The sequence below is a fragment of the Oryza sativa genome, chromosome 4, assembly GCF_034140825.1.
Source record: "Oryza sativa Japonica Group chromosome 4, ASM3414082v1".
NCBI lineage: Eukaryota > Viridiplantae > Streptophyta > Magnoliopsida > Poales > Poaceae > Oryza > Oryza sativa.
In genome coordinates, this window is record NC_089038.1 from 33462176 (window position 1) to 33603113 (window position 140938).

A 140938-nucleotide genomic window follows, 5' to 3' on the forward strand; every position below is an offset into this window, starting at 1 on the left:
AAGATCGTAAAACAAGAATTTTGTGTCTCTCTCACTCTTCCTTTGCTTTTTATTTAAGCGTTCCGACCATAGTTCATCAGCAGTTCGACAATACAGAGAAAATGGCAGATATAGAAAGATATTTTGATCATCTCAGCGACGTCGCATGCAGCAAAAGCTGTGGTTGATTTAGCAGGTTCGTGAGCTGCACGGTGCAGGGCGCGTCGGCCAGACAAAATTATTGGGCCCAGTCATGACTATTTTCTCTTCGGAACTGAATCCGGGACCTTGAGCTGTCAAGAAAAAGAGAGTCCAGCGTCAGGTATGAGGTGTGCAAATACTCTAACATTTAAGCGAGTCGAAAGAATCAGAAAAAAAAAGATTAAGCGATTGTAATAGAACAATGAAATGCTAACCAGTCGTGGGCTTGTATTCGGTCATCTTCTGCACAGTTGACGCTGAGTAGACGTGACCCGTTTCTTCAGGAAAAGAGTTTAGGAGGTTATCCGGAGACCGTGTGGCAACAGAAACGAGCATATTGGTTGTGAGCAAAAACATGGCAACTGCGAACGCTGCTTTGACAACCATCTTTCGCTGCAAGGAAGTGAAAACGAGATGATGAAATAAGCAGCTCGCATGCCTATTTATATAGTAATGTAAAATGTGATCCCAACTCTAGTCACATGGTATAGTTTCGATCAAATGCACTTAGCATAGCGAACTAGGGGGAATCAAATATCTAGTAGATTCTATTTAAAGCATGCACGTGGGAAAATAAAGGGACCCCCACAATATTCTTAGGGGCTGTCCAGATTGTAGCCAAAATAAATCTTACCAAATTTTTAAATTGCCAAAATTTTGGCAGAATTTCTTATGTATTTATCAAAGTTTGACAAAAAAAAACTAAATGGATGCGCATATTCGGCAATTCTACCAAAAAAATGATATGGTTTGAAATGGCATCAATCTGAACAAACCCTTTAGTTCACTATTGCTAAATAAATAATTTGTCCTGTTGCTTAATATGTAGAATAGAAGTCCCAGAAAATGATGTTAGTTTCAATGGAGGGTAGTAAATTTAGTACAAATATTACACATGCAAGCATACCATCATGTAAAATTGTGAGTAGTTTCTATTGCAATGCTGCACAAGAGAGCTATATATTCCTAAAAGACTTCTTATGTTTGTTATATTAAACTAAAGTACATAAAAGGTTAAAAGAAATCATCAAGTTTGCTCTCAAGGATTAGAAATTACGAAGGTTATGAGCAAAAATTAGTTCTACACTGTTGATTGTAGTGGCCTAGATTCCAGTGGTATTGATTGATACAAAAATGTTGAAAGAAGTACAATTTTATTTTAAACAACAAACACAGTAATTGCACACATTATAATTCTAACTCTAAATACAAACATGTAATGGTGTCAAGTCACGCAATTGCAAAGGGAATTCTCATTATTTGAAAAGAATGTTAAGTAGGATAGGTTTCACATTACTAATCGAAGACCATGCAAATTACTGTTTTTCTAGTACATTATACTTCGCACCAGGTAAATTACATCGTGTTTCACTTTATACCGGGATGATCTAAGGTGAGTTGCACTTTACTCTAGCATCATATTTCAATTGGATACATACCTGTCAGTAGTATTCTCACCAGATAACATATATACCAGTACCAAATTGAACAAGAAATAGGAATGTGTTCACTTAGAAAGAGAATAAAAATGCCATCATCAATGGGGTTGCCTGTAGGCTAGGACTGTTAATATGGTCTGAACAATGGTACAGAGTAGGACGACCACTGCAGCCAACACACCTAATGCTAACCATGGATTGCTGAAGTGATTACGCCAGAGCCAAGCCATCCATCTGTTCAGCCTGCTTTGGTAATGGTCCTCCAAAACATAGGATAAAGTTTGAAGGTAGTGGTAGGTATCAGAACCAAATATCAAATGTGTGCTGAGCCTGGTGAACATAGCTGACACTTCATCGTCATTATCCAGCATATGAACAATTATCCCTCTCTCAGTAAGTAGAGTGGCATCCTCAGAAGTGCTTACAAGCTGAGACATAAAAGCGATATAAGCTGTGATATAGTTTTCATATTGAGAATCCATTTGCTCAAATGCAATTAAATTCTTGAACAGAGACTCGGTATTCTCATCGATAGTAAGACATGGGACTTCTAGAACTCCATTACTGAACTTTATGTCCAAGAGAGAATGTTTCTCATAGATGCTGTATACCCTTTTCTTCAGTTGAACTCCTGCTTCATGGTATTGTACTGCTTGACGCCATCGAATTGGTAATTGCTCATCTTGGAAGCAATCCTTCTGGCGAGTTAGCAGTCGGGATTCCTCATTTTCCTTTTGGTTAGAACCAACATACCTCTGTCCTAAATAAACTAGATGATGAAAAAACCGTACCTTTGAGTGATTTTGATTAGTCCCAACACACTTATGGGTTGGCCGCAGGTAGATATGACATAAGTGCAGCAAATGATAAAAATTCTTAGGCTTTTTAGATTCTTCAATGCCTTTTGGAAATTGACGCAGGATATCTTCTACACATTCGACAATTTTGTCTCTAAGAAAGGCCTTTGCTCTGTTTGCTTAAAGCTAAATTGTATACTGCCTCAACAATGAAGAAAGGCATTTGATTTTCCAGCAAGAACAAATCATGCCAAGCATAGTTAGCATACCAATCTCCAGAATTATTGCAACCAGATGCATAGTCAGCATTTTGCTCATGCTCCGTTCTATTACTTTTGGACTCAATATGATCAAAATGAGATTTAGTTAGTTCAATTTCATGCACCGCAATCTCAGTTTCACGTCTTTGCATAGGACAGTTGCTTTCAACTTCTTGACCAGAGTTTAGACCATCTTTAACAGCAATACTTCCCGGAGTAACATCTGTTGGCACCTCTTTTAATTGCATTGCTGCTACAACAGTTCTATCAACTTTTACTAAGATGAAGCATGAATCAAGCAAAAGCAACCTCACAAACATCATTTTTTCCATTGGTATCTCCTCAGAGTAATAACATCTTGCTTGCTTCTCCAGTTTATGAATTGCTCTTATGTAATCCTGCAAACTTAATTCACAATTCAACTTGAGAATAAAGTCTAAACACTTCCATTTTTCTCTCTCCATGGCTGTCAGCTTAGGAGCTCCATGGTGATATGGGCCGATTGATAGAATTATTGGCTCATAAGCATTCCTATCAACCTCAAGAATATGTTGCGGCACTTTGTGGATTGAGCATAGCTTATTTCCTTCATCAGACTCAACCGCAGACCAGTACAGATCTATTTCTCTAGTGATAGAATTCACCATCTTCTCCATATCTACTAAATCAGATTGGCTGCTTTTGCCAGGAGTCATTTTTATTGACATGACAATATAAAAAATCCAACTGCACTTTCCTACAGGATGATTTTATGAATAGACTAAGTATTCGAGGAAAGAAATTCAAAATTAGCATGCCTCGTACCTGTATAGTTCCCTTATAACTTATAAGAAAGTAGTGAACAAGTAAAAGGGCCTGTAGCCTAGTGGTTACAAGAGTCTCAGTAGCATCTGAGGTCCTGAGTTCGACTCCCCATAGGAGCGAATTTTCTAGGATTTAACGGCGTTGTGGTTTCAGTGGTAGACGACGTACCCGTCGACAGCGAAGCGCCTGTGGTGACTTCGTCATTCTCTCCAGAATTTGCCGGCCCAGTCTTCGAAGATGCTCATAGGGGTAGGGTTTGCGTTCGTCAATCTCTCCAGAATTTGCCAGCCCAGTCTACGAAGATGCTCATAGGGGTAGGGTTTGCGTGCGTGTGTTTATAGGGGTGAGTGCGCGTGCGTTATGAGTGTCTGCGTTGTACTGTGTAATTCTAAAAAAAAAAGAATTTGCCGGCCCAGTCTTCGAAGATGCTCATAGGGGTAGGGTTTGCGTTCGTCAATCTTTCCAGAATTTGCCGGCCCAGTCTACGAAGATGCTCATAGGGGTAGGGTTTGCGTGCGTGTGTTTATAGGGGTGAGTGCGCGTGCGTTATGAGTGTCTGCGTTGTACTGTGTAATTCTAAAAAAAAAGTAGTGAAGAAAACATCAGCTAATTTTCCTTTGAAGAACAGGGCACAATATAAGATGGATAGACATCAATAGAAAACCATGTGGTGAAAAGGTTCCTCTTAGTTTGATAAAATATCCCAATGAATCTTACGAATAACCTCATTTTCTCGCAAACGTGAAGAGGGAGGCGATATGCGATAACTGATAATAACAAGAGTAAGCATGCAAAGTTGCAACACAATTTGCTCTCCCTGATACTTCCCATCATTAACACAGCATTCAGTTTTCTTATTGGAGTTGTTGTATAGTGCCTCTAAGAAGGATGATTATCCACAAATGGGTAGTTTTACCATCCTTAAAAGGGTACCAAGAGGTACCTATAGGTACTAGGTATCTCGAAGTACCAAAACTTTTAGTGCAAACTCTTGGTATCTCTATATACTTTCTCAAGAACTGTAAAATTTCTCATCCACAAATAGTTACTAATGTGAGTTGGCTTGGAGTTGAGCCCACAGCCTCCTAGGGGCTATTACTGACCAGCTCCCTAACCCAATGCAGGAAGGCAGGAAGTCAGCGTGGGGGATGTCCAAATCCCTTTGCAACCGCAAGGCCGGCTAATCGTATCCTAGGGATCATTCTTCTTGGAGGAGGGTTGGTTTGCCTAAAGAAAATGGACTTAACATTGAAAAAAAAGAACCTATGTTGTATACATGCCAGTAATAGTTTCGTTGAGACAGCATGCACAAGACCATAAGACCTTATATATTTCTGATCACTCAAAATTCACATGATTCTCGTGTATTAGTCACTCCTACTGATCCTTTGATGTCTCACCCGATCACCCCTCGCAAAGACAGCAAAAGGCGCTGAACCTTATTTTTATATCTGTATTCTCATAAACACGGTGCAGTTCCACACAATCCTTTATATCGAATTGACACATATTTTCTACTCCCTCAAATTGACACATATTTTCTACTCCCTCCGTTTCACAATGTAAGTCATTCTATCATTTCTCACATTCATATTGATATTAATGAATTTAGACATATATATCTATTTAGATTCATTAACATTAATATGAATGTGAGAAATACTAAAATGACTTACATTGTGAAACAGAGGAAGTAGTGATTAAATCCAGCAGTCATGAAAGGATAGAAAAAAATAGTAATATTTAGAATAAACAGTGATAAAAATGAAGAACCTACCAGGATTATTGCGGTTCTCTTTACCCAGTGAATTGCCTCGGAGGGAAGTAGTCGTCGTATCTCCAGAATCAGAACGAGCGGGCATTAGAAGATATAGTATGCGGAGAGAGTGGTTACAAGGGAGCGACCTCGGGGCGAGGGAGAGGAGACGCCGCGAATGAGCCGGTTGGCATCTGTATGCGACGGACCGGGGGCAAGTAGGGGAGAGAAATTGGACATTAAGCCACTGCCAAGAGTGGGTTTCGCCACAATGCCATTCCGCGGAATGGCGTCGTTAAAATGCCACTTCCAACCGATGCCAAACATTTGTTTTGGCATTTGGGCCAATTCTCTCTATTTCTACCTAATTTCACACCTGGATGACCAAAATACCCTTCCGGGCAGTATTTCTCTCCGACCTCCACCACCTCGTCACCGTCACAAGCGAGGACCACCGCTCAGCCTCGACGACGCCATCGCCACCGCTATGACCAACGTTGGCTGGAAGCAAAAGCTAGGAGGAGGAGGGGACAACAGTAAGAAGTGCTCCATCGCCAAGATATTCACCTCGCTCGCCGCCCCTGCCCGTCATGTACTCCACCGTCGCTGTTGTGCTCCCGTCGAACCGCCCCTGCCCATCGTACAGCACGCCGCACCCCACGTTGCAACAATGGCGCGGCTGGTTAGTTTACTCACCGGCGGCGAGGTGACCGGAGAAATTACGTACGCAGCGGTGAGCGACGCCGAACACGACGAACCAAATCCCGGCCGCGGCGAACACCGGCGCCGCCGTGAACCCGACCGACTACACCACGCATGCTTTGTCACAAACGACGAGCAGAATCAAATCAAGAAACAGCCATGAAACAAGAATGGAGGATGGACATGTGTATCAAGAGGAGGAGAGGAGGAAGAAGAAGAGCTCACGGACCAGTAGTGCTCGTCGCCGGAGTATAGCTTCAGTCCATCAAGAGGATCCTTCCGCCACGTCATCGAGTCAAACGCCGACCACAAATGGCAGGCTGCGGCCGCTGAGTCAGACGCCGCCATGCGGTCGAAGCGCTCGCGCCTCGCCGCGTCGGCCGCTACAGCGCGGCCCGGGTGCTCGCACTTCACGAGGATGGCCGCCTCATCCTTCTCTTGCCGGCGACGGTGTCCAGAACATCTCCTCGCACAGCGCCGTCTCTTCCCCTTCTCCTCGCACAGCCTTGCCTCTTCCCACATGTTCGCCGGAGGAGGAGGTGAAAGAAACTGCAGGAGAGAAGGGTATCTTGGTCAGTTGAAGTGTGAAAAATGGTGAAAATTTTATGAAATGGCTGAAATAGCAAAATAAATGTTTGGCATCGGTTGAAAGTGGCATTTTAACGACGCCATTCCGCAGAATAACCTACTATTGGTAGTGGCAGAATGTCCAATTTCTCAGAAGGGGAGGAGGACGGTGGCAAATCACTCCTCCCTCCTCGACCGCCACCCGCATCGGTAGATTCAATCCGTGGGACGGTGGGAGTGCGTGTAGATCCGTCTCCACCGTGATGGATGGCCACAGTTGCCCTCCTCTCCACGGCGGCGCCTCCAACTCTCTTGCTCGCTGCTGCCTGCTGGACAGAACCGGGCTGACTGGCTGGGAGAGATTTCTCGAGTTATCAAATTTCTCGGCCGGCTGGGCACAAATCGTTCCCAAGTAAAGACCTTGGGCTTGTTCACTTTGATGCCATTTTCAACCTTATCAAATTTTGGGAAAGTTGTCAAAAAAAAGTGGCTACATTTAGTTTGCTATCAAATTTTGGTAACTATATAAGAAATCCTGCCAAAATTCTGGTAACTATGCCAAAATTTTGGTAATGCCAAAATTTGGTAAGGTTTTTTTTTTGACATCAAAGTGAACAGTTCCCTTGTCTCTTGGGCTTTTTCTAAAGCCCGGGTAATGCATTTGCCTGTTGTCAAAAAAAAAAATCGTTCCCCAGTGGTTGCAAGCCTGTTTGAATAGGGGAAATTGAAAATCATATACTACCTGTCTACCTCCACATCGAATAGAACATATCACAGCGCAATAAATCTGGACAGTACCCTAATAAATCTTATAGATCTCAATGTCCAAATTAGATTAAAATTTCAGAAAAACCTATTAATTTTTTAATTACACGTAAGACAAACCACATTCACATACGCACGAATGCACTTTCTAACACATACTCGATAAATCTCTAACCTCATTAAATTAATTTTCTGTTAAAAGCATAATATGCATACTATTTGTGTACACCAACATTTGAACCATAGTGACCACCACACCATAAGTGACCTTCCAAAATTTCATGTCTAAACTATAGTATACCGGGAGTGTTTGACAGGAGAGAAAAAGTAAACATTGAGAAGATACGAAGGGAGCCATTAGCACATAATTAATTAGGTATTAACTATTTTAAATTTTCAAGATGGATTAATATGATTTATTAAAATAACTTTCCTATAGAAATTGTTTTAAAAAACACACCTTTTAATAGTTTAAAAAGTATGAGCGCAGAAAACTAGACAAATCTTCTCTATTTCACCTGCTGCTGAACACGGAAAATGAGAAAAATTGTAGTTTATTAATGACCAGAGCAATACGTACTTGTGAAAAGCACTAAAAGTCCATGTTTAGATCCCATCTCAAAACTTTACACCTTGTTCTATCAAACATTTGAACTGTATGAAGTATTAAATGTGGGCTAAAAAATAACTAATTATACAGATTGCAACTAATTTGCGATACGAATCTTTTAAATCTAATTGCTCCATAATTTGACAATGTTGTGCTACATTAAACATTTACTAATGACAGATTAATTAGGCTTAATAAATTTGTCTCGTTGTTTACTGACGGATTTTATAATTAGCTTTTTTATTAGTACCCGAACACCCTATACGATACCCTATATAAAATCCGATGTGACACGCTAAACTTTACACCACTGCATTAAACACCCCCTATTTAGTACTATCGAGCATATGCAATAATGCAACATCGAACATATGCTTATCAAGACTTGGGTCGATAGCACTAATTGTAAGATGTAGGCTTGATAATCCAACATCGAACACATTGATCTGACTCTTTATAGCAATTATTGCTCAGTGTCTTCTAAATAGTATATCTTAACTACTTTAAAAACCAATTCACATCGATAACAATGCACTCTTCCACATATCGATAGTTTGAGATAAGTTTCTTTTTAAGTCGATATCTCAAAACAACACAACATAAACTCTTTTATTTCCGTATCCGTTGCAATAACTACTATGGAAAAAGGATTAGGGGGTTCTCATAAGAGATTCCTTCAAACTCTGATTAATAGTCTTTCTTTTGTCTCGCTCCGAAGTCTGAAGTGTTCGCCCGTCAGAATTTGTACATGAATTGTTGGAATTTCTTAATGCTACATCTCCATATAGTGACAATGCAAACATTTGTATGCTCCAGGAGACGTGTGCATGACTGTAAACTACATGTTCACAACACGATCAAAACCAAAAGGTGGAAATTGGTGATATTTTAAATTTGTGATTGTAACAATATGATCTGATTCTGCCATAAATACCAAGAAGATAAATCTATACTTTTCATAAAGTTACAACCCACTCACTCCAAAGCTTTTTCATAAAGTTACAACCCACTCAATCCAAAGCTTAACATACAACCATTCTACATCATCACCCACTAGCAATAATTAAATATTTAACCTCATGAAAATATGCAATATCATCTATAATCTATTTAATTTTACAAATCAACATACAAACATATCCAATCATCTCTTACATCATTTTTACAATATTTTAATAAATCTATCTATCATTTTTATAATATTTAACATATACTCATCAACATGTTCCACATTAAAGCGCAGGCATCATTTGTTTGTTTCAGGATAAGTACTGAATAAACACTGACATTTCATTATTTTTTCTTTTTACTCCTATCTCAATTGTTAAAAAAGTATATTGAAAATTACTTAATAATTCCAGCAGCAAAGCGTGGGGAATCAACTAATTCTTTTGAAGGATGTTCCATTGACCAACTTATTCATGGACATAACAAGTGCTAAGCACCTTATACAATCCAGAAGTAATTCACAAATCCCTCGTCATTCTAAAGAGAAAGGTCAGCCAAATCAAATGATCTTGAAACGGCCTTGTACCAGGAGTCTGCTCTCTTCCTCCTGTGGGCCTCATCCAATTTCGGGCGGAAGACTCTGGTGTTCTCCTTGTGCAAACCAGCGAAAATTTGTTCCTTCGACCAGACTCCAACAGCTAATCCAGCTGCATACGCAGCTCCAAGGGCAGTTGTCTCGATGTCAGCAGGTCTGACAACAGGGCTACCCAATAAATCAGCCTGCAGGTGTGCATGCAAAATCAGTGATCTTATGGGAATTTGGAGAGATTTTACAATTGCAAAGAGAAACGTTTCACTAAGCTACAGCTACAATTACACCCAGTGCATTTAAAAAGATTGTTTTTCAAGACAATTTCAGTAAGCAATACTATAAGAGGATTTAACTAATTAGCTCAAGCTTCTAATTTCAGTAAGCTGTACTGTAGGAGGATATAAGTAAATTAGCCAAAGATCAGTTATCAATAAGATAGTGAATTTTGAAATAACAGTTCATAGCACTACTGTTTTGTTTACAGATGAAGACAGTACTTATATATTTTTTTCCTGTTTGAGATTGATAGCATAGTGCTGTACAGATGTGGCTGCAATCATGTCAAGTATGACTCACAGAAGTAAGAGGTCATTATGTGCAAAAGGTAACAATTGGTGCTTTGGTTAACCTTAAATAGAAAGAGGGACACAAAGAGCCAACATCTTGCATTTCATTCATTTTCACCAAGTCAAAAGCACAACTATAAGCATGAACATTTCAGGTGGTGGTAACATCAACGTTGATAACCTATTTGAATTATTTTACTCTTAAACGTAGTTGCTCATCAACCCAGAAATTTCGCATCTGCGTGATAGTAAATGTTCCACTGTTCCAATGGAAAAGCTAGCAGAGTATTTATTATTCTTTTTAAATCTCGTGAGAAGGATTATTACCTGGATCTGCATGAGAAGATTGTTGACAGTAGCACCACCATCAACGCGCAGCAGGAACTCCCCTTCTGCACTCTTCACTTCTCCTGCCTCCCCAGCATCCTTGTGCATGGAGCTGAGGACATCATTCACCTGAAAGCACATACTCTCGAGCACTGCTCGAGCAATGTGCCCCTTGTTAGTGAACCGTGTGATTCCTATACATATGCCTCTTGCATCATCCCTCCACCATGGTGCAAACAACCCATTGAATGCTGGAACAAAGTATATTCCACCTGAATCCTGCACAGTATCAGCCAACTTTTCAATATCAGCTGCTGTGCTAATGATTCCAAGGCTGTCTCTCAACCACTGAACTGCGGCACCAGCAATTGCGATGGAGCCTTCTAGAGCATAATTAGTGGGTGCGCTTGGGCCAAGCTTATAAGCAATCGTGCTAAGAAGACCATGGGAGGATTGGGTAGGCTCCTCCCCTGTGTTGAGAAGAATGAAGGCACCAGTTCCGTAGGTGCTTTTGGCTTCACCTTTCTGGCACAGCTGCCCAAGCATTGCAGCATGCTGGTCTCCTAGGCACCCAGCAATAGGGACGCCCGCCAAGGGAAACCCATTGGCAACCACACCAATTCTCTCCGAGTTACTGATAATTTTGGGCAATATCTCAGCAGGAATTCCTAACGTCTCAAGTGTTGGTTTGTCCCAGTCAAGTGCCTTCAGGTTCATAAGCATTGTGCGAGATGCATTGGAGCAGTCTGTGACATGGTGCCCAAATACTTTATTTCCATCACGATCTGTCCCGCCAATGCCTCCTGTGAGGTTCCAGATTAACCAGGTGTCAATTGTGCCAAATAAGGCATCACCAGCTCGGACTGCATTCTTGACGGCATCCACATTTTCGATCAACCATAACACCTTCAAAGCACTGAAATAGGTACTGATTGGCAATCCACATGTCTCGACAAAGTGGGTTCTACCACCAGAAAGATCACTTTCCAATCTCCTGAAAGGTCAAACATTATGAGAAAACTGCACTATATAACACTGATATGTCAAACATGATGGACAAAGGGAAGACCTGCAAATGGGGCTTGTGCGAGCATCCATCCATACAATGGCATTGTATAGAGGAAGGCCTGTGGATTTGCTCCACATAACAGTGGTTTCCCTCTGATTTGTAATACCAATGGCCTTCAGTCCAACATCCATATTATGACCATCAGCTGCAGCTTTGTCAAGTGCCTTCGCCATGCATATCTTCACACTCTCCATAATCTCCATAGGATCATGCTCAACCCATCTGTTAATTCATACCAGCAGACAGAGTCACAACTCACAAATAAGTAAAGCAAAATCATAAGTTGTCTCTAAAAGGCAAAGTAAAGTGGTATCAAACATCAACAAAAATTCAAGACGAATTTTTCAGTGCATCGCACATATATGTGGCACTAAAGAGAACATGCTACAGTGAGTCTGACCACTGACCAGAAACAGAGACAATAGAATGTCACAGCATAAGGCACGCCTCAGTTTGGTCGGTTTCTCCTTGCACAAATCAACAAAACAACAGAACAGGATTCTAAATTTTCTACTATTCATGCAAGAAATGTATACTCATGTGGACAATAAAGAAGTTGCCCCCCTTAAAATGCATCAAGGTAATTATTAAAATTTTAATAGATTTAAAGTAACTCAGGCTAATCAGACATCTCCATGAATACAGCATTGAGAAGTCAAATTTCAAAGCACAAGTTATGATGGTCACAGATCAATTGTCAAGGAAACAAATTACTCAAGCAGATAAAGAGCTTGATCCTTAAGGCACCATAGATTTAAGTACCCCTGTCCCCAGATGATAGCTCAAAATCAAGAAGACTAGACTTTTGCGACTCCATTAACTCAGTAAGAAAGCAAGCAACACTTAACATGATAATCATGTAGAAAAATATGAACCTATCCTTATCATATTCCGAATTTGTTTGGCACTATATAGCTTAAATCTCAATCGTTCAAAGGAGGAGGAAAGGAGCTTTGTTGTGAAACATAAAAGGCCATAAGGGTGTGCATTTCTGGTTATTATCTAGCACTAGAAAATTATAGAGATATGTGCAAAAAATAAATAAAGGAGAGCAAAATATCCTATTTCTGGCATCACATATTATAATCCTAATTTGACAATTAAGCCATCAAAATAAACGGCAATGGAAAACCTGATACAGCAACAAGCAATTAACAGTACTACTACTATGAACCTCCACAAACAAAACAAAATGAATCACAACCACCACAAAAAGGTAGCATATTTAAAACTAACAGCACCTCAATTCCATCCAGGTCAACCAATCGAGCAGTACATTCAGCCCCAGAATCCATCACACAGATCACATAATAATCCCATGCTAATGCCAATCTCCACCCGAAATATCACATCGTTGTAAAGAGCATCACTAATTAGCAGTTCAGCACACTTACCCAGCCTCCGGGTAGTGCTGCTTGAACTCGAGCTGATGCGACGCGACGGGCTTGGCGTGGCGGTCGTAGACGATGAACCGCGTGCTCGTCGTGCCCTGGTCGATCGACGCGACATACACCTCCTCCGCCATCCTCCTCCTCCCCCACACCCTCACAAAACCTCACCACAATTCCGGGGGCGCAGCGAGAAGCAGAACAGATTGGACGCCGGGAGGGATGGAGAGAGGGAGAGAGAGAGAGGAGAGGAAATCGGGGAGGAGGCAGACGAGCAGATGGCGTCAAATCGGAGTGGGCAGTTAGGAGTTGGGAGGAAATTTTATAGGCGACGCGCCGATCCGATTGGTGGGGGAGGCGAGGCAACGACGCCGCAGCGGAGGCAACAAGGTGGGCGTGGAAGTCAATGCCCATTTCCTTGTCCACTCCACGTCTCCACCACACTGCTCTCTATCCTCTTCGATTGGAAGGAGTTTTTCGCGTGCGCGTCCCACAAAATCTGGGAATTTTGCGGGGGTTGTTGCTGCTGCTGCTGGCGAACCGCGCGGACAATCATGGAGAGTATTAAAGCCCTGACGGCTAGAGATAATGATAGATTAGTTCGTGTAATCGCCGATTTGCTGGGTGTGAATAGGGACTCCCGGACAATCTTATCCTAATAATGACGAACTGAGGACGCCATCTCAAGTGGAGACTTGGGAGAGTTGGGACGCATGTGCATTGACAGGCAATTTGGGTGTCCTGATTGGCACAGGCACTTGCCCATCAACAATGACATCACATGGACGCCTTACTAGTCTCCATGGATCGCGACAACAGGTACAAGTAGTAACTTGCTCACGAGTAATTGTGGTGTTGTGCTCCAAGCCAGAGAGCCGGCACACGCAACGTGTCGTTCGTATTATCCGTTGTACAATTCCTCTTAGACTACTTATCCCTATACGCATGACGCATCTCTTTTTTTCCCCTGTTCACATGTTACAGTCAAATTGGTCAGTGTTTCATAAACACGAGATAGTAGGAGATAATCATAAGTAGCATACTTGACAGCGGGAAATTGCCTAATTAGTGGATCGGTCACTGTCAGTCAAAGTCAAGGGTCAGCATGCGGCACGGGTTCTCCGTTCACGATCCGAAACTTGGGAGATCGTTTGGATTTTGGTTGAAATTAGAGATAATGTGACTGAAAAATTATGTGTGTATGACAGGTTAATTTGATGAAAAAAGACTGAAGTTTGGGTCCAAACTTTGGATCTAAACACAGCCTCAGTTGCAGATTTTCTCCTCTTTTTTTGCAAGTTCAGAGGAGCGCATGGCTACCGGGGTTGTGTTTGGATCCAAACTTCAGTCCTTTTTCATCACATCAACTTGTCATACACACACAACTTTTCAGTCACATCATCTTTAATTTCAACCAAAATTCAAACTTTGCCTCAATCTAAACATAGCCTGGATAACAAATCAACAGATAGGAATCCTGCCTGATTATTGACAGGTAAGTTCTCGCCTGATATTTCGAGGTGCAGAGTTGGCTCTAGTTGAGGTGATGTGCCACTCCAAAGTCCAAACTGGTTGAGACCGAATTTAGGGTGTGTTTAGGTCCAAACTTTGGATCCAAACTTTCAATTTTTTCCATCACATCAACATGTCATACACATACAATTTTTCAGTCACATTGTACCAATTTCAACCCAAACTTTTAATTTTAGAAGGAACTAAACACAGCCTTAGTTTTAAACTTCCAACTTTTCCATCACATCAAAACTTTCCTACACACACATAAACTTCCAACTTTTCCGTCACATCGTTCTAATTTCAACCAAACTTCCAGTTTTGACGTGAACTAAACACACCAAGCACCCTCCCTGCAGTAGCTTGTTTAATAAGTCTAAGATACAGCATCAAGAAAAACAATTGCTCACACTAGAAAATGGGCAAGCATACGTACGACGGTATGAGGACGGACAAAAATCGTCATAATCTTCAACCACTTCATCAAACCAATCTTAAAAGGACCACTAGAGCATACCTGATATCATTGATGCAAATAAATCAGTCTGGTGTCAGCGCAACGCAAACCATACCAATCGGCTTCACCAATGCTCATCAAACCTCTCAACCTATTTTCACACGCTATTCGCTGTCGTTTTCGCCATCGGACTTGAGATGCTTGCATCTTTGCGTCCTTTGCTGGAATCGCATGGCAGGACCTGTTCGTCCGGTCCGGTTGATGTTACAACTTTGCTCTTGGAAAAGGAAGCTTTCATGGGCCGAGGAGGCGTTGTGGCAGGTCCAGCCTGATTGCTGCCACTGGTAACCGGCCCCAAGTCAATCACAGAAGAAGCTCCCAAAAGGCCGGGGGAAACAGAAGATTGGGCCAAAAATTTCTTTTGGAGATTTTGCAGGACCGTGCCAGGTAAGTTGTTGGTGGGAATGGGATGTACAGATGACTGTACAAGTTGCTTGCAGGCTCCGTCGCGGACGCCATCGAGCTCGACGTTCCCGGCTTCAACTATGAGGTCCCGGTTATCGTCAAGTTGTTGGCAGAATGCACCAAGACGAAGCTGCTTCCAGGCGCCGTTACGGACGCGACGTGCGAGTTGCGACTTGACTGTATGCGATCGGGCTTTGCATCTGCTCAAGTTGCTTCCTCCGTATCGAAGTAAGTTTATTTTTTCGCTCGTCTTACACATATCAACACGAATTTAGAAAACAAAACTAAAATACCGCATACTTCACCAAATCTTAATGCAGTTATTTATTACTTTATCTATTTTTCACGAAATCTAATATAATAATTACTTAAAATAAATTTATTTTGGGATAAACAAAAAAGACATAAATGATCTTTTCCTAGGACGGAGAATGTATAATGCAATGCTACATTCAATCTCTAAAGCTCAATTTAAGAAGCTTAAAATTCTAAAAAACAATTGGTTGGTAAACAGTTTCTGAGAATTTAGAGAAGCTAGATTTCTTATAACTACAACTTCTCAAAAACTGAAGAAAAAGTTGAACGGTTTAAGGCTGTGTTTGATACTTGGGGTTGGGAACCCAACTCCACCGCACGGAAAACGGAGCGGTCCATTAGCATGTGATTAATTAAGTATTAGTTAATTTTTTTTCAAAAATGGATTAATTTGTTTTTTTAAAGCAACTTTCGTATAGAAACTTTTTGCAAAAAAACACACCATTTAGCAGTTTGAAAAGTGTGCACGCGGAAAACGAGGGAAAGGGGTTGGGAAACTTGTGGAAAGAACGCAGCCTAAGAGAGTTTCTGATTCTAGAAAAAGGTATAGATGCTAGAAGCTTTTCAAACAAACCCTAAACTCAGATGCTGAGGGCACGCAACGCGAAGGTGACCCAGAACCAAAAAAATAAAAGAGTGAATTGCACTTTGAGCCATGTTTTATTGCCAAAGTTTCACTTTGGATCACTCTATACACAATCTTTTCACTTTGGACTAGACAACTTTATCTTTGTTGCACAATAAACCACCATAACTCTTTACGCTAGTGATGTCTAGCGTTCTTTCGATAAAGGTATAGCAAGCATTTAGACATGAAAATTTACTAGCACGTCAGTAACAATTCGCTCAAAGTCATCGAAGAACTGAAGATGTGGTTTGGGGTGCTTCATTGTGCAACAAAGGTAAAGTTACCTAGTCCAAAGTGAAACTTTGACAATAAAATCCCAAAGTGAAATTAACGACGTCGACCAGCCCGTACACCACGGGAGAAGAAAGGGGGATCAGCTCCGGTGACTCCCAACTTGGCCTTAAAATTTCAGTTATCGACGAAAGCAGATAATCTCATCATGAGATCTCCGCGTTCCTGCTGTCCCACACTCCCACTTGTCCTTCCAGAATCCCAGACTGCAAAACTTTAAAACCACAAAGCTAGCTACAGGGTCGTCGCGTGTCAACTCACAAAAGTCACGGACCGGGTACGACCAGGAAAACCTGGTCCAATCAAAAGTTGCTTCACCAGCCGTGTGTACCCATGAAAGTTCATGGAAACAGGACAAATGCAGCAGCATGATAAAACCACGCAATCTAGTAGTAATCCACCACTGATCGATCATCCTCAGGTGTCTCCAGCCTGCTAGAGATGAGCGCAGGAGAAGACGGAGTTTATTTCAGGATGAGATTCTTCTTCTTCTTCTTCTTGGTTGTGCTATGCTTGCTAGATTCCAATATCTCCACGTCCCATGGCTGCTTCGTGGAGGAGAGGACGGCGCTGATGGACATTGGCTCCTCTCTGACGCGCTCAAACGGCACGGTGCCGCCATCATGGGGGCGCGGCGACGGTGACGACGACTGCTGCTTGTGGGAGCGCGTCAAATGCAGCAACATCACTGGGCGAGTATCACATCTCTACTTCTCAAACCTGTATGATTCTCTGGAAGTGCTAAATGCACATGGTGACTCGTTTTGGCGTTTCAACACGACGGTCTTCTCCTCATTCCCGGAGCTTCAGTTCCTGGATCTGTCCAGTATCTATCCCAGTTCTCTAAATATCGATGGTATGTGCACAGTGTCCATCCTGAATAACCAAGATTGCTCCTTGCTTTTGCAATGACTAATATTTTCAGACAAACTATCATAGGCTTGGTAGGGCTGAAGCTGCCCAAGCTACAGCATCTCAACCTCAGTTATAACTGGTTGCAAGAGAGTATCCTCGCAGATCTTGGGGAACTGGTTTCGCTTGAAGTCCTAGATGCCAGCTCCAACGCCATGAGTGGAGTTGTTCCCACTGCAGGTACAGAAATGGATATTTAGAATGAACATAGTTCAGTAAAGAATTAGCATCTTGTACATGTGATGATTATATTTGTAACATCTTGTACATGTGCTGTTATATTTGTAACACTATTGCAGTTTTAAAAAATCTTACGAATCTGAAGGAGCTGAATTTGAGTGCCAACGGATTCAGCGGAAGCCTTCCGGGGTCATTACTTGAACTACCTCACCTTGATCCCTCAGGAAGTTCGTTAGCAGGACGTACTCCAATTAATTCATCTTTGGAGCCAGTTTCACTACAAGTATTAAATCTCAACAACAACAGGATGAGTGGAGCTCTTCCAACCGAACGAGGTAAAAATAATGGACATTTCATGCTTGATCATAACATCTGGGCAAGATTTTCTATGATGCTGATTATAACTGATTCATTGTATTCATACTTTGCGCAGCATTCGGATATCTAAGGAACCTACGAGAATTGCATTTGAGTTCCAATAACTTCACTGGAAACATTTCTACTTTCTTGCTTTCACTTCCACATATTGAACGATTGGATCTCTCGGGAAATACTTTTGAAGGACCTATCCCTATAACTCCATCTTCAAATCTTTCTCTGTCTCTCAAAGGTCTTCGGTTTTCCCAGAACAATCTGAGTGGTAAACTCTCATTTTTTTGGCTGAGGAACCTCACTAAACTTGAAGAAATCAACTTGTCAGGGAATATTAATTTAGCAGTTGATGTCAATATTCCTGGATGGGCACCTCCATTCCAACTGAAACAGTTAGCTCTCTCTGGTTGTGGTCTTGACAAAGGCATAATTGCAGAACCACACTTTCTACGCACACAACATCATTTGCAGGAGCTTGACTTGTCAAACAATAACTTGTCAGGAAGAATGCCGAATTGGCTTTTTACAAAAGAAGCAACTCTGGTTAACCTAAACCTTGGAAATAACTCGCTAACTGGATCTCTAAGTCCCATATGGCACCCCCAAACAGCTCTACAATCTATTGTTATATCTACCAACCGTATTACAGGGAAGCTACCTGCCAACTTCAGCGCAATATTTCCAAGCTTGTCCACTCTGGATTTGTCAGACAATAACTTTCATGGAGAAATTCCGATGTCACTGTGCAGCATCAAACACATGAAGGACTTGAGCTTATCAAACAATAATTTTTCTGGTAAAATGCCGACTTGTGTGTTCACTGATTTTCTTGAGCTGTGGACCTTGAGTGCCTCAAACAACCAGCTTGGAGGTCTGGTGTTTGGTGGGATGAAAAAACTGTCCATCGGGTTTGCAATGCACCTACAGAACAACAAATTTGAAGGAACACTGCCTCGTAATCTGTCAGGAGCACTAGTAATCATGGATTTGCATGATAACAGCCTGTCCGGTGAACTTGACACCTCATTTTGGAATCTGTCTAAATTGCAGGTACTAGATCTTTCTGGGAACCATATAACTGGCAGTATCCCTCAAAAAATTTGCAGCTTGGCAAGCATTGAAATTTTAGATCTTTCAAACAACAACTTATCAGGATCTATACCAAGATGTGCCAGTGCATCTCTAAGTTCGCTTAATCTGTATGGGAATTCATTATCAGGAAACATCTCGGATGATCTTTTCAACACATCAAATCTTATGTATTTGGATATGAGACATAATAAGTTGACTGGTAACCTCAATTGGTTACGGCATCTTGATAAAATCAAGACACTTTCATTGGGATGGAATGACTTTGAAGGCCAAATCACTCCAAACTTGTGTAAACTAAAGTGCCCAAGGATAATCGACTTCTCACACAACAAACTCTCAGGCTCACTGCCACCATGTGTTGGCAACATCTCTTGTGAGAGTGATACGGCAGCTCAAAATTATTCACCATTGCTACTTATTTATGTTATAATAGAGGCTTACATAATTGTTCATGACCCAATAGACTTCACCTTTGCTACAAAAGGGGGACAATATACATATGGTTACAACTTCTTCGATCTGATGTCTGGTATCGACTTATCCGGGAATATGCTGTCAGGAGAAATTCCATGGGAGCTTGGGAATCTGAGCCATATCAAATCCCTCAACCTGTCCAACAATTTCTTCACTGGTCAAATCCCAGCAAGCTTTGCAAACATGAGCGAGATTGAAAGCTTGGACCTTTCCCACAATGAACTGAGTGGATTGATTCCATGGCAGCTGACCAAATTATCGTCATTAGCGGTGTTCTCTGTGGCATATAACAACTTATCAGGATGTATTCCAAACTCTGGTCAGTTCGGCACGTACGGTATGGATAGCTACCAAGGCAACAGTAATCTTCGGAGTATGTCAAAGGGAAACATATGCTCTCCAGATTCAGGAGCAGGTGACTTGCCATCGGAAGGAAGAGACAGTATGGCAGATGATCCAGTGCTCTATGCAGTCAGTGCTGCCTCATTCGTCCTGGCGTTTTGGGGCACCGTTGCTTTCTTGTTTTTCCATCCACTCGGACGGCGTGCAATTCTCGCGACAAGGAATTTGGTGTTTTGGTGTGGTCATTAACGATTTGAAGTTTATTTTTCTGTCATCCATTTCTGATTGTGAAGTCTCCACTTACCAACTGCTTCAAAATTCTTGAGTCTATAATTTTTAATCTAATGTCCATATTTTGTTTTGGGCCTGTCATCTAAATGTCGATGTTGTGTAAATGGCTGTTGAGAAATGTAGCTTGCTATAAGATGAATGAATATATTAGGCTGCAATTTACACAGGGCGCGCTTAAGTGCAGGTTTGCCCTAACCTCTGATTATCATCATAAAATGATTTCTCACCATGACATGGTAAAAATAAACTTGTTGGCCCCATTTCCCACAAAATCCAATTCGCATCCCCGAAGATTCTGATTTTCTAAATATAATTCAAATTCAAATGTACCTATATGGATGTATATGGAAATAAAATCTAGGATTAAATACTAAATATACCTGTTTGGTTGTTAAATTGGGGAATGATTCCAAAACTCTGTGTGCATATATCGGATGATATCCAACCGAAATAATCCAAGACAAAAGCAGCAATAACACAGAGAAGAAGCAGATCACATACCATCCAACTTCCTCCGGTCCTTGAAGTGACTACCCTAGGGTTGGTTCGCTGCTGTCTGCGCGGCTATTGGTAGTTGCCGGGAGCAGGATGGAGGAGCGGCGATGCCGGAGGCGGGGCCAGGCAAGAGTGACGACGACCTAGGTTTGGCTGTAGCCATGGACCCATGGTGGTTGTGGTGGCGAGAGCAACGGAGCAAGGAGAGAGCGGAGAGGCGGAGAGGGGAGGAGACGCGGCGGAGGTGAAGCCGGCAACCAGGGCAGCAATGGGGGAAGAAGATGCCAACCGAGCCGATTATAGGTGTCCAAACGGGCGGCACGGCCCGGCCCGGCACGGGCACGGTTCCGGCACGGCCCGTTTCGGCACGGCCCGTTAGGCACGGCTGATGAAACGGGCGTGCCGTGCCGGCCCACGTGCCGAGCCGCTGGCCCAAGCACGGCCCGTGGATGGCCGGGCCGTGCCCGTGCCGGCACGGCACGCCCGCGGCCCACGGGCCGTTCGGGGCACGGCGGCCCGTGAAGGCAGGCCGCCAGCCCGCCAGCCTGCAGTGCACAGTGTTTTTTTTAAAAAAAAAAGCAAAGGAAATGTATAAGGAAAAAAAAATTAAAAATGGAAATAAAATGTTTAAAAAAAGTAATGATTTACTAATGTTAAAAAATGAAAAAATGGTATTTAAAAAATGGAAATAAAAGTTTTTTAAAAAAGTAATGATTTGCTAATGTTAAAAAAAAGAAAAAATGGTATTTTTTTTGTTGTGTTGAAAAATTTAAAAATATAGATTGTGATTCATTATTTTGAAATAATTTAAAGATAAATCCACACTTGCGAAAATATTGCAAAAGAATTTGTTAAAAATAGTAATGACCTTTATTGATGTTTATATCATTACAGGATACAATGATACATGCTGCCTCGTTAAAAACTTTGTCATGTAAAAACTCATAGGGGAAAATGAGAAAACCATGACAAAGAAAAGAGTACAGCTCAAAGGTCAGAACTACTTCTAACAAAATTCTACTGGGGTTGGTCTGGATCCAGGTAGAGTTGCTCGAACTGGGCGGCCAATTCTTGGTTGTCCGCAGTGTATTGGGCATGTTGTCGAGCAAGCTCCCAGTCTTTAACGCTTAGTAGCATTTCGACGTGGTCGCTGCGCAGAGTCGTCCTCCGGTCTTCGATGATTCGGCCGCATAGACTGAAGGCCGATTCGGAGGACACCGTCGACACGGGCACCGTCAACACATCCCGTGCTAGTTTTAAAAGCACAGGATATGTTATCTTGTGGTCATTCCACCACCCGAGGACGTTGAAATCTTGTGCTTCGTGGTGGATGGCGTCGCTGTCCAAATAACCGGACAACTCTTCGGCCACAACATGCGAAGAGGCGTCTCCACTTGTAGCCGACGAACTGCCACCACCTTGGATTGAACTTGAAGACGATCCACCCCAAATCCTACCCCACTGTATCTTCTTCTTACCTGTAGTGGGGATAGGAGGGGGTCTCTGCTGGCGAACTTCCTGAAACTTTACTTCATATCTTCCAAAAACCTCATATAATTTACGTCTAACCTCAGTATAAAAAGAACTATAATCTACACCTATAGTATCTCCAACAAGTGATAAAATAGCAGACAATCCCCTTAATTTACACCTAGGATCTAAAACAAAAGCAAGAGCATACAACATAGGTATATTTTTCCAATATTTCAAATATTTTTGTTTCATGTGAAAGACAGGTTCAGTTAGAACATCATCATTTTCGTATTCTTTAAATAAAGTAGCAATTTCAAGAAGGTTGTGCAAAATTATATTAGCAGTTGGATAATAAACTTGTGACAAAGTTAGAGTACAATCATAAAAAGTTTCTAGAAATTGGTAAAATTTTTGGACAATTGCCCAAACATGCTCGTTCAGTACTGAAGACCCGTCACTGTTTCTTGGGCCACCACGTGACTGAACAAAATCAGAAAGTAAACTACTATAAGGTAAAACAACTTTTAACATTAAATACGTTGCATTCCACCGATGCTCTGCATCGGTGGCAAACTTACGAGCTTTCACACCGGCCGCATTGCAAAACCTCTTCCATGCAGCAATCCGCGGGTTAGAAGCAGTTAACCACGCGATTGCTTGACGAACAGCATCGATGTGGTCACCTACCCTCTTCATGCCAGTCTTAACAATCAAATTAATTATATGACATGCACAGCGCTGATGGAGTAGAAAAGATTGAGCATACACACAAAATAAAGGTTGCAATATTTCAATAGCCCTAGAATTAGCAGATGCATTATCTAGGGTGACAGCAAATATTTTATCAGCAAGATTAAATTCATTAATTACTTCCCTAATTCTTTCAGCTATGTTTTCTCCTGTATGTGAGACATCTATTAACCTAAGCCCTAAAACTCTCTTTTGTAATTGCCAATCATCATCAACAAAATGAACAACTACGCTAAGATAATCCTCTCTAGCTCTACTACTCCATATATCTGAAGTAACACTAACAGAGAAAGTACATGTACTAAACAGTTCCTTAAGTGCAGTTGCTTCCTTGTGATAAACATTCTCTAAATCTCTAGTTGATGTTTGCCTACTCACAGCTTTAAACCTAGGGTTATGAGATTGCTGAATGTAATGTTCAAAAGCAGGGGACTCCCCAAAGTTCAGGGGTAAATCTTGCCTGGCGATTAACCGGACAAGAGATTCTCGAGCAACCATGGGATCGTACTCCCAACTGCGTACCGTACCGTCTGGGTTTACCATAAGTTGCTGCTGCCGGAGTTGTATTCCTTGCTTCTTGGCACACGACTCCGCATGGCGCTTGAGGTGACCTGTACCACCAGAAGAACGAGCAGATAAAATTTGCCTACATATTCTACAACGGGCTTTCGATACCTCCCTTCCATCGGGGCATGTTTCCTTTATCTCGTCGAAGCTTTGCCACACACCGGAGGTTCTCGATCTCTTCGAGCCGGTGTGTGTCGAAACACTTCCGCTCGCGGTTCCGGAAAATCCTTCCGAAGCTGTCTCCGCCTGAACCGGTACCTCCTCAACGACAGCCGTATGAACCGGTACCTCCTCCACAGATGGTGGAGTTGGAGCCGATCCGGAGGTACCGTCAAACCCCGACATGTAGTTGGGGTCGAAATCACCCAAGGTGAACGACGGCGACTGGTATGGAAAGTTCGGATCCATTCTGAAAATTTAAACCGACATAAACAAATTTTCGAATATTTATTGAATTCACAAACACAATACAAATAATACACAAATTTGAATATTACTTACATCTTTCCAACCGCGAGCTCTTCAAACCTCTGCGATCAAACTGTTGAACTACGAAACTAATTTTGATTTTTGACAAAATTTGAGCAAATTTTGTCAAAATCAAAAAAAATGCACACTTGAGAACAAAGAGAGCACTTAAAACACTTGAGAGCACAAGATGAGGAGTGTGGGATGAGGAGAAATGGCTGGGGTTCATGCCCTATTTATAGGGCGAAATTTGAGATTTTTTGGAATTTTTTCGAAATTTTTATGAATTTTTTAGCCTCCCAACGGTTATTTTCAAATTTGAACGGTCAAATAGCCGTTAGTGCCACGTGGCGCCTTCCCATTCGACCGCCGCCCGCCCTGTCCGCGCCTGACGGGCCGCCGGCGTGTCGTGTCGTGCCGTGCCGCGGGCCGTGCCGTGCCGGCCCGCTACAGTAGCCGTGCCGTGCCGTGCCGGCCCGCGGGCTCGGCCAGCGGCCCAAGCACGGCACGGCCCGTTACTGTAGCAGGCCGTGCCGGGCCGTGCCTGCTACAGGTTCGGCCGTGCCCCGGGCCGCCCGTTTGGCCCGGCCCATTTGGCCACCTCTAGAGCCGATCGCCTTGCAAATTGGGCCAAGCCAAGGTTAATCTGAATTCGAGGCCCAATACTGATTCCCGGCGAGTCCAAGCGGGCCGAATGAATAGGCCGCGAAGCGGCAAGGTAAGATGGCGCAGGCCTAATGGTAAGGAGCCGACTGAGAATAGTGTCCAGACCATTATAATTTGTGGAAAAAGTACACCAAAGGTCCCTGAACTTGTTCGAGTTAAAAAAACGTCCTTAAACTGCAAAATCAGATATCCGGCGTCTCTTAACTAATCAAAACCGTTCACTTTAGATCCTTCGGTGATTTTGATCCTGGTTTTATCCGATGTGACGGCTGAGTCAGCGTGGGCCCCACACGTCAGGATACCACGTCATCCCCCCCTTCTCTCCTCGGTTCCTCCTCTCCCTCAGTCTTCTCTGCCTGTAGCCGATCGGTGGGGCTAGCGGAAGAGGAGGAGGACGGCATCACGATGGTGGCCGGCGGCTGCCAAAGATGGGCCTGGGAAGGCGGCAGCAAGGCGGAAACGGCACGGGCGTCGATAGGGAGGCGGGGGTCGTCGACGGCGGGCGCGATGCTGTCGAGGTCGCTCACCTCACCGCTACCGGGATCTTCGACCTCGAGCTCACCCGTGCCGCCACTACCAACGCCTCCCGGGCCTCTCCGACAGTCCGACCCCAAGGTCGCACGCGCCGCCACTGCCTCCCTTCTCAAGCGTCGCAGCCGCTGCCGCTTCCCTTCTCTCGTGTCGTCGCCGTCGCCGCTGGGGTGATCGAGATAACACGCAGCCGGCGGCGGGGAAGGAGGCGCAGCTGATAGATCGATAACGATGCCCGATGATTCGATATGATGTTTTTGAAAAAAAATTTAAAAACTAAACAAGGCCTTACTAGTCTCAATGGATCGCGACAACAGGTACAAGTAGTAACTTGCTCACGAGTAATTGTGGTGTTGTGCTCCAAGCCAGAGAGCCGTCCCACGCAACGTGTCGCTCGTATTATCCGTTGTACAATCCCTCTTATATTACTTATCTCTATACGCATCTCTTTTTTCCCCTGTTCACATGTTACAGTCAAATTGGTCAGTGTCTCATAAACACGAGATAGGAGATAATCATGAAGTAGCTTACTTGACAGGGAATTTGCCTAATTAGTGGTCACTGTTAGACAAAGTCAAGGGTCAGCATGCGGCACTGCTTCTCCGTTCACGATCCGAAACTTTTTTTTTTTTTGTGTGTGAGAGAGAGACGATCCGAAACTTGGGAGATCTCCTTTCAGTTGCAGACTTTCTCCTGTTTTTTGCAAGTTCAGAGGAGCTCATAGTTACTGGATAACAAATTAACCGACATTAATTCTGGCTGGTTCTTGACGGGTAACCTCATAAATTGAGCTTGATTCTCTTCTAATATTTCGAGGTGCAGAGTTGGCTCTAGTTGAGATGCTGAGCCGGTCCAAACTGATTGAAGCACTCGGTAGATTGCAGTAGCTTGTTTAATTAGTCAAGAAACAGCATCAAGAAAAACAATTGCTCACACAAGAAATTTAGAAAATGGGCAAGGATACGTATGAGGACGGACAAAATTCGTCATAATCTTCAAGTGACTCCCCAACTTGCCTCAATTTCAGCTATCGCCGAAAGCAAATATTCTCGTCATGAGATCTCCGCGTAACCGCGTTACTATTGTCCCACTTGGCCTTCCAGAACCCAGGTGCAAACGAGTCTTGCTAGCTGAAATTGAGTTGTTTTTGGCTCGCACGTTTTTTGAGTTATTAAACGGTGCGTATTTTTAAAGATTTTTTTTATAGAAAAGTTACTTTAAAAATCTATTTTTTAAAATTTAAAATAATTAAACTTACTTTCTAGTATTGCTCATATTCATATAGATGTTAATGAATCTATGCACACATATATGTCTAGATTTATTAACATATATATGAATGTGGTCAATGCTAGAAAGTCTTATAATATGAAACGGATGAAGTAATTAATTATATCTTAATTACTCATCTCATTTTACATATCTTCTCAATCTTTTTCTTTCAACTTCGCCCGCGGAACATTGAGAAAAGATTTATCTCGTTTTTCACACGCATGTTTTCTGAAATACTAAACGATGTGATGTTGGTAAAAGTTTTATGATGCGATGTCTGTAAAAGTTTTATATATGAAAGTTGTTTTAAAAAATTATAGTAATTCATTTTTCAAGTTTAAAATAATTAATACTCAATTAATCATATGCTAATAGCTCATCTCGTTTTACGTATCTTTTCAATTTATCCATTCCCCTCCTCTCCGACACTCTCATTAACTTAAGCTACGGGTCCATGTCAAACTCACAAGTCACAAAATAGGGGTACGTACCATGCCCATACCGAGAGCCTGTAGCAACCCTCGTATTCCACTTCCAAGGTAAAATACCGGTCTACGGCTCATTTCTTAGTAAGAGCCAACTTACCTATGATTCTGCTAATGGATCCTAGATGCTCTATTTAGTTTCTACACTGAGAATAGATCAATGTCTAACCATTTATGCTCTGCCTATTTAACTTGAAATGGTAGCACAATATTGATCTTATCTTAAGCTCTTGAGGTTAAATAGAACGATGATTATTTCTAACTATGCATGCATTCAAAATTCATCCTATGATGGATTTACTGAGCATTGATTTATAGAACTATATAAAGATATAATCCTTAACTCAAATGCACTTGTAGATCATCAGAGATAATTCTTGTTGTTAACTATGTAGTGAGATGGCTGATCTATACTTGAATTATCCTTTTAAGAATCCATTAAATTTAAGATGATACTATATTGTCCAATTACTATTTGCACTTATATATGGTTTGGTTGTGTGACCATTAGATTATATGCATTCAAAAATAAAACACGCTAGTTTCACTTTTATTTTCTGGGTTTTACTTTTATGACCTTAACCTCCTAGAATCAAATTGTATACTCTAATATAGCACAACATTTCTTGATAAATCATATTTTTCTTCTTTAGACTTGTATGCAGTGTATGAGTTCAGTTGATATTGTATAACCATGCATATGTACTATATATATAAGATGCATACAGTGTAAGAATTTTAGTGTACAAGTATCTGCGTGTATGTTGCAGACTTGTACTGGTAAATTATAAAGAATGGGATTTCTAATTTCTATTGTGCATTCGTGTACCTCACTACCTCTCCAGTGACAACTAATCCGCGCTACAGATAATGGCCAACAACGTGGCATGAACCATACTTGATATTCTTGAAATAATGCACTCTCACAGAATTTATTCTAACTAATAAATATATCGATAATGCATATGCATATGCATATGACTTAATATCAAGCGATGAACAGTTAATAAATAACTCAGGAAATTCAAATTAGAATCAACAATTCAATACGTTAATAGGTCCTAGTTAACATCGTGACACAATCAACACTGCTCTCAGCAAGTGTGACTAAGTCATTAACATGATTAAAACTTATAGCTAAATACCCGTGTTTTTACAGAGCCCAAGAGTGGTAAAAAGCAAAGTTGCTTCCCCAGCAGCATGATAAAACCACACAATCTAGCAATCCACCATTGATCATTCTCAGGTGTCTCAGTGAGCCAAGCGTAGGAGAAGGTGGAGCTTCTTGTTCCAAGATGAGCTGCAGCTTTCCGTGGGGATCCTTCTGCTTCTTCTTGGTTGTGCTATGCTTGCCAGATTCCAATATCTCCACGTCCTCCCATGGCTGCTTCGTGGAGGAGAGGACGGCGCTGATGGACATCGGCTCCTCTCTGACGCGCTCAAATGGCACGGCGCCGCGTTCATGGGGCCGCGGCGACGACTGCTGCTTGTGGGAGCGCGTCAACTGCAGCAACATCACTGGGCGAGTATCACATCTCTATTTCTCAAACCTGTATGATTCTAATGAAGTGCTAGATGCACTCGGTCACTCGTTTTGGCGTTTCGACACAACGGTCTTCTCTTCATTCCCGGAGCTTCAGTTCCTGGATTTGTCCATGAACAATGCTACTTTCCAGAGCTGGGATGGTAAGTACGAGTCGCATGGCTCCATAGCCTTCCATGTCTCGCACGCATGTATGATCCACGGTTGACAGAACTTACTTTTGTAAATGGAAACGTTCTGGCCAGGTTTACTAGGATTGACCAAGCTTCGGTATCTCAAGCTCAATAACAACTGCTTGAATGGTACTATCCCGGCATCTATTGGGAAATTGGTTTCCCTGGAAGTCTTGCATCTTCAGTTTACTGGCGTTGGTGGAGTACTTCCGTCTTCAGGTCCAAAATGAACACTTCCTAGTATTCCTGGAGCAGAAGAAAATATATTGATGTTTATTATTGTTTTGCAATTTATAATAATCATCCATATGCATGTTTTTGCAGTTTTTGAAAGTCTTCGGAACCTGCGGGAATTGGATTTAAGTTCCAATCGACTAAATGGAAGCATTCCTTCATCATTGTTCTCACTTCCTCGTCTTGAGCACTTGAGTCTCTCACAAAATCTCTTTGAGGGGAGTATTCCTGTGACACTGTCTTCAAATATTACGTCAGCGTTAAAGACATTCAATTTTTCAATGAATAATTTGAGTGGTGAATTTTCCTTCTTCTGGCTGAGAAACCTCACCAAGCTCCAAAAGATAGATGTCTCAGGAAATGCTAATTTGGTTGTTGCGGTCAACTTTCCTAGCTGGTCACCTTCATTCCAACTGAAAGTGCTAGTCCTCTCTGGCTGCAACCTTGATAAGAACATTGTTAGAGAACCAATTTTTTTACGCACACAGCATCAACTAGAAGTGCTTGATTTGTCGAATAACAGCCTGTCTGGGAGCATGCCCAATTGGTTATTTACAGAGCAAGCCACATTAGTTTACCTTAATCTTGGAAATAACTCACTAACAGGGTCATTAGGTCCAATATGGTATCCCCAAATGAATCTACAAGCTATCAGTCTTCCTATGAACCGTATCTCCGGACATCTACCGGCTAACATCAGCTCAGTATTTCCAAATATGAGTTTTCTTGATGTTTCTAGCAATACGATTTCTGGAGAAATACCATCATCATTGTGCAACATTACTAGAATGGAATACCTGGACCTATCAAATAACAGTCTTTCAGGAGAATTGCCTAATTGCTTGCTCACTGAATATCCTATACTGACAACCTTGAAGGTCTCAAACAACAAACTTGGTGGCCCCATATTTGGTGGTACGAATCATTTGTCGATCAAACATGCATTATACCTTGATGGCAACAAATTTGAAGGAACACTGCCGCGATATCTAACAGCAGATTTCGATGCTCATGGAACATTGGATTTGCATGACAATAATTTATCAGGTAAACTCGATTTTTCACAATGGAACCTTTCCACTTTATGCACCTTGAGTCTTGCGGGCAATAGTCTAATCGGTGAAATCCATCCAAGCATTTGCAATTTGACAAGAATTATGCTTTTGGATCTATCTCATAACAACCTTTCAGGGGCTATACCAAACTGTATGACCGCATTAGAGCTTGATTTTTTTATCGTCTCTCATAATTCTTTGTCCGGACATATAGTACCTTTTTCTTTCTTCAATAGCTCTACTGTCATGGCTTTGGATCTCAGTCACAACCAATTCAACGGAAACATTGAATGGGTACAATATCTAGGTGAAAGTAAGTACCTTTCACTGGGCAGCAACAAGTTTGAAGGGCAGATATCTCCCAGCCTTTGTCAGCTCCAGTCTTTAAGGATACTTGATTTCTCACACAACAGTCTATCAGGGCCATTGCCATCATGTATTGGAAACCTCTCATTTGGACAAAATCCAGTTGGTATCCCTTTATGGTCGCTAATCTGTGAGAATCACTTTAGGTACCCAATTTTCGATTACATCGGATGCTATGAAGAAAGAGGCTTCAGCTTCCGTACTAAAGGCAACATTTACATATACAAACACAATTTCATCAATTGGATGTCTGGCATCGACTTATCTGCAAACATGTTGTCTGGACAAATTCCCAGGGAGTTGGGAAATCTGGGACATATCAAGGCCCTCAATCTGTCCTACAATTTCTTTGCCGGACCAATCCCAGCAACCTTTGCAAGCATGAGTTCAGTTGAAAGCTTAGACCTATCCCACAACAAGCTGAGTGGAGCAATACCATGGCAGTTAACTCGTTTGTCATCACTGTCCGTGTTCTCAGTGATGTACAACAACTTATCAGGATGTATACCAAACTCTGGTCAGTTCGGCTCATTTGATATGGATAGCTACCAAGGAAACAACCTCCTACACCCAGCGTCAGAAGGGAGCGAGTGTGCTCCCAGTTCAGGTCATTCGCTACCGGATGATGGAGATGGAAAGGGAAATGATCCAATCCTTTACGCGGTCACTGCTGCCTCGTTCGTAGTGACATTTTGGATTACTTTCGCATTCACAAGCTTCCGAATGTAGAGCTTCAGATTTTTTAATACTTACTTTGTCCTATTTTAAGCGCAGCCATGAGTTTCCGTGTCTAACTTTAATTGTCGGTCTTATTTAAAAAAAAATCATGATTAATATTTTATTGTTATTAGATGATAAAACATGAATAATACTTACTTATGCTTTTTAATTTTTTCAGAAAAAATCAATCAAAATTAGACACAGAAACTTATAGTTGCGCTTTAAATAGGACGGAGGGAACAGCTACTAGTACCATCCAACATTCTACTCGTACTGTTCACTCAAACGTATATTATTTCCTAAAGAAAATGTAATCTTGCATATGTGCTACTGAAGTAACTTTTTTTTCCTTGTCGACAGTAGAGACACGTATGCAATATGGCCTTACCGTTTATAAACTCTTAATTAGCTATCAACAGAAGCTGTGGTTTAACCCTTCCAAAAAGTACTCTCAACAAAAGCGGTCAACAAATGCTTCCGGTGAGAGTCCTTTTTGGAAGGAGCGGGAGCTTCTATTGATAGGTTTAGAGATTTTGTGTGCCGTGCGCACGTTGGAGAAGAAAAAGGCACTTTCTGACTTTGGGGGGTGTTTAGATTCAAGGGTGTAAAGTTTTGACGTATCACATCAGATATTATATACTCCCTCCATCCTATAATATAGCAACCTAGTACCGAACGAGACACTTCATAGTACAACGAATCCGGACATACTTCCTGCCCAGATTCGTTGTACCATGAAGTGTCTCATCCGGTTCTAGGTTGCTATATTATGCGACGGAGGGAGTAGGGTGTTGCATAGGGTGTTCGGGCACTAATAAATAAATAATTACAGAATCCGTCAGTAAACCGCATATTATGGGACAGAGGGAGTAGAGTGATGCATGGGGTGTTCGGGCACTAATAAAAAAATAATTACAGAATCCATCAGTAAACCGCGAGATGAATTTATTAAGCCTAATTAATACGTTATTAGCAAATAAAGTCATTAGCAAATGTTTACTGTAGCCATAGTAAAAGTCATTAGCAAATGTTTACTGTAGCCATAGTAAAAAAAACATACCAGCCCGACGGTTGAACCGGAACTAGTACTCTCACCGGGTCGGTTGGCTTACAAAGGACAAACCTGGGTTTACCCTAACATCTGATTATCATCATAAAATGATTTATCACCATGACATGATAAAAATAAGGGCCCCTTTGAATCAAAGGAAAAACCATAGGAATTCTAGAGGATTTTATTCTATGGTAAATAATCCTATAGAGTCCTTTGAAACAAAGGATTGTTTCCTATCAATTCCTTTGAAATTCCTATGAAATGAACCTTACCTGAGCAATTTTGGAGGAAAATAAGCATGAGGTCTCACCTCATGTTTTCCTCTTCATGTGTCTAAGGTTCCTGCGTTTTTTCCGTGTGCTAATCAAACAACAGTTTGAAAACTTTCCTGTGTTTCAAAATCCCATAGGAATCCAATAAATGTGGCATTCAATTCCTAAGTTTTTCCTATTCCTCTGTTTTCTCAATCCTGCGATTCAAAGGGGCCCTAAACTTGTTGGCCCCATTTGGATCCCACAAAATCCAATTCACATCCCCCGAAGATTCTGAATTGTCTAAATATAATTCAAATTCAAATGTATCTATATGGATGTACATGGAAATAAAATCTAGGATTAAATACTAAAGTGTACTCCGTACTCAATACTAAATACATGTTAGGTTGTTAAAATGGGGAATGATTCCAAAACTGTATTAGCCGTGTGTGCATATATCGGATGATATCCAACCGAAATAATCCAAGACAAGAGCAGAAATAACACAGAGAAGAAGCACATCACATACCATCCAACTTCCTCCGGTCCTTGAAGTGGCTACCCTAGGGTTGGTTCGCTGCTGTCTGCGCGGCTATTGGTAGTTGCCGGGAGCAAGTGGAGGAGCGGCGATGCCGGAGGCGGGGCCAGGCAAGAGTGACGACGACCTAGCTTTGGCGGATTTTTTTGAGGATTAATATTATTTTTATGGAAAATCGCAAAAGTAGTGGCCAACCGGGGAAAATCGCGAGAGTAGGTCCCTGTCGAACGGGTGCAATTCGATAGGGCACCTATCGAACGACGGGCAGTCGACAGAGCCCTGTCGAACGGCTGGCGTTCGACACGCTCGCCTGTCGAACGGAGAGAGTTCGACAGGGCCCACCACCCCGCGCCGCCAGGCCTGTCGAACCGGGGGCGTTCGACAGGTCCCTCCACCGACCCTGTCGAACAATGGGCGTTCGACAAGCCGGTTTAAAGCCCCGTCTCCCCAGCCCGCGATGCTTGTTCGATTTATTTGAGGACCACATCGCCAGCCGCCGTCGAGAGTCGCCACATCGTCGCCGTGAGCGCCGGAGGGAGCGAGGGGAGGGAATAGCAGGCCGGAGAGGAGGCGCCGGCCGGGAGGAAAGGGTTGGCGACGCCCTCCAGCAGTGAAGTTAAGGTATACATTAGTAATCCCTAAGTACAATGCATATGAAAGTTTAATAAAAAATTGGTTTAAGAGTTGTTAATTGTTTCGCATTGTTCGATGTTAGTATGTATGGTTAGCACATATTTGTTATTGCTAAATGTTGGTAGAGGTATTTAAGTAATTGTACGGTTAAATTAGTTCTTAGTTAGTACATATTATTGATATGTTGTGTGTTAAAATATGTACAAAGGTGTTATATTTTATTTGGATTATTAAACTAGTTGTTTGTTACTAATAGTTGTAAATTAGTACACGGCAATGTAGTATAAGTTGTAATAGGGTAATTATCGAATGATTAAATGATTAAACGTGAGACTATTTGTCATGTTTTATCAGGATGTCAGGTGATATGCCCATTCGTCTGTATTATGGCGATGCTCCTATACAAATATGTGATAGCGGGGTGGATTTGACTCTATATGCCTTCCATGATACTAGTCTGAATGCACCGGAGCATATGGGTTTGAACGACGTGTTAGGGTGGTTGTATAATATGTTTGGGGTAGATCCAGTGCACGATAAATTTGTCATAAATGCCGTGTGGCCAGTGAGGGGTCAACATGGATGGCAGTGGAGAGTAGTGGAGGTTGCGTCAACTGGGAGTTGGAGGAAGTTTGTTAGTAAAGTAAGGGAGAAAGGCTATAGCCTGGCAATAGTGGTGCAGAAGACAAAATGTGTTGATCGATCGGGGGAGTCAAGTCATGCCGTGGTGGAAGAAACTCCGTTGGAAGGTGGACAAGCTGAAAATGTTTGGCGGACTGAGCAAGGTCGAGGGGAAGAAGTAGTAGAGGGTAATACACAAGGAGAGGTCATTGTTCGTGGTACTAATCGTGAGGCCAACGACTCGGACGATGAAGAACCGGATTCGCCTATGCGTGTTGATGCAGCGGAGGAGAATGAGGCGGTAGTGGATCAGATGGAAGTGGAAAACTAGGAATACATTGCGCTTGTAGTGGAAGGAGAAGATACAACACTGTGGGACAACGAAACTTACATACCCGATAATTGGACGACCATATCAATGAGTCGTATGAAGGTAAACGATGGTTTAGATGCCCACTGGTGTTATGATAGTAAGCAGGTGAAAGTTGGACAGATGTTTCATGACAAAGGTCACTTACAAGATGCGGTGAAGAGGTGGGCATTTGTCCAGAAGCGTGAGTTCAGGGTGAAGGTTTCAAATAGGACGACGTATGACGTGAAGTGCATACAGGGTGGATGTCCTTGGAGAGTGCATGGTTACAAGACACAACATGACACTTTATGGGTAGCTTCGAGGGTTGAGCAACATACGTGTTTGTTGGAGAATACCCGTCTGGTGCACAGAAACCTGACAGCGGCATTTGTGGCACAAATGGTATATTCAAAGGTGGTTAGAAAAACATCTTTGTCCCCTTTCACCATAATGCATGACGTTGAGAAAGAGTACGGATATGAGATATCGTACGACAAGGCTTGGAGGGCAAAACAGAAAGCATTGGAGATGAGGTTTGGAACTTATGAGGATTCTTATCACAATCTTCCCCCACTATTGGAGGTGATGCAGGCAAGAAACCCGGGCACACACATGGCTATTCTCGATGAGGTGAATGAATATGGGGAGAATGTTCTTCGTCGGGCTTTCTGGTCATTTGGGTGCATGATAGAGGCCTTTAAAAATTGCATTCCTTTGCTCTGTGTTGATGGCACTTTCATGACAGGCAAGTATAGAGGAACAATTCTAACTGCGATCGGAGTCGACGCGGATAGCCATGTCGTTCCTGTTGCTTTTGCATTTGTTGAAAGCGAGAACACATCAAGCTGGCTATGGTTTTTGCGGCACATTAAAATGTGTGTTGTTGAAAACAGACCAAATGTGTGTGTTCTGCATGACCGACACGCCGGTTTGCTATCAGCGATACAGAAGCTTCAAGAAGATGTCACACAGTCCGTGCCATGGCCAGATTTACATAGCAGATGGTGCATGCGACATTTTGGGGCTAATTTTTATAGACAATTCAAGAGTAAGAGATTGATGGACCTGTTCAAGAAGTTATGCAAGCAGAATCAACAAAGAAAGTTTGATGCCATATGGGAGCAACTGGATCGTTTGACCACTACACACATGGAAGAGGTTAGGAAAAAACCCATAGTTGCCAGACAGGAGGAGACGGAGGGACTTGAACCCATTCCTAATGAAGCACCAAGTATTACTCGGCGCAGGAAGCGTGGAAGGGCCACGAAGTGCTTCACGGAGTGGGTAGAATTTGAGCCAAGGGAGAAATGGTCGTTGTTGTACGATACAGATGGATCGAGGTATGGTGTGATGACAACAAATCTTGCTGAAGTGTATAATTGGGTTATGAAGAATACACGACCTCTACCACTTGTTGCTATCCTGGAGGGCATCACGAGGGGTACACAGAAGTATCTCTGTAAAAGGTATTCCATGGCTAGTCTGAACCTCAGCAAACCCAGTGTTAAGTATAGCCCCGCTATTACACAGTACATGGATGAGAAAAGTAAGAAGGGAGGAATCCACAGAGTGTGGCCTGCTGGGAATAGAGAGTTGTTATTTGAGATACGACTTCGTGACAAGAGTGGTGTCGGCATTGGGACTACTGACATCACATTGGAATGCACGTTGTGGCCAGAGTATCACGCTTGCAAATGCAATTGCAACAAGCCTTACCTGTTACATCGGCCATGTTCCCATGTTCTTGCTGCTTCCGCAAAAGGGGGTATTGATGGAAACATTTTTGTTTCTCCCTACTTTAGAAAGGAATCGTGGGAGGCAACTTGGCGTGGTGAATTGCGTGGTTGGCGTGCCGTGTGTGATTTCACTCGTCCTCCTCCAGGGCAAGCCAATTGGGTTCCTGACTCAAATTTATTAGTTGATACTAAGGGTCGTCGCCAGTCACGCAGGATCAAGAACCTTATGGATGAAGCTGAAGTGAAAGATCGTTCTCGTCGTAAGAAAGCTTGCATTCTTTGCGGGGAGAACCATTCCCGTAAAGATTGCAGCATGTACAATGTAGGGCAAGATGCCACAGGCGCTGATGTTCGTCGCGTTCCAAAGGGGAAGTCGAAGAAGAAAAATAATCCTTAATTCGCTATTATCATTGGTGGACTCCCTACTTTGAAGATCGTTATCGTTCAATTTATGTTTAGTGCGTCTGTAATTTTAATTTGAACTTTCTTGCACTTTTATTACCCGAATCTATTTGTAATGGCCTTGTAATTTTCATTTTGAACTGCACTGCACTTTTAATATCGTCATGTATTTGTATTGGAATTGTAATTTAAATTGAAATGTACTGAACTATTCTTATCTGTATCTATGTGTGCTGGTACTGTAATTTTAAATTGAAATGGCATGCAAATTTGTTAATTGAATTATGTTGCATACATTTATTGTACTGTTACCATACGTGCATTGTACTAATGTGGTTTTCGATCTGCAGGTATGGCTGATCAAAATGATGGGCAGCTGATAGACAAGGAGATCGATAGGAACCATCGATCGCGACGTCTTAGTACAGGAACTTTCTGCAATGTGCTAAAGATGCGAGGACCGGATCAATATTGGCGTATTGATCCTCGTTGGGTTCCAAGGTGTGTGAAAATATATTGTTTTTACTAATACAAGGTGTTTATATTTTCATGTATTAATAACTTACGCTCTGTCATGTTGTAGGCTGAGAGCAGCTGGGTTGTTGACGTTTGCACGGTTAGTCGAGCCTTCACGTGCAAGGTCCGAACGAATCCACATTGACGCGGCGCTTATGAGTGCTCTTGTCGATAGATGGAGGCCTGAGACCCACACTTTCCACCTCACAGTTGGAGAGATGGTGCCCACTCTGCAGGATGTGTCTTATTTGTTGGGGCTGCCGATAGCTGGGCCAGCAGTTGGCCCAACAATGGTGAATGCTGGATGGGCGGATGACCTTCTGGCCAGTTTTGGTGGTGTGCTGCCTGTTGCACTGGAGGATCTCACAGATGGGCACGGGCCTACGAAAAGTTGGTTGAATCAGTTTCGACAGGATGTCTTCCCTGATGACCAGGAGGAGTGGATCGTGCAGCGGCACTTAGTCGCTTACCTGTTGTGGTTGTTTGGATGGGTGATGTTCACGGGAACTCACGCTGACTCCGTGGACAAGCACTTCATCCACTTTGCGGAGCAGATTGCAGAGTTACCTATCGCGGAGATTCCACAGTACAGTTGGGGGTCGGCGGTACTTGCGGCGACATATGCCGGACTGTGTGATGCTTGCGTGAGGAACAGCAAGCAAAGTTCACTCCCTGGATGCCCGTTGCTACTTATGTTGTGGGCGCACGAGCGCTTCGACATTGGGAGGCCTCAGCTTGACTCGTACGCAAACTACGGTTTGCGAGAGATGTACAGGTCTGGTGTTGATGACATCGACGATCGTCCCACTATGGGATCCTTGTGGACACACCGTGAGGTAATTTTTGTTAAATTCGTTTATGTTATCATTATGAATACTAGTTCACAAACTTTCCTTATATGACTAATGAAAACTACTACTTGTTACAGTCGCAGTGGGTTAGCGGGACGACACGTCGTGTCTACACTCAGTTTGTAGCTGACTTTGATCAGCTTACGCCTGACCGTGTTCGGTGGACTCCCTACACTCAGCACGATGTCAATGATCGTGCACCGCACGGTCTCGCGGATCTTTGCACGCGAGATATGCAACTCTGGAGGACGACTTGTCACCTCGTGGTGGACGTGCACGTCGAGCCACACAATGTCCACAGGGTTCTCAAACAGTTGGGCATGTATCAGGACTTCCCTCCGAGAGATGGTCGTCCTTTGGCTGATAGTCTTCATAGGTTAGTTCACATCACAGTTGTTTAATCCTACATTTTTTAAAATAAATCACTGCACAACATTTTTTCTGATGTGTGAATTTGTTGTTGTGCAGGTACTCCAGAAAGGGGCTCGGGCTTTCCTACGAGCTAGTTATTGTGACCACGGTTCAGCCGACGGTACAAGAGTGGGAGCACGCAGCTGATAACTTGGAACTTCAGACACCTCCAGACGATGGGAGTTATTATGGAGCTTACCTTCGTTGGTACCGCAGTGTTACACGATGGAGGTGTTTTCCTCCACAAGGAGATAGCACCGTCCCCCACCAGGCAGCGATTACTGACACGTTTGCCCCTCAGCCTAGATCAGCTTACAACTCAATGGTACGTGTTTATTTGTGGAATTTGAGCAACTAGTTCAATATTTTTAAAAAGTTAGCAAGTAGTTCAGTATGTCTAATAAATGTGCAATTGGTTCACCTAGTTCCTTTTCTTACATAAATGTGGAACTAGTTCAGTATTTATAAATGATGTGCAACTGGTTCATTATTTCTAACAAATGTGCATCTTGTTAAATACTCTTAATAAATGTGCAACTGGTTAAATAATTTTAATTGCCTTGATTATTTGTGGAACAGGCGGAATTTGTTGAGCACGTTCACGTGGAGTCCGACACCCTGCTGCAAAGACTAGAGGCGAGACCTCCAGTCGTCAGGTCTGACGACGTGGCGAGTGTCCTTCGCAACTTCCGTGCACGTGCTGCCGCACTACTACGTCGTGTCTCCTGTCGGAGCGCGGCAGATGTGGTGCAGACGTCGGGCCGACGGCCATCACCACCACTACCCCGACGTTCCAGCGTGGATCGGAGTGGTCCATCCTCTTCACGTCGCGGGTACGAAGCGGCCCACACATCTCACGGTCGTCCTTCCTTTCAGCACACCCCAGCACCGGAGTACACCAGGGGGTCAGCCGGATCAGGGGTACCCACGTCGAGTACGGCACCACCACGTCCGCAGGTATTCCAAACTCCGCCTTATGTTCACCCCTCGCAGGGAGCATCTGGGTCGGCACACTTCCCTTACATGCCAACGGGGACAACGTGTTGAACACACCAGCATGGGGACTTCATATCACTCCGCGTGCGCCAGAGCAGGGCCACACACAGCACACATGTAAGTCATTTTAAACAATAACACGCTTTAGTTTCTAATTATATGTATCGTTACTAACTACGCCATATTTTTTGGTTTCTCCCCCTTGTACAAACAGACGATGAGTACGGTTCGGCGTCGACGCATCACGGAGTGCCTGCTTACTCCCCTCGCACAGCATTCATTGAGGACTTCTTTTCCACTGATCCTCCCCAGGGGGAAGTAGGGATGGATTACTGGCACGCAGCACCTCAGGTCACACAGCCGACGCAGGAGACGGAGGCCGGTCAGGGGCCAGACGTGACACCACAGCAGGCAGCTAGAGATAGGCACCCCCCTGATAATTTGACATATCCCACTGAGCAGATTAGGCGTAGGAAGAAGGGAGGACCTAGCAAGCGTGCGAAGGGCACTGATCGTCCTTGACTTATCTATTTGTATTAAACTTTTAATCATTTATGTTCTGTCCGTACTATTTGAGAAACACTTTACGATTAACTTAGTACTATCAGTACTATTTCATAAACTTCTTCGGATAATTACTCAGTAGCATACCCTTCGAATGAATCATGACAAATTATCATTCAAATATACAAATAATGAAACTAAATAATTCAAATATTTTAACCAACAAATAAATACTACAATTTCTGACCAAACATTATCAAAACCCTAAATCACATACATATAACATTACAAAAATATTTTCCTTTCTTACACACTAAAATAAATTACATATTATTAAAAAAATAACTTATTACAAATAAATGGAGAACGCGACCCTGTCGAACTGCGGCAGTTCGACGGACATCCTGTCGAACTGCGGCCCAGCCTGTCGAACGGGGGCTGTTCGACAGCCCTGCCTGTCGAACGGGGGCTGTTCGACAGGTCCTGTCGAACGGCAGCCTTCCGATGTCGTCGCCAGTCGCGCTCTGGCCGTTCGATAGGCGCCCTATCGAACTGCACCCGTTCGACAGGGACCTATTTTCACGATTTTCCCCGGTTGACCACTACTTTTGCGATTTTCCATAAAAATAATATTAATTCTCAAAAAAATTCTAGCTTTGGCTGTAGCCATGGACCCATGGTGGTTGTGGTGGCGAGAGCAACGGAGCAAGGAGAGAGCGGAGAGCCGCGGAGAGGGGAGAAGACGTATCACATCAGATCGCCTTGCAAACTGGGCCAAGCCCAGGTTAATCTGAATCGACGGCCAACTCGGGCGCGGCGCGGCAAGGTCAGATGGAGAAGGCCTAATCTTAAGAACAGCGTCCAGGTTTTAGCAGTAAGCTTAAACCCTTAAACTTACTGTTTTAGCAGCAAAGCTGATGAATAATTCGGCCTGTTTAAGGGTTTTTCGAACAAAAGAAAAACAAGAGGAATTTCAAAGGACTTTGACCCTATAAAAAAATTATAATAACATAACAATATAAACCAATCGACCATTAACAGTATGATAGAATAAATATTGATCTAATGGTTAAAGTATATATCGGCTGAAAATCTGATGTCATTAAATCTAAATGACTGGTAATCAATAAAATATTTGCTACATAAGCTAAAACCAACTTATATATAATCCTTATAAGCTAATGCAACACTTAAACAATATCCAGACAACACAACAGCTGAAACCTCAATGCAAGAATAATTGATGCCTACTTACTTAAATAAATCTAATTTACAACCATAAACCCATAGGTCGAACCCAACCGATGCAGCATAAGGTTGATAATTGTCTGATAGATTTAAGCAAAGGAAAACGTACGAATTACCCCCCCCCCCCCCGAACTATCGCGGTCGTCCGAATTAACCCCCATGAACCACAAAATTGGACATTCTTCACCCCCAACTATGCAAACTGGACGAATTACCCCCCTCGGCCCAATCCGCGGTGGTTTTGGTCTACGTGGCGTACACGTGGCATCCTAGTCAGCGTTTCTTAATTTTAAAAAATGGTGGGACCCGCCTGTCATACTCTCCCACCTCTCTCTCTTCCCCACTTTCCTCTCAATATCTCTCTCTCTTCCCCTCTTCCTCTCAATCTCTATGTCTCAGATGTGGCCGACGCTAGGCGCGGCGGGCATGGTGGAGAGGCGGGCGACGTCCAGCGGCGAGTTGGTGGCCAGCGCTAGGCGCGGCGGGGGCGCCGCGGGCGTGGTGGAGAGGCGGGCGGCGTCCGGCGGCGAGTTGGTGGCCGGCGCTAGGTGCGGCAGGGGCGCGACGGGCGTGGGGGAGAGGCCGGTGGCATCCAGTGGCCGGCGGCCGGAAATACACTGCGGGCAGCGGGCGCCGTCGCCCTCGCGCACCACCAGGAGGCGGGGCGTGGGGACGGGAGGTGTGCGGCGGCGCGTGGGGGCGGACGGGCGGGGGCGGCGGCGTGCGGGGATGCATGGTGGGTGACGGGCAGCAAGCCGACGGTGGCGGCTTGGCGGCACAACGGCCAGTGCCAAAATCCTCCTCCTCCGGTGCAGGCAGCCGGCTAGGCGACGGACGAGTTGGCCTTAGCCTCCTCCTCCTCCGGTGCCGGCGGCCGGCTAGCCGACGCATGAGCCGGCCATCGCCTCCACCTCATCCTCATCTGCCGGTGCCGGCGGCCGGCTAGGCGACACACGAATCGGCCATCGCCGCGTCGTCCATGGTGTTCCGCCGCACCAACCCAGCATACTCCGCCCGGTTCCTCCATGCCGCGACGCAGGTTTCGGGTGTAGGTACCCGAGGCACGCGCACCACCGCGGCGCGTCCACCCGGGGCACATCTCCTGCGACGCCGGCTTCGGGTACCTCCACACTCCGGCGAGCCCGAACTCCTCCGCGCTCCTCCGCTGCTGCCACGCTCCTCCGCCCCAGCCGCTAGAGTCGTCGGCTCCCCTCGGTCGCCTTACTGTGCCGTCCGCTGCTGTCATGTCATGCCAAGAGAGAGAGAGAGAGAGTGGAGCAGAGAGAGAGGGGGAAAAAGGGGAAGAAGTGTATGACATGTGGGTCCCACAAATATTTTTTTGATAGAGTGCTGACTGGACTGCCACGCGTACGCCACGTAGACCAAAACAGCCCTGGATTGGGTCGAGGGGGTAATTCGTCCGGTTTGCATAGTTGAGGGTGAAGAATGTCCAGTTTTGTGGTTTAGGGGGGTAATTCGGACGACCGCGATAGTTCGGGGGGTAATTCGTACTTTTTCCTTAAGCAAACTGATATGACACCGATCAAACTGGTCATGCATTAAATTAACCAAGACAATAAAACCATCAAAGAGAAAATTAACACAACAGATAAGATCGGCTAACCCTCCGATAAAATATTAGTATGAACCTATCGGCTTAACAAGATTTAGATTATTAATAACAATCTAGTAGGTCGGACCTAACCGTAACCGATGCAGCACGAGATAGTATTATGATAATCAAACATGACCGAGGAAGTCCTAACTAAGCCGATGTGATTATAAACAGTAATGGAAATAAAGATAGAAATGATATACCGGATAGGCAACCCTTGCGTCGACCCAATTAGTATATCGGACCCAACCGAGAAAGTCCTAGCTACGCCAGCGCAAGCGAAGATGATGGAACTCACTTCTTGCCGAAGGTCGAACTCAATCGATGCAGCCCATGCGCGAAAACAAGAACTCGTCGAAATAAAACCTCATGAGATGCGCCGAAAATATATGTATATTGTTCTGTGAAGATAGATTATAGGGATCCCGAGTGTACATATTTATACCCATAGGCCGATCAGAGTTCTAATTGGACACTACTCAAACTTTCCTAAAGAGAAAAAAATATATGCAAGTCTTGATCGTACACTAAAAACATTTTCCTAAAAATAAAAAAAGAAACTAACTAATTCTATATAATTAATAAATAAATTGACATTGTCATATCCTACTTGAAGTCGATCTCTTCTGGATAGACTTCATTTAAATATGAATTTCCTTGCCCAATCCATCAAGAATCTAACTGTTGTCGACTGACAATTTCTATTGGTCCATTCCGGGACTCTGAAGCTGATATTGTCTCTAGACCGATGACAACTTTGAAGCTTACTAAATTTTGGCGTTAACAATGGGTCCGGTCATTGGTGACTTAGCGAGGTGGCCAGGTGGGCCCGGTCAACTTGTTATGTAAGCAGAAATATGAGCCTATACTACCAGACCCGATGTATATGGTTTTGTAAAGATGGGGGAGAAGATTTTTGGTATTGTGGTTTACGGACAGCTATCAAATTCGATGTAAAGTTGAGAGATGACAAGTGGACTTATTCCTAGCGGAGACGATGAATCTGTCGGCCTGTTTACCAGTTCAGGACGTCATGACTTGAGACACACGGTAAACCCATCAATGTGCAGGACTTGCGGACTTGACGAATGGGCTCAGCAGTCGACCGAATCAGCGGGCAGGTGGTCAAGCTTTCCTTCAAATGTATAGCGAGGAAGCATGCATCCAAGCCTGATCCAGTAGGGGTTGCTTAAATTGTAGCAAAAATAAACCTTACCAAATTTTTAGCAATTTGGTAATATTGCTAAAATTTTAATAGGATTTCTTATGTATTTATCAAAGTTTGACAAGAAACTAAATTGATGCACATATTTGACAACTCTGCTAAAAAATGATATGGTTTCAAATGACATCAATCTGAACTAGCCCGTAGTTTTCAGGCTACTCAAATTACCATAGCTCACCTTTGTACAATTGTACTAATACACTCTTGTCCCTATCAATTACCTTCACTATCATATTAATCATTGTAGGTGTTAAGTAGAGCTCTAGAAGTCAAAGTCAACGTGAGTTGCTGTCAACATATGGCTATGAGGCTATCTAGAGGGAGAAACAACACAGCTTTTTCCATAAAGATTTGCAGTTGCTTAAGTCGCCCAAGTCATCAATCTTCAACTAATCGATTTGGACAGTTTGCATCGTAATCTCCACGGCTATCTGAGATTATAAAAGGTTTACCAGGGCAATCATCTACCAGCAAATAGCAATCCAGCGTAGTGGTGTACTAGTGCATAGAAGATTACAATGTCTCAAACCTGAAGCTTGCGGCGAAGGCAGATCATTCTTCCGAGATGAGCTGGCGGTTGCCATGGAGGTCACTGGTTATGATACTAAGTGTATTGCAGCCCATGATTTACATGTCATGCGGCTGCCTTGTGGAGGAAAGGGCCGCCCTGATGGATATTAGGGCTTCTCTGATACAAGCAAACTCTACGTTGGTGCCCCGTTCATGGGGACAGACTGAGGACTGCTGCTCGTGGGAGCGTGTAAGATGTGACAGTAGCAAACGGAGAGTATATCAGCTCAACCTTTCCAGCATGTCGATTGCAGATGACTTTTTCTCCTGGGAATTAAACATCACAGTTTTTTCTGCATTTCGCGACCTTCAGTTCCTAGATTTATCACAGAATAAACTGATTTCACCGAGTTTTGATGGTAATAAGTAATTAGCATCAGTCTATGCGTGCTGGATTTTGGCTTTCATCGTGTCTCTCTAACGTGAACTGTTCCCTCAATCCACAGGATTACTAGGACTCACCAAGCTTCGGTTTCTCTACTTTGGTGGTAACTGGTTCGGAGGGAATTTCCCGTCATCTATTGGGAATTTGGTTTATCTAGAAGTCATTGATTTCAACTCTAACAACATGAACGGACTCTTCCGGTTGCAGGTATATAAATGATCTTTTGCTTCTCATAGTAGAGATTTTTTTACCATTCTTGAGAATGTACCGAGAAGCACCACGTTTTTAGTGTATTTTGTACCTCCTTATGTTAAGCTAAAGATTTCACTAAGTACCTCCTCGATGATAAAATTGATCGTTGAAAAAAACAACTGTTATACTTTGCAGCTTTCGAAAATCTTACAAACTTGCAAGAACTGAATCTGAGCTCGAATAAGTTTGAAGGTAGCATCCCAAAGTCATTGTTTTCACTTCCTCACCTTAAAGTATTAGATCTCTGTGGAAATGACTTCATCAAGGGAGGGTTTCCTGTTCCTCCGGAACCAGTTTTGCTAGAAGTTGTTAATCTCTGCAACACCGCCATGAATGGGACTCTCCCGGCTTCAGGTACATAATTTCTTTTTTACCTCTCTTAGTGCTAAGTAAAGAATTAACATTCCTTGTATGTGCTGGTATTTGAAAGTTCATGCTTTACAGCTTTCGAGAATCTTAGAAACTTGAGAGCACTGAATTTGAGTAAAATGGATTGGAGTTTCAATAAATTCCATGGAGGCCTCCCAGCGTCATTATTTTCACTTCCTCACCTTAAGGTCTTAGATCTCAGTGGGAATTTTTTTGAGGGTGGCATTCCCATTAATTCATCTTCATTCCCAGTCTCACTTGAAGTGTTAAATCTCAATAACAACAACATGAATGGAACTCTTCCAACTGAACAAGGTACAGAAAAATGAGCACTTGCTGATTATCTTAAGTGCAAATAATGTTAGGTAAGATTGTCCATGGAGCTGCTTATTGATGCATATGTTTTTTTGCAGCAATAGAAAATCTTGGGAACCTACGAGAATTGCATTTGAGCCTCAATCGATTCGCTGGGAATATTCCAAGGTCATTATTCTCACTTCCACATATTGAACTATTGGACCTATCAGGAAATCTCTTAGAAGGGCCTATTCCTATAAGTTCATCTTCAAACCTTCCTGCGTTTATCAAGAGCCTACGATTTTCTCATAATAATTTGAGCGGCAAATTTTCTTTCTCTTGGCTGAAGAACCTCACGAAACTTGAGGCGGTAGTCCTGTCAGATAATGCTAATTTAGCTGTTGATGTAAATATTCCTGGATGGGTACCTCAGTTCCAACTGAAAGAACTAGCGCTCTCTGGCTGTGACCTTGACAAGAGCATTATTACAGAACCACATTTTCTACGCACACAACATCATCTGGAGGTACTTGATTTGTCCAATAATAACTTGCCAGGGAGCATGCACGATTGGTTGTTCACCGAGGGAGCAAGACATTATAAGCTAGATCTTGGAAATAACTCGTTAACTGGATCATTGGAGTCAACATGGTATACTCAAAATTTTCTCAAATATATCAACGTATCAATGAACCGTGTTGCAGGTCAACTTCCAGACAATATCAATTCGATATTTCCAAACTTGCTTGTTCTTGATTTTTCAAATAACGAAATTTACGGGCATATACCGATAGAATTGTGTCAGATACGTCAGCTGCGGTATTTAGACCTATCGAATAACAGCATTTCTGGAGAAGTACCAGCTTGCTTATTCACTGACCATGCTGTGTTGGAATCCTTGAAGGTTTCAAAAAACAAGCTTGGTGGACTAATATTTGGTGGAATGGATAATATGTCCGATTCTTTGTCGTATTTGTACCTAGATAGCAACAAATACGAGGGGAGCATACCTCAAAATCTATCAGCTAAGAACTTATTCGTCATGGATTTACATGATAACAAGCTGTCCGGGAAACTTGATATTTCTTTTTGGGATTTGCCTATGTTAGTGGGCCTGAATCTTGCTGACAATACTTTAACCGGTGAAATACAACCCTATTTATGCAACTGGACAAGCATTAGCCTTTTGGATCTATCAAATAACAACTTAACAGGGTCTTTACCAAATTGTAGTATGGCACTGCAGGTTAATTTCCTTAACCTCTCTAACAACTCTTTGTCAGGAGATATCCCATATGCCCTTTTCAATACATCCGAGCTTATAGTTATGGATATCAGACATAATCGATTCACAGGCAACTTGAATTGGGTACAGAATAATTTGGGAATTGACATACTTTCCTTGGGTGGAAATGATTTTGAAGGGGAAATCTCTCCAGACATATGTAACCTTCAATACTTGAGGATAATTGACTTCTCACACAACAAATTATCGGGCTCGGTACCAGCATGTATTGGTAACATCCTCTTTGGAGATGTGCATGATCATGATATCCTGCAGATCTTTTATGTCGAACCGTTTATCGAGCTGTACGATTCTCACCTGATGAGTACTTACTACTATTACCTATCAGGCTTCGCCTTCTCTACTAAAGGGAGTCTGTATATATACGGTGTCAATTTGTTTGATTTGATGACCGGCATCGACCTATCTGCAAACATGTTTGATGGAGAGATTCCTTGGCAGCTAGGAAATCTCAGCCATATCAAGTCCCTCAATCTGTCCTACAATTTCTTCACTGGCCAAATCCCAGCAACATTTTCTGGTATGAAGGAGATTGAAAGCCTGGATCTGTCTCACAATGATCTGAGTGGACCGATACCTTGGCAGTTAACTCAGTTATCGTCGCTGGGAGCGTTCTCCGTGGCATACAACAACTTATCAGGATGCATACCGAACTATGGTCAGCTGGCCTCGTTCAGCATGGAAAGTTATGTAGGCAACAACAACCTCTATAATACATCACAGGGAAGCTGGTGCTCTCCTAGTGGTCATGTGCCAAAGGAAGATGTGGAGGAGAGATACGACGATCCAGTCCTCTACATTGTCAGTGCTGCCTCGTTCGTGTTGGCGTTCTGTGCCACCGTTGCATTCTCATTTTGCCATTCATACGGCCGATCTGCAATACTCAAAATGTAGTCCACCCAGAAAAGTAGTACTGTATGAGCAATAATATAGCCAAGAGCTTTCTGAAACATCTACCCCTGTATGTAATGTAAAATTGTAAACTATGCTATCCTTTGGTTCAATTTTCTGTTCCATAAAAGGCAGCTATCTGTAGTAGAATAATATTGCACTCTCTCTTTTTTTCAGAATGTATCATATTATCCTGGTTGGCACAGATTAGCCAAGCAATTGCTTGTTACATGTACAACAGATGCAGCTACTGGTTCCTCCTCTTGCTTGTTCTTGACGATCTTTTACCTTTGGTTCCAGAATCTGGCACCATTGGGAGTGGCACCAGCAAACCTCCTTTGAGATCATCAGCATTTTTATTCTTCTCGATCGATTTCTGTAACTTGATGGAAAATTTGAAATCTTTTATCTGCAGAAATTGTATAAGGCATGTTAACTAATGGCCTTTGTACAAGCTCCAGTGTTTTCAAGAGGAAAGAGAGTTTAGCACCTGTTCTTCTAGATCACGAATTGTATCATCTTTCAACTTCAGTTGAGCCCTCTCCCTGTTGAGTGTAGAAGTGTAGATTTATCAGGAAAGAAAAAGGGAAAGTTGTGTATCTTTATGATAGGAACGCAAAACTAGAAATCTAAAAACCAGAATTTTGGGTGCTACATAACCAATTTTTGCCTAACAGAAAAGGACAAGGCTCAAGCAGATTCTTTACAAAGTAGTACATGAAAAAGATATACCCCCCCCCCCCCCAAAAAAAAAAAGGAAAGGAAAAAAAAAGAGCAACCAACACACACAAATTAGCACGATCCAACACCTTTCGCTGTGCCATCTACTTCCATTTTCTGGTGGAAGGGTCAAACATACCTTTCCTCAATTTCTTTTAGTGTTCGACGCCATATATCCTGGTTCTTCGTGAGTTTTTCATTCATCTGCAGGAAAGGCAAAGTACCAAGTCATGTCAAAGAACCACAGCAACTATGCTTGATAATAACTGAAAGGTGCATGATTTGAGATGCTCACATCTGCAAGTTTCTTTTTCTCCAACATTGCATTCTCAATCTTTTGTTGGATTTCTTTACTCTTATCATTTACAGCTTTATCCACTGCATCAGAAATGTGTTGTTCCTTTTCTTTCTTAGCTTCTGACAGCCGAGCCTCATAATACTATGAATATAAGGAAACATAGGCAGATAAATATATCAGATATAAACTGTAATGTAAATTATATGACAAGCTCTGGTAGTACAGATTGTGACATCAAAAGATAAGCACTAATAAGGGATGAACCTCTCTCTGAGTTTCAAGTTGGCTAGCAAGAAGACGGTTGTATTCATCCACAATCTGTTATGAGAAAAGCATATGTGATTTGAGGAACCAGACTGGCAATGAGGTGTCAAAGATTAACTGAAATGAATGAATCTTAAAGCAATTACTGTTTCTGCTTTGCTGCTGAAAATAGCACCACCGATATCTTCCTCATCATTGCAGGAGCAGTTTGCACATTTGTCACCAGAATATTTACACTTTGACTTGAACTTGGAATGCTTCACATCACTTTTGGAGTGATTAAGTCGGTGGACGTAACTGTCACCAACATAATCCCAAACACGTTGAGTTTCCAAATCAAGTGAATAGCAGTGCTGAGTTTCTTTCCAGTGCCTAATTGCATGGCCTTCTTCATACCTGTAATAACAAAGAAATTCACAAACAGTAATCATGCCATTAACTTTCTTTCCTTCAGATTATTAAATACAAAGAGATTCGCAAAATGCTCCAAAAATTCAATTAGCAGAGTAGCATACCTCCCACATCCAACAAAACCACATATTATACAGATCCATAGGTTTCCAGAGGTTTGACAAACAGAACATGTAGGATTCTTAGACTGCTTCTGACAAAACTGGCAAACCTGAAACAGAAATATTATGAATAAAAACAAGTCATGATCAAGAAAGCTTGGTAATGTGAAAAGGCAGTGGAGGATCTTAATACAAGGAAATCAATGGCATATGGTTATAGTGGTGAGTGGTGGCAATAATATATTTGTATTATAGCCATAGGCAGACATTGGCACATCTACAACTCTACGCTCCATAAATCTGGTTAGCGCAATATGTCTTAAGATTCACCGACACGGGTAAACAGGTGCCATAAACATTCAGTGATCTTCAAGAAAAATACAGAAGGTGAACATTCTGCAAATGACCCTGACCTCTGTCCCTGGTTAGTTCCTACTGAGTAGCAAATGTACAATATCATACTTGATAAATGACCACATATTTTATTGGATATTGTTATGGAATTCGATCACACTTGATAAATGGCCACATATTGGGTATTGGTATGGAATTCGAACTACTACGTTAATCAGTGCCATAGAAGATTACTCAAAAATTCAAAATTGGAAGAATATAAATTTAGAGATAATCCATTCTATATTTCTATGCCATTGACAAAGCACAGATTCTGCAATATGTCACAAAGCTCAGTTCTATTATATACCATCGAGCAATTAGTTTTCTTCCTTATATGCCATAGCCGCTAGTCAACCATTAGTCAAACTATGTTAAGAGCAAGTTTAATAGTATAGCCAACTACTAGCTCCAAATCATCTATAGCCAATGTAATAGCTAATTCATACAATAGTTGCTTACTACACTATTAATACCTGATCCCCACCTGTCATACACACATTACGTCTTAGAGTCCGCACTGCTATTGTTTATAGCTGGCTTATAGTCTGCTATTGTACCTGCTCTAAGGGCGAGAATATATCCATTTTACCCCTAGGGTATCATGTGTGCTCATGGATTTCGTTGGTCATGATCCACTATTTTTTCTCATTGATGAAAAATAGGAATCCATTGTGTTTTTATCTTCCAAGATTATTTAATGCAACATGGCATTGGTCATTTTTCCTCCCTTAGCTGCATCTGACTAATGGTTGACTAATGGCAGATAAGGAAGAAAACAAGTTGTTCAATGGTATATTGTAGAACTGAGCCTTGTCGGTGGCATATTGTAGAACCCACGCTTTGTCAATGGCATAGAATGGATTGACTCATAAATTTATATAAAATTGAGGCAAATTCAGTATCATGTAAAAATGTAAGCAGGAAAAGAATCACAGCCATAACAAATGGTTGTTTGTTGCCCTAATTGAGAAATGGTGATTGTCAAAATGATCATTACCGGACAAGATGAATTGACCCACATTGAAACACATGAACACTGGAACGAATGATCACAAGTCGTTGCCATAATTCCGCTGATGTCTTGATCCAATCTTTCTGTTTCATAACATGCATAAGAAGATGGTGAAAAGATGAGAAAAAAAATGATACATTAAAATGTTCAGAAAAACTCTTCCCAATAAACAGAGGAAGTGTGTACCTATGCATACTTGCACAAAGATAGTTAAACAACATAAGTTAATAGATAGACCTGAAAACAAAGGTCTTAACTATAATTATGTAATCCATATTGCCCAAGGAGAAATAACATGGTCCCTAGATTTGACAGAGCTTACTGGTATAGTAGTAGCTTGGAAAAATAGCACCCCAAAGTCAGCTTTTAGAAAGAAAGAAAAAAAACAGTACCGAAATCGATAGGCAATGTATACCTCCAAAAATAAGGTTAACATATATATGGTGAAATATTTGGCAAAGTGTGGATGACTTCCATAGTTTACCACAAAATATTTGGCAAAGTGTGGCATGCCACACATTGTATGGCTAAGAATTTGTTGGCCACAATTGTGGCAAGTTATGGCAAAAAAATAACTCAGTGACAAGTGAGCCAACTTGCTAAAAAATTGTGGCATAACTCACTTGTGGCATGAACCAAACACTAGGCTTAATTGGTCAAACTTGGGTGCCACAACTTTGGCAAATGTTGGCACTCAACCAAACAGCCCCTAAGACACCACAAACATGTGGTGAGTATGTAGCTTCTCAAGTCTCAACTTCACAGGTGTAGTTTCTCAGAAGAGAAGTGGCTAATCTTTTGATCAGAGGGGGCATTGCAAATTGATATCTTCCCAGCCTATGGGGAGGTGATACGAAGCAAAATTGTAGTGGACAAAATTCATATCTGACATTGTTGAATGACCACAAAACAAGGAGAAAAATATAAATAAGCTCACCAATACAGACAGGACATGTTGGGAGCTCAGTGGATCCAACTGGTGGAGTCACCGCAGGCTTGGTTGATGGTGTATATTGGACAGCAACTATAAACAGAACATGGCAAACCTCTACCTACACCATGGAACAAGAAGCGAGCGAGCTTCCCAATTTAGGAGCAATGTTACACATGATCAGCAAACTAGACATACATCCAATCGACAATGTTAGTAACCTCGGATGACGAGAACCTCCAACCGTTGAGGTCCAAGTAGAACCCATCGGCACTCTTCTGATCCTCAAACTCCACGAGCACGCTATACCGGTCCTCCACCCCATCATCCCTACCGACACAACACATATGTAAAACCATAGCTTCCCGGGCAAAGTCGGACACAAATTGCTTCAACGAGAAGGATAATTCACCTGACGACATGGATATCGGAGGCGTGCTCGATGTAAGGGCCGCAGAAGCGGACGAAGTCGTCTGGTGAGACGTGGGTTGGGACGGCGAGCACCAGGAGCCGTGTGCCGCGCCATGGCTGAGATACGCAGGCGATGAGGCATGAGAACACGCGGAAATGAACAAATTAGTAAATAAGATGGTACCAAGGAAGAGAGGTTACCGGGAGTAGGCAGTCGGAGGCGAGCTGCGGGGCGGCGGGTCCGGAGGAGGAGGAGGATGGAGTGGCGGCGACGGCGGAAGCGTAGGAGGCGGTCGACGAGGAGGAGGAGGAGGAGCGGTAGAGGTGTAGGATGCCGCGGGTGTAGTTGATCTTAGGGTTTCGGGCGGGCGAGGCGGAGGTCGCGCCGGGCAGCTCGAGAGGCGCCGTTACGGAGGCGGAGGTGGTGGTGGGGAGAGGGTCGCCGGAGCGCGGGGAGAGGGGGTGAGAGGTGCCGCTGGTTTCGCCGGCGGCGACGGCGGTGGCCGCGGCCGCGGCCGCGTCGTCGGTGAAGTCGACGGACTGGATCAGAAGGCTGAACATGTTTGCTTCCTGGGCTTTTTGGGCCGTTGCTCTTCTTTTTGTAGTTTTAGTCTGTAGACTGTATACTGTAGTAACGCTGCTTGATTTTTTTTCCTCTTTTTTTCTTTGGTAATTAATTATTTTTCTCTTTTTTTTCTTTTGGTGAATTAATGATTGATTTTTTTTTCGTCTTCCGGTGCAATTTCAGCCATTTTTAAGACCTAGTTCAAAATGTGAATGATCAAATGTCTAACAGTGTGCTACCTATCATTTTTTATTTTCTGTACTATTTTTAAAAGAAAACATCTGCACTGCGTCCATGCAACAGGTAACCCGCCTCACATAAAAACACCTAAAAACAACTCACTAAGGATAAAAAGACATCCTGTAAAAAGCCAACCTTTCTCCCACATGAAAACCATCACTACTTGCAACGACGACCTATCACCGTATAAAAAACGCTCCATGAAACATCAAATTGTAGATGACTAAAAAAGTGAAAACGGACCATCACAATCTTACTTAACCAACCTGGTTAGAGTGACTTGCTTGCAACATAAGCAAAAACGATTTCTATGTACTCCCTCCGTTTCACAATATAAATCATTCTAGCATTTTCCACATTTATATTAATGTTAATGAATCTAGATATATATATACATCAATATAAATGTGGGAAATGCTAGAATGACTTACATTATGAAACGGAAGAAGTATAAGTTAACTGGACATGCCCTACTCATAGCTATGTGTAAATTTTGGATTTCCATTGCAACATGTGTGGTCCTTAACTAGTTACATGAAAATGTTGAACAACATATGAATGTTGGAATAAATATTGAGGCTATTTGGTTGATGACCAAATATTACCACACTAAATCTTGGACACGTTATAATTTCTTAAGCTAGTGTTTGATTGAGAGCCACATTTAAACTGAATCCCACTTTATTAGGAATTGATTACATGTTATACTTTTATTTTCTAGCCAAAATTTTTCATAGTCGTTGTCTTTTCATACTCATCGCAAATTAAGTTCATGGCAAAGTTAGCCTTAGATCCAAATGCCAATCATGAAGCCCGATACCGTTCCCGTGAAAGTGGAGCTACGACTTCGCCAAACGCCAATCATGCCGTAGGGTCATCGGAGATAAGTGCTCTACTACACTGCACGGAGGAGATTCGTCAAACTACTCAAACATCATCGCCTGACTCTGACTGATCACCTCAAAATGATGAACAAGCAACCGGTCGTGCGGTTAGATCAGAAACCCCCGAATCTTTGGATTCGCACTCGTAAGCAGATCGTCGACTTCCCGCCAAAAAACACACATCGTCTCCTCCATAGTCCTTTCCCTGCCTCCAATGATCAGCAACAGAGCAATGCTTTTGCTCCCTTTTGCTACACAGTTACACTTGACATCATCCCCCTAATCACCACTGACAACCCTGCCCCACATGGCTGGGACCCACTCGACAGTGAAAATGGTTGGCCAAAGCGTGAGTACGCTTGGGTTTAAGCAGACAACAGTCACGGCTCCACCATAATCTGCCCCCGGCTAATTGCACTAGCCCACTAGCTTTTGGAAGTACTAACCTGCCTCGGAAAACGTGACGAGACAAACGGTGGATTAGATTAGATAAGAAAATGATTAGAGCGAGTATAATACTATGCTATAAGTAAACTGTAAACACATATAGACAAGAGAAAAGAAGAGAGAAGGGAAGCGGGCTATAAATTTGTGCGTACGAGAGATAAAGCCATATATTAATGGTGTAATATATGTTTATAGGTAACTATTATATGTATAAGCTACTTCCAAGCAAGATGAATTGAAGCTTAGGGTTGGTTCAATTTGTTACCATTTTCAACCTTACCAAGTTTTGACATTACCAAATTTTAGTAAAGTTACCAAAATTTTGACAAGGTTAACAAAATTTATCAAGATTTTATATGTAATTACTAAAATTTGACAACAACTAAATGTAGCCAAAATTTTGACAGCTTTGTTAAAAAATTGGTATGGCTGAAATGCGTTAGAGGTTAGTTGAGTTAACCTTGCTCTGGTCCAAGCGAGTCGTAGTAGTTGCCCTTTTGACGCGACACGAACCGCGCGCCACCTGTTGCTTTGTTAGCTCGCGCACGCGCTCGCCACGGCGCGGCTCTCCACTCCAGTCCTCTCACTCTCGTTGAGCTCGGCGAGGCGCGGCGCGCGGGGCGAGGCGGCAATGTTCACCGACGGCATGTCGAGGTTGGCGGTGGGGGTGAGCCTCATGCTGGCGCTCAGCCTCGCGCTGTTCCTCACCATCGCGGTGCTCCTCCTCGCCGACCTCTTCTGCTCCCACCTCCGCAGGCGCTGGATGCGCGCGGAGGAGGGGGAGGCGTTGTCCCGGCGGCGCGCGAAGCTCGGGCTGGCGGGGACGTCGCGCGCCGCCGCGGGCGACGACGACGCGGCGTCGGTGGCGACGACGGCGACCACCACCACCGCGCGCGAGGCGCTGTCGAGCACCCCGCCGTTCTACTACGCGCACGGCGTCATGCAGGCGGCGGCGGACACCAAGGACCTCCTCCTCGCCATCCCCAAGCTGGAGTCCGCCGTGTGGAGGTGGTCGCCGGCCCGGCGCTCGTCGCCGTCCTCCAGCTCCTCCGCCAACAGCGACCGCTTCGTGTGCATCTCCAACCCGGTGTACGAGCGGGGCGCCGCGCCCCCGGCCGACGTTCGTGGGGACACGGACACGCCATTCGAGACGCCCGACGCCTCGCCGTCGCCATTTGGGATCACGGAGGAGGTGGAAGAAGAGGGTGGCGAGTTCTCGCCGCCATTGTCCGTGATGAGGAAGCTGCCGCCATTGGGCGTCGTGGCGTGTCCCCCGCCATCGATGGGTTTCATCGACGGCCGGCCGTCTCTGGGCTTCACCGATGGCCGGCCGTCGCTGACGGCGTGGTCGGGGACGGTCACCGACACCAACCGGGCCTCCTCGTCGTCGTCCAATCTCACCGCTCACTTCTTCTCTTCCTGGTCACCCAAGTGACAGATTGGAGGATTACTTGTAGTATCCATATGGAGTATTGATTTAGCAGTAGTGCAGTGCTTGTTAGCTAGAGCTCGATTGAATTCATTGATTTTCTCTCTTTGATATGTCCGGTCCTTCGATTTGCTGGGTTTTGTTGGTTTAATCTAGCAGGTTTTCTCTAACAATAACTAACTTTGTTTGCCTCATTTGCTCATTTGGTTTGTCATGTTGATGGATAGAATCATCGAAAGTGTTACTCAAAAAATATTTTTGTGGTGCAAACAGAAATGATCGAGCGTAAATCATTTGTCTTAGCCACGCACTTACGCCATGAATAATATAAGCATTTGCAGTTTTTCATCGTTCAAACTTAGTACTACCTTTTTCAGAAGACCGATACAGGAGAGGGGTCAAGTCAAGTGATCAGATTGAGGCTGTTTCAGTTTCAGAGATTGTCCTCAGACCTCAGACAAGTCTGCATTAACTTTGCAAAACAAGGTTCTATTGCCTGAAGAATTGTACTACATATAAACCACAAAAAGCACGCTGTCAATCGGTTCCTAATTAACACAATTTTTTGATCGCAACAGAAAAAGAGGGATCTTGAGGAAGAAGAGTGCCAATGCATATCTCGGGTTCTCCAAAAGGAGGGGGGCGAAGAAGACCATTGCCGCATCGTTGGGAGGCTCTGAAAAGCCGTGGCGTGTAATTATTTTACCCGTATGAAAAAAGCCTGGCCGAACGAGTGAACGTGCAATGCCTTTGGGGCTTTGGCAGCTTGAGTTTTGGTCGCTAGCTTAGCTTCCCCCCGCGGCGCCTGCTCCCATGCTGTTCCTCCTCCTGCGTCCTTGCGCTGTGCCTGTGCGCGCCTGCGCCTGCATGGCTTGGCGCTTTCTCTCCTCTGCTTGGTTTGCTCGTTCGCTCGCTCGCCCTGTCAGTGCAGTGCAGGCACTGTGCTCGCGCAAAGTTGAGAAACGGTGCGACGCGTGCTGGTTCTCGATGCCGTGGAGTACCTGCCTCTGCTCGTTGGTGGGTAACGACAGCGTCGCGTACTCCTCTCCTCTCCTCTCACATGTGTCCGGCAATGGCGGGGTTGACTCATGGCCATGGCGTCACGCGCCAATTTCCCGGACGCGCGAGAGAGGGAGATAGAGAGAGGGCAAGTTGTCCTGGACAACCCACCCAGGCGCACGGCACGATGAGCTGTGAATTGTTGTGATTCCCAGTTGGAACAGGTGCGCGCGGCCAGTTTTCTGTCTCCCGTGGACGGACGGAGGAGGCCGGCGGTCCGGCGAGAGGCGGCCGGCGCCGCCGACAGGGGAAAAGAGGGGCCCCTTCCGGCCGCGGTGCACCCGTTGGATACTTGTTAACCGTTAGATTAGAAATACACGGTCCAGATTGAGATGGACGGCCCAACCCTTTTTCGTTACTGCCTTGTACGAAGAAAGACACGGCTAAGAAAATACATAAATGCTATATACCGGTATACCGTCGGGACGGGATACCCCTCGTCCACCTTTCCCATCCAAAGAGGAACAAGGTTGAGCGCCTGAGCCGTGAGGAGGAGGTGGCCGTCGGCGATTCCGGCGCGGGCTGGGGAAGAAGACCCGCTCGGCAAGAGGAGGGCGCGGCCGCCGGCGACGTGGTCACCGGATTGCCGCCTGGTGCTCCAGCACCGCCACGCGCCATCCACGGCACCGCTGTTAACGCCCACCTACGGCTCCATCCGCATGGCCGGCTGGTGCGTCCTCCGCTGGCGCCCCAACTCCGTCGCCGGCGACATGGTCGCCGAATTGCCGCCTGGAGCTCCAACACCGCCGCTCGCCATCGACGGCGCCGCCGTTAATGCCCACCCCCTGCTCCACCCGCGTGGTCAGCTGGTGCGCCCTCCACCAACGCCCCCTCCGTCACGGGCCCTCTACAGTCGCCGCCTTCATCGCCGGCCGTCGATCCCGAGTCCGGACCTTCATTCTATCCATATGCTGCTTCGGAGGAGCAAAGAGACAAAGATGGGTGCAAAGAGCTTGTTAACTTGGTCATGTCTGGCTGTAGAGTGTGGTAGAATCATCTTCTACGTGGTAAGAATCGGATGATACCTGATAGGTATCATCTTCTATGTTGTAAGAATCGCATAATACCTAATAGTTATTATCTAATACCTCACAAGTATCACCTGATACGTGGTAGAATCGTATGATACCTGGTAGGTATCACCGATACTGGCTAGGTATCAGGACCTGATACATCGCAAGCATCACCCACCATGTGGTAAGAATCGCATGATACTGGTTAGATATTAGGACCTGATACCAACCCAGTATCATCCCATTTTTGAACGAGATACTGGTATATAAAAACCCTCAAAAAATAGTACAATTTGAGTTCCTCAACTATTTTTAGGTTGGATGTGATACGTGTCCTTCAATTGTAAAACTTAGGTATTTAATTACTCTATTAAAATCATGCAAAATGACTCACTCGACTGGTTTTGAGGGTGTTTTGGCTAACATGACGTCTATATGGCAGCCAAATCACCAAGGGAAATAAAAATAGAGAGTGGGATCCAAATGTAACCGAATGGGAAAAATTTAAAATTGTAGGGCCTCTATGTCAGCACCCACTCTTTTTTTCCCCTATGTTCCTTTTCTGTTTGCCGCCTAGTGGTGTAAGGTTGCTAGTGAGCTCTCTCGACTCTGCAACGACTCGTGAGTCTTAGGATGGAAGCTACAAAAGAGGGGAGCTGTTGCTTGTTCCGTCTCTCTTCCTCCCACTCAGAAGGAGCCTTCGAGTCCCGCACCTTGCCATAACGAGGATGGGAGGTGCGACGTGAGGACGAGGAGATGTTCGTGCTAACGGAGCCAATGACACTAGCACTACGGAGTACTTGAGGAAGGAGGAATCTAGATGTGTGTATAAGCAGCGAGGAGTACTCGAGGAAGGAGGAACAAGGAGGAACTCTACACGTCATGGTGCAGTTCGAGGACGGCGCAAGGGTGATCCACTGGTGTCATCTTACATCATCGAGGTTTGCTCAAGATTGTTTGTGTAGCGATGAGATAAAGAGAGAGAGAGGGGGGAAAATCATCGTCAGTACTATCAAGGGAGTTATTTTACACCAGTTTTAATAGTTAGAGGCATTAGTTACCTGGTTTTGCGATTGAGTATATGAATCAGATCCAACCTATATTTGAGGGACTCATATTGAACTTTTTTTCTCGCTATCAATGGTAGCTATCCAAATTAGGCCCATACAAAATGTTACTACCACGCAGATGGCCGGGAGAATTTACTATTTGCCACTCTCTCGAAATGCCAGTGCTCAAATGCCACTCTTCCAAATTTTTATTCCCAAATACCACCGGACCCACATGTCAGCCTCACTCAGCATCGGGTCCCGCATCACTTTCGTTTGAATGGAGAGTGAGACTGACATGTGGGCCCGGATGGCATTTGGGAATGAAAATTTGGGAGAGTGGTATTTGAGCACTGGCATTTGAGAGAGTGGCAAATAGTAAATTCCCCCGCAGATGGCCCGAGCACCACATCGATATCTGTGAAGCGGACCATGAGGCTGACCAGCCGAGCCGACCACCATTCGCCGGAACCCTAACCCGCCAAAACCCAAAATCAAAATCGCCATCTCGGCGAAGAAATCCCCAAATCCACCGGCGAAGCCCCACCAAACCGATGGCGTCCCACGCCGCCGTCGTCGAGATCATCGACGACGACGACGACGACGACGACGACGTCGCCGCCGCCTCCACCCCTCCCGCCCTCCACAAGCGCTCCCATGCGGTCGCCGCCGCCGCCCCCGATTCCCCCGACGCCTTCTCCCCTTCCCCTCCAGACCCGAAGCGGCGGCAGCTCGCGGCGTCAACCATCGTGCTCGACGACACCCCCACCCCTCCGAAGCGGCGGCCGCCGCCGGTAGCTGCCGACCGGTCCGCCTCCGTGGTGGCAGATACGCCCCGGTCGTTCGTGCCGTGCTCGCTCCGCAACCGCGCCATTGCTGGTGATACGCCCGATTCTGTTCTCCCGAGCCCGTCGTTCCACCTCGACGCTCCCGATTCCGCGACCCCTGGCTCGGATGTCCCGTGCTCCGTCGGGCTTGACGACATTGTTCCTGAGACCCCGGGCTTCAACTCCCCACGCTTGGCTCGTCCCCCGGCCGTGCCTGGCTTGACGTCTCCTATGACCGCGAGGAAATTTTCTGGTGAAGTTTCTTAACTATTAGATGCATTCCTTTCGAGTTTTCATGAATTCTACCGGCCTAGGTTAAGCTCATTTGGCTTCATCCATTGAATTTGCCGTGTGGCAAAATAGACAAGGATTAGGTCCAGTTCTAGTCATGGAGCGTTGGAGCTTGTAGCTCATTTCTGTGTTCTTTTTCTTGGCCTTTATCATTTATCAATATAGCTATTCTTGGTGATTTATGGCAGGGGTTTCTATACAGTTTTGAGAAAACTTGTTTGCAACATTCTGAATCGATTTGTTGGGTCATTTTGGTTTTAACATCAGGTGGAATCAGACCTAAATCCTAATGATTGCAAACATTTCGATGATTAATCTGTCCTTAATAGTAGTTTGGAATTACCAATAAACAAAGTGTATCTGACTATTCTTTCGAGCATCATTTGTTTCTTTACTCTACTTGATATATGAAGGGTCCTTAAACCTTAAGTTACATGTTGGACCCAAATGACACCTGTCAAAGTTTAGAAAGTGCACAGATTTTTATCAAGAGGAGGAGGCAGAGATTTTTTTTCTTAAAAAAAAACTCCACTAACTATTGCTTTGTTGACGACACAGCATGTCCACTTGTAACTTTTTTTTTGGGTTAAGATTTATCTCCACCCTGCTTTCTTATGTGGGAGGCAACTGAGCGATCACATTGATTAGTAGATGACAGCATGTTTAATATTTATTATGGTTCTTATGTGGAGTAACTCTCTTTCTTTCTATTTTACAGGAGTATCTTGTCCAATATCTCTGGATAGTGATGACGAATTGGATGACACTGTATACAGGGAGTCTTTAACCAGGACGCCAAGCAATATGGCGAAGCCAGAACACGCAATTCAGCCTTGTACTACTTCCTGTACTGATAAAGTTGAGAATACAAAAAGTACAGATAAGAAGGATTATTCAAAATCAAATGTTGGATATCAAACAAACAATTCTGCATGCAAAAATAATGGTAAGAAAAACCTAAAGTGAGGACAGTAAAAATAAAATATTTGACACTCATATGTGTTGTAAAATCCTTTTAGTATATATCTGGTTGTAAACAATGTAGATAACACATTATTGTTTAGTGTATTGACTATGTATGCTTTTGTTAGGAACAACCAGCTACAATCAACCCCCTCGTGCTAATTCTCCTTGTGAAGATTCTACCTTGAAGGAGGCTGATCCTTTTATCAATAACCATTGTCCGCAGGTATGTTAACCTAAGTGGTTTGTAATTTGATCTGTTATAAACGTTGAAGCATATTTTTATATTTTCTAGGCAGAAATGTCATGGAAATGATATTTGACTGAATCAGAAGAATGTATGACCTAGTATGCCGTTAGGCATGTTAAATTACGATTACGCTGTTGGAGATCATATTGTAGTTTTAGGTGTAATTAATTGTTATGTGAGTGGAAATAGCTGAGACTTAAGATTATACAACAAAGATATTGATCAATCCAAAAGACAAAAGTTACACCTTAATAGCTGTATATGTATACTAACAAAAAAGGAGATGTCTTGTTTTTGAAGGAAGAAAATGCCCTACCGATTGAAGAAAGGAAGAAGAAACAACAGGTGTGGCATAAAGAAAATCTTCTTGTTTCAAGTTTCACAAATTATAGGTTTAGCTTTGAAATTCTTGTTCTTGCATGATATAGGAAGAGAAGAGACTAAAGAAGGAAAAGAAAGCCAGAGAAATCGAAGAAAAAAAACAAAAACGACTGGTTTGAAATCTAACAGAAGTGTATTTATTTATTCATGCCATGATCTAGAGATTAACAGAGCATATTGTTTATTTCTAGGAAACCAAAAAGCAAAAGGAAGCTATGAAAGCTGAACTAGCAGAATTGAAGAAGCTGGAGAAAGAAAAAAAGAAGTGGGAATCAGGGAAGTTAGCTACAAAATGTATTGTTGCTGAGATTGACTCAAGTGTTATTGAAAGTGGCTCAGTTGGAGGTGTGTTAAACAAAAGTAAGTTAATTAATACTAGTAATGTTTGTTCATTGTCTCACCTTTCTCCACTGCTCGGATTTCCAAACAGGTCATCTTGTGCAAGGATTTCATGAGAAGGGCCTTTGTTTTCGAGTAACATCTAATTCAATCAAGGGGTCAATTTTATGGAAGATGCAAATTCCTAATGAGTTTACCCAGGTACCGCTTACAGGATAACTTGTTTCCTTTGTTTACCTTTTTCCATTAGAAATTGCATCCCTTTATTGGTTCTTCAAATGTTTTGTTGGCCTCAACCTTATTCTGGCATGCGTACGTTGGTAAAACTTGCGCCTCCAAAGTAAAAGAAAAAAAAATGATATATTTCTACTTAAACGGTTGGTTTCATCCTTATAACCAACGCACAAATGCGTTCCGGGTGTTTTTAAAGAGAGCTGCCTGTGTAATTGAACAGCCAATGCTGCTTCCTCAGGCCCAACTCCTAAAGAAGATACTTTTATTCACATGATAGTTAATCAATCATGTTCAATCAGTGGTTTCGTTGTACCTAGTTAGATGTGGAGTGTTTTCCCAAGCCAATGGCTGCTAACACATTCAGTCAAACTTGATACTTTGTCCATTTTGCTAAATTGGCTGAGTATGTGCAAAGAATATTACCATTATACCATACAGAGGCGATCTGCCACTCTCAGAATGAACAATTACACATCATAGTAAATTTATAATTCTGTTAGCTTATGGGAAAATTGAAAGGGTTAAATTTCAGAAGTATCAACACCAAAATCGTTTTACTGTAGATGAGCATGAATGGTTGCAAAACATGAATGGTTGCAAAATGCATTCACAGTGATGTGGTATCAACCATAAATTCTAGACAGAAAGTTAGAGTTGATCAAAGAATGGGTAGTCAGGTAGAAGGTTCTCTTATAGAATTCATCACCCTTTGCTGCTTTCATGTTTTGCTTTGAAGAAATTAAACCATTTTTATGGGGTGCCAGCCGATAAATCTAGATAAAAAAAATCTCCTATTTGATGTATATATACAGTTCCACAAAAAGTCACGGAAGACTGCGCATTTGACTGGTATCTTCTTGTTTTCTCTGTGTAAATACTGGCGACACAGGAAAAATATCCTAAAGTGCCATACATTTGTGCAGGACCAAGCTTCAACATCACAAGTGCCATATATTCTCTTTGTGCTTCAAGCTGAGGAATTCTGCGATCTTGTAAGTGGTGGTACATTACTGGATCATGTTCAGAAAGTTCGAAGACAGTATCCAGAATTCACAATTTGCTACGTTACTAATAAACTGATGAGCTTCATAAAAAGACGGTTAGTTCCTGGAAGTATGGATTATCTTATATTTACTGTTCTTTTGGTCTGAACTCTGCTTTAAATTCTGATTTTGTGTTCAAATCATGTTGGTTTTTCTTAGTGCATGTAAGTTCAGTGGCAGTCAACATTAGTTTTGTGTGCTAATGTTTCTTAATTGTCATTAGTCTATTTTTGCTTGAACTATACGATCACATAGTTTTGGACTGCTGGTACTTTATGGCTAATGAAAAGCAGCATTTCTGAGAAAAAGCATTGTACTCGCTCCGTTTCACATTATAAGACGTCTTGGCATCTCAATCCATCATCTAGATTCACTAATGTATATATGAACTTGGACACATATGAAGCACATACATGGATCCATGCATGAATCTATTCAAAATCCAAAATGTCTTATAATGTGAAACAGAGGAAGTAATATGTAATATGTTGCACTGTTCACACCATGACAAACACATACGCACAAGACTGGAGAAATATGCATGACTCTCAAGGTTTGGAAGGAAAACATAGTTATGTGAGGTATTGTTTGTGTTTGCCTATCGTCCTGCTAAAATCACCTTCTTTTCATGCCAGTGAGCAGAATCAGTACAACAAGACCACATCAAATTCTAATAGTTGGAAGCGTCCACCAGTGGAAGAGGTCTGTTTGCAACGCTATCAATTTCTGTTCTGAACTACTACTGTATCCTGAAATGTCTCATATTCTTTTAGGCCTTATGCAAATTAGCGACACACTATGCTAGAGTGCGCTCAAGGCACTGCACAGATGAAGCTGAAGTGACAGAGCATATTGTTGGCTTGACATATAGTCTTGCGAATTGCAAGTTCAGGCAAGTTACGTTTGACAATATAAATACTTAACACATTCTTCTGGCCAATATTGTGCCTTTCACGCACATTTGGTGCAGAAATATTTTTGTTGTTTCACTCAATGAACAACCAAGTCCATGTTTTGATACTGTCCCCTGCTGACTGTTCTGCAGGAAACCATTGACATGGTTATCTGTGCATGCTAATGGTTCAAATATTTCTAAAGGTTGCGTTGATAAAGATCGGATTAAGAAAAGTGCCTGGTAAGTTGTGCTTAGAACTGTATACTGAACCAAATTTCCATTTGTTGCTGTATGCTTTGCCTTTTTGTGTCCACTAATTGAAATAATGTTCCTTTCTCTATATACAGTACATTAGATGATTAGAAGAAGCACATTTCACAGTTTTCATCTTGTGTACAAGGTTTACTTGCAGTTTGCAAAGTATGGTGTTGATTCAAGTTCTGAACCAGCATTTCTGAATATTTCTATTTGGTTGTTGCTAAACTGATGATCCTCTATGAAATCTAGCCTAGCCTGTCTAGGTACCTCAGATACATTTAGTATTTGATCTAATTCTTTCCTTTGGTACTTTGGTACAATCAAATCGAATTGTTCAAATCAGAACTGACAGTGTTTGTAATCCAACCTTGTCTATAAATATTTTGTGGCACTTCTTTTCTTTGTAGATGACATCATCTATTCAGCCAACATCGGATATCAGCCAAGCTTGGTTGATGTTGGTTTGCAAGCTATATTTACATTAACGGTTTAGCATGGTGGTTAAGTGATGCTTCTGTGGACCCGTGGATGGAGACCATGCATGGACTTTTGGATTTTCGGATTGTGTGGCCTTTAATTTTTTCTGATTTTATAGTAGAGATGTTCTGACTATGTGCTACCTATTTTAATTGTGACAACTTGATAATTTTGGTCCCCCATACTTTTGACAGTTCTAGCTCCCAACTATGCATTCGAATATAGTGTTCTTGGTTTCTTGACAGTTAATGATTTGTAGAGTGTCACTATGCTAATTCTTCAAATCATCTGTAACAGGCTGAAGTCTTTAGTTGCTATTCCCGGAGTCAGTCCAGGACAAGCTATTGCAATTGAGAAGAAGTACCCGTCCATGAGATCACTACTGAATGTGTATATGGATGACAGTAAATCTGTGAGTGCTGCCCTTTTGACAGGTTCTAAATAAGACTAAAAGCTAGGCATTGGCTTTTCGGTTTTCTTGACAGGTTCTTTGACAGGTTCATGAAAAAGAACATTTGCTTGAAGACTTGAGGTTGGAAGGTCCTCTGGGTGATTTTAAGAGAAGGCTCGGACCAGCATGCTCTAAAAAAGTGTACACAATTCTCATGGCACAAAATGGAGCGGCAGAAGTGGAAGTTGATAGGCGTGGAGCTTAGCTTAGCCTTCCATGCTCACATCGTCCTAAATCATGAAAGGTCGATTTTGTATTTATGGCCCTTTTGTCCATATTGTTTAGATGAAGCTTCAAGGTAGTTAATGTGATGTTCTTGGTGCTGAAGCCATTACTTGTTATGGCTGGCACTTTAATGTGCTCTCTACCCATCGATAAAAATGAAATTATCGTAAACTGAAGACATGACACAACTTCTGCTAGATATCTGGATGATAGGCTGTGATACCCTATTCTGTGTGATAGCAACACGATAGGTCCCAGCAATTTTGCAACTTTTGTAAAGTTCGTGACTATTGAGAAAGGTTCAAGTAAATAGGTTGGTACTGGAACCTAAAAAACATATTGAACGGCACTGCATTTGTGCGTGTCGGCAGTGTAATGTATGGTACCTTAAGGCGCAGCCGTGCACTGTACGATTACTCGCATTAATCAACTGCTTGTGGCTACCGATCTTGATCAGAGTACAACTACAGGTAGCTAGATTTCCAGTAACTTTCGTTCAGAATATGCTTTTTGGCGATTTCATCTATGGTAGTAGTTGGTAGCTGTTTCACTCTATTCTGCAGAATTTGTTGCAGTCGATCAGATTGCCCTGTCCTGAATTTCCACAGAGGCGTGATTCTGCAATGTACCCAAGGATCTATACCGTGCAAGCAAACGTACCACCTCAGCCGAAAGAGGGATAATTCTTCAGAAGAAACGCTTAAAAAATGGAGAAGATAGGATGGAATTGATGCGTGGGAATCACAAGACTGTTCATGAAATCCTGGTCCTGTTGCAACCCAAACGATCTTCCCCATCAGCACATTGCCAATGCCAAATGAAGCCTGATGATTCACCCGTTTCATCATTTTGCCTAGTGAGAAAGGATACAATCTAATCTCTTCATAGAGATGGTTATATTAATCTTTAGGCTGCCGGTGCCTTGCATTTGAAGCCGACATGTGCCTTGGGCAGTGACGCTGTGTTTCAACATGCACAAAAGGATGCCCATAGGCAGATTGTACGCGATTGTCGGAAACCCACTTATCATCACATGCAGCATTTGCAAGATTCATGGCATTGTTGAAACCGCTGGTTTTATGTTTCTTAAGCGCAATGACAAGTGTTTTTTTTATTAATTCGAGTATCTTAGGCAACCCTTTGGTGGACCAACAAAAAATGGGGCCCCAGCCACACCCGTTCTTTGCTTGCTATGATGAGGTCATGATGCAATTTCACAAGGGGAGAAGTTTACATTATCCAAGCACTCTAGCTTGTGATAGACATGGTCCATCCTTAATTATAGTAAGGTAGCTTCACCCATATCAATTTCTTTACTTGTTGGGTGCTTGTTGGTTCTTGATTGGCTGGCTGTGTGCTCAAGGTTCCTTCAAAAGCAGTAAACCCACAATTTATTAGTATACCACGGTAAAAAAACATTATATCATACGAGTTTGGTCTGCTTTTGTCTTCCCTGCCTCTGCGAATAACAACACAGCTAAAGTCATCTTATTTGAACATACATAGTTTGCATGTCACAACAAGGCAAAAGTAAAAGCTAAAGGGGATAAACAAATCCTACGAGAATTGAATATATTCACATGGATACGGCATCATGCACAGGTAGACGCCTAGATGGTAGTGACCGGTGAACATTCTTTACAGGCAATCCTTGGCACATAGCCACATCTCATCTGTGATTCTTGATGATGAGAAGTCATCGTCCCAAAGAAAGGAATCCCCAAGGCATGGCCACTACCTTCACATGACCCTGTAGCCATATCATGCTTGGGCAACAGAGGCAGCAGGTCACACTAGTCACTCACGCACACAACTAGTAGTAGTACCTTCACATGCTTTGCTACTAGTTGTATGACCGTATACCTACTCCGATACAATCGAGTATTCGCTTACGTGGTTTTAAAAGATTTGTGTGGCAGCTATAGGCTATACGGCCCTTAGGCTTTAACATGTCCATGTGCCTTTGCTTTCACCAGGAGAAGACGAGAGGAGAGAGAGCCCCGCATTGCCATGCATTTGTCAGAAGAAAAGAAGGAGAAAGTTACATGAGCCCATGCTATCTGGCTCCGATAGAGGCATACAACCACTGGGTTAAAGGGTAGGGGGCACTTGTATATATTGCTGTTTTGACTGTGATAAATGCCATCGCACACACCAGCTTTCAAATTTATGGACATGTTCTTTCAAACGTCCACAGGTTTGAAATTTGTGGCATATGGTGCCAGTTTTCCAGGGTGTCCCCTCTCCTCCTCCTGGTCATTGTCACGGCCGTCGCCGGGGTCAGTTGGGTCGCTGCCGGCTAAATGACAGGTGAAATGGAATGCAAAAGATGAATTAACAAACATCTGCTGTTGGGTTGGCGACGTAACGTCATGGCACCGATGCGTGCGGTGCCCGTCCCAGCATGTCACGGTGTCTGTCACGCACGCCCGCTGACAAGGAGAGGGGGGGCCGTCACGGCCAGCCCCAAGATTTTGTTTAAGATGACGAGATCCCAGTCGATTGGTCACATGGTCCAGCTCGCTGGATTACTCAGTTTGTAATCAATTCCCCACTAGTAGTAGTAGTAGTAGTCTGAATCAAATCAATTGCCGTGGTATCCTACCTCTCCCAGCGGCTACGTAGTACGTACCGCCGTGTGCCCGTGTCCCCGCGTTGCAACCAACCTAGGAGTAGTAGAGAAAAACGGGGAAAACGCCGCTGCTGGCTGCTGCTTCGGTGTTCCACCGCAAAGCCGAGCGGTGCGAGCGATTTCGCGAGGCGCGCGCGACGCGGGAGGCAAAAGAACGTGAGAAACGCAGCGCGATCGCGTCCCCGCCCGCACGATGGTTGGACGGATGGCGGGGCGGACGCTGTGCGCCAACGCGACGACGGAGCGCGATCACGAGTGAGAGGAGAGGAGAGGCTGCAACTTGCGTAGCGCCTTGATGAATGCGGGGGAGAGGAGGCGTAAACGCGGGGCATGATTGCGGTGATATCTGCGGCGCACCAAGTCTCGTGACGTAATTTATAGCCAGATTTGGTGCACGCCTTGTACCAAAGCACCCCCATTAATCCCACCCCCACTGTCTTCGCCTGTTCCGTGCTGCAAGTACCACCCATTTTCGGGGGTCTACATTAATCACGTGTTTAGTTATCACCCACAAAGCCACAACCAAAATTAAGTAAGCTGTGGCATTTATAAAAGTGTGACGAATAAATTGTTAATCATAAAATGGGGTAAAATTAAATATATGATATAGGGGACATCTATTAAAAATGTGTAACAGGTCATAATATAAACCAAATACACGTCTAGCAAACTGTGACAGCTAAAAATGGGAAGTGGCAAAGTGTTCACAGTAACCAAAGTTTGGTACTAATTTTTCAACTTATAGTTTTTCGCGCATAATTTTCTCGAAGGGTTAAATGATATGTTTTCTAAAAAAAATTATATACTAAAGTTACTTTAAAAATTATATTAATTTATTTTATAAATTTTTAAGCCAATATTTAATTAATCATAATATACAGAGATTAGTTTCCAACCACATTTGCCGACACAGCCTAAGTTAGCACACGGGAGCAGAGCAGAGGACAGAAGAAAACAGGCAGCAGCATCGGGGGACATGAGCCCGTAAGTACGTACAGTGAAAACGCCGGTTCCCAATTAAAATTTTATTACCCATTAGCCCATGACGTGAAGTAACCAGGCAGCCCTTCGCCCGCGTTGGGACAGGCGCGGCGCGGCGCGGCACAGCATCCAGGCCCGGCAGGCAGCAGCATCAGCAGCTCGAGCCGCCCGCTCGCCTGCAAGAGCGCGAGCACATGCCTGCTTTGACACAGCAAAGACAACACCGGAAATTATGATGCTGCTTTGCACCAACGAATCGCGGTTTCCGATGCCACCACCGAGGCGTAGAAAAAACCGGTCTATTCCCCACGAGTCCATCGCGATGGCTATAGCTGATGCGTCCGACGTTTTTGCGCCGGAAAAGAGAGAGAAATCAGCAGGAAACCACGGCAAATTCGCAGGCTCCATCATCATCATCATCCGGCACCGGTGGATGGATGGATGGATCGTGCGCGCACTGTGCGTGGATGAGAGATCGGAACCCAGAAATCCTACTAGTCAATTTGGTTGGCGATGGTCCAAGGAGCAGTGCTGCTGTTGATGCTTATGACTCGGCCGTTTTTTTCTTTCTTCCAGGAGAGCACTAGCATTGTGGCCTGGGAATAAAGGCACTTTGAAGAAGCACCGTTTGCAGGAGATAGTTGGAGTAGTTTTCTCATCGTTTTTTTCTTTATAAATAAATATGTATATACTGCTGATCCGTCTGATGTGTGTGCACGCATTGACTGCTGCTACTTGAGCAAACAAGTGATGGATGCTGCTAGGTGTGGTGATAAAGCTGATTGACTTCAGGTCACACAGAATGGCAAATAAAAAATGGGTCCCTTTCTGAGTTTCCCTTTGCTTTTGTATGCTACGGTTGTTTTCTTTCCTTTCCTCCATAGGTTTGGTCTTGGATTCCCTGAGCTTACAGCAGCAGTAATTGTACAGTTGACCTGATCATCGATCAACCATGGACCATACATGTATTCCAAATGAAACCCATTTCACTCACATATATACCGACCGATCCATGAAACTAGTACAGATGGTCAAAACGTCAAAGGAAAAAAAAGATATCATCTTGATCTACCATGTACGGAGGCACAGATCATACGGCTTGAATTGAGGAGCGTAGTGTACGAATCTTGTTGCAGCGGCGACCTTACAGGGCATTAAAACGCCCGGTAGTCAAAGGCTTTAACAGTCCAGAGATTGAAGAGAGACCAAAATGGCCCCTACCTTTTGCTGTCCATGGTAGGCGCTTGCCAGCTTTTAAGCAGCGTCCATGTCCATGACCAGAGAGCCATGGAGAAAAAGAGAGAGAAAACGCAAACAAAACCTTGCAATGATGGCCATTAGAAAGATGCTTTCGAACAAAACAAAGAAGCCAAAAATATCGTGTGAAGCCATGTAGTACTAGAGTTAACCCTAATCAATTAAAAACGGCTGTGACTAGTAAACTGAAAAGCACAAAAAGTATATTGAGCTGGTCTACAATGTTTATCATGTATGCTTTGCTTGCCTTTCAATGGCGCCAACTTTACATTTGCTGCCTAGCTATCAAGATCAGAGTGCTCTCTCGCCTACTACGACTAATCACCTTCTTTACGTCTCCGTTAGGAAATGGCAGTAGCAACCGTGCTTTCTTTCCTGGCTGTCACATGGCATTTTTCTCATAGTCCTAGCTAGTAGTGTTTTGTGATAATTTGTCTGCATGTTTTTATCAGGGTTAGTTGGCTGGTTGGCTGACCGGTAAACATGCTAGTAGATGCTTGGACGGGTCAATGAAAACTCTCTCCAAATATCGGCTTTTCATTTGTTTGTTATGCCGGCCTAGTGACAATTGAACTTGTGAGAATAATCTATGCAGATGCCTCTGGTTGTGCTTGCCTTGTGATCCTTTGCTTTCAAGAAACTATTTCCGTTGTCATTCACAGCTGTTTAAGCTACTAGTACTAGGAGGTTGGCATGCGCCTTTACAGTTTGTTTTTTCCTCCCAATCTTCACCATTGAGAAGACAAATAGAAAAAACAATTACAGAGACATGCCTCCATATTTGAAAAGGTCCAAGGCTAAAAATAAATTAAGAGAGCGACAAAAAGTAGCACTAATTGGCTTCTAAAAAAGAATACTTTGACAATATTATTTAAGCAACAATTTTGAAAAGAATTTGTCATTTATAATGTAAAATTCACGCAGTCGAAAATAAAAGGAATTTTAAAGGATTATATTTGGATACTTTTTTTCTATATGTGTTCTTCGGAGCAGAGGATTTGAGTGAATTGCTATCCTATGCACCGATTTCATAGAAGATATTACCGTGAGCTCTAACCTCATTGTTTTTACGTTGAGAAGGCAAATGCACTTCCTCTCTTTATCTCTCTTTTAATTCTATAAAAGTTCTTTGGTTATATTCTTTTAACCATCCAAACATAGTATGCCTAAAACTCTCGTGTTTTGAACTCCTGCCTAATCTGCACATACTTAACATTCCGATCTTGTTTTTTTTCCTATTCAGTATTCACACGTTTTTCACATTCCGTGTTCCAAAGGAGCCCTAAGAGCAGGTTTAATAGTATCGCCGGCTACAGGCTATAAATGTGTACCATGTCATCTTATAGCTAGAGAGTACAATAGTAAGCCGTTGACACGTTAAACAAGTAATATCTTTATTAATTTTTTAATCACCTCAATCTCTTTCTTCTTTACCCTTCCCTCTCTCACTCCGCTGCAACACTGACAAAAAGCAATGCACAGGCGCCTAGGAGCTCGTGTGCGCTAGCGACTAATTTACCATCCGCTCGCACCCTCTTTCCACCTTTCTCTCGTCCATGTCATCATCCAATCTGACGTGTAGCTCATATCGCCGGCTCAATCTACCTTATTAAACCTGCTCTAACTGCACTATGTAAAAACAATCCGTTTATTGATTAGATCGATCATATCAGCATGATCTGGTTCATATCAAGAATTGGTGTAAAATAAGCACGCCATTGGAAAAGTGTATTGGACTCCACATGTTGAAATAAGAGTTCATATCAATTACACTTTGTGAATAAATCTAGCAGTCAGATATAATTATAATATTACTGACTAAAGAAGAAATAACTATAACATAATAATTGTTTGCTCCAAAATTTTCAATTTAAAATGATGAATAGTTATAATTGAGACTCCAATCTAGTACAACTTGTATTAATTCTGAATTCCAAAAGTTTCGAACAATGATAAAAAAGATAGTACCTACTATTAATTATTTTTTGAAATATATTAATTTGAAAATTTTGACAGTAATGATATATACAATATAGATCGCATGGATAATTTTGCTAATATTAATCAAATGGAATCATTTTCATTAGTATTTTAATTAAAATTTATAAATAACTTTTTTAAAAAATATGTAGCTTTAATTTAAGAAACACGTACATTTGCACATGGTGGATTACCTGTAGTGCTGCCCTTGCGGTGATAGTGATTAACAGGTGGACCCAATCCCACATATCATCAACGACTATTATAGGTGCAGTGTGTCAACCAAGTCCGAGAATCCCCTCAACTAACTAGCTCTAGCTTCAATCGACCACGTGAAATTGACATCCCATATGTTGAAGCAATTCACATGCTATACTACTAAGAGTAAGAGTAAGAGCAGTTACAATACCAGGCTATTAGTCAACTATAAACATATTTTAATGAGATAAACGATAAGAGATAAGAGCAGCGGCTACAGATCTACAGCTAGCTGCAGCACGGACTTCAAAACACACTATGTGTATGATAGGTGAGACCATATATTAATAGTATAGTAATCAACTATTGTATGAATTGGCTATTACATTGGCTATAGATAAATTAGAGCTAATAGTGGGATGTACTATTAGAGCAGGTACAATAGCAGGCTATAAACCAGCTACAAACATATTTTAAGGATATAAATGAGGAGAGAGAAGGGAAGCGAGCTACAGATTTGTAGCCAGCTGTAGCACGGACTCCAATACACAGTGTGTGTATGACAGGTGGGTCCAGGTACTAATAGTGTAGTATGTAACTATTGTATAAATAAGCTATTAGATTGGCTATAGATAAATTAGAGCTAATAGTTGGCTATACTATTAAACTTGCTTTTAGAATTGCTATAAAGACTCTCTCTAGGCACAAACATGACCACAACACAACACCCACGCTGCGGCATGGGAATTTGTAGTGTTTTGTTTTCCAAGTCAGACCTTGGGTAAATTATTTAATTTTAATAATTTGTAACACATTAATTATATATTAACTAATAATTAGATAATTAATATGTATTGAACCCCAATAATTTTTTTCTGGGTTTACCACTGCGCTGCGACATACGGTCATGTATATGCAAGAACGAAAAAATGAAATGCAAATCCTAGGATACAAAAGAACAGGATTATGCGTATTTCTAACACAGTACTGCGAACGATTCCTGTCGCATTCGCACCTCTAACCCGTTCCGCCCGCTCCTCGGTCTCATTAGATACACTCTGTAATAACTTTAACTCCCCCAAACGATATGCTTTTTTAAAATGTGCTTTGGCTTTTGATGACCCGGATGGAAATTCGCCCACTTTTTTTTTATCTGAACCCAATGAGGAGGTAGTCTGCAGCCGAGGTTCTTTACGCAATTTAGCCCAAAGCAACCATGGTAAAGAGGGTTGCTAAAGATCAGAGAATCCAATCCAAACTGAGATGGAGGAAGAAGAGGGAAAGTAAAGCAAAATGGCATAGCTAGCCGGGCCAAGCGCATTCCAGCCGTATATTCTCCTGCCAAGTACTCCACATAGCACGAGCTCCATCAGTAAAGCGGCAAAGCATTCCAAGCACCCGCAACGACCTATAAAAAAGGCCACACAAACACACAAATGACACAAATAATTTGTTCTCATGGAGAGAAAAAAAATCGCCTCTGAAACAGCCACTGATAATTAGCCTCATCTTTCTCTGCGTGCAGCTGGTCCAATCAGTTGACCGAATGTAAAATTTCAAGCTCGTAATTATTAGTATGGGAAAAAAAACATTTGTGTGGTGTTCTTCTAGGTAAGTGCCGGTGAAAAGGGGAGTTGTTCGTGCAGAGAAATTTTTTTTCTCTTGTTGATAATTTCAGATGATGATTTGTGCATGGACGTAAGCTGGAATGGCGCATGCATGCCGTGCACCGCTTAGGACACGTATCGGCTTTTGACTTCACTCCATCTACATGATGGTGGCACGGTGGGCCCCGAGACGTGCATGTTGTGGCTACGTGAGGTTCGTGACGGCAAAAATTTTCAAATGAATTTTAGGCGATTTTGTGATAATTAGTTGTATTGTGAATGCAAAAAAAAATCAAAGAGGATTTAATTGGGGGATTAATAACCATGTGATTTCTCTCGGCTCAACACGTGTTGGATTGAGGTGCTTGGAAGAACGTTTGCAGATTTTCCGGAGGTGTTAATTATACGTTTTTATTTCGTTTGAGCTGGAAAGAAGCGGAAATGCAGCAAAAAGAAAGGTGGTCTTTGATGCACAGGAGGAACAAACTATATGGCAAAATTCATGTGAACCCTCGTTTTTAAGCGTTCCCATCCGAATATATGCGTGTCAGCCAACATGATAGAGAGAATATTGAAAACACCACACCACAATCAATGGCTTCCTTGCAAGGAAAAGCCTCTTGGTTTAGCATAAACTTAGGGAAAAGATAATGTTTTTGAAGAGAAACCGGCTGTCTTTCAATGACAGTAACACAATTAGGCCAGTCACAATGGCTAGTGTCATTGCACGGCTACCCAAAATATTATACCATCTTCTCTCAAATGAAATCTTTTATGAAACAATCCCCACAGTGGAGGGGTTTCACTTTGACGTTTCCAAGACTAAGCAAAGCATTTAATTGATACAAGTTGCTGGGATCATTTGTACCCAAAATCCGGCGCGGCGCGGGAGAATGCGGAGGTCGCACGGCGGAGGCGGACGCAAGAGATCCGGTGAATGAAACGAATCGGCCTCAACGGGGGTTTCACTCTGTTACCGAGGACTTGGAAACGACGCTGACGAGTTTCACCAGGATGAAACTCTTTCCTTCTCTCTCATCCCCATTTCATGCAAATAATCATTTTTTATTCAGTCTTACCCCTATTAAATGTGCATGACACACCAGTGAAACCCCCATTGTGACTGGCCTTAGTGCTCCTAAAAGAACCAGCTCACAATTTAATAGTACTCCTACAGTTGTACCTCTGGTAACTTATCTGGACAGTGAACAGCTCCCTTTCACAATTACTCATGAAGTGACAAACAACGCAGCCATTTCAATAAGCAGGCATGACACTTGGATTACACCTAGAAATAATCAATGCAAGGATGCTCAACCAAGGAAGAAAAAAAAAAGAGAGCAGGATAATACACTATTCAATGGAGAGGATGAGCATGCAGAGAAAGAGTGCTGCAAAAATCCAAAAGTGGATGGGGGGAGGGAGGTCATGTGAAAGACAACACAACAGTGGCTCTCTGCTCTCTACTAATCTTTGTTTGGCCCTTGTTAAAGGAGATGTTAATTCTAATTCTAATTGGGGAGCATTTAAAGGCTGGGTTTTAGTGGGGGAGGAAGAAAGGGATCCTTCCAACCAAGACCCACAGGAAGAGAGAGAGAGGGAGAGATGAGATGGAGAAATAAATAAATCCAAATTCAGCCAAACTTCTCTCTCTTCCTCCTCTTACATCCTCTCATCACCACCACCACCCCACCTCCTTCTCTCCCTGTCTTTCTCCTTCTCCTCCTCCTTCCTCTCGCTCTCTCCTCCTTGACAAAATTTCCTCCACCCATTCCCTTCTCCACCCACCCTGCCGATCTCTCTGAATTCGGTCGCCTCCTCCGCACCATCTTTCTCTCCTCCTCTCTTCTAGCAATCGGTCGTTTCCTCCGGTTGTTGTGCTGATTCTTCGTTCTTTCTCTCCCTCTCTCTCTCTTTCTTTCTTCCTCTCTCTGCCTTGGAGAGGATCAAGAAACGAAGGGAGGGAGGAGAGGAGAGGAGAAGGGAAATCGAGAAAAGTCTGTTCTTTGGTTTGGCTCGTGTGGTTCTTGAGAGCTGCTGTTTGGAAAATCTCTGCACCTGTTGCTGGTACGGTTTGCTGCATCTCTCTGTGTCTATGTTTTTGTTTAATTTCTCTTGTTCTTTTGATTCTGCATGGTGGCCTGCCATACTCTTTGGTTGGAAATCTATGGTTCCTTTGCAATACATGTCCTTTCTTGTGTTGATTCTTTCGTGGTTCATCCCACGAGATGTTTTCTACAGTCCGGAATGTGTCAAATGCTATTAAACCGTGAAAAATTCGTGTTTTTCTTTTTCATAAACACATTTCTTCAAACTTTGTAAACGGTACGTTTCTCTTTGCTTGGTGTTACGGTGAGAAACAGAGATGACTTGGTGTTCTTGGTTGGTTAAATTCCTCCCTGTGTTGGTTGCCTTTCAATTTCGTCACGAGAAAATCAACCTGTCCCTTGAAACCGTGGATCGCCGCTTCTACCTTTTCTTTCCGTTTGTCTTTTTTACTTAAAACTTCTTTTTTTTTTGCAAACCGAAAAGGAAGGGAATTAAATGCAAATAAAATGAGAGTAGTAGTAGTATATTTTTTGGATTGTCCACAGAGGCAATGGGGCCCATCTTGCATGCAGTCCATCTGTTTAGGTCGCATGCAATGTACAATCACCGTGTCTCACACTCATTAAATTGCATGCATCAGCACAACCTTTGCTTACAACAGCCCAAACCATCAAGTTTGGTGCATCCATATACCTCACCAAATGCGGTTCATGCCAAGATTGCTACAGTAAAATTAGTTAATGCTCTCATCAATGACAGAATGAATTGCTATTCTGTAAAACCCAAACTAGTCTTCCTGCTTCTGGATAGTAACCCTTTTATCAAAAAGAATAACTTTCTGATAGCCGAGTCATGAACAAAAGATTTGTCTGTTCACATTTCTATAGATGTTAATTAGTTAAAGATAGTATATAACAATAGGATTAGACTTGCGTTGTTCAGTAACATAATGACTGAAATTCAGCAGAACCTAGCGTGTGATGAACCGTAGCATTCAACATTCCTTCAATTTGAGACTGTTTGTTTGCTTCTTCTGTACGGGCAATGCTAAGAACATATTTTTTACCCAAAATTCTAATATCTTACAATCTTTCTTACATTTGCAGACCACTTGCTTCAATTGTTGAAAGAGATGAACAGCACCTGAGATGCTATTGCCAGACATCAATTGATAAAGAGCACATCTTCAGTAATGCAAGGACAGAAGAACTCTGTTGAGCAGCTTGCTGATGTGTTTGGATTTGACCATGCATCCAGTTCAGGAAACCCTGTCATGGATCAACAAGGATATTGGAACAACATTCTTGGTTCAGTGGAGTCACATAACCTTCAAGGTTATCAGGTGAACCGTAGTGATGGAACTATTCCCTATGGAAACGGTGTGCATCAAAATGGCACTTTTTTAGGTTTTTGGGAATCAGGCGAAGCAAGTGCAAGTGGCAGTTCACTACATTTTGGGGGCTCTAATGAGATCAAAGCTGAGCAACGTAATATCGGTGGTGGCCTAAGGATTGGTGAAAGGCGCTTGGTAGCTGAGCGCAACCTTTCTTTGGATAATGTTGATATAGGCCTTAACATCAATGGTAATGATCTATCTGGTGAAAATTCAAATGTGAATGGTGCTTCACAAGGCTCTGAACTACATGGTGGCTGCTCTCATACTGGTTCAAATGGTCAAGCCTCTGAGCTGAGATTACATCCATACAGGACATTCATATTAGGTGCAGATCAACCTGAGCCTTTTAATTCTTTGAATGGCAGTGAAAATCCTTTAGGTGATTTTTCCTTGATGCCAGAAGGCATTGATCAGCGACCAGGCAGTTCCCTGGATGGCCGCCGGCTGGCATGCAAGAGGAAAAATATAGAAGGAGTTAATGGGCAGTGCTCGGCAGGTGCTAGCACTAGTTTTTCCCACAGGAACGATAGTATTTTCCATAACATTGCTTCTTCGAGTCATAATCCCTCTCCTAGTACAAATTTACCCTCTCCTAATTGTCTGTTGGTTCCAAGCACTCTTGATGAACAACTCCCGCGTTATGGAGCTACTACAGCTGGATTGTCATCTAGTAGCTATGATCCTAGTGGAGGCAATAACAATTCAGGAGGCTCACAAAGAAGTTTTCGGCCAAGAACTAGCCTGGCTCAACATATTGGCCCCTATGGTGTGTGGCCATCTTCAAGTACTATCAGACATTCCAATTCATGGAATCATCAGCCACCTCCCTTTCAGAGTTCATTTGATGAACCACCGGAGGTAATTCCAGTGGTCAGTAGCCTGAACTTTCAATACCAGCATCCAATGAATGTCGTTCCTGGCATTCCACAGATGTCACACCGGTTCACTGGTCCAGGGGCCTCATCATCAAGAACAGGCAATTTGGAGAACAGAATTATTGGTAGTGAGGAATTTAGCGCGAGGAATGTAGTGGCTACCAGCTTCCCTGATGCAGTTCCTCCGGCCGCACTAGACATGAGGCATTTGATACCAGAACCATCTAGTTGGAATGTAGATGGCAGAGCTACTACCATTCCAGGAAATGTTCCTTCTTCATCGAGAGCTAATACCAATTCGATGGTTAATCCACCAGCAGGCTCTCCATTTATTGCCCATCAAAACTTGCATAGACGTAATCCTCGTAATTTGTCAGAGGTAGCTTTTCGCCTGCTCAGTTCAATATGTTCCATTTTCAAATCGATTTATCTTTTAGTAATCTTCTTGCGTTTTTTTCTTTTATAGGAGATAAGTCGTTTATCTGGAGCTCTTCGTGGCCATCAGCACCCACGCCTAAGGTCCGGTTTTCTGTTAGAACGACAAGGTGATGGTGTTTGGGGTGTTCCGTTGTCAACTAGGAGCAGGGAAGGAAGAAGATTAATTGAGGTATCAATTCTGCTCTCTTTTTTTCCCTTCTCTTGCCTGCCTTGTTTCTGAACTAGGTCAGAAATCAGAATAATGTTATGTTTACATCCGTTTAGTGGACATACAGAAGCATCATTAGGAATAATATTCTGACGATCTTCTAAATCTCATTTCCCCTTTGATCTCACATGCTTCTTCGCATGTCTGCAGCCATCCACCTAATTCTGCGGTGGAAAGATAAACTTTAGTTTCTCACCAATCTGAAAATGTTACGGCAGTTGCTAAATTCCCCCCCCCCTTACGCACCATCATCTTGTACCTAGTAGTGACACTTAATTTTATTAACTCAACAGAGAGAGAGAGAGAGAGAGAGAGAGAGAGCACATATCTTGTTTTGGTTTTAAATGACACAGTGGATTAATAGTTATAAAATTCAATGGACCGTTTACCTTATGCATGCTACGTTTTGTTTCTAGCCGCATGTTATTCTCTAGAACTATGTGGCTTGGACAGGCAATAACTAGTGAGCCATCCATGTTGGATGCGTCGTTCATTTATTTACTTGTGTAACCATGAAGTCTATGCAAGACAATATGTTTCTTACCTTTTTGCTTGTCACCAGATCCGGAACGCGCTTGAAATGATTCACAGAGGGGAAAATGTAAGATTTGAGGTCAGTAACAACTGTGGTTTCGGAGTTACCTACAGTTGCCTATTTTTATCTGCACGGACTTGTAGAGATTGATGAAACTATATTATGTCCTAAAAACTCACAGCAAGACTGGCTGACTAATACTAGTTGATGCTAGGATTACATAAGGTTTGCTCTGTCCATTCAGTTTGGATGTAGAGGCTGGATTCTAATCCATTTTATAAAAGAGAGATCGCATAAGGTGTTGTTTTGTTTCTGAAAACAGAAGTTTCTTGTAATATGGAAATAGTATATAGTGAATGCATGAAAGACCATAGTATATCTATAATTCAGAAAAATATAGTCATCATTTCAACAGAGAGAAACAAATAGGCAACAACTTGCACTGAACCCTTTTTTGTTTTCTAAAATCTTTGCTTATTTCTTGAGGTATTTACTCTTGCTTCCACGTATATCTGTTCTTGCTACAGTCCATTTTCTATGGTGGAGTCGACATTCATGACAGACACAGGGATATGCGCCTTGACATAGACAACATGTCTTATGAGGTTGGTTTTCCTTAGCACAATATTATCTGGATCTTTCTCCAGCAAAACTCTGATAATTGCTGTTGTCTTCCAGGAGCTATTGGCACTGGAAGAAAGAATAGGCAATGTTAGCACTGGCCTCAGTGAGGAAGAAGTGACAAAGCTCCTAAAGCAAAGGAAATTCTCATCATGGAGGTTGGAAGCATCTGTGGAAGAAGAGCCATGCTGTATCTGCCAGGTATAACTCAGGCCTATCAGAAGCTTGTGACATAGTTTCCTTTGTTTAGTTAACTTGAAATCTAGCAGGTTCAGTGCTTTGTGCATTTAGCTTTGTTAATTGTACGCCATACCTAATAGGTGACATAAGCCTGTGAGTATGTCCATTTTAACTTGAAAAACACTCATCTATCAATAATGTAGCTGTAATTATCAATTAAGTCGGTCAGGCCTGTGAACCACTACCAGTTGGACAACAATGCTCAACTTTTAAAACTTGTAGCTGAAAGTTGAATATGATTTTGTTCAAGATTCCTAGTGCTGCATATACTGACCTACCCAAGCAAATATCTTACCTTGGGATACACTTGAGGAATTGTCTTTGCTCAATATCTTCCTTTTTCTTCATTGTCTTCTTAAATCAATGAAAAGTTTTGGCAATTCTGCAAACTAATAATTCATATTGATGTCTTCTAACTATGTTCGTTCTCGCTGTTTATCCAGGAAGAGTATGTTGATGGGGATGATCTCGGGACACTGGACTGTGGACATGACTTCCATGTTGGATGCGTCAGGCAATGGCTGGTTGTGAAGAACACCTGTCCCATATGCAAAAATACTGCTCTGAAGTCTTAGAAAAAGCACAGGGCAGTAAACACTGTGTGCTTGTTCGATCGCAAGATCGTTTAGTGATTCATATTACCGTGCCGTTTTTTGATTAGAAATTTTTTTTGCCATTGACCTACAAATTTGATTAAAAAAAAAGGTAAAAGAACTGGTCCCTGCAAACTGCCCCCTCCTGCAGTAAATAATCCCTGGAATCTGTCGCTCTGCATTCAACTGAATATTTATGGCTGGTATATTGGATGATGGCTCAATATTTTTTTCACTGTCTGTGCCCTGTTAATCCTGCCTTATCTGCTACGCATGCTACTACCATGTGCCAACCAACCTGGTACTACTGTTTTGCAGTAATTCATGTTTCCTCTCTGCCTGATCGATCCAATGCGTTTTTGTTCGTTGCACCTTGTATCTGTTTCTTGTCGGCCACAGACGCCCGCGGCGCGAAAAGCCGGCACGCAATTGCCGACGTCGCCGTCGCCGGCCAAACTCCCCCCCGGCCTCTTTTGGAGCCTTTTCCCTCTCATCCGCCCACACGCCGACGTCCCCGCCGCGGCATCGCGACCGGCAAACGCAGGGGTTGGTGACTTGGTGTTGGTGGCACGCGCGCGACGCCACAGAAAGCGGCAAAAAAACACGCACGTCGCGGCGCGGCCACCGGTCGCTGTAGCTGGTATTCCCACCGGCAGGGTATCGTCTCCGCTCCACTCATCTACTGCTCGCGACTCGACTGCTTTGTGCTAGCCCTCACTTGCTGCTAATGCTACTAGTAGTAGTAGCTAGCTAGATAGGGCCCTGATTTGGAACTGCATGTTTAGATTCGCCGTCAAGCTCAGCGAATTGGACGCTAGCAGCGGCCGGACACGTTAGAACTCGATTCCATGCCCCATCACGATTTGTGCACAAGCACAACACGGACACAATCATCGTTAGATACGGATTCCTTCCTCCGACTCCTGTACTTTCACAAGAAAGTTTTTCGCGCGCTCATTACAACGTGTTATGGGCCTTGTTGATTCGAGGCTGGGCTGCGGTTGGCAGAGGTTGATCGATCGAAACGGGCCCAGTTTGGAGGGGAGGGGGGAGCCGTGGGAGCCGTGTGATCGGCTACAGACGATGCGGATGCAGCCAGATGATTTGGGGTGCGGCTGGTCGGGTGCGCGCCCCCAAACGGGGGGCCCTTTTTTCGTGGGAGGAGCAGCACACAAGCGGATGTGTCATGGCGTGCTGGTTTCGTGGGTGGCTTGTTGGGTCCGATCGGTAGGGCGCCCAAAAAGGCCAGAAAAGGTAGCGAGTCGGCAGGCAACGTCGCCTTCCCTTTCAGCAATCGCAAACTACACCGCCGAGGCCCCTCCCTTTGGCCTTTGTAGTACAGGCGAGCTTCGGTCTGGCTGAGTCTGGCTACAACAAATCTCAAAGAACAGTAACAACATCCTGGAGAGCTAGTTGATGACAATTGATGAATGGATCGCTGGAAAAGGGTCAGATTGTGGTACAAATAGTAACAAAATGTAGTACTCTCTTAAGGAGAAAACAGTGTTTTGTCCATTCGAAAATTTAATCGAGTTTTGAGGGAATTAACGGGCGAGAGAGGACGAGTTTGATGCAAAAGTTAGTTCCACAACAATTGGGGAGGTAGAACAGTGGAGGGGTGGGGGCGGCCGGCACGCACTGTCTGTACGTACGAAAAAAAATTGCACTGCTGTCGCCTCTGCATGCGTCTGCAGCTAGCCCGTGTTTTGCATTACTACCATCATGTGCTGATGGTCCAGCAAAATTTACTGCCGCGGCGTAAGTACATACTACATGGGTTGTTCTTGTTCACCCATCGTTGATATGATGCAGCCCAGAGGATTCATAACCTGCCACGCCGAGTCCGAATCAATCCATTCGATTTCCGGCACGAACAGCCATTGTTTCGCAATAGAAGGTCGGTTGTAGGAGTACTTGAAGCTCATGCAAAATATGAGAAAACGTAGTACACGCCACTGCAATCATGACCAATCACGACGACGTTTTTCCAATGTGGTGGCCGGCCAGGCTAACAACCATCGATCCCCATGCAAATATGCAACGCGAGTACGCGACGCATACTTTCAATGGCAGGCACAGGCAGGAAGGCGGACACTCCTGCCGAGTTAGTTGTACTACGGGCTCCTGCCATTGGACACCGACCTGATTGCTACCTCCCCCATGATAGTACTAGTGGTAATGTGGTAAGCTCATAATTGGTGATTAGATTAGCCAAAAGACATGGCTCACCACCACTACGCCGTCCACTGATCCCATGCATGATTGCGTTTTTGCACGTTCACACACACGCATTACAGGCAGATGCTTAACTGTGAGAGTGATTAACGATGTGGGTGGCTGGCTGCCTAACCTAACGCGCGCCGGCCGGGGTTTGCTCACCAACAGACAACTGGATTAAGGGGTGAGGCAGATGAGCAACTGGATCAAGCTTGGCAAATTGTATATACTCCCTGTACTGTGTGTGCGACGACGCAACCAAAGAAGAATTAAAGGGGGAAGGACGGATTAATTAATCGCTGCTTATCTAGTCGATAATAACACGGAGAAGAGAGAGAGGAAAAAAAAACAGAGAGGATGACTTGTTTTATCACTGTTACAGCTGTCTTTTTTGACATTTGGAAAGACCGCCACTTGTGGCGTCCTCCTCCCCCGTCTCCACCGCCCTCCTCCCGACGCTGCCCTTCCCTTGTTCTTATCCAAAACCGCATCGAAAAATCTCGCCACGAAGCCGCCGCCGCCGCCGCCGAGGTGGAGATGAGGGGTGGACGAATAGGTGGTAGGTGGATGGATGCAGCGAGCGTACGTGGTGGAGGTGATCATACGCTGGCTGCATGTTGACGAAGCCGTTGATCGATCTTGCCGCGCGGAGGCGGTTTTGTTGGCTTCTACTCGGCGTCGGAGTTCTCCGGGCTTGGCGCCTGGTTGAGATCCGGGTTCTTGGCGCGGCCGCTCCACGCCGTCCGCTGGTGCTTCTGCTCGTGGTGGTGGTGTTGCTCCTCGCCGTGCGGCTGCAGGTGCGGGTGGTGGTGGTGGTGGTGGTGGTGGTGCTTCTGCCGCTCGCGGTGGTGGGTCGTCGGCGCGACCATCATGCCGGTCTGGAGCGCGTCGACGCGGGAGCCGACCTCGATGGCCTTCTTCCGGATCGAGGCCGCGGACAGCGTGCCGCCGTCGGGCTCGCGGGGCTCGCTCGCGCCGCCGCCCTCGGACAGCGACGCCAGCGAGGAGATCTCCTCGGGGAAGTTGAGCCGCGCCGACCGCCCGCGGAGGTAGAACACCGCCGTGTCGTAGGCGCGCGCCGCCGCCACGGGCGTCGCGTACGACCCCAGCCAGATGCGCGTCCGCTTGTGCGGCTCCCGGATCTCCGCCACCCACTTGCCCCACTTCCGCATCCGCACGCCACGGTACTGCCGCCTCGGCTGCTGCTGCTGCAGCGGCAGCACCGCCGCCGCCGCCGCCTGCTCCTCCTTGGCAGCAACCGCCGCCGCAGCCGCGGCGAGAGGAGCCATAGCCGCAGCCGCCGCCGCCGCAGCAGCAGCAGCAGAAGCAGCCGAGTCCTCGCTGGAGGAGCGGTGGTACTCGCCCTGCATGAGCGAAGCGCGCCGCCGCCGCAGCCGCCCTCTTCTCTCTCTCTCTCTCTCTCTCTCTCTGCCCTCTCCTGTGCAAGCAGCAGTAGCTTTTGGCGTTGGTTGGGCGGCTTCTTCTTCTCTTCTCTTTTCTTTCTCGCTATCTATTTGATGGGTGGTATTTGTATTGGGATTTTGTGGGTGGGGGGTGGTATGATTAGAGTTTGGTTGCGATAATGATAAAATAGCTCGGGAGGAAGACGTCGACGGCAGCACTGTACTGTGCTGTTTGGAGGGGAGCCTGAGCTGAGCGAGCGGCAGCGTAATTTGTTAGGTCCACCGGCTAACTTGCATCCGGACATCGTATAGGTCGACGACCACCGTCTTGGAGTACAACCACCCGTGCAAAAAGCAGCATTTCGGAACAGTATACTGCAGGCGGCATCGATCAACCTATGAATCTGCCTTTCGCCGAGTCCCCGGCCTCTCTATGTACTACTAATGTACTTCCTTCTCGATGCCTCACTTAACATATACTTAAAAAAAGTTTAATTTGAAAAGTTTCTGAAAGAAATTAAAATTATAGTTGGATTTCAAACGGTAATAACAATATAGATTAAAATCAATGTAAAACTAAGTTAATTAGGGTGGAATAATGATATTAGAGTTTCAAAGATGTATATATGGAACTTCTTCCTTCTATCTATAAGTATCTATAAGAGTTATACATATTACTTTTATCATCAAGAGAAAAGAGAAGTTATATTATCTTACATGTAAAAAATATCAAGGAGTATGTTCATGCATAGAATCAATGAGTATTAAGAAAACTCATCAGATTCTGATTAAATATTTAATTTGTCTCTTTATTTAAATTTTAAATACATGAAAACAACAAATAAGATTAACTTATTTGAAAAAGAAAATCAAAATATAGAATAAATCTAACATCTATAAAAGGTGGGAGTATGATCGAACTCTGTCATCAAATATCATGGTGTTTATTTCTTTATGATGTTGTCATCATTCATATCACAGTATCTATATATATAACTACTCAACACACGGAGGTTTGAGATACTAATTTATTTCTTTCCGTAAAAAAAAGATAAGATATTAGTTATGTTATTTTGCAATTTGTCGGTGACATGGGACCGGGAGTATCATGACTAGAGGCTTGAGGCAGACACAATCGCCCACGTGGCCTGGCACCGTCAGGGGGCGTCGGGCCCGAGGGTGATGTGTTCGCCCTCCTCTTTACCGGGAGTATCATGACTTAGAGACTTGAGGCAGACACGATCACCCACGTGGCCTAACTCCCTTGGGGGGGGGGGGGGTCGGGCCCGAGGGTGATACGGCCGCCCTTCTCTTTGTCTCCCCAAGGGGTCGGGCCGCTCCCGTCTCGGCCCCGAGGGCCGAAGCGCCCCGACCCCTTGTGGGCTTTGCGCCACGTATATGGGGTAGGTGAGCATGGCAGGGCTCACCTAACCACATTTATTGCAGTTTTGACGAGCGCGTCACGCCGCCTGTATCGCAGTACAGCACGCTCGTTTATCCGGTCTGTGACCAGTCACAGACCGGTCAGATCGCGGGTTAGGTGGCGACAGGCGATCTGACGCACGCCTCGCCCCGTCCCGTCAGGACGAGGGCTTCTAGGCGCTCGTCCCCAGCTGGAGCTAGCGTGTTACCTCCCAGAGATGGCACGTTAGTCCTGGTCAGATATATGCCAGGCTTCATCCTAACCATTACAGGCAAGATGTTGTGTGAAGAAGGGCGAACATGTAGATTGCTAAGCTGACACGTGGTGGACAAGAATGACCGACGTGACTGGTCTGACACCGGTCATGTCGTCAGCAGACAGCCACGATTCCACGTCGCATCTGCTCCCGGCGAAAGTGGAGGTAGTTGTGGGCCGTCCCATCAGAAGGTGACTCGGACGGCAACTATACAAATCTCCGTCCATTTATGAAAAGGGGGGGTAAGTCCCCACACAAAAAAAGAGGGAAATGGTGCAAGTGGTATCCCCTTAAGATATAAAAGGAGGACCTTGCCCACTTAGAGGGGGATTGGACTTTTCCAGATTGGGAACCTAGAACGAGGGAGAGGCTGGCTCATACTTTGTAGTTCCTTCATACACAAATCCACCAAAACACAGGAGTAGGGTATTACGCTTCTGAGCGGCCCGAACCTGTATACATCGCCGGCGTCTTGTGTGCTTCCTGTCTCGCGAACCTTCCACAGATTGGGAGCTTAGAGTCTCACCCAGAGTCCCCGGCCGAACCGGCAAAGGGGGGCCAGCGCGGTCTCCCGGTGAGGAGCCCCACGCTCCGTCATCTGGCGCGCCAGGTAGGGGGCTCTGCGAGTGATCTTCTGAGCTCTCGCACTCTTTCGTGTGCGCCAAGCTTTTCCTGTTCAGCCTCATGGCTGAGCAAGCAAAGGCGCACGACCTCTCTCCGAGTGTGAGTGGCGACGACGGGGAGCCGAACCCACGCCGTCGAGCTCGTACTCCACCGCCCCCTCCACGCCAAAGTCCTAAGCGGGGGGAGGCACTCGAGAGGGTCGAAAGATCCGCGACTTCACCGATTGCGGGCGATGGAGAAAAACGGCGAGATGGGGAGCGTCGCCTCCTCGTCTACGGTGACGGCAGCACGCCCCAGGGCGCGCTCCAAGCTGCGGGCGCGCTCCTACGTCACCCGCCCGTCGCCCATGACCCGGAGTCTCCAGCCCAACGTTGGCTGGACGATGTGGCCAAATTGGTCATGACTGCACGACAGCGTCTAGATGCTGGTGGGCGGTCCTCCGCCACCAAGGCCTCTGGTGCTGCTACCACCGGCTCCGCGTCGTCAAGACGAAGGGCGCGGCGAGCGGCAGCTGCCGTTCGCCATTCGGCCACCACTCCTTCGTCGACTCCTTCGACCCGGGAAGATCTGCGTGGGGGGCCGGACGCCCGCACCAGCATCGAGCGGCGGCGTAATGACCGACGTGCTACCCACGCAACGGAGGGCGCTTCCTCGTCCAGAGTGTCACCTCAACACGGACGCGGGAATCAGCCCTCCGTGCCCCCGGTTGGTGGTGTCGGCTGTAGAGCCTTTGTGGCGAGTCTTCGGAATGTCCGTTGGCCCCCAAGGTTCCGGCCCACCATCGCCGAAAAATATGATGGCAGCGTCAACCCCGCCGAGTTTCTCCAGGTCTACACGATCGGGATTGAGGCCGCCGGGGGTGACGACAGGGTCATGGCGAATTTCTTTCCCATGGCCCTGAAGGGGCAGGCGCGGGGTTGGCTAATGAACTTGCCACCCGCGTCAGTCCACTCCTGGGAGGATTTGTGCCAACAGTTCACCATGAACTTTCAGGGCACATATCCGCGCCCAGGTGAAGAAGCGGACTTACACGCAGTACAGCGAAGGGATGATGAGTCACTTCGCTCGTACATTCAGCGGTTCTGTCAAGTCCGCAACACCATACCATGCATCCCTGCACATGCGGTAATCTACGCGTTCAGGGGGGGGCGTGCGGCACAACCGCATGCTCGAAAAGATCGCCTCCAAGGAGCCCCAGACTACCGCGGAGCTTTTTCAGCTCGCGGACCGAGTGGCTCGCAAGGAGGAGGCCTGGACTTGGAACCCCTCCGGTTCCGGTGTGGCAGCTTCGGCCGCCCCCGGATCCGCCGCTCAGATAGGGCGGCGTGACAGGAGGAGGAAGAAGAGGTCAGTCCATTCCGACGACGAGGGTCATGTCCTCGCCGTCGAGGGCGCTTCGCGGGCCACCCAAAAGGGGAGGCCTGCGAGCGACAAAAAGAAAAAGGCCGGCGCTCCCAGCAGGGAGCGCCCAGCCGGCAAGTGGTGCACCGTCCACAACACCTCCCTCCACGACCTCATGGACTGCCGTGCGGTCAAAAGTTTGGCTGAGCGGACGAGGAAGTGGGAGGAGGAGAGGAGGCAGGAGCGCCGAGAGGGCAAGTCCCCGGCGGTTCCTTCCGGCAATCGGCGAAGTGAGGCCAAGCAGAAGGCCCCCGCCGAGGACATCGATGACGGCGATGATGACCTAGGTTTCCAAGAGCCTGGGGCCACCATTGCCACTGTCGATGGGGGAGCGTGTGCTCACGTTTCTCGCCGGAGCCTCAAGGCCATGAAGCGAGAGCTTCTGGCCGCGGCCCCTACTCATGAGGCGACGCGCCGGGCGCGGTGGTCGGAGGTTGCCCTCACCTTCGACCAGACCGACCACCCACCGTGCGTTGCCCGGGGAGGACAGATCGCAATGGTGGTTTCCCCCACTGTTTGCATCGTGAAGCTGGGGCGTGTCCTCATTGATGGAGGAGCGGCCCTCAACATCCTTTCCCCCGCAGCCTTTGACGCTATCAAGGCCCCGGGGATGATGCTCCGGCCGTCCCAGCCGATTATCGGTGTGACGCCGGGGCACACGTGGCCGTTAGGTCACATCGACCTCCCGGTCACCTTCGGTGGACCCGCCAACTTCCGCACGGAGCGGGTGAACTTCGATGTGGCGGACCTCAGTCTGCCCTACAATGCGGTCCTGGGGAGGCCCGCGTTGGTGAAGTTCATGGCGGCGGTCCACTACGCCTACCTACAGATGAAGATGCCGGGCCCCGGTGGCCCCATCTCTGTCCATGGCGACCTCAAAGTCGCGCTCGCTTGTATGGAGCAGCGCGCGGACCGCCTCGCCGTCGTGTCCAAGCCCGAGGGTGGCGACGAGAGGCTTGGCACATCCGCCCCCGCCGCCCCGAGGCAGCGGATAGTCACGTGCGATGAGGTCCCGGTCAAGGAGGTTGCCCTGGGCGACGGCCCGTCCAAGACCACACGGATCAGTGGTCTTCTGGACGGCAAATAGGAAGACGCGCTCGTCTCTTTCCTGTGGGCAAACGCTGACGTCTTCGCATGGAGACCGGCGGATATGCCCGGGGTCCCCAGGGAGGTGATTGAGCACCGTCTCGCCGTACGGCCGGGCGCAAGGCCGGTCCGGCAGAAAGTGCGGCGGCAGGCCCCGGAACGTCAAGCCTTTATCCGCGAGGAGGTGGCGCGACTTCTGGAGGCCGGATTCATCCGCGAGGTCATCCATCCGGAATGGCTGGCGAACCCGGTGGTCGTTCCCAAGGCGAACGGCAAGCTTCGGATGTGCATCGACTACACCGACCTTAACAAGGCATGTCCTAAGGATCCTTACCCCCTGCCTCGCATAGATCAGATTGTCGACTCCACTGCGGGGTGCGACCTTTTGTGTTTTCTAGATGCATACTCTGGTTACCATCAGATTCGCATGGCTAGGGAGGATGAGGAAAAAACTGCGTTCATTACCCCCATAGGAACCTATTGTTATACGACAATGCCCTTCGGGTTAAAGAATGCAGGTCCTACTTTTCGGCGTACTACTCGAATTTCTTTGGGTAGCCAATTAGGACGTAATGTTGAGGCTTATGTCGATGACTTGGTTGTAAAGACGCGCAACCAGGAAACGTTACTCTCAGATCTAGCGGAAACCTTTGAAAGCCTCCGCTCCGCCCGCATAAAACTGAACCCCGATAAGTGCGTGTTCGGTGTACCTGCGGGCAAGCTTCTCGGGTTCTTGGTCTCTGCCCGAGGCATCGAAGCCAACCCCGAGAAGATACGAGCTATAGAGCGGATGCGCCCCCCCAGCAAGTATAGAGCGGTTCATATCGAGGCTGGGGGAGAAGGCGCTACCCTTATTTAAGCTCCTCAAACGCTCCGGGCCGTTTACTTGGACGGAGGAAGCTGAGCGTGCCCTCACTCAGTTGAAGGCCTATCTCAGCTCTCCCCCGGTTCTGGTCGCCCCGGAGCCAAATGAACCCTTACTACTCTACTTAGCGGCGACCCCGCAAGTGGTTAGTGCGGCGTTGGTCGTGGAGCGCGATGAGGACAATCCTCATTCCGCGCACCCCACCTTGTGCAGACTTGGCCCGGGAGAGAGCAGGGAGGAGAGGCCCCCAAGCCGAACGGTGGCCCAAGGCCCCCGACGACCGGAGTTGGCCCTCTGCCCGCTTGTCAGACGGTGCTAGGAGCCCCCGACCCCCAGGAAGGCCCTGAGGTCACTGTGGGAAGGCCGCACCTATCGCCCTTTGACCCCGAGGCTAACCCTGTGCTGACTCGACCCGGGAAAAAGCAGGGAGAAGAGGCCCCCGAACCGAACGGAGGCCTAAGGCCCCTGACGACTGGAGTTGGCCCTTTGCCCGCTTGTCCGACGACGCCAGGAGCCCCCGACCCCCAGGAAGGCCCCGAGGCCACTGTGGGAAGGCCGCACCTGTTATCCTCCGACCCCGAGGTCATCAGCACGGAAGACAAGTGCGCCCCGCGAGGCTGCTTGGACGAAGAGTGCCCCAGGGATGCGGCCCCTAGCGAAGAGGGTCGGACCCACCGAAAGGTGCAGCGGCCCGTCTACTTTGTTAGTGAGGCCCTCCGGGACGCCAAAACCCGATACCCTCAGGCCCAGAAGATGCTTTACGCTATTCTGATGGCCTCGAGGAAACTGCGCCATTATTTCCAGGCGCATCGGGTCACTGTGGTTACGTCTTACCCCCTCGGTCAAATCTTGCATAATCGAGAGGGTACAGGACGGGTGGTGAAATGGGCAATCGAACTTTCTGAGTTCGATTTGCACTTTGAACCACGCCACGCTATCAAGAGCCAGGCCCTCGCCGATTTTGTGGCAGAGTGGACCCCGGCTCCCGAGCCCGTCTCAATCCCCGAGGCCAGCACGGACCCCTCGCAGCTGCCTCACACCGCCCACTGGGTAATGCAGTTCGACGGCTCCCTGTCTCTTCAGGGCGCCGGTGCGGGGGTCACGTTGACCTCTCCGAGCGGAGACGTCCTCAGATACTTGGTCCGCCTCGACTTTCGAGCAACCAATAATATGGCAGAGTACGAGGGACTCCTTGCCGGACTCAGAGTGGCAGCTGGACTGGGGATCCGCCGCCTCCTGGTGTTAGGCGACTCCCAACTGGTCGTTAACCAAGTCTGTAAGGAGTACCGGTGCTCTGACCCGCAGATGGACGCATTCGTGCGCCAAGTACGGCGTATGGAGCGCCATTTTGACGGGATAGAGCTTCGGCACGTGCCCAGACGGGATAACATGATGGTCGACGAACTCTCACGGCTCGCGTCCTCGCGAGCCCAGACCCCACTGGGCGCCTTTGAAGAAAGGCTTGCCCAGCCGTCGGCGCGACCCGACCCCTTAGGGGAGACGGATGCGCCTGACCGGCCCCCGAGGCCCGTCGGAGTCCAGGCCTCGGGACCCGAGGGGAGTGCTCCCAGCTCCCTTAGATTGATTGCTTGGATCGCCGAGATCCAAGCATACCTCACAGATAAGACTCTACCCGAGGACCGCGAAGGGAGTGAACGCGTCCATCGCATCTCCAAACGCTACGTGCTGGTAGAAGGGACCCTCTATCGGCGCGCGGCTAATGGAATCCTCCTGAAGTGCATTCCTCGGGAACAAGGCGTTGTGCTTCTTGCCGATATCCATGAAGGCGAATGCGGAGCCCACTCCGCCTCGCGCACCTTGGTTGGTAAAGCTTTTCGCCAGGGTTTCTATTGGCCGACAGCTCTCAATGATGCGGTCGACCTGGTCCGGCGATGTAGAGCGTGTCAATTCCACGCCAAGCAAATCCATCAGCCGGCCCAGGCCCTGCAGACCATACCACTTTCGTGGCCATTTGCTGTCTGGGGACTCGATATCCTGGGACCGTTTAGGCGGGCCCCGGGCGGGTTTGAGTATCTGTATGTCGCGATCGACAAGTTCACTAAGTGGCCCGAGGCTTATCCGGTCGTCAAGATCGATAAGCACTCCGCTCTTAAATTCATTAAGGGCATCACGGCCCGGTTTGGAGTGCCTAACCGTATTATTACGGATAATGGCACCCAATTCACTAGTGAACTCTTCGTCGACTACTGCGAAGACATGGGCATCAAGCTCTGCTTCGCCTCACCTGACCACCCCAGAAGCAATGGCCAAGTGGAGCGCGCCAATGCGGAAATCCTCAAAGGCCTTAAAACCAAGACCTTCAACATACTCAAGAAGCACGGCGATTCATGGATCGAGGAGTTGCCAGCGGTGCTCTGGGCAAACCGAACTACACCAAGCCGAGAAACCGGGGAAACGCCTTTCTTCCTCGTCTACGGCGCGGAAGCGGTTCTCCCATCCGAGCTCACCCTGAAGTCTCCTCGGGCCACCATGTACTGCGAGGCTGATCAAGATCAGCTTCGCAGAGATGACCTCGACTACTTGGAAGAGCGAAGGCGGCGCGCGGCCCTCCGAGCCGCGCGCTACCAGCAGAGCCTGCGGCGCTACCATCAGCGTCACGTCCGGGCCCGATCACTCTGCGTCGACGACCTCGTCCTACGCCGCGTCCAAACGCGTGCTGGATTGAGCAAGCTTTCACCAATGTGGGAGGGTCCGTATCGAGTGGTCGGCGTCCCCCGGCCGGGCTCCATACGGCTGGCCACGGGCGACGGCACTGAGCTGCCTAACCCGTGGAACATCGAACACCTTCGTCGCTTCTACCCCTGAGGGGGGGTCGGGTGTCAGGTTTCGGGCTCGGGCCAACCCCGCACCCCCTCGGGCGTGCAGGGTTGGCCGGGGGCTGCCACACATGCACATTCTTATTTCTCTTATTTCAGTATTTCAATAAAAGCAGTTTCAATTTCCTAAAGGCTGTATCTGTGCTGTTTTTTCCTTTTGAAGAATCTTGACTTGAAATAGGTCACTCATGCTCAATCCTGCCCTCGGGGGCTCGGGTCGGCTAAAATCGCCAAACGGGGCCCAGAACCGAGCCGTGCCCCGGGGCGTGGTGAACTCCGGGGGGGAATCGGCAAAAACCCACAATCGGGTCACCCATAACCCTCGGTCACCACGTTCCCGGCCTGGCCAGTCTCGACATGTGGATCTCCCCAGGCACTAGCCCCGACCCGCGCCTTTTGAGGACTGGGACCTGGGCACGAACCCTTAATCAAGCTAAGACACAAAAGGACCACGGCACAGATCATCCTCATCTCATACACACAGCAAGATGAAATTGATACAAAAATTTCTTCATTTTTGATTACAGATTAAGTTGATCTATACAAAAAAGAGGCCCGAAGGCCTTAGAAGAAAGAAAAGAAGAAAAAACTGAAGAATGGCGGGGTCTGGGGGCTCAATCCGATGCGCCCGGGTCGCCGGCCTCGTCGTCACTGTCGTCTGCACCACCGGCATTGCCCTCCTCGTCGGAGTTGGGGGGAACGCGAGCCGAGGGGCCGAGCCCTCGAAGCTGTCGACGATATGGTCGGCGGCATCCCGGACCTGCGCGCGCGCGCGGTCCTCGGTCCCAGGAGGGAACTCATCCAGCGCCATCCATGGAGAGAAATTGGGGTCCCTGGCCTGGTAACTCGCCAGGACGAGCTCCACCGCTCCTTGGGCGAGGTCCCTCGAGGATGACTTATTTGTCTTCTCGAGCTCCTCGGGGAGCCGTTGGAGAGCCCCGGCCATCTTCGAGAGGCGCTGGGTAAGACCTCCGTGGTTGGCGGCGTACTTTACGGTCCGCCCTCTCCAGAGGCCCACTTGCCGACCGGCGCAATCTAGGCGGGAGACGGCGTCCCAAAGCATGCCGGGCCCAACCTCGCCTGCCAAGCGGAGGGCTTCGACTTCCCCGGCGGATGAGTCCAGCGCGCCCTGCAGATCGGCGATGGTGTGTTCGGCAGCTGCGAGGCGGGCGGCTAAGTCGCTTTCGCCCGCGGCCGCCCCGCCGCTGCGCGCCCTCGCGTCCAGCTCCTTCGCCCGCGCCTCGAGTTCAGCGGCCCGTTGGTTCAGTGCGGCCCTCTCGGCGCGGGCACCTTCCAGATTACGGCGCGCCTGCTCCTCCTGCGCTGCCTCGCGGAGGGACAGATTGTCCGCCAGCTGTTGCGCCGCGGCCTCGGCCCCCTCGAGAGCTCGCTCCCGCTCGGTGTGCGCGTCCTCGCGGAGGCGGAGCGCGAGCTCTTCTTCGGCGCAGGCAGCCTCGTGCGCCGCTAGCGTTGCTTCCCGGATGGTGACGGCGGCCTCGCGGTCCGCCAGATCCCTCTCCACGACGCAAGCGCGCTCTTCCAGCGCCATGGCGCGCGCCTCAAGGGCCTCTTCGCGCCCCCGGGACGCCGCTTCGGTCTCCGCCGCCCGCTGTTCTCGGGCAGCGGCAGCGTCAAGCACCCCCTGGGCAGCGTCGAGCTTCTTCCCTAGCTCCGCCTCCCAGCTCCCGTATTGAAGGCGGAGGGTGTCCTGCGCCTCGTTCATCACGGTGGTGGCAATGAGGGCAGCCCCCCGCTCCTCCTCCACTTCCTTGGCGATCTCCGCCAGCACCTTCTTACGGGTTTCAAGCTCCGAGACGTGCCGGCGGTGAGCCTTACGGCCCACCTCCACCATGGCCTCCACCGAGCGTCGCCCCTCTTCGACACGCGCCCACGCGGCGTCGAGCTCCGCCCGCTCTGCCTGTAGGGCCTCCACCTGGGCACTTAACCCATCCAACACCGTGGTGTTTGCGGCGGCCAAGGCCTGCAGAAGGGGCTCTGCGTTCAGTGGAGCGATAGAAGGCGTGGGGAAGAGCCGCCTTGGAGAGGAGGCCACGCGGCTCGGGCCGCCGATGGAAGTGCCGGACTCGGGGATGTCCCCCGGACCCGTTTGGTCCTGAGCGTCGCCCGAGGGAGTGGGCCCAAGCGACGCGCCCGCAGCCTCGTCGCCAGCTGCCCCGGAAGTTGTCGCCTGAGCGTCGCCCGAGGGAGTGGGCCCAAGCGACGCGCCCGCGGCCTCGTCGCGAGCTGCCTCGGAAGTCGCCATCGCCTCGTCCTGGCGAAATCCGGTTTTCTCCCGAGCGGCTTCCTCGGCCTGGTGGGCCCGGGCGGCTTCCTCCCGAGCGGCTTCCTCGGCCTGGCGGGCCCGGGCGGCCTCCTCCCGAGCGGTTTCCTCGGCCTGGCGAGCCCGGGCGGCCTCCTGGGCGGCCTCCTCGGCTTCCCGTAGGCGATCCGCGGCCTCTCGCCGGTCAGATTCCCGCCTCCGGGCCTCTGCGGCCGCCGGATCCTCGGCCTCAGACTGGCCGGACTTGGAATGGCGGGAGGGACGCAACGGGATCTCGCTGAAACAAAAGAAAAGACCAGAAGACGAACAAGATGGGTGAGTGAAAACTCGCGTTGAGAGAATGAATACAGCCACGATGGGTGAGAGACGAACCTGCGAGGGGGTCGGTTAAACGACCACTTTGGAGGGGAAATGAGGTTTCCCCGAGATGGTTCTGTCTCCCCCGTCTTGCGGAGCCGCTTCTTCTTGCGCTCCCTCTCGGGCTGCGATGTCGGCGCGGCCCCCTCCGGGCGCCTGCTGCTGGCACGCACCGCCCCGCCCCCTCGGGGAGGAGATGGGGGAGGTGTTCCTCCCTGCTTCCTCTTCCCCCGGGCGTCGGCAAGGCGGCTACTCCCCGGGCCCCTGTCGCGGGACCCAGAAGCACGACCCCCTCCCGGGGTAGATTGTTCCCCCCTGCGGCTCCCGCCTGCGCCGTCGTGGCCCTTTGGAGCTCGCTCCTCTGAGGCCCCGACCGCCATCATAATGGTCAGGATGGAGGCGCGGTCTGGATCGCTGCAGAGGGGGAGGATTCCTTGAGGAATGAGGGACGCCTCCACGGAGTTGAGATTCAGCACCCGTTGGACCAATATCTTGAAGTCCTCAGGAGCCCAGTCCCATCTCACTCCCTGGTGGGTCCTCATAAAGTCTTCGGACCCGGTGTACTCCCAGGCGCCCCGAGCGCGCCGCTGGAGCGGCGCAATCCGACGACGGAGGTAGTCGCCGTACACCATGGCCCCTGTGAGCCCCTGGGATCGCAGGCCCGCCAGGCGGTCGAGGACGGCGTCATAGCCATCCCCCAGATCTACCGACGCCCGCCAGCTAGAGGCCTGCGCCGGGGGCTGGCTCGGAAGTCGGAGGCGCGCTTCGTCGGCAAGGGGGGTGTAGAACCAGTCGCTCTTCCAGTCGTCCCACTTCTTGCGGAGGGCGCAGGGGATGTAGCGGTTCAGCACCGGCCCCCGTGGCTGGAAGTAGCAGCCACCAACTACCGATGGCGGCGACACCGACTGTACGGTGAAGAACCACCGGAACAGCCGAAGAGATGGGCGCACCCCAATGAACATCTCGCACAGATGCGCGAAGATGGCCAAAGTCATCACCGCATTGGGGGTGAGGTGCGCCATCTGGAGATCGTAGAACTCCAGAACATCCATGAAGAAAGAAGAAAATGGCGGAACCAGCCCTGCCATTGCAAAGGGGAGAAAGAAGACGGACCGCCCCGGGTAGTCTGGCGCCGGGCGTCCCTCGCCCAGCGTGACTATCTCCCGGCCGGTGGCAGATCCCGGCATGAAACGGCGCGCCAGCCCAGCCTGCCTCTCGCTCACAATGCGGGAAGGCGGCAGCACGCTACCATCGAGCAGAGCGGAGCCCCGTGCCATGGCGCCGGAGGAAGAGAAGATTAAGAGCGAGCACGTGTGGCGAAGGTAGGGCACAGGAAAGAAGGAGTTAGGGCGCAAGCGGCGAAGACAAGGGGAATAATGGCGAAAGGAAGGAAACAGATCCCTTCCTCAGTGCCTTTATACTCTTGCCAACGCTGTGCCTGGCTCCTCGCTTCTCGCGCCCACTATTTCGCCCCCTCGTTTCTCGCGCCCACGCTTCCACTAATCCCATTCGCCCGCTTGCGGCGCATGAGGTGGATATGCGGTTGTGGCAGTCGAGATAGATCATATCGTGCGCGCGTTAATTACGCTCGCCGACCGAAGCGACGTTACCATATCTCTAGACGAAACGAATCGCCATGTCCAGATTCGTGTGCTACTCGAGTAATGTGGCAGTCTTGAAGAGACCGCTCATTATTGACAGCCGAGTTACCATTGCCGATATGCGTGATTTGTGGCCGTTGGGTTTCTGCCCAAGTGTGGAGACCGGTCCCCACCTGTCACCAGGCCTTAGGAAGTGGCGTTACGCCCGACCGCTTCCCTCGAGGAGGGCGATCGCCCTGGCATAACGCCGGGGGCTACTGTCGGTGACATGGGACCGGGAGTATCATGACTAGAGGCTTGAGGCAGACACAATCGCCCACGTGGCCTGGCACCGTCAGGGGGCGTCAGGCCCGAGGGTGATGTGTTCGCCCTCCTCTTTACCGGGAGTATCATGACTTAGAGACTTGAGGCAGACACGATCACCCACGTGGCCTAACTCCCTTGGGGGGGGTCGGGCCCGAGGGTGATACGGCCGCCCTTCTCTTTGTCTCCCCAAGGGGTCGGGCCGCTCCCGTCTCGGCCCCGAGGGCCGAAGCGCCCCGACCCCTTGTGGGCTTTGCGCCACGTATATGGGGTAGGTGAGCATGGCAGGGCTCACCTAACCACATTTATTGCAGTTTTGACGAGCGCGTCACGCCGCCTGTATCGCAGTACAGCACGCTCGTTTATCCGGTCTGTGACCAGTCACAGACCGGTCAGATCGCGGGTTAGGTGGCGACAGGCGATTTGAAGCACGCCTCGCCCCGTCCCGTCAGGACGAGGGCTTCTAGGCGCTCGTCCCCAGCTGGAGCTAGCGTGTTACCTCCCAGAGATGGCACGTTAGTCCTGGTCAGATATATGCCAGGCTTCATCCTAACCATTACAGGCAAGATGTTGTGTGAAGAAGGGCGAACATGTAGATTGCTAAGCTGACACGTGGTGGACAAGAATGACCGACGTGACTGGTCTGACACCGGTCATGTCGTCAGCAGACAGCCACGATTCCACGTCGCATCTGCTCCCGGCGAAAGTGGAGGTAGTTGTGGGCCGTCCCATCAGAAGGTGACTCGGACGGCAACTATACAAATCTCCGTCCATTTATGAAAAGGGGGGTAAGTCCCCACACAAAAAAAGAGGGAAATGGTGCATGTGGTATCCCCTTAAGATATAAAAGGAGGACCTTGCCCACTTAGAGGGGGATTGGACTTTTCCAGATTGGGAACCTAGAACGAGGGAGAGGCTGGCTCATACTTTGTAGTTCCTTCATACACAAATCCACCAAAACACAGGAGTAGGGTATTACGCTTCTGAGCGGCCCGAACCTGTATACATCGCCGGCGTCTTGTGTGCTTCCTGTCTCGCGAACCTTCCACAGATTGGGAGCTTAGAGTCTCACCCAGAGTCCCCGGCCGAACCGGCAAAGGGGGGCCAGCGCGGTCTCCCGGTAAGGAGCCCCACGCTCCGTCACAATTGGACAACGAGCCATGCGCTTTCCATTTCCATTCCAGTCATAGTGACTTATGGTGTGTCACATGATGAAATTATGATCAATAAACACATGATACTGCAGGATTAGCTAGTGCCCCTTTGCTGGGTCCTACAGACGAAATCGGTTAAATACATCATCAGAATTAGCTCCATAACTCCGTTGCACTGCACCTATCATCCCTTGGAACTATCAGAGCATACACAATAGCAGACTATAAGCCAGTTATAAAAACATTTTCAAAAGATAAAAAAGAAAAGAGAAAAACAGTGGGCTACAGATTTATAGTCAGCTGCAGCACAGACTCCAAGATACATGTGTGTATGACAAGTGGAACCAAATATTATTTGTGTGGTATAGGTTTATAGATAACAATTATATGAATTGTCTATTAAATTGACTATAAATGATTTGAGGTCAATACTTGGCTATACTATTAAACTTGCTCTTATAGTTCGGAACTACTTCACCCATCCCGATAAGGTAAAAACAAATTCAACTCCTCTCGTGCATATATATGCCATCCCTAAAAATTGTTATATTTTGAGGCGATGAGAATATGTTTCTTTCCAGGACTAATCTAATATGTTAATTAGGCAATTGGAAAACTAATTAATAACCAGAGTTTCAAAGTGTTAAGGTTACGGATAAGGCATACATTCTATCCTACGATTTACCGAATATGCAAGATTGGTATACCATCTTTCATACGATATATTTCCGTATGCAATAACGAAGTATACAAGATATTATGAAAAATATCCTCACGGGCCGGCGATTAACAGAGTCCCACTAGGAGGGGATAGGGATTATTCTATATCGGCAAGGTTCATTGTCTCCGAGTTCTACTTGGAGACTAAGGAAACTCATGGTATAAAAGGCACACCCCCGAAGGAGTTCAGGATCATCGAATCACAGCGCCAACACACCCGCCATAGCTTACGAAGCCGAAGGACACAAGCCGAAGCCGCCGGGAGATCTCATCGAACGATCTCAACAATGATCTCGCCGGTATCGTCGGATTCATCTGTTCTCTTTGTACTCTGTGGTTTTCCATATCAATCTCATATAAACTGAATTATGGCTATTACCTCACGAGAAGTCTAAACTAGTATAATCCTTGTTTTTTATATGTTTATCGTCATATCGTGTAGATCCTCGTACCAACGTACCCCAATATTTTATTTATCCGGTCTACGGGTATCTCCCGTCGACACAAATATGTAATTTGAGATCAAATTTTGTTACTAATTGTCGTTTAATTGTTGGTGTTATTGCTATCATTCATATCTTACAACACCAACACCTACACAACACATTGAGATAACTTGTGTTATTCCACAATTGGACTAGACAACACCATGCGCCTGCCTTTCTATTCTAGCCACAAAAACTTATGGTGTTTACCATTCATCTTAGATATGAGAGAGATGATATTGCTTTGCATGGTGAAACCAGGTTCAATAAACATATGGTAGGGTCAGCAATTAGTTGCGTAGAAACCACAAGGAATTGTATATATCATGTTACCGTATTAACTTATTATGATTAAAATCGCATATACCGCAAACTGGCAAATGAAATAACATTAAGTCAGGGAAAAACTAATAGTGGTATTTCGTCATTTTGGCCTATGTACATGTGGGTATACATATGACCCTATTCGATTTTAATGACTAAAATGGTTTGTCGCGCTGCTTGTTTTGGCACTAAAATATTACAAGGTTTCTGCACAAGCTGAATCAATTTAGTGATCATGCATGCCATTGTTATGGTAATTGTTTTGTTGATTATAAATTCCATCCTCAACCACATCACCGTACATTGTGTGCAGCTCGAAGAAAATAAAATAAAATTATGACTATCTCTAATTACGTCACATCCATCTTTTTTTTTCTCTTCTCCACCAACCCTCATACACACTTTGTCGCCACATTTGTGATCGTGTTGACCTTGGGTGAGCCTCCGTGTAGCCATGCATGCATGTACTTTCACTTCAAGTTCTAGCTGTCGAAAATTCGTTACACATTTCAGAAATATGTATATGTATATATGTACTTGATCGAACTGCCTGTTTACACCAGACAGCAAGCCACGTACACAGGTCAATGCCATTAATTAATTAGAAGCACAATCGGTAACATTCACTAAAGTAAAACCGTTAACTGTCTTTGCGCCAAAAGCTTGAGACGACGACATTTCTGGGCCGTTACTAACGTATGGCATTTTCTCCGTAAAGAAACTTTACAGCGAAGTTATACAGTATGTATTGTAGTCCAAAGCCAATATACACACTTTAATTATGCTAATTTGTCCCTTGATAATTGGCTCCTTTTAGGTGGAGTCAATCGTCAGCTAGCCGCCCCCATGCATAATTGGGCGGGAATAGCTGGCCGTGTGGCCGGCGGCCGGCTTCCCTGTCCAGAACTCCGGGTCTAAATCATGCAAATCTAACTAGCTAGATTAGATAGATAGTACTATTACAACAGTACACCGTGGCCCCCGGCTGGGCTGGGCAGATTCAAGGTTGTCGACGCGCGACTCACGCCGGCCAGGAGCAAATGAGATGAGCCCCCCACGCATCATTAGGTTAGGACCGACCTGCATGCGTACGTAGCGTGGGTAGGCGCAGGGACGTGCATATGCAAGCAAGCCAGCGTACGCGTACGTGGCGCGCGCGAAGCGGGGAGCGACACCAATACCAGATAATTAAGCTATTATCACCAAATTATTACAACAAAAAATAATTCATAGCAATATATTGTACTATTGCAACGATAATTTTTCTGTAGCAAATAATTATATTTTAATGGAACGATATACAATCGTTGTTTTATTTAGTACTTTTGTTGCAATAGAAAATGAGATATCGCTAAAAAAAATCGTATTGTTGCAAAAAAACATGTTCTATCGCTATAATTTTAATTTTTGTGGCAATTTACACAGTACATGGTACTTTTCACTATTTTTTGTTGTCACGATCAACAAATTCATTGCAATAAAAAAATTGTCGTCTTATAATTTAACTTAATTTTTTCATATGGACACAGATTGAGACAAATTTTATATGGAAATTATAGCTCTTGATGAGATCTACAATTTTATAGGTGATAACTTTTTCATTTGAAATCTTTTAGATATTCAAATTTATGATTCAAATCTCAGTTAGATAGGCTCAAATGGAACGATATGCATTTTCCAACAGAACTGATGTGTAGGTGAGTTGGTAAAGTAGAGCACGCGTGAAGGATAGGTCTTGGATTTGAATCCTAGCCAAGACACGATATAAAAAAACAAATAGATAAATAGATAGGATGTTAGATTAATATTTGAACTTTTATTTTGGTACGTAAAACTAATGCCACATATGGAGTGGGTTGCAATATGACTTTTTGCCACATCTATTCCGTGGCAACATTTAAATTTATTACCACTAAATAAAAATCCACTATTTATTACCACGGCTAGCAACGATTTTAAAATTATGATAATATATATCTATTGCCATAATTTTAGTATTGATGCCACGATTTTTTTCGTGGTGAATTTTCTAGTAGTGCACGCAGGCCGGGGGCTCGGCTCGGATCGCTGGCTTTGTCGCTTGCGCGCGCCCGCGCGCGCGCGTGAAAAGGAAGCCATTGGACCACCACATGTCGGAGCGGGAGGGCGAGATAGGTGGGCAATAACGTCGTACCACGAATGAATCTGATTATCTATGATGGCTGGCTCTAGCTAACGGAGCAGCTCGGCTTGATGGTTCGCGTTGCATGCGCGTGTCGCGCTGGTACGGTAGGATTTCAATGTACTACTAGTAGCTAAAGGCCTAAAGCTGGTGTAGGCGAAGAAAAGCCGGGACGCATATGCATGCGGAAACCAGGAAAAAGGTGCACGCTTTCAGTTCCGGTGCTGGGACGCAACCACACGCGGAAGAACTGTTCGGCCTCGTTTTTACGTCGTCAACGTTGTTTTCGCCCAAATCTGTAGTATATCCGGTTCCCTTTTGTGCTTGGAAACATCGATCGTATATATAGGAGGGTAGAGCTCTCTCTCGCACAAGACAAAACAGTACCAATATATGATTAACTGTACTTTCACCTCGCAGGTTATGCACGCGTTGACAAAGCAGAAAACCGATAGCGCGGGGTTAAGTACGTACGGCGCGCGACAAATTTCGGTGTTGATGCTGCTCTTGACTGGAGTAGTAGTTGCACCACCGGCACAATTAAAAACTGACACGCGCACGTTCGCAGTTACTCCATGCCGCATGCAGCGCCCCCCCCCCCCCCCCCCTTCCAGCCTGCGGCCGTACGGTTGCAAAGCCCGGCTGCTTTTGCGTCGCGGCTGGGATAAACACAAACGGCCATCCCATCCATGATCCATCCGCACCGGCATCGGGTGGTACAACGTTCGGTGGACGCGACGCGAGCGAGAGCACCACTAATTTCGGGCCAGCCCCCAACCGCTCCTCCGGCTAGCTCTCGCTAGCGTAGCGCGCGCCGGCAGGCAGGCACCGACATGTCGACATGAGGAGGCGGCTAGGTGGCGTCGCTCCGACGTGGACGTTTCCCTCCCCGTCCACGGCACCGCACCGCAGCGCACAGAGCACTAGCTAATTCCATCCGCCCGCCCATGCCAACACACGTACGTGTCGCTCGTGCTGATCCGGACAAGCGACGTCAATTTTCGCTTGCCAGCGACGGCAACGCCCGCCCACTATCCCCGGCCCCTCCCTCTCCTAATCCCAATCATACTACTACTACTACTCATCGTCTCCACCCTAATGACGTAGATTTCCCGCAAGATTAGCAGCGCAAGCTCGGGCTAATCACATCGCATCGTGTCATGTCCATTCCACTTTTTTTTTGGTTGAGCGCATCGTCATCCCGTCCCCGCCACATACGTCCATCCCCCCTCGCCGCCCACCTTGGTCGGGGTCGGCGGAGTTGGAACGGACGGCCGCGATGCGTGCGACTATGTGGACGGCGTGGATCGGTCCGGGTGGAGGTCGGTGCGGCTTAGCTAGGAACGCGACGTGTAGACGCGGGATAGGGTTTGGGTGAGCGCGAGGAGGAGGAATCCGTCCAACCGCGGCGAGTTCCGAGTTTTGAGACGTCACGTCACGGCCTTCACGGGGGGTGGACGCGCGCGCTCGTGTGTGTTGTGTTGCCGCCGTGTAGGTAGGTGTGGGTGCGCGCGCACCGATTTCGGTCTCTGCTTCTGTTAGGAATCGCGCAACGACTTCCAGTTCACAGATGTTGTCGGTGACGGGTCATTTATACGTCGCGGCCCGCGTTTATGGCTTCCTGCTGGACCGCCGACGTACGGGGAGGCCAGGGCATGACAGGATAGGATACCGTATTCGTTCAAGCAAGGCACAAAAGACAAGCTGAGAGAGCCAAAGCGAGGAGTAAAACACCTCGCTTGGTCTGGCAGCGTTGGTTATTGCTTGGTCGGATCGATTATATTGTTCAGGAAAAAAACACCTACTTGTGGATGGTTTAAGTGTTCGAGGAGTAGTATATATCAGCTCGATCGATCTGTTTGGATCCCCTCTAGGGGACGGCTTGGTTATTTTTATCCAACAGGGACGATGTGCCCTAATCAGTACATGCGCGTGCCGAGCTGTATATTCTAATTGTACTTGTCCGTCCAATAACTAACCAGGAATAGCGTGCACCAAATCCAGATCCCTTAGAGCAAGATCAATAGTATAGCCAACTACTAGCTCCAAAACATCTATAGCCAATCTAATATCTTATTCATACAATAGTTAACTATAAAAATATACTACACCATTAATACCCGGTCTCACCTCTCATACACATATAACATTTTGAAGTTTGTGTTACAGCCGGCTACAAATCTGTAGCCCGCTTTCTTCTCTCTCTTCTCTTTTCTTCTCGATATATGATTATAACTGGTTTATAGCCTCCTATTGTACATGCTCTTACAGCCAAAACGGGCCAGCCAGCCAGCCGCCCGCCCGGCTACCTGCCCTTGTGATAGTCGCAGAGACACAGTAGAGATGGATACTCTAGTATTAGTAGTGGTGTTAAGCAGATGCTCTGCTGCAATCAATCATGGCCATATCATAATCATGATGTGTTGATGGTGGGCATTGGTTGTTATCCGGACGAGGGGAGGGAGGGGTTAGTTGGGTGAGGTGAGCGAAGCAGGCGGGGCTAGCAGTTGACAGGGACTTGCGCGCGCGGCCGGAGACGAGAGAGCGAAGTGGGGAGGGAGGTGGATGGAGGGCGTTGCTATCTTATCTGTGGCTCCCAATAAACAAAAGGACGGGGTGGAGTAACGAGGAATGCAACGATGGATGGATGGATCCGTTCCTAGCTACACATACTAGTAGCTTTAAAGATAAACAAACAAGTGCAGCGGCATGAGTTGATTGATTCCTCATCTGGTGCCGCTATATAATAAGCGAGCGAGATAGGGGTGGAATTGGGGGCGTGGTGGGGGAGTAGCGGTGAGAGCGACCGGGGCGATGAGAGGAGGGACAGAGTGGATAATGCTCGTGCTCTGGAATTCCACTGCCGACTCCGCCCCGCCCGCCGGCAGTTGGACGGTTCCAGCCAGCGTTTGATGCCCACCGATTAAACTAGCGACGCGAGCGGACGAGCGTACCTGGCCCCTGGTGCGCGCGAGGTGGCCCCCCGCGCCTCGCGCGTGTACTGCTTTGCCGGCTCCGCTGTGTCATGTGTGCTCGTTCGTTCGGTCGCTGCCAGGCGGGCGCGCCGACAAGCAGGAGCGCGCGGCGCGGCGCGCACCAACCCGCCGCGAACTCGGAATTCACTCCCCCCTTTTGGACCCCCTTTTCCACCCGGATATGGGCCGCGCGAGTCAAGCGACGCGTCGCCCACTCGCGTCGGAGGATCGGAACGGCCGGCTCGGCACGCGCGCCGAATTGCCCGTGTTGCGTGGTGGGGATATGATTTGGCAAAGGGCTTATCAGCTTACGTGATGGCTGGCTCGCTGGGTGCGTCGTGCTCCCACTAGCGTGCATGAATCTATACTGATACGATGGGGGCTAGTAGTAGCTTTGCCGCCAGGCATGGCCAGCACCAGTACTACTAACGAACATGTCGTGGGTGTCGGAGGTTCGGAAAGGTAAAAAGGGAGGGGCGTGTACACTTGGGAAGACTACAGTCCTAGATGATGATCATCATATATGCGTGCTCTGCTCGGGGCAGACAGTGGCTGTCAGAAAAGAAAAGGGGAAAAAAAAGAAAGAGAGAAAGCGAAGTCTCGTGTTGATGTCGAGCCCAACTAGTTGCCGGTGCCCGGTTTCAAACACTTGTGTGTTTGCGACGGTGATGAGAACTCCTCGCCTGTGCCGATTGAGGGCTTAATTCCCGGAACATACTCAAATGGGCCAGGTCTTATGGTGTGATAGTCGACCACACCTGACAAGTTGCTCTTCTTTTCGGAGCCGATCATTGTTCATTTGCTTCAAAAGGAGGAAACCCACTACGGTGGACGACGCTAGTTAGCCGCTTGGCCGGCCTCCAAACACAGAGAGAGAAGAGGAAGAATGCGTGGGCGGCTAGCTACTGGCCTCCATCACTCTCTCGTTGCAAATTGACCGATCATGATTCACCAACGTTGGAAAGGAGCACCGGTCGAGGACCACGGCAACGACGCCAACCATACATCGTCTCACTCCCTTTTCCCCTTTATTCCCAGCCAGCTTCGGCAGCTACGTAACGTAACGTACCCACTGCATGGCAGGTTGATGCGTTTTTTTTTTCTTGTAGATGCAGCAATCTGCCAATGTGTAGGAGATGAACTGAGTGATGTCCATATCCTGGCATCCCCGATGTTCTTTGTTTCTACGTACTTCGACAAAGCATGCATCATCAAGAAGCACGGACGGGCTCGTATGCCTGTGGGCCGTGGTTGTGCCACTTTATGCGTCGTAGCCTATGAAGAGCGATGGCCCTTTCCAGGCTTCCAGCCCAGTGAAAGCCCATAAGATGGACCATGATCTGCATATATATGGAAAATGAGTTCACTTTAGATTCCTCATCTTGACGCCAAGTTTAAAATTCATCTCTCAACCGCTATACCAAGTATAGTCCATCCACGAACTCGCGAAACCATATCAACTTTTTGTCTCGAGGCAATATGGCTCCCGGTTTCATCTGATGTGGCGCTTTAACTTCGGTCAGCTTTGTTGAGTCAGCGTGGGGCTCACATGGGTCCTACACGTTAGCAGTTAACTCTTTTCTCCTCTCATCCCCATCTTCACCAAGCCAAGATGTAGGCCACAGGCGGCGTGGACAGGGGTAGGGGCCGGAATTTGGCAAGCGGCGGGGAGAAGGGCCGACTCCGTGCCGGGCGACAGCGCCCAAGCGGAGAGGTCGCTTAGAGGCAGATCGACTACTTGCGAGGTTACGATAGGTTCTCTTCTCCTCTCCTCTCATTGTGGTGGCAGCGACAGGATCTGATGAGGCAACCCACGATGTGGTGACAGTGAGCGCCATCCGAGATAGGGCATTACTGCTGTTGGTTGCGCACCTCGTCGTGATGGCCGTGCTGCCAGGATCCTCGTCCCTCTAACTCCTCTGCCGATGCCTACCAGTGCATAAGTGGAGAGGTTGACCAGAGATGGTCCGACTGCTCACGAGGCTGCAACAGCCTCCGTAGGATCCCATTCGTCCTTCTCTGCCGATACCAATGTCCTCCTCCATGCCGTTGTTCGCGCTATATGGCTCATGCATTAAATGCGGTGCCTGCTCACATGCCGCTGCCGACCTCCTCTCACCGATGCCAATGTCAATGCCCTCTTCCAACACCTGGACGACCATACAGTCTCATCGTCGGCCACCGAGAAAAAATGTAGAGAGGGAGAAGAGAATGTGTCACTAACATGTGTGGTTGACCAATCTTTATTATTTAGATTTGGATTGGTTGCCCTGATATGGGTCCCATACTAACTCAATTGTCAAGTCAACCGAAACCAACTGCTATACTGCCTTGGGATGTCGCGTATATCGGTTTTGAAAAGTGAGAGGGGGTGTTATACCTGTTATTGTGGTTTAGGGACGAATTTCATACTCAACGTCAAGAGATGAGGGACCTATAATGAACTTATTCCTATATATGGAGGTTACTCCAACTTTGTTGTGCTCTGGGTCTGTTATTAGGTGGACTGAGGCCCAGATGGCCGGATATAGCAAAGGTCAGCCCAAAACGGAGCCCATGCTACAGTTCCTTTTCATTTTTCCTATAAAACAATTGGCAGAAACCGATCATCACCATTTAAACCACCAATGTTAACACACTCCACTGAGGATGCTGAGATGCAAACAGCGGTCTGCCGCAGTTAAGTGCCTGTTTGGTTCACGTCTAGCTATGGCGAAAATTCGACGGGTCATAAAAAGTGTGCAAAGAAACGAGTGTCACAGGCTACAGATTTTGAGTCCATGATACGTGAGACACGGTGCTAAGAAACTGTGGCGAACCGTACATACATGCTGCTACTACTACTATAAATTAGCCGTGAAGCTAACCAGCTGTAAGTATCACTCGGCAGTGCTGGTCGCCGAGCAAACATTTGTACATTGATACACAATGACTGACACACAGTTGTGAAGCGTCCCGAAAAAAATCCCCAGCCGCCCGTGCCAGGCCAGCAACCCTACTGTTCAGGTGATGCAAGCGAGTAGTAGTAGTGGTCTCTAGTGGAGACGACAGCGACCACACCAGACTAGACCGCACGAGACAGGCAGGGGGCAGCCCACAGCGAGTAACATCTATCACTTCTAGCAACTCGCAGTAGCAGTGTCACTACATTCAACTCACCACGAGAGATTCTACCGGAAAAGGGTTTAGGGGTGGTGCCATTCCAAGGAAAATCGATTCTACTCACTGCATTGCACGCTCCCATCAAAACGATATGATTGAAAATCGACCGTAGATGGGCCTCTTCCCATGTGGCCTTCCTTCGGTACTACCGGTACCAAGCTGAGCATATACTATCATTGTGCCCAAGCAAAGGACTGATAAGATAACATCACGAGGGGAAAAAAGACATGATTGATAAGTAATTATGAGAAACGACAATGTGGTTGAACTAATATTGCTTGATACTCATAATTTAGTAGTACTCCATTCGTAAAAAAATATATAACAATTTAGAACCAGATTTGACATTTCATACTACTATGAATTAGATAGATAAGAGTATGTTCATATTCATAATATTATAAAATATCCAATTCAGTAGTAAGTTACTATACATTAGGTAGGACAGAGTAGTAGACTTCTTCTTTCATATTCTCTCCGTTATAAAAAAATCAAGTTAGAATGTAATCTATCATGCATAAAACAACAAATCTGCACAACTACTTATCTAGATTCGTTATTTCGGAATATATCATATCTTATCATAGATTAAGTTTATTTTGGTACAGAACGAGTATGTAGAAGTACTAATAACAGATAGGCAAAGCCCTCTCCCATTTCCATTAAAGACCCTTAAAGAAACGGCAAGATCTAAGTAAGAGTATCTAGTATAGTATTAACGCAGCAAAGCATCAGTTGCATGCGTGTGTGGTGGTTTCCTAAGATTACTGAGCATCTTGTTTATGTATAGGGTATTATCAATTCACAAGATAAGTATATCAGAGTTGGTTATGACGATGTGCCATGCTGCCATTCATTAGTTTATTTTTGCCGCTCCTGTTTTCGGATGCCAAAATGTGTGATCCGTGAGCTAACACCCCATCGATTACACTAGTGGTTAAGGTTTGGAGTAACAACGCACCGAAAGGTTGATGGTTCCGAGGAGTTGCAGTACGATGTTTCTATGTGTGGGCGCCATGTGCCAGCTGCTAACAACAACGCAAGCATCAGGTTGAGGGAACATAGGAACAGATATATAGTACTAGTAGGAACAACGCCAATCTAGCGAGAAAAATAATAATTTTGATATCGGAAAAACTTTTGAACATATATAGTACTAGTAGGAAAAAAAAACTAGTAATCAAATTAACTTATCATAAATCGGACCGTATGAACGAAAAAGGAAAAACTACCCTGGTTTGTCGGGTGCAAGTTGCTACAGGTTCCAATTTCATATGTTTTGAAATTTTGATAAGTGTGGTCAGCATACGTGTGAGGCATCGTGTTTCAACAGGAGTATTTGACATCGAAAGCATTTAACTGTATTTCAGCAGTGCAGTACTGTATAGTACGTAGACTGGATCACTGGAACGTACATGGTGATGTTGAGCAAAACTGATCCACATAAACTACCCATGAAAATATCAAACAGATGATGAACCACGGGATCTGTCCTAAGCAACGTTATTATCTTATCTTTGATTATTTGGCACTGTTCAGTTTTGTCCCTCCAGTAAACCACACACAGAAGCTCTCCGAAATTCAGTCTTTGTACTGAAAGATGATTGTACATGGATTTGATTGCCGTTAAGTGGGGTACTTCATTTGCACTCTCTGATAAGGGTGAAACGGTGCAGACGAATGCAGTTCGTAGTCCGTATGAACCGTACTTTTTTTGTAGTACTAGTACAAAACAATCGCTCAGATCGGGAAATTCAAGGAGAAAGCTTGATCCTGACCAAAAACTTTCCGTTCCAAGCCCCAAAGTCCAAACAGGTCCTTTGACCTTTGTGCTTGTGCAATGTGCAAGGCATCAAGTTCTTTTTTTTTTCCCTGAACTGCCGTGTGAGCACACCGTACACCTCCAAGGACCAATGCATTGCATATTTGCAGTTCTCTCAAATGAAAATGGTTCCTTTCCTTACGGTGAGCATATGGTTTGCATGTTTCGTTTTCCTCTGTTGTGAGACGAGGCAGCTTTTCAGTCTACGGCCTGCATTGATTCCATGTGTCTGGACCAAATCCTCTTTTTACAGCAGCAACCAATCCCCCTTTTACAGCAGAGCAGCTTGCCTCGTTTCCACATATCGTCTGCACATGACGTGTACCATGTCTGAAACTTGCTGTTTTTTTTTTGCACAAGTACAGGCACCATTTGTCGCGTTGCATGAGAAATGCAGGCATCACAAGCCATAGCCCAGTAAAAAAATCCCTGTCGAGATGGAGGAAACAGAGTCCCGAGCAGGGAGACTGCCTCCCAAAAAAGGCTTTTGCTTTCAAGGCATTTCAGTGAAGCATGCTGCATGCGGGGAAAACTGCCTGGCGAGGCAGTAAATTAGTACTCCTACTAGTAGAGGTGAAAAGAAGGAACAGGCCAGGCTAGTCGTCTTGTACAGCCTGAATATAGGCAAGAAGTGAAAGGAAAAGATGGGGAATTGAGCAATCAGCTTGAAGAGGAGATGAAAATCGGTTGGTGGGTCACTCGATGCTCTGATGTGTACTTGAAGGGGTTGTTTAATTTGATGTCATTTTCAAATTTACCAAAAAAAAGTGGCTATATTTAGTTTGCTATCAAATTTTGGTAATTATATAAGAAATCCTGCCAAAATTTTGACAAGTTCATTAAAATTTTAGCAACTATACCAAAATTTGATAAGGTTTTTTTTGGCATTAAATTAAACAGAGACCCGAAGAGTAGATTGAACCAGAGGTCCTTTGTTCTTGATGAATGGCCAGCCGAAGCCAATATCAACACCATTTTCTTTACTGGTCAATTTTGACAGTGTCATCAATTTCTTCTGCAGGAAAGTACAGTGCTGTATCACTGCATTACTAACCACTTCTGCTTAACACAGAAGGACAACTTTCACCGGAAAGGAAAATGTTATAGTGTCTCCACGCTTCTGAACCTGTGAACGACTGTTTCTGCAGGGTGGTTTGGTGTTGCTACTTTCTGCTGACATCTTCTCTTTTCATTTGCATCGAGTGGCAGCAGGCCAGCAGCTAGCAGTAAAATGGATCAAGCTGGGCACATGGTTATTGAAAGCCTGAATCTTGGAGTAATTACAAACTGAAAAGGAGAAGGAAATGCCCATACGGCCATACTTGTCACCTGTGTTATTCTTGTTCTCGTTGGCGGTCTGTCGACTCTGAAGTCTGAAGCTGCAATTTTTTTTGTGGTCTTTCAAGTTTCAAGGTCTCAACCACCACTATCTGACATGATACTACGCCAGGAGCATGACTTCGTTGTGAAGTCAGGAACCACGTAGTATGCATCAAGCAGTAGTATCATCATCTGAAAATTCTGTGATCAGTAGTAGTAATCTGTTGTTAATGCCTTAATGGCAACCGGCAACATGCGTGGGTATCTCTTGGGGAAGACAAGATAACCTAGAAAAGAAAAGGTTGGTCTCCACACGCCATTGCTCTCAAGCAGTACTACATTTCATGGGATGGAGGTGTTTTGAGGAGGAAGAATCATGTGGCCAAATATGTTGTTTTGAGAGGTATCCTCTCGCAGTTGTAGTTTTGTGAAATTCGAGTAAAGAGTTGAAGTTGTCTTTGGCAATTTGTTTTGTGAGATGGCTCATGCTTAGCTGCATGAAACATTTCTTGGATTAACATGCAAGCTGGAGTAACAGCCAACAAAAGGCAACTCTTTCTCCAAACTGTAGTAGTATAGGGAGTTTGAGAAAAGAGATGTCTTTGACAATTTAAACACAAAGCTACGAAAAAGTTATGGTTCTGTCAAATTGTTCCAGATTAGTACTAGTATGAAACATCTCTTGGTTTTTTTTTGGTTCCACTTGCGAGTTAGGCTCGCAACAGCCAACAGAACGCAACACTTTCTCCATAACTGTAGCAGTACTACGTTACGTCTCAATTAGCTGGCCCGGCAGTTAATTTCGCGGGAATCCATTGGTCCAAACGCAGTGGCCTTTTGTGTGCTGCGAAAGCAACATGATTCGATGTGCACTGCCAAATAAGGAAAGCATTCACATCTAAATTGACCAGCCAGCTAAGAGCGTTCCAACAAATAATTGAGGGAGGCCACTTGTGTTGTGTCACTGTGCATCCTTCATTACTGGATTTTTCATATTTTGCTCCTTTTAAAAAACTTATTTCGCAAATAGATCTCTGAAAAAACTTATCCCAGAAATGGTCCTTTTTGGGGCGCCAGGGTGGCTGGCGCCGTCCTTCTGCCACCGTGGCGCACGCGAACCGACGTGGCAGGAGGAGGGCGCCAGCTATGCTGGCGCCGGCGCCTCCATTCTTGTTTCTTTGTATGGAGTTGCAACGGTGTCATTTTTATTTTATTTTTTCGGATGTTTTTTCACACTCAGGATCACGATACAACCAACCACAAAAAAAAATTAAACTCGAACTACCACTTAGCTAAGTTTGAAAATAGCTAGCATATCACTTAGTCTACTTTGCACCTTCACTAAAATTAGACCATAACTCCTTTAGTAAAACCCTTTGATCAGCATGTTAAACATAATGCACTCTACCACTATATGAAATTACTTAATCTAATTCAAAATATAACCACATGAAATGACATATATAAGTTAAACAGTCCATAGAGATGCATTTTTTTTATTTTTATTTCATTTTTTTGATATTTTTTTTCACACTTAGGAGAACATAGGAACCAACCATATAAAAAATAAACTCAAACGGACAAAATATGTGACATGTAGAATTTTCCAAAACTCTACCGAAACGGACAAAATATGTCATCTATTAAAATAGGCGTAACTTTCTCATACGGACTCGGAATCAGGCAAATAATATATACACGGACATCTACAGAAAAAGTTACATCCGATTCTTCCCCGCTTTGTCGGGTTCGGCGATATTAAAACCTCCAAATTCCGCTTGCAAGATTGTGTTTTCGAGAGAAGTTTTTCGGTAGAGCTTTGGAAAATTCCACATGCCACATATTTCGTCTGTTTGAGTTTATTTTTTATATGGTTGGTTCCTGTGAGTTCCTAAGTGTGAAAAAAATATCAAAAAAATAAAATAAAAATAAAAAAGTTGCACATCTCTCTCCTCTGCACTAGTTCGGAGAGAGAGGAGAGGAGAGGAAAAATTTTACAGGTCACATATTACGTCCATTTGAGTTCAATTTTTCTATGGTTGGTTCTTGTGTGTCCTTAAGCGTGAAAAAAATATCAAACAAATAAAACAAAAATAAAAAATTTCGGGGGGAGGGGGCGCCAGCCACTCTGGCGCACTCCCCCTAGCCACCTCAGCATCGCCCCGCCACGTCGGCAGGGGGACAGCGCCAGAGAGGCTGGCGCCGTCCTGTTGGACGACGGCGCCAGCCACTCTGGCGCCCCAAAAAGGACCATTTTTAGGATAAGTTTTTCTAGGGGTCTATTTGTGAAATAAGTTTTTTAAAAGGACCAAAATGTGAAAAATCCAGTCCTTCATTATTCCTTCTCAATTAGTACTAGGAGGTTTTTAATTCATGGCAACGTTCTTGTGGCTGCTTATGCTTAGTTTAGCCACTAAAAGTCCAAAACCCAAGTAAGTAGTAATTTTTATACAATCAGATCACCTTCAGGCGTTTCTGCAGCAGTATGAAACTGAAGAATTTTCCATGGGGGTAGGACTACGTACGTACGTTACGGTAGACTGACGAGAGTGACACGAAAAGGCAAGGACTTAAATGTTGACAATGCAACTCCTATTGCCTCCTTAGGCTGAGTTTAGTTACACGCTAAAATTAGAAGTTTAAAGAATTTAGAACAATGTGATGAAAAAGTTGAAAGTGTGTGTAAAAAAGTTTGATGTGACAGAAAAATTAGAAGTTTAAAAAAAGAGATGTTTTACGGTGTTTGCGAGGTACCTAGAGGTACCTGGAGGTGGAACAACGTGCACCGTTGATCAAGAGAGGGGTAAGGTACGGAACAAATTTATTGTAACATGATGGCAGTGGTGTAATTAACTTATAAAACATGGCCATTATACTTTAATTGAATACTAACATCCATCGATCGGTATGCCATCAGAAAAAAGAGTAAATCTAATATCCATCGATCGGTATGCCATCAGAAAAAAAAAGAAAATCACGGATATCCAATCGATCTATACCAGATCGCATCGTCTTCTTTTCCAGATCGCATCGTCTTCTTTCCCTGCTTTGTTCTTGTTCTAGGGTTTGAACGTTTCACCGGAAAGAGACAGAGGGAAAAGTGTAGGTATGGTTGAGGGTTGAATAGGAGACTAGATTGTATGGTCGACGATATAAATCTTTTGCTAGAAATAAAATATAATTTTCAACATAATTAAGGTAGGAGTTTTTACGTATTCGTTGGAATAAAATGTAAATGTAGAAAAAAAATAACATAATTGGGCCAATAATGTGTTATAAGAACACAATGTAAATCTAGACTCAAATCCAACGTAAATCTACAAGAAACCACGCAAATCAGAAAATTAAACCTTAGTGACGCAGTAAACGACTTAACTCCAATACAACGTAAATCTACAATAAACCACGCAAAACAGGAAATTAAACAGTGCAAAGAGGTTTTACGGTGTTAATACGTACCGTTATACCTATGCGGTACCTTTTATAATTTGAGAGACAATTCTACCATTTTCTCTCTACTAGCAAAATTATGTTTTTACCCTTAGTACCTAAGTACCTATATCAATACTTAAATACTTTTAACATGGTACCTGTGATTGAGGAGTGTTGAATCTTTACCCTTTTTGGAATGCAAACACCGTAAAACCTCTCTTAAAAAAAGTTGAAATCTAAATAGGGCCTTAATTCCAATAGGATAGTCTCGTGCCAAATAAAGCATCCATGTGCACAAGCACAACGAACAAACAAACACCCTTGCCTCGCCTGCAGCCATCATCAAGAATCGATGCCTCCCACACAATCCTCTGCACTGTCATAATGAAGTACTGACCAGTGACCAACCCCCCCCCCCCCCCCCAATCAATTAGTATTAGTAGGAGTACTTAATTAGTATAACTACTAATGAAAAGTATAAATATAATAACACTATAATACTACATGGTGGGCAGGAGATATTGTATTTTGTTCATCCAACGTAGGTAGTGGTCGAACACTTGGTGTGGGGAGGAAGATGGCCACGAGGGCCCCAAGCGAGCTCCGGACTTAACAATGCTTGCAACTTGCCCAAAACTCTCAGTGGACCATCTCGTTGTTTAATGCAGCTTTGGTGCTTTGCTTCCCCTAATGGTACGCACAAATCTAATACTAATGTGCAGCATAGAAACTGTGCGAACATCGGCGCCGTTTTTATACTAGTATTATCTTTGGTGCCGCATCAGCAAAGCTATATATCCAATATCGCCGTCAGTTAGTAAGCACTAGGCTACAGAGATGCCTTTGTCAGCGATTAATTGATGCGAAGACAGCCGTGTGTGGGAAGCATCCAAATTGGGGAAGGTGTAGCTGCCCAGCCGTGATTGGTTCTGCTTCGGTGTCACTACGTGCGTCGGATGCATCCGACGGCTGCAGTGGCAGCGTGGGATTTCGCCTCGGACGCCAACGCACGGAACGGGAAATGTTTCCCGAACCAGAGGCCTGTACTGTACTGGATTACCTAATCCAACGACCCCGCTGATCGGCGCTCGGTCAAAGTCGCTGTCCTTCCCAATTCGCATCAAACCACCCTGCCGTAGGATCCTATAAAATCTCATGAAAATCGATGGGTATGCTAATTTTTAGTCAAATTTCTCGAATTTTCTACGGAGTATATCTTTTTCAATGCTAACATAAAAACAACGCTAAACATAGATAGCAAGGGTGGTGACACACGTAGAGAGGAGACGGGGTGAGAGGTGATAGCTAGGGGGGGCAGACCCAATTAAATTGAAGGATATTTAGATGCATACCTAACTATTTTAGGGAAAAATAGGTATGAACAGTATTACATACATATATTACGAAAACATTTTTAAAATGCCATATTTAACCTAGGAATGAAAAGAATATCATATCCTAGTAGTCCAGTTTGACAATCTAATTCGTACAAGTCTAATAGCCCAATTCGACAATTCGCACAATACCCTATAGCTGGTAAAATAAGTTTTTGCCTCTTCACATTTTGAATATACAACCATCCTGAGCCTCTTCCTCGTGATAGCTAGGACTTACCAACAGTGACTATGCGAGCCCCTCAATGATTGGTTCATCTTCCTTGTTGCTAGGGCGCAGAAGACATGTATTAGCGTCTTGGGGTTGAGAGATGGTGGAGTTACGTTGGGCTTTAGAGGTGTCGGTGACATGGGATCAGGAGTATCATGACTAGAGGTTTGAGGCAGACACAATCGCACACGTGGCCTGGTACCCCCGAGGGACGTCGGGCCCGAGGGTGATGTGTTCGCCCTCCTCTTAGTCCCCCCGAGGGGGTCGGGCCGCACCCCCCTCAGCCCCGAGGGCCGAGGCGCCCCGACCCCTCGTGGGTTTTTGCTCCGCGTGTATGGGTTAGGTGAGCACAGTGGGGCTCACCTAACCACATTTATTGCGGTTTGGCTGAGCGTGTCACGCCGCATGTAACGCAGTGCAGTGCACTCGTTTATCCGGTCTGTGACCAGTCACAGACCGGTCAGATCGCGGGTTAGGTGGCGACAGGCGATCTGACACACGCCTCGCCCCATCCCGTCAGGACGAGGGCTTCTAGGCGCTCGTCCCCAGCTGGAGCTAACGTGTTACCTCCCAGAGATGGCACGTTAGTCCTGGTCAGATATATGCCAGGCTTCATCCTAACCATTACAGGCAAGATATTGTATGAAGAAGGGCGAACATGCAGATTGATAAACTGACGCGTGGTGGACAAGAATGACCGATTTGTGACCGGTCTGACACTGGCCATGTCGTCAGCAAACAGCCATGTTCCCACGTCGCGCCTGCTTCCGGCGGAAGTGGAGGTAGGTATGGGTCGTCCCATCAGAAGGTCATTCGGACGGCAACCATACAAGTCTCCGTCTGTTTATGAAAAGGTGGGGTAAGTCCCCACAAAAAAGAGAGAAATGGTGCATGTGGTATCCCCTTAAGATATAAAAGGAGGACCTTGCCCACTTAGAGGGGGGACTGGACTTTTCCAGATTAGAAACCCAGAACAAGGGAGAGGCTGGCTCATACTTTGTAGCTCCTTCATACACAGATCTCCCAAAAACACAGGAGTAGGGTATTACGCTTCTCAGCGGCCCGAACCTGTATACATCGCCCGTGTCTTGTGTGTTTCCTGTCTCGCGAGCCTTCCACATACAGAGAGCTTAGAATCTCTCCCTGAGTCCCCGGCCGAACCGGCAAAGGGGGGCCTACGCGGTCTCCCGGTGAGGAGCCCCACGCTCCGTCAAGAGAGATAGTCGGGGAGGCAGTGGACGCGAGGCTAGAGAAGGATAGTTGGTGGGATCACATCTGATTTGGGAGGAAGATGGAGGCGTCTCCGACGGTGTGAGCCACCGGAGACGAGGAAGACAACGGGGCATTAACACCCGCCGCTGCTTGGTTCAGACATGAGGTGGGGAAGGGACCGATTTGGGTGGGTCTCCTTGACACCATTGATGGCTTCTGGCGTCGATGAGGCGGGAGGGATGCGTGCGATGCATGAAAGGAGAGAGACAACATATCAGGAAGATAAAAAAAGAAGTATTCCATCAGTGGCGGTGGTAGGTGATCAAGGAAGGAGAGGAGGTAGACTCGGTGGTGGTTACAATAGTCTTAGCTGTTTGATTTTTTTTCATGTACATAAATAACACATCAATATATATGCTGAGATCAAAGGTTAATAAATATAACAATATACATTTGGTTATCGAGTTTTTCAAGCTGGTACGTACAAATCGAGAAACTACCCAATAAAAACTTACGACAAAACTTGTTTGAATTTTATGAGTTTTTTACTTATAGCCGAGCAGTAGAGTAACCACACAATTTTTTTTAACCCTTGCTATAGGATCTAACCCAGCTGTCCTGCTACTTGTGCTACAGTGATACTACGTCCCTAGGGTAGGGGCGGCTGTGCCACATGCATGCATGTAAAAGCATCGGTTGGGCTTGGAAACCGATCCCAATCTGGGGCGAACCTATACACGATGGAGGCAGTAGCCAGCCAGCCACGGACTCGTAGTTGTAGTCGGGGAGACGTCACTGTAGCGTGAGACTACTCTACCCCGTGCTCTACTAAGGTCCAATGGACCAACTCGACATGCAGGCATAAACTATGGTTTCCTTATTCGCGTGTACTTCTACTCTCACTAGGACGACTACTTTACTTTACAACTACACTGTCTTACTGTTGTTGTTCTCGTTCCCTTCTCCCAAGTAAACACTGCATGCAAATGTGCACAAGCACTGTTTATCTCTCCCAGCTGGGTCACGTCGAACAACGTGAACGTGCAGGGAGTAAATAGTTAACAAGTTTGCATTGCATGTTAGTGGCTGTACGGAACTTGTTTGTTCATTGAGACGTGTTTCTGCGTCAAAGTGATCTCAGAATGACCATGTGGAAGACAAGTACTTCGCAAAGTGATCAACGAAGTGAAGTACAATCAAACGATAATGTAGTATACTTGTACTGATCAGAATGCAGATCACTCCATCCTTTTTCTTTCTGGCCCTATATAGATAGATAGATACTAGTAGCACGTACTCCTGGTCAACAACAGAAAGGTGATGGACACTGTTGTTCAGCCCTGTGCTGCATATGTAAAATCTCGTCTTTTAAACGTCTGAACTCCTGAAACGCACACAGCTGCGTTGTAGCAGGCCTTTTAAACTTGGATAGGGGAGAATATTCGTACTGAACATATCGTTCTTGGTACGGCGTGCACAGCGGAGTATATGCATATGCCAATCTCGATCGATCACGCTGTTTAAGGGCCTTATTAGAGAGTCAACACCTCTGCATATATGCATGGCTGATGAAGAGAAGTTCATCTTTAATTTTGTATAAGGCTTCCTTCAAGAGTGCAGAAATTTTGGTTTGTTGTTTACTGTTGTCTTATGTAAAAGAGTAAAATATACCGGTGCGGGTCTCACTTTGTGGCGACAGGGACAATGGAGATATTTGAATGGGACTAAACAACGGCTATGACGGATCATGGTTTTAGAAGTTTAAAGGATCAAATTGTAATTTTCATATTTTATAGTTGTTAATAATATCCTCAAGTTTAAGAATTGTCAATATATTCTACCAAAAAAATTATCAAGCTTAGGCAGTTAGCACAGCTATATATGACGGTCGTTGTTGTGCGGTTCGTAGCTAGAAATAAAAGAGAGAAAGTAGTATATGTCATGAAAAGAGCGGCAATTAAGTTGTTCCCCCTTGTCGGTTTCACGGTTATGTGAAAGGGAACGCAAAGCAGCATCGTTCATGACAGGTTACATTAATCCTAGAAAAATTACATACGCAAACAAAAAGGGATGTTGAAATACCGATATGCGCAGTTCACACGATGAGTGAACCAAATTATTGTACAAATGGAATAATTTTCTATATCTCTCGAACGCAAAAAAAGATGACACGGCACATAAAAGGATGGATGTTGCAAGAAAATGGAGCCAACAGTAGGAAGAATTGACAAGCATCGATCAGAAGCGTATCCTAAACTTTTACTTGAACGTGCTATTTGCAGTATAGTACACGTACGACACAATTCACCACTAAATCGAAAAAAAGGGGGAAAACCAATCCTCACGGCGTACCAGTCCTCCCCCTCAGGATTGTGCCAAGACAATGGCGGGGGACCATGTTATCACTTCCCCTTTCGAAAATGACTTTGAGATGGATATCTAGATAGCTGACCTCTTCAATTTCTCCAAATTACACTAGTGGAGAAACATTTTTTACTCCCGGTTGGTAACGATCCTTTGGTCCCGGGTTTCCAACCGGGAGTAGGAATCCGGGACTAAAGATGCCCATCTTTAGTCAAAGATTTTTAGTCCCGGTTGGTGTTACTAAATAGAGGATAGCGGCAGTCTAGATGGTCCCTTTTCTTTGTTTGTTTCTTTTTTATTTTCTCCCGAATCAAGTGGCATGCACATCCCAAATCCCCAAATCAAAGTAACATCCCAATCCACATCACAAATCTTAAAGTTACTAATATACACAAATCAAATACATCACAGATTATACATATTAGTGAATCACAATATATATATATATATATATATATATATATATATATATATATATATATATATATATATATATATATATATATATACACACACACATAAGAGAAAACAAGCTCCAATCACGGCGCCACTACTACCGCGCGCACCCTGCAACCGCACGTCACGCGTTCGTCCATCCACCACGCGTCTGCGCGGCGCGGCCTCCGTCTCCAGGGCAGGGAGGAGGAAGGGGAGGAGAGGGGAGGGGACCACGCGTCCGCGCGGCGCGGCCTCCGTCTCCAGGGCAGGAAGGAGGAAGGGGAGGAGGGCCTCCGTCTCCAGGGGAGGGAGGAGGAAGGGGAGGAGGAAGAGGAGGAGGGCGTCTGTCTCCAGGGGAGAGGAGGAGGGGAGGGGAGGAGGAAGGGGAGGATCTGAGTGGTTGCAATTGTGGAGGAGAGGATAAGGGATATGGATTATATACAATGTGTTGAATTTTACTACCGGTTGGTAATACCAACCGAGAGTAAAGATCTAGATGATCTTTAATCTAAAGTGGCGATCTTTAGTCCTAGTTGGTGTCACCAACCGGGAGTAAAGATCCTCGCCCCTGACATGCCTCTGACAGGGAATGAACCGAGACTAAAGACCATCTTTAGTCCCTGTTGGTAACAACAAACGGTACTAAAGATCATATAATGGCTGTGGGGTTTTCAGCCGGGGGTAAAGATCATTTTTAGTCCCGGTTCTTTTTGGAACCGGGACTATTGTGGTTTTGGGTCGACCCAGCAAAGATTATTTTTCCAGTAGTGTTATTGTGAAGAATATACTATCAAATTGTGATTGGGAGGATTCTGACTTCACCGTTCAGTCCGAGGTTGATTTAACATCTCAGATATATCTTGTACGACAACAAAAAGTCGATATATGGGTGATTTATAACTTGTTGCTAGGAATAATGTACTCTTTATAAATGTTTTAGAAGTTTTGCAAAGAAATAAAAAGAAAAACTTATGTGATACTCCCTCCGTTTCTATATATATATGATTTAAATGTGGCCAACGAGGTTACTGAAAATGAATATTTCCTCTTACTAATCTTCGATAAATAATCTAGAAATATTTATATATTTAGAAACGAGAGGAGTACAAAATATACTTCTTGGTTTATAGATGTAACAATTCGACAAAAAGAATTCATATATGTGTCCTTAATTTCACTATTTCACATAGTTGGGGAGAGAGCGATGTCGCAATGAATAGTAGATGCTGACTCAATTCACCTGTACGCGAGCCAATCAATCAGAATCAGACACAGTTTTACATCGATGACTCTCGCTATCAGATATTCAGATACCGACTAAAACCAACAAGATCCAAAGTCTAACACACCGTTGGATAGATTACAAGTTACCGTCTTTGTACGTCCTTCTCCAAAGTCGACAGGCGAGAAAACTAGAACCAAGTACTACCGTCCAGGTACCAACATTATATTAGAGTTTGGATTAATAAAGCCAGATATGATATGCAGGGCACAGACGTGCACTTGGTTGACCCGTGTAGTAGCTGTAATTTTCTTGTTTAATTTCCACAGGTTAATTAAGCGATCGTATATAAATAAGCCCAAACAATTTTTGCCGATAGGAGATGGCTGCTAGTGTTAGCTAAGAGGCATTCCTTGATCGCTGACTGCTCACCTTCCAAGTTGTCTCGTCGTTCTTTCGGAAGCTTTTGGAATTATGGGTGATGCCTTTGATGGTTCATGCCATAGGCTATGGTGTTTGTAGATGCAAGCAGCTGTGACTGCTGGTGCTAGGATCATAGCACTAATAACTCATTCTTAAAATATGTATAGGAGTAGCAATCTTATATTGAATAGGATATATCTTACTATTGCGAATCTGTAAAGTACGTGTTATATTTCCTCCGTCTCATATTAAGTTTTTTTTAGTTCATTTTATTTGTCCTAAAATAATTTTATTTTTAGAGTAATTATTGCATTGGAGTTTATAAAAAGCAGTGAATAATTGTATTGGAGTAGATAAAAAAATGAATAGTTGTATTAGGATTTAATAGAGTATGGATATTCTATTTTTTTTCTTTTGTATTGGCATGTGTGGGATGTGTGAAAAATGCTGAATTTATTTTGGGATGTAGGTAGTATATTTGGAGACAGAAGGAGCATGTAAGGATCATAATTTCTCGTGTAGAGCAAAAGGACGTTCGGATTGTTGTGATCCAAGCCAGATTATTAAGCAAATCGGTAACCAGAAACAAATAATTTTAATTTGGATTTAAAAATTGAATTCATATTCTTCCGGACCAATTTTGTTTATTGTTAGTAGTTCCTAGTAAGGAGTAGTAATACGACGTTATATAGGGACCTGTCCGGTTTGTCAAGCCGTTTGCTTCATGCATTGATACTGAGGTACTCCGACTAGATAGGTTGTTGGCTTGTTGGTCGCAGAGCAGTAGATGTCAGAATGTCAAGTACCGCGGCAGCGTAGTGACTAGGAGTTCTTGACTGAGAGATCGAGAGGGCATCCCGGTAACAAGAAATGAGAGAAAGATGGAAAGAGGTCCTAGCTATGCACGTACTACTACGTACTCTAGTCTAGCAAAGATGCTGGGACTACTGTGGTAAATAGTGCCACTCGTAGTTGTTCAAGTTTTGTTCAAAGTTTTAGGTATAACATTTACTACTTTTACAGGTGGAAATAAACACCTGATATATCAAATGCTCTTGTCTAAAAACATATATCCAACGTTGAAAATGATGCCAATCTAGGCTGTGGGAAACCAATTTCTTATATGGGAGAAATTATAATAGTGATGTAGGAGCAAGTAAAAGGTAGCTACCTTTTTTTAAAAACATTTTTAAAATTTTAAATCAGTTCTATTTTAAGATAGAGTGGATAATAGTAACGGCTTAATCATTGTAGCTACCATATTTATCAAGATGATACAGACTAAAGAAACCGATTCGTAAATCATATCTCTGCTACTGTAAAAATGGAGTCGTTTTCCACGTCTTTCCCTACACGTAGTAAGTCTGTTCTGTTTTTGTACTTCCTCCATCCTATAATGTAACAATCTAGTATGGGATAAGACCTTATCCTAATACAATGTATCTAGACATGTCCTAGGTTGGGTCTCAGATTACTAAATTTTATGACAGAGATAGTAACTATTTAAACTCATGTTTCTCAATTACTCTATCTAATTATATAGACTTGCTCGTTAAAACCTGGGTACGTGGTACCGAGGTTGAGCTACCGTTTATACTACTACGATGGTGCATCCCGAATAGCAAGAGTACACGTGACAGTCCATCCGGGCGGTGCTGAGGCGGAGCCCGGGCGCCCACAGACCCAAAGCTAGGACGGACGAACGGTAAAGCGAAGAAGCAAAGCAAAGGCCCCGTCCCTCCCTGGCTGCAGTGTAGTGTAGTGCAGTGCAGACCAAGATAAGGGCAAGGGCGGCCCCTCCCCCCCTCGTGCCGCCACCAAAAGGAGAAGACGCGAGAAGACAAGCAATCGAATCGAATCCAAGCGCGAAAACCCACGGCCGCCCCCCTCCCCCGATCAGGGTCCCCCGTTCGGTCGGCTAAGGTTTGCTACTAAAAACATGTGTAATTTTTTGCCCCTCTGCTTACGGAGAAACACGCGATGACGCCGCGCTTTTATAACCGCGCGTCCACCACGATTCCCCCTTTACTACGTTCTCTCCATTCCATCTCCCCCCAATCGCTCGGGCGCAATGCGCAGCAGCAGCAGCAAGGCCACACCCACAACCTCCCCTGCTTTTCGCGTCCTCTGCTCTCCTCCTAGGTTAGCAGCGGCTTTGCCAACGAGATAGATAGGCAAAAGAGAAAGTACTTGCATAGCCCAACAAGGCAACAGCTGCTGCTACCCTCTCTTTCTTTTCTCTGCTTCTCCTTGCTCTCTCTTCTCTTCCTTTCTTTCTTTCTATCTCCTGCAGTGCCAAGAGTCCAAGACCCAACAAGGGGGAGGACGGAGGAGGCGAGGCAGAGGCATCTCACCGAAGGGGGAAGGGCGACGCCATGTGGGACCTCAATGACTCGCCGGCGGCCGAGGCCGCGCCGCCGCCGCTGTCGCCGTCCGCCGACGACTCCGGCGCCTCCTCGTCCTCGGCCGCCGCCGTCGTCGAGATACCCGACGACGCCGACGACGACTCGGCCGCTGTGGTTGTCGTCACGCGCCAGTTCTTCCCTCCGGCCGTCCCGGGCGGCGGCGGCGACCCCGCCCCCGGGAACGCGCGCGCCGGGTGGCTCCGCCTGGCCGGAGCCGCCCCGCCGGTCGCTGCAACGGGGCCGGCGGCGTCGGCGGCGGTGTCCAAGAAGAGCCGGCGCGGGCCGCGGTCGCGCAGCTCGCAGTACCGCGGCGTCACGTTCTACCGCCGCACCGGGCGATGGGAATCGCACATATGGTAAGCATCCTCGTCTCCTCCTGCTCGTTCTTTCCATTTTCGAGAGCTCAACGGAGGAAGAAGGAGAGAGAGAGAGGCAAAGGGGAGCAAAAGAAGAGCAGCATGGACGGGTTTGGTATTGGATTCGTCTTGTTTTGGGCATTTCTTGCTTCTGCTCCTTTTACCTTTCATAGCAACATCTTATCAAGTTATTCTTGCCATACTCTCTCCTCTCTCTCTCTCTCTCTCTCTCTCTCTTCTCTTCTCTCATCACTCACCATCTTCTTGTCTTCTCTCTCTCCTCTCATCCTTTTGTGCAATGCAGGGATTGTGGCAAGCAGGTCTATTTGGGTAAGTTTCATTCATGTCCATCTTGTCCATACCCCCCATACTTGGGAACTGCTACAAGCGGCCTCCACGATTGGCTCGCCAATTGGAGCCGTTTTTTCTCTATGGGCGCGGTTTCGATTCCTCACAATGGCTGCCTTTGTGACGACTGAATTTGCAGGCGGATTTGACACTGCTCATGCGGCGGCTCGGTAAGTTGGACTCAATTCCTCGTCTTCCAATCGCTGACTTCTATTCCCTGCTCGCCCAATCGAATCCGGCGCTGTCAAAATTCTAATCTTTTTTGTTATGTTCATTTCCCAATCGCAGGGCGTACGATCGGGCGGCGATCAAGTTCCGCGGCGTGGAGGCCGACATCAATTTCAGCTTGGAGGATTACGAGGATGACCTGAAGCAGGTGAGAGCGCGATCGATTATTATTACCTGAACTTTCCTTTCTTTTCATGAGTCGCCACGGTTTCGTTAGATCATACTACTATTACTGTAGCTGCAAGATTAACGGGATCATTGCAGATGAGCAACCTGACCAAGGAGGAGTTCGTCCACGTGCTCCGGCGGCAGAGCACGGGGTTCCCCCGGGGAAGCTCCAAGTACAGGGGCGTGACGCTCCACAAGTGCGGGAGATGGGAGGCTCGGATGGGCCAATTCCTCGGCAAGAAGTATGTCCTAATCGATCACCGTTTCTTCCTCTTTCGTTCGATCGTTCGTTCTTGGGCAATCTCCCGTAAATCATCTTGTGGGTTTTTGGTGCACTGCAGGTACGTCTACTTGGGGCTGTTCGACACCGAGGAGGAAGCTGCCAGGTAAAATTATTGGGCCGCACTGTGCGCGCGCGCGGCCATTGTTGTTGAATGTCGAGTGTGGCTGCTGCGCCGTTTGCGAGTTTACGCTTCTGGGTTAGATGGGCGAGCGGTGATGGTGATTGATGTTTCTTGTCTCTTGGCCACAGGGCGTACGACCGCGCTGCCATCAAGTGCAATGGCAAGGATGCGGTGACGAACTTCGATCCAAGCATTTACGCCGGGGAGTTCGAGCCGCCGGGTGGGTGTGTCATGTGTGCGCTTACTGCTCATGGCTAGGCTGTTCGTTTGTGAGTTGTGACTGCTCATCCGGACAAAATCTGTCACTGTTTTGCAGCAGCGGCCACGGGTGATGCCGCCGAGCACAACCTGGACCTCTCGCTTGGGAGCTCGGCGGGCTCCAAGAGGGGCAACGTTGACGGTGGCGGGGACGACGAGATCACCGGCGGCGGTGGCGGTGGCGCGGGCTCCGACCAGCGCGTCCCTATGGCGTTCGACCTTGACTGGCAAACGGCGGCGGCGAGGAGCACCAAAGCTAAGGTAAAAAAAGAATGGGGACTTTGCTTTCCGCATCAGCCGATTGTCTTCTCATCACGTAATAAAAAGGCTTAAAAATTCCTCGTTTTCTTGTCTAGTTCGACCAGAACTCGAACCATCCCCAGATGCCTCCGGTCCTGCAGGTCACCCACCTGCCATTCAGTCCCAGGCATCATCACCAAGTGGGTAGCTCACTATACAACTCCACTCCACTTCGCTCCATTTGCTGCTGAATTTCTCGCGTTTGGTTTCACCGGTATCCGTGAGCTGATGAATTCTTGATGTCTGTGCTGCTAGTTCTTGAGCAATGGTGATCCGGGGACAGCGGGAGGCCTGTCACTGACGATCGGCGCAGGCATGGCCGGGCACTGGCCTCCCCAGCAGCAGCAGGGGTGGGGCAACGCCGGCGGCATGAGCTGGCCGCACCCGCCGCACCCGCCGCCGCCGCCGACCAACGCCGCGGCCGCCGCAACCGCTACAGCAGCTGCAGCATCATCACGATTCCCTCCCTACATTGCGACGCAAGCCTCAACCTGGCTGCAGAAGAACGGGTTCCATTCCCTGACCCGGCCCACCTAAGATGATCAAAGATTTAAAATTCAAGATCGCTGCATTCATCGTCTCCTCGTCGATCGATCATGGCAAAGATCGATGGAGAGAGAGAGGTGTGTGTCACTGACGCAGGGAAAAACTCAATGCAGATTTACCAGCAAGAACAAGAGCTGGATGCTATTCTTTTGCTCTACCTTTTTTCTTCTCTCTTTCTTCTTCTCTGTTTCTTGATTGGGCGAGCGAGATGGAGATGGATCTGATCATGAATGGGACACAAGTGGGCATGTAAATGAGGAGCTCCCTAGAAGGCGAGAGAGATTGGCCAAGCGTCGCCTCAAGCAGTGTAGGAGTATCTATCTTTTGCCGTTTCGCTCGCTTTCTTTCCTTCTTTTCTTTCACCATGGCCAACAACGATGACTCTGGGTGTCAACATCACAGCTCATTTTGTTCGGTCTCATGTTGCATCATTCACTGCATGATGACCATGATTCGGGAAAATTTGCTCCATGCACCTCCGCTTGGCCGACAACACTTGCCCTCTAGTAAGCATCCTTAAACACCCACGGTTTCTACTACTATTCATCGCTTTATAAATCCTACGGAGTGCTAGCTTTACGCTACTACTACTGTCATGTAATCTATCATCATCAAAAGAGACGATCAGATTAACATATATGTCAACTATTTAAGCTTTGGCTCTTTGCTTTCCAAGAAACGTAACTGCCGAGATGTGGAGCATATAGAAGTATTCGTCCTTCTAGATGTTGGTACTAAAGTAATGTTCTTTCTTTTCTCCCTCTAAGAAGAGATGTTTTATGGTGCTTGGTCTTCTAAATTAAAAAAGACATACGACTGCGTTTGGTATCCTATACCAACAGGAATCAGATATGTGGGCCCTATCTGCAATGCAAGAAAAGAAAAATCGAACTGTTCCTTGCAGAATCTTCCTAATAATCTCTTAATTTCATAGTGTTGGGTTACTTGCACACATATCTAACATCTCGAAGACAAGTAGACAACCAACAGTCATCTGGACTTGTTGGAATTGAATTCAAAGCGTGATTAAATAGCAATCTTCCAAAAAGAAAAAAAAATGAATCAATGTATATAGACCCACCACGTACGGTTGTGCTTGATCATTTGATAAGGTACGGATCTTTAGGTTGCTGTTGCTTGTTGCGAAAACAAAAATGTTATCATGAGATTTCCCGAATAGAAAAGAGAAAAAGAGGAATAAGCAGATGCATGTATCTCTTTTCCGCTCGCTTTTTTATATCCTTGGAGATGCTTTAAAATGTGTTGCCTATGCACCTCCCTGAAAAAGAAGAGAAGAGAATAGTGCCGGGGCATAGATGCAAGTGGGCGTAACATTTTGCTAGAGAAAGGGGATTCCTTGTTTCTAATTTGGGCATTGCAATAATTGAATGTGTGTGGGGCGAGATGAGAGAGAGTGAAGTGAAGTGCAGTGCAGTGCAGGGTAGCATCAGCAGCAACCGGGCATCAAGCAAGGCAAGCATGTGTATGTATGCGACTGGTTCACAAAAGCGAGCTGGGCCAGCCACTGGCTGGGCCATGACCATGAGAGCCAACCTCTCGCGGTAAAAAACAAGTTAATGTGGTCTCATCCGATGCCGTGTCGCTCTCCTCGGCTCTCCGAATCAGTTCGCCCCCTGGAGCTAAGCTTTACCTTAGCTGCCTCTCACCGGCAACCAACCAGGCGAGCGCATTGGCCGTTTTCAGTCTCCCTGTGGCCATTAGAGCAGGTACAATAGCAGACTATAAGCCAGCTGCAAACATATTTTAAGGAGATAAATTAGGAGAGAGAAGAGCAGCGGGCTACAGATTTGTAGCCAGCTGTAGCACGGACTCCAAGACACAGTGTGTCTATGATAGGTGGGACTAGGTATTAATAGTGTAGTATGTAACTATTATATGAATGAGCTATTAAATTAGCTATAGATGAATTGGAGCTAGTAGTTGGCTATACTATTGAACTTGCTCTTATTGCTAGCACCAGATCTCATCAGTCATCAGACGCTTGGTCACTTTCACCTCACTTCGTCCACCTGTTCCTCGTTCAGGACTTGGTCCTGGTTTTTATCGTTCGCAGTGGATGGGCAGGGAAAGAGCTTGTCAGAAATCGTTTTGGTGTTCGTTCTAGATTTCGCTTGTGTGTATTGATGAACAGGGGTGCCTCCTGATGGATCCCTTGAGTTTCCGTGCCGTGTGCATGTTTGTGGCAATCTATGAAAAAAAATGCAATGCGATCGAGCGGTGGTTCAGCCGGTTGCTAGCATCAGATATATGACAAGGACAAGGCAGGATTAATTGGCTGCGTGTTCAGCATCATTCTTAGTAAGTAGGGACGTAGTACGTCTAACCGAAGCAACAATCAGGACTAGTCGTCGTGACTTGTTCGCAAGTGTCTTGTAGCTTTTCTTGTGTAAGCTTTGCTAGGGGCCAGCTCGCGAGGGTGCCATGCACATGCGTTCTATGCATTTCTACTAGCCACTATAACTGTTGTGCAATAGCAGGGGGAAAGAAAATTTTCCTCTTGTCCCCTTGCGACTCGCGGACCTGGGTCTGCATGCAGCTAGAAAACGATCGATGGCATATGCATCATGCAGGCTCTCAATTAATATGTGTGGCTACAAGAAATAATCTGCGCAAATGGTATTGAACTCTTGATATACCCGCGAAGAAACTCCTGTACTATATCACATTTAGGCCCACATGATCCATGAGCTTATCCTCACTAAGCTCATGACAAAAAACGGCATGCATACCATACAGGCAACTAAATCTCTCTTCATCAATGGCCGTTGCAAGTGGTTTCCTTGCACGGTCGATCGAGTAAATGGATAAGTGCCACAATGGATACGTCTCGGCCGGCAAGGCGTGGCCGCGTGGGGTCTCGGCGCGGGCGGCCGTACTCGGTTTCACGGGACGAAACTAGCTGAAACCACCCGATGGCGCGCGCGCGCGAGCGCGTACGTACGAGCGTGAGACCCCACGACGCGCGCGCGGGGCGTCGCTAGCGAGTAGCGAGACATGAGCAGCTGCGAGTGCGCGCACTGTGCGCGCGCGGCTGCAGGCCCTCCTCTCCCCGGCAAAAATGCCCCCCTCGGGCCGCATGATCGATGCTTCCACTCGACGGCCCGGGCGCTCTCGGCATCCCCTGCTGCGTGGAACTGTGCAACGTAGGGCCCCAGCGTGCCGGCCACCGGAAATATCAAGCGAGCGCGGAGCTGATCGATCGACTCGTACGTCAGCTGCTGAAGCACACGCACGAGACCAGCATGCAACGACGGGTCGACGTGCGTGCTACATGGACGAAGGAAAAAGGTAAGCACAAAGGTGCGGAGACCGGGAAGCACGCACGCACGCACGCACGCACAGGGCAGCGTTACACGCATCGGCTCATCGCTACATTGCAGCTAGCTATCTAGGCCAATACATGCAGCCACGGCCGGTAGCTTAGGTACCACTACTAGCTAGATTCACTTTTTGCCGGTAGAATAGTCGGGAGTAGTAGTGGTGGATTTCCCTGGAGGGAAGGAGAGAGGAGGAAGGAAGGGAAGGAAGGACGGCCGGTCGGTCGGTGGCTCGCGTCGTCGGTCCTGTTCACGGCCTGCCCCGACCTTCCCCAAAGGGAAAGTGGGCACCGACGCGCAGCTATTCACCAGCAAAAGCCGCTCCCGATCGATCGATTGGTCGCATTGTATATCGTATTCTTTTTTTTCTGCCGCGCCCCCGCCCGTCCGGTCCAGATCTGGCGCCAGTGCGCGATGGCGACGTGAGACTGGCTCCGCACGGACGCCACCACCACCACCTCTCTCGCGCGTCGCGTTGTCTCACTGGCTACGACCTAGCATGCGCTCCGATGCTCTTCCCATCCGTCTATCGCCCATCGCCCGCCACGCGCCACCGTCTCGTGTCGTGTTGTGTGTTGCCTCGATCGAATTGGTGTTGCTTGCTTGGCCCGGCAGGCAGTCGACGAGCAGGGGTTAAAACGGAACTGCTGATGAAGCAGAATTTCCACGAAAATCAGCTGAAGTTTGGACGTTTTGATACGAGTTTAGGACGGCTTGCTGTACTGGAGTAGTTAGTAGTGCTACCTAGCTATAGGTAAATGGAAATCTTGCAGAAATTGACTTCCACTTCACGGATAGTGGAGGAAGTACACACGCTGTACCCGCATGCCTAATTCGTTTCCATCCAATGACCTGTTATGACGCCGTATCTATATGATGTATAGTACTCTTGAGCCATAATCAATAATGCCAAGTATAATTGTCCGAGCAAGCCCCCTTGAAATTGTGGTTCCAGGCCGGCCGGGCGGCACTAATCTCCTGTAGAACCGTCGTGCAAGCTTAGACTTTGGCACCACCGACGATCGAAGAACTTGTCTTTAGCACGGGCACAAGTGCGCGTGAGATGACCCTGAGGCGTACATGGGCGACTTGTGTGAGCTGTGAAGCCGACGGCATAATCAACACACCGATTGTAATGACGCAAGAATGGGACGTGTGTCGTTCCAAGCCGCCGCCGCCGCCGCCGCTTTACGGATGAAATCATTTTTCTGGGGCGTATACATATGACCGGCACAGCACGCGTGCATACGGCCCGTGCATCACTTGGATTACGTACTCACCGTCTCACCGATCGACGGCGGGTGATGCGGACCGATCGGTTGTTTACTTGTTCGGCTCGGCGCGCGCGGCATCACGCGTACGACAGGCGGAGACGCCGCCACCGAGGAGATCGTCGTCGCGGCGGCACGGGCACGGAGCCCACCCGCAACGCGCGACGCGGCGGTCGGCGAGGCTGTTTTGCCCATGCGCGCCCGCGCGATTGGCCCATCAAACCCGGGACAGGGCCGCAATTGCAGCATGGGGCGAGCGATGAGGACACGTGACTCCACGGATGCGGCGGGATGGACCGGTGGACCCAAAAGTCTACTTAGCTTGGTTTGGCTATGGGCTGGTGGTCCAGCAGATTGGCACCGGGCCAGCCTGCATGGACTGGACCTGGATGTTCAGCTCAGCCTTTTACTCGAAGTAAATTCTTCTTCTCTTCTCAACGGGTTACTTTTCTTCATATTTTGCTTCAGAGAAAAGGCTTGTCCGTGGTACTGCACTGCGCTGCATGGAACCCCACTTGTCACCTCTGCGATCTGTCCAACGACCGTTACAGCAGATTGTCAAATTAGCGTTTGACTGCATCTGCGTGGAGCTAATCGTTGAAGTAATCAGCCACTGAGACACTGACCGATCCATTTCACAGATCTGTTGGCTTGTGGACTGTGAATTAAGATTGATGCCACTGACTGGTATATGACGCTAAATTTATCGTGCAGCAAATATATGTGTCGCTTTAGGAACATAGCTGGCAATCTTTCCTCCTGGTGGTGCGCAAGACAGCCCGACAGATGGATTGATGAACCGATGTCACACTAGCTTGAGGTGTACACTTCCAACGTAAGTAGCACAAACAAGTTGTCCGTACTTTCAATCCGCTGTCCCTTGATTCATGCATCAAACCATTAATACATGTGATAAGTGCCAATCATTTAGGTGGGTAAACCTCACAAACGTTCTAAGCTGACGGTGGTCGATGCCACTGATGCACGCCCTCCTTATGGGCCACTGCTGCAGGTCCTATCCACTCTCAGGTTAGTTATCCAATATCCATGTAATTAATCACTAAGTAAACCATTGTAGTAGCGGTAGTACTATATGTGCCAACAACTAGTATTCTTCTGTCATCACTGATCCCTTCTCTACACTATTGATGAATGTGCTCACGAAAATCATTTTGTACTGTGGCAAGCTGGCAATGAACTCTCCTGGACAAAAAACAGGTAATTATTGTCATAACTTGCTGGAATCACAAGATACTCCTGTACTTATGGGGACAACAGGAGCAGTAATTTAATGGGGAGTGCAATGCTGCTATTGCACTCCATTCTACTCTTGTCCAACGGCACCGCCGACACTTAAAAGCCCCAAACTTAGGCAAACACTCTCGAGCTAAATCGACTTTTCATCACAGCATCACAGGATTCACCGCGCATACGGATAGCTAAAATCCGAGAAAGGGCTAAATTTGAGCCCCGGGTCCACAGGCCAGTGAGCCAATACGCAGCATCAGTATCCGCTGGTACATGTGTCATTGCAAGGATCTACTAAGAAAAAAATTACGGAGTGAGACCCCAGCGGTTGCCCCACGGGAAAAGCTGAACGATCGCTTTGTTCTTATACCCGTGTCACCTTTTTCTCCCTTCCATCCACCTTTGTGTCCTTGTCTTCATCTCCCTCCTCCATAGGATGCCGTCACAGGCTCACAGTGAGGCAGCGGCAGTTCATTCTTGGTGAGCTGCAGCAGAGCCACCACCTGTTGTCACTGGAGGTCAGTTCAGTTCAGCTCACTCACCTCACCTCACTGGCTACTGGCTACTAGTGCCTTTTCTTGAGTTCTTGAAAATCTTGCTTCCTTCTATTTTACTCTTGCCCTTTTGGATCCTTTGTCAATGCGCGGTGTGAGCACACTCCATCTTCTTCTTTGTTTGCTGGCTGGGAAAACGATGGGGAAATCTAGAGCTTGGGCTAAGGACCTAATGGGTTTGGAGCTAGTTAGATGGTGATGTTTTTGGCTTAATTGCTTAACTACACTAACATGCATGCCGATTGCAGAAGCCGCTCTTGCTAAACTGCTGGTGCTCTTAGGGATCCTGTCTTCTTGTTTCACCGTGGAGCCCTTTTGGGGTTTTCGCCATCAGTTCTAGCTGATGTACCATTTTCACTTCCTGCTGCGCAGAAGGAAGCTTATTTTGAGTTAATATTTCTAGTGGGTTTAGAGTTAGACTTCTGAGCTCTGACTGCTTGTTTCTGCATCTTTCTTTTCTCTCATCTTCTTCTCTTGCCCTCCTTGTGAATTGTATATTTGTCTAGATTTAGATGCAATCAATTTGCATAAATACTGTCTAAATAGATATTGTGAGGTTGGGCCTCACTCCAGTTAGCAATAAAACTTCGTTCAGAGGTTTTAAGGTTTACTACTATATTCGAGTTGTCCAAAATAGTAAATGCCATCAAAATAGTAGGCCCTAAAGATTGTCGAGACAAAGAAGAAGCATTTCGTTTTTAGAGGTGTTTAAGTACTTCAGTTCTTTTGACTTCTGAGAGGACGTACCTGAGTCACATAAATGCCTTTGTACCGGCTGGTTTTAATTGCATCGGTTGGTGACGCTTCTGGATCAAAGTGATAGGTTCAATGTCAATGGGCTTCCACTATTGGAGCTGACACAGAAGCTAAAAGTTGACGGGCAATTCTGTTAAAATTTGTTTTAAGAAACTCTATAGCTGTATTTTGCCAAAAACTTTACCTTTTGAAGTGGTAGGTACAAAGAGAGTGGAACAGAACAAGCTTCACTATATCCTTTACTTTCTTTTCTGAGCTGAGCATCGCTTTCTGCATTGAAAGGAAAATGATATTATGGTTAGCTGATGAAGAAACTTATTAATCATGAATAGTAGATTAGATAGTGGTCAATTTCTATTAACATGGCAGATAATTAACAGTACTTTACTTCTGAACAATCATTGGTTAACAAAATACTTGCTGAGCTGGCATACGCCAGCCAAAGTTTTTATTAAGCTTAGAAAGTGTTCAAAGGGATTTCTTTGTTTTAGTCCACGAGTCCAAATTCTTGTATTTTTCAACCTTGTCTCATGGAATAAAAAACTAACGTGTATACGATATAATTATATGAATTTAACTGGGATAAAATACAACTTGCTTTCAGATTATGTTAGCTTGGGATAGTTTTGCAAAGATGACTTGATACACACAATTTCAGTTTCTTAATAGAATAGCACCCAAGGAAATGTTCTGTCTGTATCCACCTTTTGTACAATTTGGTGGGAATATATCTTACTAACATTTATATTTCTTATTAATTTCTAGGGAGTTTAGAACGGCGTTGAATATTGATAGATATTTAGCATCTCACTAATGGATAATAAAACATGGCTTTGGAGAAAAAAATCCTCAGAAAGGACAATTTCAACGAAGAACAAAGCCAATATATCAGAGAGGGAACAGGAGGTACATCACTTATCTCTTTAACATTATTAAGAAGCCTTATGAATTATGATATGTTCCTATCTGGATTTTCAACTTTTCCTTCCCTGCAGAAAGAGAAGATTGCACGGTTAGAGAGATCCTTGCAATGCTTAAATGAACAGATTTCATTTGCTCAAGCTGAATGCGTGGAGAAGGATGCTATTTTAGCTAAGCAAGCAAAAGTGGCAGAAGAAGCAATATTAGGTAAAACTCCATTCACTTTTCGCTAACTGATACATGTTCTTGTTTCAAAACTAGTTAAGCACATGATTTTTCCATCCTAGAAGAGAAATGGACAGCTGCAAGTATGCAGATACAATGGCAATTAAAGTTCTGCAATTCTTTTTTTCTGCAATTCATGTTATTGGTTTACAACTATTCTAGGTTGGGAGAAAGCTGAAGGTGAAGCAATAGCTATTAAGACACAACTTGATGATACTCTAGATCAGAAAGCCGCAATTGAGCAAAGGATTTGCCATCTTGATGAGGCTCTAAATGTTGCCATGGTAGAGAGGGAGTTATTGATAAAGGACACTGCTAAACTGATTTCTCATGAGCAAGTTAAAGTTGAGAGGCTGGAAGGAGATGTAGTAGAGAAAATAAACATAATTGCTAGCTTGGATGCCGAGAATAGGAAACTTTCTGAAATGCTCTCAATGAAAGAGAAAATGATCTCAGAGTTAACTGAAGCAAAGGGTGTGATAGAGTCAAATTTCAAGAACCTTGAGGTAAAACTAGAGTCAGCGGACAAATTGAATTCTTCTCTTAGATATGAGGTTTGCATGCTGCAGAAGCAACTTGATATTCGAAGTGAGGAAAGGAAATTTAACCTGAAATCTGCTGATGCTGCACATAAACAACATCTTGAGAATGTAAAAAAGATTACAAAACTTGAAGCAGAATGCCAGAGATTGCGTTCAATGGTACGTAAAAGGCTACCAGGCCCTGCTGCCATTGCTAAAATGAGAAATGAAGTTGAAACACTGGGTAACAATGCAGTAATAACAAGGACGAGAAGGTTCAATTCTACAACATCATTCAACTCAGGCAATCTAGTGCAGAACTCCTATGATGCATCACATGAAAGTTCTTCATTGCTTGCAAGGCTGCATGCGATGGAAGACGAAAATAAGACTATGAAGGAATCTCTTTCTAGTAAGGATGGTGAGCTCCAGTATTCGCGGACCATGCTTGCTCGCACAACCTCTAAACTTTCCCAAGTTGAAGCTCAGCTTGAGGAGTTATCAAGAGGTCGGGTTGCAACAGATTTAGTAAAATGCAGTCCTACAGTGGTCGAGAACCCTCTATCATCAATCTCCGAGGACGGTTGCAATGAAGATAATGTCAGCTGTTCAAGCTCATGGGCGTCTGCCTTGATTTCTGAACTGGAACACTTCAAGAAGGGGAAGCTGACTACACCCTCTTGTAAGAGTACCGGAGTATCAGACTTGAGTTTCATGGACGACTTTGAAGAGATAGAAAAGTTAGCATTGGCATGTGATGCGAAACCTACAGAATCGTATGATTCAAGGAGGGAGTCTAGAGAATCATCAGGGAAAGAGCTAGTAACAGTTGATGGTCCTATTGAAACATCTGACCAACTCCGTCAGCACAAGATTGAGAAGGCAGTCCTGAAGTTGATAGAACTTATTGAGGGTGTTGTCCAGAGATCATCAAAAGATTATAGTAGCACTGTTGTGCTCTCTGGTGGCAGTGAGGGCGACCGCTCTAACACATTGACTGGCTACGTTGCACGTGCATTCCTGTGGAAAACGTCTGAACTTACTTCTGTACTACAAAATTTCGTCCTTGGGTGTAACGAGCTTTTGTATGGGAGTACAGATGTTGAAAGATTTGTGCTTGAAATCAATATCACACTAGACTGGATAATCAGCCACTGCTTTTCACTCCAAGATGTATCAGACATGAGGGAGACTATCATAAAGAACTTGGAGATAAATAGCAGTTCCGGACTAGAAGTTGTTCCAGTAATTAAGCACACCGGAATCCAAACAACAGATGGCATGTGTGAACCCAGGACGCCTAACAAGATGCAGATGGCGATAGTATCTGTATCAAGCTTAATGGATATTGGATATAAAGCTGATGATGACTCAGAAATTTTCAGGAATAAAATACCAGTCTCTAAATGTGAGGAATCAGAAGGAAAAGCTTCAAGCCTGCGAGCAGAGCTTAATGCATTGAAAGAAACAGGAAAAATGATGGCACATGGTGTCGATGGTGAATCCACAATCAATGAACTTGGGAAACCATCCAACTCTGACATAAACAAGGGCAATCAACACGGAGTGTCTTCTCTTGAATCCAAGCTTCAGCTAGAACGGTAATTCTTTCAGTTATTTATTTTTCATCATTTAGCCTTCATAGTATTATGCCTAATGCAGTTATTTCTAAACAGTTTCCCTGCTAAAGAAGGTCCAAAATGTGTTTCTAGGAATGAAGATCAGCATGTACAGATGGTAAGATCCACATTATTTTACTTCTTGACTTTGTTAGTTTGTTATTCTGGAACTTGCCTTTGTACTTTGCAATGTATTAGGTATTTCATTTGGAGAATGTGTTACATATTTGTGCTTTGTATCTGCAAGTAATTTGCTCCACCGATGATAATCCTGTCTGTAATATATAGCATTGCTTTTGTTCTTGTAATACAAATTGCAGGCAAGCTCAAATAAAGAGCAGTCAGTCTTGCTTAATATGTTTTTTGTTTCTTTAATTTTGAGTCAAGTTGAATAGGACGTGATATAAATTTATTACCATTTAGTAGTGCTACAATTTTTTTTATTACCCATTCACTCTGTTTCTGTTATCTGTCTTTTTTTTTATTTTGTCTGGTTTTTTTGGGGGTAATACTTTTATGAGCCCGGCGAAAAAGTATTACCTTTATTATATATATTTTTTTACAACTCAATCAACTTTCCCCATTGTGTCTACAGCGGCTGGAGATCTCAACAGCATCAGAGAAGCTTATCGAGTGTCAGGAGACAATCCTAAACCTGGGAAAGCAACTGAAAGCACTTGCATCTCCAAAGGATGCGATCCTTTTCGACAAAGTGGTTCATACAAAAATTCAGTCTGAGCGAAAACCCCGGTCTCAGTCGCTAAACGAGATGCTAGCCATGGATGATGGAGGATTCGATTACCTCAGCTCCCCCAAAACCAAGGAGATCATATGCGCGGAACTAAGATCGCGGCATGAAAGAAGTTGCTCTGTCGACAACGGAGGCGATGATTCAGTAACATGCAGTTCCCACCCAATGCCGGTGGCACCACCAATGAGGCCCTACGATGTGAATGGAACTTGCAAGGATGAGGCTGCTCTCAAGGTAGTAGCACTTATGCCGAGCAAGCAGAAGGGGAACACCAACTTGCTGAAAAGGATTCTGGCAGGAAGGAGAAAGGAAGCCATGACCAGGCCAAATGTCGTTGCGACTGCTTAGCCTCCATGGATGATAGATTGCCCCTTCTCCGGTGTAAATTAAGTGTGGCCGTGGATGATGGATTGCCCTCTTCAGGTGTAAATTAAGTGTGGCCGATTGGCACTTGAGCTGTGTCGTTTTGATCACGTTGGTAGTAAGAACTAAGAACAGTGCAATGTATATGTAACATGCGGTATGTATTAGCGTGATTTGCAATGTTTCCGCAACCATTACACTGTTGCTTGAGCTTATGAATCTATCTCTGCTTTGGTTTACCGTGCAAGTGAACAGAAAACTCTAATTCTAGTTATGATAGATCTCTGGAAGACGGCTGGTTTATCGGCGCGTGTTTTTATGCCTATCCTGGCGTTTCTGCAGTGGGATCCCACCCAGAGGAGGATCAGCAGTAGCAGCATTGCCCTAGTTTTGGAGGATTTTGAAAAGTTCTGCACCGATACGGGGAGAGAAATTCAGGGTTTCAGAGACTGACCTAGTGACCTCTCATCTTGATCGTGTGCTCGGTGTCGCGGACGCGGACGAGCGCGGGGGGAGACTCTCCTGGGTCGTCGGCAGTCGCGCGCGCGTGATTCCGCGGTGGTCGGGCGCCGGCCGGGATTTCGTGCGGGCGAGAGGGGCGGGGCGCAGGCGGCGGAGGGGATCGGTTTGGGAGGGAAGGGTTTGGGCGGCGGTGGTCGGCGCCTCAGCAGGGGCGCTCGATGAATCTGGAATTTTTTTCGTTTTTAGATTTTTTTTAAATATTTACAGAAATAATCTATCGGCAAAAAAAATTACAAAAATAGACCCTGCCGCACACCTCTAGGGCGGCAAGCTGACGTGGCAAACGGGAGAGGAACGGGCGGTGACGGAGGTAGGGTTTTTTTTGCAGGAAAACCCTTGCCGCCAGGGGCCCGAATGCAAAAAAGCCAGTCGGGGCCGGCCATTTTGCAGGCGGCCCCTTGCCGCCCTCTGGCCGGGCGGCAGGCCTCGCTGCCTATAAAAGGCCTGCCGCCTAGCCCCCAGCCATCATTCCTCCCCCCTCAAATCCAGTGAAAAAAAAAGAAGAGAGGGGAGGAGAAGAGAAGAAGGGGCGAAGCCCTGCCGGATTCAGACGCCGATTTCAGGTAATATTCATAGATCCTATATGTGACTATTGAGTTAAATAGTGTGTATTTTTTAAAAATTTGTTTGAATAAATGCATTATATTTTTAGGGTTTTAGTTGTACTAATCTAGAAGTGCGTATTGTAGATATCGGTAACTACGCAGATCTGCTAGTTTGGAATCAATACATTACCGTTGCATTGGCTTACACAAGACTTTCGTCAATGGCTAGACGCCGGATCATTGTAGATATCTTGGACGGGCTTCCCATGGAGGGAGTGCCGTAGGTAGCACCCGCCAGTCGCTCTGTTGTTCACGATATTGTCGTTCATAAGCCGCTTTTCTCTGTAAGTATTGCTCAGTACTTTCGGATGCGAAATACCATCGACCTTCTTGTAAACAAGTGGTTAGGTCGAGAACGG

General features: G+C 45.8%; 11 protein-coding genes, 4 long non-coding RNA genes and 1 pseudogene across 16 annotated transcripts; 9 read left to right on the forward strand and 7 right to left on the reverse strand.

Moving 5' to 3' along the window:
• Positions 1–18: 18 nt before the first annotated feature.
• LOC107280683 (uncharacterized) lies at positions 19–593 on the reverse strand. Its single transcript, XR_001545230.3, has 2 exons — positions 396–593; positions 19–272 (listed from the first exon to the last, which is right to left on the reverse strand). It is a non-coding gene; the product is annotated as an uncharacterized lncRNA (long non-coding RNA).
• An 8660-nt stretch (positions 594–9253) lies between these two features.
• On the reverse strand, positions 9254–13066 carry LOC4337206 (glycerol kinase). Its single transcript, XM_015780754.3, has 4 exons — positions 12777–13066; positions 11383–11604; positions 10314–11307; positions 9254–9608 (listed from the first exon to the last, which is right to left on the reverse strand). The coding sequence occupies exons 1-4, from the start codon at positions 12905–12907 to the stop codon at positions 9366–9368; spliced, it is 1590 nt and encodes a 529-aa protein (XP_015636240.1). The 5' UTR covers positions 12908–13066; the 3' UTR covers positions 9254–9365.
• A 3629-nt stretch (positions 13067–16695) lies between these two features.
• On the reverse strand, positions 16696–20866 carry LOC112938749 (uncharacterized). Its single transcript, XR_010741072.1, has 2 exons — positions 17666–20866; positions 16696–17524 (listed from the first exon to the last, which is right to left on the reverse strand). It is a non-coding gene; the product is annotated as an uncharacterized lncRNA (long non-coding RNA).
• On the forward strand, positions 16841–20268 carry LOC4337207 (receptor-like protein 14). Its single transcript, XM_015781731.3, has 4 exons — positions 16841–17294; positions 17378–17530; positions 17650–17865; positions 17964–20268. The coding sequence occupies exons 1-4, from the start codon at positions 16880–16882 to the stop codon at positions 20057–20059; spliced, it is 2880 nt and encodes a 959-aa protein (XP_015637217.1). The 5' UTR covers positions 16841–16879; the 3' UTR covers positions 20060–20268.
• A 577-nt stretch (positions 20867–21443) lies between the features above and the next one.
• Positions 21444–24225, reverse strand: LOC136355982 (uncharacterized). Its single transcript, XR_010740594.1, has 2 exons — positions 23888–24225; positions 21444–23795 (listed from the first exon to the last, which is right to left on the reverse strand). It is a non-coding gene; the product is annotated as an uncharacterized lncRNA (long non-coding RNA).
• Positions 24226–28014: 3789 nt separating this feature from the next.
• Positions 28015–30943, forward strand: LOC4337209 (cuscuta receptor 1). Its single transcript, XM_015779132.3, has 3 exons — positions 28015–28494; positions 28597–28743; positions 28849–30943. The coding sequence occupies exons 1-3, from the start codon at positions 28104–28106 to the stop codon at positions 30906–30908; spliced, it is 2598 nt and encodes an 865-aa protein (XP_015634618.1). The 5' UTR covers positions 28015–28103; the 3' UTR covers positions 30909–30943.
• A 6172-nt stretch (positions 30944–37115) lies between these two features.
• LOC136356324 (protein MAIN-LIKE 1-like) lies at positions 37116–38402 on the forward strand. Its single transcript, XM_066310067.1, has 2 exons — positions 37116–37841; positions 37934–38402. The coding sequence occupies exons 1-2, from the start codon at positions 37161–37163 to the stop codon at positions 38255–38257; spliced, it is 1005 nt and encodes a 334-aa protein (XP_066166164.1). The 5' UTR covers positions 37116–37160; the 3' UTR covers positions 38258–38402.
• Positions 38403–44297: 5895 nt separating this feature from the next.
• On the forward strand, positions 44298–48337 carry LOC112936049 (receptor-like protein 13; annotated as a pseudogene).
• LOC4337211 (BRAP2 RING ZnF UBP domain-containing protein 1) lies at positions 47976–53041 on the reverse strand. The gene is made up of 12 exons (XM_015777876.2): positions 52671–53041; positions 52471–52586; positions 52280–52388; positions 52065–52179; positions 51113–51210; positions 49723–49829; positions 49354–49603; positions 49208–49261; positions 48941–49084; positions 48785–48849; positions 48416–48470; positions 47976–48334 (listed from the first exon to the last, which is right to left on the reverse strand). Exons 1-12 carry the CDS (start codon positions 53028–53030, stop codon positions 48173–48175), a joined length of 1635 nt encoding a protein of 544 aa, XP_015633362.1. The 5' UTR covers positions 53031–53041; the 3' UTR covers positions 47976–48172.
• A 2058-nt stretch (positions 53042–55099) lies between these two features.
• Positions 55100–56228, forward strand: LOC4337212 (uncharacterized). The gene has a single exon (XM_015779857.3). The coding sequence runs from the start codon at positions 55237–55239 to the stop codon at positions 56038–56040; it is 804 nt and encodes a 267-aa protein (XP_015635343.1). The 5' UTR covers positions 55100–55236; the 3' UTR covers positions 56041–56228.
• A 3371-nt stretch (positions 56229–59599) lies between these two features.
• On the forward strand, positions 59600–66278 carry LOC4337213 (crossover junction endonuclease EME1-like). The gene is given in 13 exon segments (NM_001419899.1): positions 59600–60235; positions 60992–61219; positions 61365–61462; positions 61787–61831; positions 61915–61980; positions 62059–62212; positions 62298–62407; positions 63364–63539; positions 64119–64185; positions 64257–64375; positions 64529–64618; positions 65411–65525; positions 65611–66278. Coding segments are annotated over 13 exon segments (1953 nt in total). The 5' UTR covers positions 59600–59709; the 3' UTR covers positions 65770–66278.
• Positions 66279–75991: 9713 nt separating this feature from the next.
• Positions 75992–81660, forward strand: LOC9272591 (probable E3 ubiquitin-protein ligase HIP1). The gene is made up of 7 exons (NM_001424599.1): positions 75992–76511; positions 77600–79143; positions 79231–79371; positions 79973–80023; positions 80473–80550; positions 80624–80767; positions 81250–81660. The coding sequence occupies exons 2-7, from the start codon at positions 77686–77688 to the stop codon at positions 81379–81381; spliced, it is 2004 nt and encodes a 667-aa protein (NP_001411528.1). The 5' UTR covers positions 75992–76511; positions 77600–77685; the 3' UTR covers positions 81382–81660.
• A 2227-nt stretch (positions 81661–83887) lies between these two features.
• On the reverse strand, positions 83888–85102 carry LOC4337215 (ethylene-responsive transcription factor ERF008). The gene has a single exon (NM_001424601.1). The coding sequence runs from the start codon at positions 84984–84986 to the stop codon at positions 84285–84287; it is 702 nt and encodes a 233-aa protein (NP_001411530.1). The 5' UTR covers positions 84987–85102; the 3' UTR covers positions 83888–84284.
• A 39797-nt stretch (positions 85103–124899) lies between these two features.
• Positions 124900–128649, forward strand: LOC9269072 (AP2-like ethylene-responsive transcription factor TOE3). Of its 2 annotated transcripts, none has more exons than XM_015781362.3 (10): positions 124900–125633; positions 125938–125963; positions 126121–126151; positions 126270–126357; positions 126474–126619; positions 126719–126763; positions 126910–127001; positions 127098–127300; positions 127396–127479; positions 127595–128564. In XM_015781362.3, exons 1-10 carry the CDS (start codon positions 125248–125250, stop codon positions 127874–127876), a joined length of 1383 nt encoding a protein of 460 aa, XP_015636848.1. In that variant the 5' UTR covers positions 124900–125247; the 3' UTR covers positions 127877–128564. The 2 variants fall into 2 exon arrangements, with proteins under 2 accessions (XP_015636848.1, NP_001411211.1); NM_001424282.1 differs by having other exon boundaries at positions 124922–125633; positions 127101–127300; positions 127595–128649.
• Positions 128650–133353: 4704 nt separating this feature from the next.
• Positions 133354–140140, reverse strand: LOC107280524 (uncharacterized). Its single transcript, XR_001545005.3, has 4 exons — positions 139907–140140; positions 135237–136041; positions 135044–135162; positions 133354–133697 (listed from the first exon to the last, which is right to left on the reverse strand). It is a non-coding gene; the product is annotated as an uncharacterized lncRNA (long non-coding RNA).
• Positions 135818–139691, forward strand: LOC4337217 (filament-like plant protein 7). Its single transcript, XM_015778455.3, has 5 exons — positions 135818–135958; positions 136048–136180; positions 136361–138320; positions 138396–138456; positions 138934–139691. Exons 1-5 carry the CDS (start codon positions 135866–135868, stop codon positions 139435–139437), a joined length of 2751 nt encoding a protein of 916 aa, XP_015633941.1. The 5' UTR covers positions 135818–135865; the 3' UTR covers positions 139438–139691.
• Positions 140141–140938: the final 798 nt, after the last annotated feature.

What these genes read in the sequence shown, in the direction of transcription:
- LOC4337206 (XM_015780754.3), bottom strand. Translation starts at nt 12,907, where the DNA reads ATGGCGGAGGAGGTGTATGTCGCGTCGATCGACCAGGGCACGACGAGC. An exon ending in CAGCACTACCCGGAGGCTGG is followed by an intron (nt 11,605 to 12,776) that starts GTAAGTGTGCTG and finishes ATGAATTAACAG; the next exon opens with ATGGGTTGAGCATGATCCTA. An exon ending in ATCTTCTCATGCAGATCCAG is followed by an intron (nt 9,609 to 10,313) that starts GTAATAATCCTT and finishes GCACACCTGCAG; the next exon opens with GCTGATTTATTGGGTAGCCC.
- LOC4337207 (XM_015781731.3), top strand. Translation starts at nt 16,880, where the DNA reads ATGAGCGCAGGAGAAGACGGAGTTTATTTCAGGATGAGATTCTTCTTC. An exon ending in CAGTTCTCTAAATATCGATG is followed by an intron (nt 17,295 to 17,377) that starts GTATGTGCACAG and finishes AAACTATCATAG; the next exon opens with GCTTGGTAGGGCTGAAGCTG. An exon ending in TGGAGTTGTTCCCACTGCAG is followed by an intron (nt 17,531 to 17,649) that starts GTACAGAAATGG and finishes ACACTATTGCAG; the next exon opens with TTTTAAAAAATCTTACGAAT.
- LOC4337209 (XM_015779132.3), top strand. Translation starts at nt 28,104, where the DNA reads ATGAGCTGCAGCTTTCCGTGGGGATCCTTCTGCTTCTTCTTGGTTGTG. An exon ending in TACTTTCCAGAGCTGGGATG is followed by an intron (nt 28,495 to 28,596) that starts GTAAGTACGAGT and finishes CGTTCTGGCCAG; the next exon opens with GTTTACTAGGATTGACCAAG. An exon ending in TGGAGTACTTCCGTCTTCAG is followed by an intron (nt 28,744 to 28,848) that starts GTCCAAAATGAA and finishes ATGTTTTTGCAG; the next exon opens with TTTTTGAAAGTCTTCGGAAC.
- LOC136356324 (XM_066310067.1), top strand. Translation starts at nt 37,161, where the DNA reads ATGAGTGCTCTTGTCGATAGATGGAGGCCTGAGACCCACACTTTCCAC. An exon ending in CCTTGTGGACACACCGTGAG is followed by an intron (nt 37,842 to 37,933) that starts GTAATTTTTGTT and finishes TACTTGTTACAG; the next exon opens with TCGCAGTGGGTTAGCGGGAC.
- LOC4337211 (XM_015777876.2), bottom strand. Translation starts at nt 53,030, where the DNA reads ATGTTCAGCCTTCTGATCCAGTCCGTCGACTTCACCGACGACGCGGCC. An exon ending in GGAGGTTCTCGTCATCCGAG is followed by an intron (nt 52,180 to 52,279) that starts GTTACTAACATT and finishes TCCATGGTGTAG; the next exon opens with GTAGAGGTTTGCCATGTTCT. An exon ending in CTAAAAGAAATTGAGGAAAG is followed by an intron (nt 48,471 to 48,784) that starts GTATGTTTGACC and finishes TACACTCAACAG; the next exon opens with GGAGAGGGCTCAACTGAAGT.
- LOC4337212 (XM_015779857.3), top strand. Translation starts at nt 55,237, where the DNA reads ATGTTCACCGACGGCATGTCGAGGTTGGCGGTGGGGGTGAGCCTCATG.
- LOC9272591 (NM_001424599.1), top strand. Translation starts at nt 77,686, where the DNA reads ATGCAAGGACAGAAGAACTCTGTTGAGCAGCTTGCTGATGTGTTTGGA. An exon ending in ATCCTCGTAATTTGTCAGAG is followed by an intron (nt 79,144 to 79,230) that starts GTAGCTTTTCGC and finishes TTTCTTTTATAG; the next exon opens with GAGATAAGTCGTTTATCTGG. An exon ending in TAGACAACATGTCTTATGAG is followed by an intron (nt 80,551 to 80,623) that starts GTTGGTTTTCCT and finishes GTTGTCTTCCAG; the next exon opens with GAGCTATTGGCACTGGAAGA.
- LOC4337215 (NM_001424601.1), bottom strand. Translation starts at nt 84,986, where the DNA reads ATGCAGGGCGAGTACCACCGCTCCTCCAGCGAGGACTCGGCTGCTTCT.
- LOC9269072 (XM_015781362.3), top strand. Translation starts at nt 125,248, where the DNA reads ATGTGGGACCTCAATGACTCGCCGGCGGCCGAGGCCGCGCCGCCGCCG. An exon ending in CGATGGGAATCGCACATATG is followed by an intron (nt 125,634 to 125,937) that starts GTAAGCATCCTC and finishes TGTGCAATGCAG; the next exon opens with GGATTGTGGCAAGCAGGTCT. An exon ending in ACGAGGATGACCTGAAGCAG is followed by an intron (nt 126,358 to 126,473) that starts GTGAGAGCGCGA and finishes GGATCATTGCAG; the next exon opens with ATGAGCAACCTGACCAAGGA.
- LOC4337217 (XM_015778455.3), top strand. Translation starts at nt 135,866, where the DNA reads ATGGATAATAAAACATGGCTTTGGAGAAAAAAATCCTCAGAAAGGACA. An exon ending in TATCAGAGAGGGAACAGGAG is followed by an intron (nt 135,959 to 136,047) that starts GTACATCACTTA and finishes CCTTCCCTGCAG; the next exon opens with AAAGAGAAGATTGCACGGTT. An exon ending in AAGATCAGCATGTACAGATG is followed by an intron (nt 138,457 to 138,933) that starts GTAAGATCCACA and finishes TTGTGTCTACAG; the next exon opens with CGGCTGGAGATCTCAACAGC.